General features: G+C 35.1%; 1 protein-coding gene, 1 long non-coding RNA gene and 1 other non-coding gene across 5 annotated transcripts; 2 read left to right on the forward strand and 1 right to left on the reverse strand.

Moving 5' to 3' along the window:
* The first annotated feature begins 54,417 nt into the window (after positions 1-54,417).
* Positions 54,418-56,116, forward strand: LOC128286391 (uncharacterized). The gene is made up of 2 exons (XR_008276932.1): positions 54,418-54,985; positions 55,762-56,116. It is a non-coding gene; the product is annotated as an uncharacterized LOC128286391 (long non-coding RNA).
* Positions 56,117-68,987: 12,871 nt separating this feature from the next.
* Positions 68,988-86,171, reverse strand: LOC108463858 (pentatricopeptide repeat-containing protein MRL1, chloroplastic). 3 transcript variants are annotated; one of them, XM_017763826.2, is made up of 20 exons: positions 85,683-86,163; positions 85,032-85,278; positions 84,546-84,932; positions 84,150-84,381; positions 83,797-83,860; positions 83,549-83,693; positions 83,322-83,437; positions 82,839-82,967; positions 82,565-82,738; positions 82,317-82,481; positions 81,213-81,353; positions 80,829-80,928; positions 79,460-79,568; positions 79,244-79,335; positions 71,684-71,774; positions 71,099-71,330; positions 70,915-71,007; positions 70,370-70,418; positions 69,986-70,079; positions 68,988-69,638 (listed from the first exon to the last, which is right to left on the reverse strand). In XM_017763826.2, exons 1-20 carry the CDS (start codon positions 86,007-86,009, stop codon positions 69,398-69,400), a joined length of 3,228 nt encoding a protein of 1,075 aa, XP_017619315.1. In that variant the 5' UTR covers positions 86,010-86,163; the 3' UTR covers positions 68,988-69,397. The 3 variants fall into 3 exon arrangements, with proteins under 3 accessions (XP_017619315.1, XP_017619314.1, XP_052879861.1); XM_017763825.2 differs by having other exon boundaries at positions 84,546-85,278; XM_053023901.1 differs by lacking the exon at positions 70,370-70,418 and having other exon boundaries at positions 69,502-69,638; positions 84,546-85,278; positions 85,683-86,171.
* Positions 86,172-103,424: 17,253 nt separating this feature from the next.
* On the forward strand, positions 103,425-103,531 carry LOC128287612 (small nucleolar RNA R71). Its single transcript, XR_008278311.1, has one exon. It is a non-coding gene; the product is annotated as a small nucleolar RNA R71 (small nucleolar RNA).
* Positions 103,532-144,179: the final 40,648 nt, after the last annotated feature.

Genomic DNA, 144,179 nt, shown 5'->3' on the forward strand with positions numbered 1-144,179 from the left:
AACGAGGGCTCCTTCGTTCCTTCGCTTTGCTACTTTGTTGATGGCTCTCCAAGGTGACCAACCAAGGGCTCTTTAAGAGGCTAATTTGCTAAAAATCCTTATGCAAAGAGGATGATAGGCGTGAGGGGGAAAGAAAGCTAAGAGAGTTGAGAGAGGAGAGAATGATGAATGAGTGAAGGATGATGGATAAGTGAGAAATGGGGTCTTACTTATAGGTGAGGCAAGGGAGCTAGTTTGCTAAAAATAGGAGTGACCATCATTTGAAATTTCATCCAAGAGTGACCAGCCATGATTTGTGGGAGTGTGGCTGATTTATGCTTGATTTAAGTGCCACAACATCATCAGGATCAAGACTCGGTCAATTGCAAATCTCTGGGAAAATCTCTGATTTCTTCATCTCTTCAAGGACCTTGTGTAATTAAACCAAAATTTGATTTATGAACATCCACATGCAGCCGAATTTTGGTTTGACTTGGTCCTCTATTTGGGTGGTTTTGTAATCAACACAAATGTAATGCCCCGATTTTTGGGCCTGGAAGTATTGGGCCTTGAGTCTGGGTTCGAGTGGAAAATGGCCCGAATAATTTAGATGTTATTATTATTTCGTATGTTTAGTTTAGTAATTAAATAAATTACGAAGGGTTTATGGTGTGGAAAAAAAAGGCCCAAGAGTAAATTTAATTCGAGGCAATTCCTGACTTTTAATTTTGGGAGAGAGGGTTCTGGCGTTATGGGCTTTTAAAGTTGAGGTAGTAAAATAGGACACAAATAAGGCCTTGGTAAAGTGGCAAGGTGGGGCTACTAAGTTCCTAAAAAAAAGGCATCTGGGAAGGAATTAAAGGTCCAGGTTTCAAGTTGCAAGGTAGGCATATTGTTATTTTTTTTAGGCATGTGCCGGGCATGTGATCACTTAAGTGAATTTCGGCAAGGGCCTTAGGGAGGTTGGGCCAATTGTTTTAGTTGATATTAGGGTTAGGTTCTTTTCTTTTTCTGTCTTGGAGAATTAGGGTTAGCCACCTGAAAGCTTTCACTGTCATTCATCCTTTCTGAGTGCTCACAAAAGCCGAAAACGTAAATTCCTTCTCCTTGGTGCTAATTTCTTCTTCCTCTCTTTTTCCTCTATTTTCTTTCTTCCTTTTTTCTTTTTCTTCTAGTCGAAACCTTCTGATCACCTGACTCACCTCCTCTGTCTATCCCATCCTCCACAAAACCTCCATAGCTGATTGCTATAAAAGCCGAAATCCTGAAAACTTACTTCTTGTGCCGATTTCTCCAAGCCAAAATCCTTCAGTTATATTTATTCTTTTTGATCAACTTTCATCTTCTCTAAACCCTTAGTATCTGTCGGCAACATTACTTCAAAGTTATAGCCTCAAATCGTCATCTTCTTCGTCACTTAAAAAGCTGAAACACCATAGATTTAGGGACTTATAGCCGAAACTTCAGATCTCTTGGATTCGAGTTCTACTATCATTTAGAGGATAGATCTGCATCAGATCTACGTAGAAATCAAAGAGGAGTAAGTGGTAAGTGCTCGTCACCTCAGATCTAGTCTTATTTTACAATTTAGAAAAGTCGAAGTCCCTAAAATCTAGGGAGGCTGTCGATTTGGGCACAGGGCTTTAAGGGTGTCTAACCGACAATTTCTTTTGGTGATTAGTGTCTTCTAGAGGTTTGATTGAAGGCTTGGATCTTTGGAGCAACTAGACTTGGACCTAGTCATCGATTTTCGGCAAAAAGGTAAGATTTTGAAGGCTTTAGGGGCATGGTTCGAATATGGGTAGGTGAATATTGGGATTGGTTGTTATGGGTTGTAATCTAAGAATTTTGGTAATGAATTGTAAGACATCGTAAGGGATCTCAATAGCAGTTGTCGCGAAACAGGTGTGTATCGAACACCCTCTCATAGTTCAATTCGGCTATAGTCGAAATGCCGAAATGCCAAAATTCTGGTATTTTGTGGGCTTGTAAGTGTGCGAGTGCTCACAAGACGTTTAGAAATCATTAGATCTGAAATCGAAAAGTGGTAAGTTAGTCGTGTGTGAAATTTCATGCACTTCGGTAATTGGGCCCCAATAGGCTAAAACTGGGCCCAATGGGCTTACGGGCCCATACGGGTAAATAAATAAAAAAGAAAATAGGCAATAAGTATGTTCTGTTAGACTGTAGAATCGAAACTGCTTAAACCAGTAAACTGGTCATAAAACTTGAATTAAATGGGCTTAAATTGCTAGTGGATACTGTAGGGCCCATTAGGGGTTTTAAGGCCCAATGGCTAAAATTGTGAAATTGAGATAAATAAATTATTGTGATGACAAATGGGCTAGTAAGGACTGTAACATTCATGAGTTCCCTTAAAACTGAAAAAATTACTGAAATACCGTTATAGGTGGAAAATTTACCGATTTACCCGTAGGAGTAAAATTACTAATATACCTCTAGGGTTAAGATTGACCTGAATGCATGTTTGACTGTTGTTATAAACTGCATGCCATGTTATTATCATCTGATGCATGGGACTGGGTTATTGATGGAGGAAGTACTGAAAGTGGCTTGTCCACGTCTTGGAGGCTTTGCCTCAACTTATTGATATCTGACGATAGTCTTGCAACTATGGAGTGTAGGGCTGGGTGGGTTGAGCTATTCCCCACATGGAGTGTAGGGCTGGTACGGATGGAATGTAGCGGTTGGTTATAGGCTGGGTTGGGCTTGCATACATGAATATGTACATTACGTTCGGAATGAGCCTATAGACCATCTTGTTATCGAAAAGGGCTAAGGCCCGTTCTTGTGATACGAAAAGGGCTTGACCCGATACCATTGATATCTGAATAGGGCTTAGGCCCAATGGGCTTGAGTGACTTGGGCTTTGGATGGGTTTTCCATACACACTGAGTTTTCCAAACTCACCCCTTTCTCTTCCATCCTTGCAGGTGAGCCCTAGTTGGTGGACTTGGAGTTGGGTAGGATTCAGAGTGGCCACGAAGATTAAATTTCTGGTTTTTAAATAAGCTTCAATTAGCTTCCTTTTAAATTTCACATTTATTTTTGATTATTTCTATTTTGGTTAAAGTTGTAATAAGGCCGCTCTATTATTTTTATTTTAGTTTTTTAAATTACTTAAATCATTTTCACCTTGAGATTCACATCACTTAAATTGATTCCTTAAAATTGGATAGCCCTAGGGCGCGTTTTATAAAAGTTACTTATTTTCAAAATATCACGATAAACGAGAAAAGCTTCCGCAACGTAAATGTTTTCAAAGAAAATAAAAATTTTAAATAGACTTAAACTTAATTTGTTGTTCGTGGACAAGTAATAAGCTTAAAGTGTGGTAATGAATGTGTGCATGTCTAGGATTGGATCATGGAAGAGCTAGGTACTTAAGCAATCTAATTGACTCACCTCCTCTTTTCTTGAATCCTACCTGGTGCGTAGTATCCATTCACTTTAAGCCATAACAAAGAAGGTTTGATTTTTCGATACTTAACTGTTTTTAAATAAACATGTTTCTACCACTACAAAGGTTTACAAGTTTAAACGGTAAAAGTTTCTAAACATCAAGAAGGGTTTTCAATGAAAACATGGTTTTCAAAAAACACTACAATGTGACACACCAGACTTGGCCATAATGTCTGCGCCGGGTTTGGGGTGTTACATTTAGTGGTATCAGAGCCCGGTTACAACAACTCGACTGTGGATCAGGGTCCGAAAAGTTTTTCGAAAAACTTTACTAAACTTAGGCCCAAGAAGGGTATTTTGGAAACGGTTTTGTAAAATTCTTTTCAAAGATATTTTACAAGGAATACATGTTTTAAGGTTCAATATTAAAATGGTTTAATTTTTTTGGGTTTCTGAAATTTCATAATCGAAGAAGTGGGACACTGAATTCCCGGCACCAAGTCTGTAAGTATTTTTATTATGTACTGTACTGAAATATTATTATACTACTATAGATAGTACTGAGACCCTACTATGATTCTGTAGTTAGGGTATCTGAAAGCTAGAAAGCCGAGGCAGAGGGAAAAGCGAAAACTTTAGAAGACTAAGACTGTAGCTAGGATACGATCTGCAAAAACAAGAACTTTGAAATACTCTTTATGCATAGGACATCTGTATAAATAATGAAATTTTTGAATCGAGATCTTGGTAGTTATTGTTATGCATGCTGATAATGTAGAGTGTTGATATGGATTCTGAGGGTAAGCGAAGTCTACCAACTTTGGGTAGCGGTAACTCGGAGCTTGGGACTGAGGCACTGGCTGAGTAAGTAAGGAAAGTGGTAGAAGAAGTATTGGAGACCAAGGTTAAGGAAATTAGGGAAAACACTTCAAGCAGGGTGCTTGGAGTGTAAGAAGAGGAAGGATTCTAGTTCTCAGAAGACTGAGCCTCGTTCTGTGAAACATGTTAAGACACGACCAAACTTTCTGACCTGCAAGAACTGCAACAGGTGTCATCCGGGTGAATTCCATAGGAAGACAGGAGCATGCTTTAGATGTGGGTCCAAGGAGCATCGAGCTCAGGATTGCCAAGCTTATTTTATTTAAGTGTGTTTTACGAGTTGTATGCGTGCTTGATAGATGTTTCTTTACTTTGGTAATTAGGCGTTACGGTCGTACTAAGAATTATTTTTAATTACGGTCTTGTGCGAAGCATAGTGGTTTGACTTGAGTAATATGGTTAGTTGATAGTTTGAAAATTTCGAGGATGAAATTTCTTTAAGGGGAGTAGAGTTGTAACGCCCCAATTTTTGGGCCTTGAGTTTGGGTTCGGGTGGAAAATGGCCCAAATAATTTGAATGTTATTATTATTTCGTATGTTTAGTTTAGTAATTAAATAAATTACGAAGGATTTATGGTGTGGGAAAAAAAGGCCCAAGAGTAAATTTAATTCGAGGCAATTCCTAAATTTTAATTTTGGGAGAGAGGGTTCTGACAATATGGGTTTTTAAAGTTGAGGTGGTAAAATAGGACACAAATAAGGCCTTGGTAAAGTGGCAAGGTAGCTCCACTAAGTTCCTAAAAAAAAGGTGTCTGGGAAATAATTAAAGGTCCAGGGTTCAAGTTGCAAGGTAGGCATATTGTTATTTTTTTAGGCATGTGCCGGGCATGTGATCACTTAAGTGAATTTTGGCAAGGGCCTTAGGGAGGTTGGGCCGATTGTTTTAGTTGATATTAGGGTTAGGTTCTTTTCTTTTTCTGTCTTGGAGAATTAGGGTTAGCCACCTGAAAGCTTTCAGTGTCATTCATCCTTTCTGAGTTCTCACAAAAGCCGAAACGCAAATTCCTTCTCCTTGGTGCTGATTTCTTCTTCCTCTCTTTTTCCTCCATTCTCTTTCTTTCTTTTTGCTTTTTCTTCTAGCCGAAACCTTCTGATCACCTTACTCACCTCCTCTGTCTATCCCATCCTCCACAAAACCTCCATAGCCGATTGCCATAAAAGCTGAAATCCCGAAAACTCACTTCTTGTGCCGATTTCTCCAAGCCAAAATCCTTCAATTATTTTTATTCTTTTTGATCAACTTTCATCTTCTCTAAACCCTTAGTATCTGTCGGAAACATTACTTCAAAGTTATAGCCTCAAATCGTCATCTTCTTCGTCACTTAAAAAGTCGAAATACCATAGATTTAGGGAATTATAGCCGAAACTTCAGATCTCCTGGATTTGAGTTCTACTATCATTTAAAGGATAGATCTGCATCAGATCTGCATAGAAATCAAAGAGGAGTAAGTGGTAAGTGCTCATCACCTCAGATCTAGTCTTATTTTACAATTTAGAAAAGCCGAAGTCCCTAAAATCTAGGGAGGTTGTCGATTTGGGCATAGGGGTTTAAATGTCTCTAACCAATGATTTCTTTTGGTGATTAGTGTCTTCTAGAGGTTTGATCAAAGGCTTGGATCCTTGGAGCAACTAGACTTGGACCTAGTCATTGGTTTTCAGCAAAAAGGTAAGATTCTAAAGGCTTTAGAGGCATGGTTCGAATATGGGTAGGTGAATTTTAGGATTGGTTGTTGTGAGTTGCAATCTAAGAATTGTGGTAATCAATTGTAGGACATCGTAAGGGATCTCAGTAGCAGTCGTCGCAAAATAGGTGTGTATCGAACACCCTTTCATAGTTCAATTCGGCAAAAGCCGAAATGCCGAATTTCTGGCATTTCATGGGCTTGTGAGTGTGCAAGTGCTCACAAGACGTTTAGAAATCATTAGATCTAAAATAGAAAAGTGGTAAGTTAGTCGTGTGTGAAATTTCGTGCACTTCAGTTTTGGGCCCCGATAGGCTAAAATTAGGCCCAATGGGCTTACGGACCCATACGGGTGAAGAAATAAAAAAAGAAAATAAGCAATAAGTATGTTCTGTTAGACTGTAGAATCAAAACTGCTTAAACCGGTAAACTGGTCATAAAACTTGAATTAAATGGGCTTAAATTGCTAGTGGACACTATAGGGCCCATTAGGGGTTTTAGGGCCCAATGGCTAAAATTGTGAAATTGAGATAAATAAATTATTGAGATGACAAATGGGCTAGTAAGGACCGTAACATTCATGAGAATCCTTAAAACTGATAAAATTACTGAAATACCTTTATAGGTGGAAAATTTACAGATTTACCCCTAGGAGTAAAATTACTGATATACCTCTAGGGTTAATGTGACAGCCCTAAATTGACCCTAGTCGGAAAGTGGTTTCGGGACCACTAAACCGAGTCATAAAAATAATTAATTGTTATATTCTATGCTTACTATGTGTGTGCATGCATATGTGGAAGTTTCATTCTCTAATTTTACCAATTTTATGAGAAATTATTAAATAGGGATCAATGTGAACCATGGTGAAATATGATAGGCTAATTTTAAATGGCTTATTAGTGCATGTTAACACAAGGGTGGAGTTGCATGTCAAATAACCCATTTCCTAAGGTTAGTGGCTGGCCATGACATGATGATGGGCAAAGAAAACATGTCCTAGACATGTTGGCCTAGTGCATTATGGAAGGAAAATAAAGAAATGAAAAAAAGGAAAATGATGAAAAAAAGAGTGTGGATGCCCCCTTGTTGCCGTGAGTTGAGGAAAAGAAAGGAGAAAAATTTTGTTGTTCATCCTTTCTCATTTTGTTACAATTGCCATGACTTGAGAAGAAGAAAAAAAGTGTCCATTCTCTCATTTTTCTTTGCATGGCCGAATGTACTAAGAAGAAAGGGGGAAGCTTGAGAAAATCAGCCATGGGAGCTCACTAGACTAAGGTGTTTTGATACAAGAAGGTATGTTTTATGCCACTCTTGAAAATGCATGCATAGTTTGGAAGATTGGTTCAAATTTTTCCTTGAATCTTGGATCGAAACTAAGTTGTTAGGTGAGTTAAATTTGACCAAGAATGTTGTATTTCCTAATTAGTGTTTTGATGTTGTTGTGATGAAAGCATGGAGATGAGTGAGTTGAATGTTTAACAAAAGGAGATTTTTGTGCCATTGAGTTCTTGTTGTTATGTGTGTATGTGCATGAGTATTCGGCCATGCTATAAAATTTATGTTGCAAAATGATTTAATGCTTAATGTGATATATAATAGTACTTGTGAATGAGCTTGAGAGCACCTAAATTATTAGTTGGAAGTGCGAATGTAGTCTTGGATGAATTTTAAAGAACAAAGAAATTTTGGGTGACTAGAGGCCAAGGACATTCGACCAAAGGCTTGTGTGCTAGCAAAATTTGGCCTAGATGGGGTAAATGTTAAGTGTTAAATGCAATGGAAATGCTAGATTAATGTTGCACATTCGGCTATAGTTAGGCATGTTTATGATCTCATTTAGACGATTAGACATAAAAAGGGTGGTAATGAGGCTGAAAATTGTTGAATGGCTAGTTGGGTAATGAATGTAGCATTCGGCCATATGGGGTAAAAATGGGTCAAATGTTCGTGAAATAAAACTTTGTGAATTGATGAATTAATGATGATAGTATTGTTGATGTCATGTATATATGTATAAATATTTGGCAAGACGGTTAAACTAGTTAATTTATTGATTAGCTCAAGAAGCTAGAGGGGGAGAATCAAGCAAAAGCAAAGCAAAGAACATCGAATAGCCGAGTTGGAACCATTTTACCCAACACAAGGTAAGTCATTAAGCATATATTTGGCATTGTTTTAAATGATCATAATATCTATGCAATTGTGTTTAATGAGATGATATGTAAATGAAAATGTATGTGTATGGAATGATGACATTGTTGAATGTAAAAGAAATAGTGAAATGTGTAGAAAGTTTGCTTTCGGCACTAAGTGTCTTGGCAATACGTGTGTACGGTGACGAGATTGGCACTAAGTGTGCATGCTGGAAATATATGGCACTAAGTGTGCATGCTGGAAATATCTGACCTTGGGTGTGCGAGCTCGAAGGGTATGGCACTATGTGTGCGGGCTTAAATCACATGGCACTAAGTGTGCGAAATCGAGTATTAAGCACTGTGTGTGCGTACTCTATATATATATATCTCCGATCGAACAATTATATGGAGGTGTGTCTTCATCGAGTTGAGTATGGACAGCGGAAAGAGTAAGTACCTTGAGTTCGTGGCTAATAGATACTATGTTCATGCTCGGAGTTGAGTCGGTAAGTTTTAAATCTATGTGATGATTTCAATTGCATGATTGTTGCGGAAATGAAATGATGTATGGAAATTGCTTCAAATATCCTATTGAATAGTATATGAAATGTAAATGTATGACTTGGTATGAGATTGATCCGAAAGGTCTAAGGAACTATGGTATAGTTCAAGTATGGTTGGAACAATGGGCCTTGTTTCATTATTTCATTTTATGATAATTTTAGTAACGGATGGTTGTGAAATGCTTATGACTTACTGAGTTATAAACTCACTCGGTGTTTTCTTGTCACCCATTTTAGGTCTCTTGGACTCGTATCGTTTGCGTGCTCGGAACCGTCGTTGAAGTCATCACACCGGCTGGAAATCTTTTGGTATTGTCTTCGTAGTTGAACTAGGAGAACATTTGGCATGTATAGGCTACTTTGTTTTGTTGAATCTCGGGTTGTAAACTTTAAGCCATGCGAAGATGGCCTATGTGGTCGGTTGAGTGTGAATCTATAACCTATAGGCACGAGCCTTAGAAACCTTAATTTTGATAAGGTGGCCATAGTTTGTATTATGTATGATGAAATAGTTGGCCATGGAAGAATTATGAAATAGTCATTGTTTGCTTTAGTACCAGATGCTGCCAGCAGCAGTGAGGTGAGATGGAAAAATCACTAAAAATAGTAGAAGTAGAATTAAATAGTGAATAAATTATGAAATTGAACCTTGATGAATCTATTTTCATATGGACGAAACGAAACGACCGTATGAGCTGTATTTTAAGAGATATTCAGGTTTTTGCGAAACAGGGCCAGAACGGTTTCTGGATCCCCTGCTCTGACTTGGAAAATTTACCATAAATTATCCAGAAACAATTAGAAGTCATGCCTTATATACGTAGATTCCCCTTTGAGTCTAGTTTCATTAGAAACAAACGGCATGAGCATTAGAGCTCTGTACGAGATGATATCCAGGTTGTAATGCGTAAAGGTCAGTGTAGTCGAACCCTGAAACAGGGGTGACTTTAACTAATAAACTGTACCAATTGGCCCGACCAAAAATTCTAGAAATAAATCCATGGATGGATATATGAGTCTAGTTTCAGGGAAAATTGACAAAACTCATTTTCGAGTTCTGGAACTCGAGATATGATTTTTAAGGTGACAGTGATGCAGTTAACTAGCCTGCCTGGAACAGAAAAAGGAAAACAAAAAAAAAATTTCCAAGAGAGGAATAAGTAAAGTAAGCCCGGTAACACCTCGTGGTCAAATCCGGTGACGGTCACGGGTTTGGGGTGTTACAGTTAAGGTTGACCTGAATGCATGTTTGACTGTTACTATAAACTGCATGCCATGTTATTATCATCTGATGCAAGGGGCTGGGTTATTGATGGAGGAAGTACTGAAAGTGGCTTGTCCACGTACTGGAGGCTTTGCCTCAACTTACTGATATCTGAGCAGCAATGCTGCAACTGTGGAGTGTAGGGCTGGGTGGGTTGAGCTATTCCCCACATGGAGTGTAGGGCTGGTACGGGTGGAGTGTAGCAGTTGGTTATAGGCTGGGTTGGGCTTGCATACACGAATATGTCTGTTCTGTTCTGGAATGGGCCTATGGGCCATACTATTATCTAAAAAGGGCTAAGGCCCAGTTTACTGTATTCTGAAAAGGGCTTCGGCCCAGTACCTGCTATTATCTGAATAGGGCTTAGGCCCAATGGGCTTGTGCTGACTTGGGCTTTGGATGGGTTTTCCATGCACACTAAGTTTTCCAAACTCACCCCCTTTCTCTTCCATCCTTGCAGGTGAGCCCTAGTTGGTGGACTTGGAGCTGGGCGGGATTCAAAGTGGCCACGAAGATTAAATTTTTGGTTTTTAAATAAGATTCAATTAGCTTCCTTTTAAGTTTCACATTTATTTTTTGATTATTTCTATTTTGGTTAAAGTTGTAATAAGGCCGCTCTATTATTTATATTTTGGGTTTTTAAATTACTTAAATCATTTTCAACTTGAGATTCACATCACTTAAATTGATTCCTTAAAATTGGATAGCCCTAGGGCGCGTTTTATAAAAGTTACTTATTTTCAAAATATCACGATAACTGAGCAAAGCTTCCGCAACGTAAATGTTTTCAAAGAAAATAAATATTTTAAATAGACTTAAACTTAATTTGTTGTTCGTGGACAAGTAATAAGCTTAAAGTGTGGCAATAGATGTGTGCATGTCTAGGATTGGATCATGGAAGAGCTAGGTACTTAAGCAGTCTAATTGACTCACCTCCTCTTTTCTTGAATCCTACCGGTGCGTAGTATCTATTCACTTTAAGCCATAACAAAGAAGGTTTGATTTTTCGATACTTAACTGTTTTTAAAATAACATGTTTCTGCCACTACAAAGGTTTACAAGTTTAAACGGTAAAAGTTTCTAAACTTCAAGAAGAGTTTTCAATGAAAACATGGTTTTGAAAAATACTTCAATGTGACACACCAGACTTGGCCATAATGTCTGGGCCGGGTTTGGGGTGTTACAATAAACCTCTTAGACTTGTCCAACAATAGTAGATAATTTAGAGGACCAAAGAATATAATTTAACCACTTTAATTAATCAATTTACTTAATTACTTAAAACCCAATTTATTAATGAAATATATTCAAATAAGTTATTTAATATAACTTTATATTTATCATTTAATTTAATCATGCATGGCCCACTTTATAGCTTGAAAATATAATATGCTTAAATTAATATAAAAGAAGCCATTTTCTACATGAAAACTATATAATAAAGTATAAAATCACGTTTTAATAATTTCTATGTCCCAATTTCATATTTTCATATATTTCATCAACTTATTAAACAATTACTTGGTTTTAACAACAAATTTATGTAAAAAGGTGATGAATTATATAGGAAAAATCCTATATATTTTTCAGTTTACGCACCCCCAAACTTAAACCATTGCTCATCCCGAGTAATGTTCATGCATAGCACAAGGTCTCGCTAAAGCAAAATTGTTAAAAGTGTAAGCAGCATCAATCCTTGCCACATAATCATGCATTAATAAATTCATGCTCATAGATCTTCTTTATTAACAAGTAAATCATACGCAAACATTTTGAAAATTTTATACTAAGTTTCAAGATATGCCAACATGAATCATAGTAAGTATATATGTCACAGCCATAGATAACATTCTTCATTCAACATAGCTTCTCCTCAATCAAGCAAAACAATCATAAGGCTTATTTATGATCTTCATATGTTGAATTTAGGACTTCCTCTCCACTAATGTAGGTGACATAATCATCCCATCAATAGGTCTTTTATAAGGTTGTAATAGGGCTCGGTTAAAGGTAGGGATTTTAAGATATGAGACATTTTGATTTTAAAAATATTAACCTTTAACTTTGTCTTCGTTTTCTCGTAATACAACCTTTTTCTTTAAGTGAACCATTGGAACACCCTCAAACTTATTTTGAACTCATGCTCATACATTTTTCTTTGTTGAAACTAAGCAAACTTTTCTTCACTCTTTTTTTTTTAAGCATGAACACATACATCTTAATGAAAAATTCCTCAAATGTTGATTACCAAGACAACTTTAGTTAAGATAGGTGTACAAAATTAGGATAACTTTAAAATATGGTAATGCGGCTTATAATATAGGTTCATTGCAATAAACAAGCTTTTAAGCTCAAAATTTCAGTTTCAAGGGTCAAATATCATATGGTTGGCTTGAAAAGGCTCAAACGATCCAAAGAAATAGTGCCTATATTTTAGATTTTTATGTCCCTTAAGATTTTGCCTCAAGAAAGTTACTAAGTCAGTTCTAAAGATATAAGCCTTCATGCATGTCTAATCTCAAAAGAAACTAAGTTTTCATGGCAAACATTACTAAGGTTAAGATCATACAAGCATTCCATTCTTCATGATAACATACTTTCACTCAAATAAAATCACCATTCATACCTGCATACAAACTATCTCATTAACAAAGAATTTCTCTAAACATTCACTTATTAAAACATACTCATGAAAGAAATGAGTTGAAACATACTATAAAAAATTTAAAAGTTTGAGCAATTTATTTGCCTTACCCCCTTTAAAAAGAAGCAATGTCCTCATTGCAAGAACAAAGTAATGAATGAAAACCGAACACCAAGTAGGGTTAAAAAGAAAGAGAGGTGAGTCATTAAGACTGCTTAAATACCAAGTCTTTCCTCATAGTCCAATCCTAGACATGTTCATTCCCATTACCACATCACTTAGTCTTTTTCTTTTTAAAGAAACATTTATTCATGCTTGCTATGTTTTATTTTACAGAAATTAAATTCTAGTTACTAAAGAAACAAATTCCTAAAGACATAAAATAAATAAATAAAAAGACAAGAGTCCCCCTTTTATTTTTTTGACTCATTCCCCTTGTCTTTCTCACCTCCATCTCCACTTGCGTCGTCAATATCTTCCATCCATGTCTCAAAGATAGCACCTGGAAACTCAGGAACAAAAGTATTAGTGATATTCTTAAACGAATTTCTAATTGAGTCATCTCTAATTTTTGAATATTTCTAGTAAGTTTGTTGTTGATTGTGCATGAACTTGTACATATCCATCAAAACTTGTACATTTCCTTGAAGTACTTGCAGAAGTTGGCATGGGAGTTGTATATTCAGGTTCAACACTTAGCTTGACTTGTTCTTCTTCTGGCTCAACCCTTGGTTCAAGGTTTTTAGATCTTTCAACTGGTTTAGAACTGTTTGGTTCCTTATCAGATTCTTCTTCTTCAGTGTCTATAACTGATTCAGCTTCAGTTTCATTTGTTAACTCCTTAGTATCTGGCTCAGTTGGTTCTTCTCGCTCACCTTGATTCAGCTCATGATCCTTCTCTACTAACCTTTCAAGATCATGACTTGTAATGCACCCTTGGACATATTGCCCCTTCAAGTTCGCTTGTGTTTTAACAAAGGCCCTTAAGAAAAGTGAAGTGATTAATGATGGGAAATAAGCACTTCCTATCTTCTTTTTACCACAGTCATAAATCTCCTTGAGAATAATTTTCCCAACATTAATGGACTTTTCTCTCAAGATTGCATATAAAAAGAGAATTCGTTCCATCAAGAAGGTGGAACTATGTAAGGTAGGCATAAAACTATAGCGAACAAAATAAAACCATACCTTTGCTACTGGTTTTAGGTATTACCTTCGGCAAGAATGACTCCCGTACTTTCTTATGATCCATTAGGATCTCAAATTTGTCACAACATCAAGCACTTGTTGAAGAAAATCCCAATTAATATTGTTCATCATAGGGTAGTACTCATCTTCTTCAACATCAGGTAAGTTAAACAAATCATTGATAGACTTAGAAGTAAGAGGTACCTTTTTCTTCCGAATGATGACCTCAGTAGCACCTTGTGTCGTCAAACTTGCATAGAATTCTCGAACTAATTCATCATCGGGAAGTGAACGAGCATCACAAAATCGTTCCCACTTGAGAGCATTCATTTTCTTTCTGATTGGCACAGGGACAACCATCAAATCATTACTCTTCAAATTAAAACCTTTTTTTGGCATCATAGGTTGATGCTTGGAAATTGAATCAAATCTCTCTTTTACTTCTTCATCAATCACAATCGGGTTTTCAGGAGTAGTCTTTGACGATCTAGTTCTTTTGCGAGACATGGTATTTTCTCAAAAATTCGACAAAGTTCTACTTATAGGGGAAGAAGGGAAATCAGCAAGTGGGTAGGATTTGCTTCGACGAACCTTGCGACAGCGAAGAGGGTTGCAGCGGTGAAGGCAACATGCGGTAGCAATAGTGGTATGCGGCGATGATAGCGGCTAAGTGTGGCAGCGACGTTGATGCTCCAACAATTCTTTTGCGGTGGCACTAGGTGGTTTCAACAAAAAAAAAAGAAATGGACTAGAGGTTTCTTTCGGGATTTGAGGCTAGCGGCGGTAGCCAGAAGTTTAGGGATTTTTAGGGTTAAGCAAATTACTTTAAGGGATATAAAAATTAGTAGAATGAAGAAGGGTTTATATAGGGAAACTAAGGCAACATGTAGCAAAAATTAAGCTACATTAAGGTCACTTGGGCAACAAGCAATAGAAGTGGCAGCAATAGGTGTGGATTTTTCCCTTTTATCTGTTATCTTGGGCCTCAAATTCAGGCTATATTTACAAAATTATTCAACATTGAGAAACTGATTAGTACTTGGGCCAAATTTGACCCCTTTTGTTAATATAAACATTTTAAATTAAACAAAATAAATTAAAGTAGAAAGAAAAAGAAATTTTAAATCTTAATTAGAAATTTTCCTCTTAACAAATTACATTAAATTAATTCCCAAGAAAGGTTGGAGGGGTTACAGCAGTCCAGCTTAAGTTCCAATCTCCTTAGACAGAATTAATCAAATGTACAAAATTAAGAAAATAAATTCTATTTATTTATTTATTTACAAAATGAGTTCATAAAAAATCAAGGTTTTGTTAATTTGAATGAGGATTCAACTCGCTCAACGTCACTATCCTAATAATGCTTGAGAAGTTGACTATTAACTTTAAACGTACCTACGTAATTGTCGTATAATTCAATAGCTCTATAAGGATAAACTCGATAGATGGTATAAGATCCTTTGCATTGGGATTTTAGCTTCCCAGGAAATAACTTTAGCCTTGAATTAAACAACAAAACCTTCTGGCCTTCTTTAAACTTGCGAGGTCATATATGACTATCATGCCATCTTTTTTCTCTTTCTTTACACATTTTGGCATTCTTATAGGAAAACAACCTCAACTCTTGCAACTCATCCAGTTGTAACATCCTTCTCTCACCGACTTACTTAGGATTAAATTCAACTTCTTCAAAGCCCACTGAGCTCTATTCTCCAACTCTAATGGAAAATGACAAGTCTTCCTAAAAACCAACCGATAAGGAGTCATTCCTAACAGTATCTTAAATGCTGCTCGATAGGCCCATAATGCATCATCAAGCCTTCGAGACCAATCTTTTCTGCTAGGGTGTACTACTTTTTCAAGGATACATTTGATTTCATGGTTCACTCTTTCAACTTGCCCATTAGATTGAGGGTGATAGGCAGTAGCAATCTTATGCTTCACATCATATTTGTCAAGCAACCATTTAAGCCATTTGTTCACAAAGTGAGAACCTTCATCACTAATAATAGCTCTTGGTGTCCCAAATCGTGTAAACACATGCTTATGTAGGAATCGCATGACTACCTTAGCATCATTTGTAGGGTATGCTTCAGCTTCAACCCACTTGGATACATAGTCCACAGCAACTAAGATGTATTTGTTCCCATACAAAGAAGGAAACGGTCCTAAGAAGTCAATGCCCCACACGTCAAATAATTCAATCTCCAAAATATTTTTTAAGGACATTCCATTCCTCTGTGATATATTTCTGGTTCTTTGACAATTATCGCAGTTCTTCACATAAACATAAGAATCTTTAAATAGTGTAGGCCAAAAGAAACCTGCTTGCAAAATCTTTGTTGTAGTATGTGAACCACCAAAGTGTCCCCCACTTGGAGATGAATGGCAATGATATAAGATCTCAGCAATCTCACTTTCAGCTACACACTTTCAGATTATATTATCTGCACACTATTTAAATAAGAATAGGTCCTCCCAGAAATAATACTGACTATCATGAAGGAATTTCTTCCTTTGTTGGTATGTCATTTCTTAAGGAATTATTCCACATGCAAGATAATTGGAAAAATCAGCAAACCAAGGTGTTTCATGAATTTGACTCACCTCAAATAAGTGCTCATCTGGGAAATTCTCATTGATAAGCACATGTGATCGAGTTACCTCATCTTGCTCCAACCTCGACAGATAATCAGCTACTTAATTTTCAACACCTTTTCTGTCTTGGATCTTAAGGTCAAATTCTTGGGGTAAAAGTATCCAATGAATTATCCTCGATTTTGCATCTTTCTTCGTGGGTAAGTATTTAATGGCAGCATGGTCAGTAAATACTGTAACTTTGGTACCTATAAGATATGAGCGGAATTTGTCAAAAGCAAAAACTATAGCAAATAGTCCCTTTTTAGTTATCGTATAATTGAGTTGGGCCCTGTCAAGGTTCTACTTGCATAGTAAATGGGGTGGAACAATTTAATTTTTCTTTGACCCATCACAGCTCCAACAGCATAATCACTTGCATCGCACATCAACTCAAAAGGGGTGTAATGATTATTGGGGCTGAGATTAACCATTTTTTCAGCCCTTCAAAAGCTTCTAAACATTCTTTGTTAAAATCAAACACTGCATCTTTCTCTAACAACAAACACGACGGTTTAGAAATTTTCAAAAAATCTTTGATGAACCTTCGGTAAAAACCGGCATGGCCTAAGAAACTTCTAACTCCTTTCACATTTATTGGGGCCAGTAATCTTTCAATTACATCCACCTTTGCTTTGTTGACTTCAATTCCTTTCTTTGAAATTCTATGCCCTAATACAATCCCTTCATTAACAATAAAATGGCATTTTTCCCAGTTAAGGACAAGATTCGTCTCTTCGTATCTCTTCAGTACCTTAGCCAAATTACTAAAATAAATGTCATAAGTGTTACCAAAAATAGAAAAATCATCCATGAAAAAATTTTCAACCATATCAGTGAATATTGCCATCATGCATCGTTGAAAGGTTGCAGATGCATTGCATAAACCAAAAGGAATTCACCTAAAAGCAAACGTACCATGCGGACAAGTAATGGTTGTTTTATGTTGGTCTTCTGGAGCTACAACTATTTGGTTATGTCTCGAATAACAATCTAAAAAACAATAGAATTTATTACCTGCCAGTCGATCTAACATCTAATCCATAAAAGGCAACGAAAAATGGTCCTTCTGAGTGGCTTTATTTAACTTTCTGTCTCCAACCAGTAATAGTTCTTGTTGGGATCAATTCGTTATGCTCATTCTCAACAATCGTAATTCCACCTTTCTTCAACACACACTGCACTGGACTTACCCACGAAATATCTGAAATAGGATAGATGATTCCTGCATCTAGCCATTTGATCACTTCCTTTATCACAACTTCCTCCATAATAGGATTGAGCCTCATTTTCCCATTAATTTGAGCTTTTTTACCTTCCTCTAGAATAATTTTGTGCATGCAAAATAAAGGGCTTATACCTTGAATATCAGCTATGGTCCAACCAGTTACTTTCTTAAATTTCTTTAGAATAGAAATTAGTTGCTCCTCTTGATCTTTTGTCAGTTCTACTGAAATAATCATAGGAAAAGTGGAACAGTAACCTAAATAAACGTATTTCAAATGGGAAGGAAATACCTTTTGTTCGAGTGTAGGTGGTTCTTCGATTGACAATTTAGGTTGCACAAATTCTTTGACTTCCAACTCCAATGGTTCAACCCATGTAGATTGAATAAAATTTCTCGGATTGGCTTCTACCAGAACTATGTTTTTTTCACTTTCTTCATCCTCCAAAGGGTCAAACCCTAAGGCTTTCTCCAATGGATCTTCTTCAAAATTGCTTTCTATAGAAATCAAGGTTTCTATCTCTTCCATAACTGAACACTCTTTTTTCGTGTGTCCCTTGCACCTTAATTTTGAGAAACAAAATGCTCAAAATTGAGCACACGAGTAGAGACACGGGCATGTGTCTCAGCTGTGTATGCTACATGGCCTAGAACACGTGTGTGTGTCTTGGCCGTGTAAAACCTACACCTAATTTCGAATTGAATTAATTAACCACACAGCCTAGCACACGGGCATGTGGCATGGCCGTTTGCACAAGTCGAAGAGTTACACGAGTTTGAACACGGCCTACAACACGGGCGTATGAGCCCTGTACCTTGGAAAATTTTTGAAATGTCGCAAAAAATTCTTGAAGTTCTCCATTCAGTCCCGACTCAATTCTAGTACTTGTATTGGGTCTAGAGGGTCCAATTAAGGGAGATATTGAATGATCTCGATTAATGAATAGTAATTTACATAAATTATTTTTAAAATGTTCTGAAAGTTATAGTAATACTCTGAAACCCTATTCCGACGACGGATATGGGTTAGGGGTGTTACACATTCAAGGGTCAATTTGAAACAAAATTGAAAGTTTTGAAAATAACTTGAAATTTTTGTTAACAAGGATCATGCGGCCATGTGGCCAAGCCGTGTGACATAGCCCAAACTGTAAGGACATTTGAAGTTTGGACGCATGTCGTGTCCCAGCCTGTGTGTTTGCCCGTGTGGGTATTCGAAATAGGGTCACACGGCCATCTCGCTGGTCGTGTCTCAGACCGTGTGAAACCTGCACATTAAATATAATGATAGACGATGTGTGGGGTGGTCGTGTGTGGCTCACGGTGGTGCAATAGCCCATGTCCTAGGCCATGTGCATAATAAGTTGCCCCTAAAACAAGTTAAATTAAGCCTAAATTCTTGCACACCAAGACACACCATACATAACCTATTTCACATGGTTAATAGCACATTCCAAACACCAAAAAAACATGTCAAACATTCAACCATCCTAAGTCTAACCAATGTGCCATCAAAAGGCACTACAACCATACACCAAAATCTATCCCATTCAACATTTCCATTTCATTCATTAAGTATATACCAAACATACCAAATCATTTAATAAGCATATCTTTCATCCATAATTTACCTATAATCACATGGACACGCATAAATGTCAAAAACACACATATTAATACCATAATTCACAAACCATCACTTAGAAACATTAAGGCACACACAAATTTGGCATAAACTCAAAACATACCAAGTTACCAAATAACATTTAAACCTTATTACATGTCATTTATAACCATTTTCCAAAGTAACCAAAAACTACCAAAATAATAGATGGATAAGGTGATCGTACTCCGACAAGATTCCAACTGATCGAGCTTTTCGATAATCTACAAGGCAAGAAAACAAAAACATAAGCAACTGATGCTTAGTAAACATGTATAATGGAAACTTAAACTTACCAAACATATTATATTCAACACAACAAAGCACAATTTTATTAAATCATGAGCATAGTTTCCCTTCTTATACATACCACTTCACAAGGTTAGTAGGTGCATCATTGAACATATATATCCAACCAAATCTTGAAACATATCACTTTAAGCATTCTGTATATATACATTGCATCCACCATATATTCAAATAACATTCTTTCATTTTCAAGTACATATATCAACATTTTCCATTTCTTTTTCATATCATAAATCGTTTCATAAACATATCTATTCCATTTAAGCTTTAAACACCCATTGAACCAAATGAAATAACATTAGATACTCAGAAAATGCTCATATAACCATTTAATTCCCTAAACAAACCACAACATAACTAGTTAACATATTTATAGATACATGAAACATATAATCATAACAAGTCATTAATATATATTATCAAACTTTACTAGTGAAAATATTCATCTCATATTCATACTTATGATACATATCTCACTCGAAGTGTAACACCCCTTACTCGTGATCAACATCGAAACAGGGTACGAGGTATTACCGGACTTAAACACAAGCATACATACATTTTTGAACCATAAATTTTCGTCCAATTTTATAACTTTTTGCATTCAATCGTAAAGTCCCTATTATAAGCCTACGAGGTCCAAAACATGCTTTGAAAGTGGTTTGAGACTAAATCAAGAACTTTAGAAAATTTTACAACACTTGGAAAATTTTTGCCTAAACAGGGGTCACACGCCCGTATGGCTTTGGGACACGCCAGTGTTGACAGGCCATGTGATCATACACGCCCGTGTCCCTAACCCGTGTAACTCTCTATTTGTCACCCAAGAACAAATTGAAGTCACACGGCTAAGACACATGCCAGTGTCCCAAGGCCATGTCCTTCACACGGCTGAGACACATGCCTGTGTCTCTGCTCATGTGCTCAACCTAAGCATTCTGTTTTGCAACAACTTAGGTGCAGGGGACACACTGTGACACCCCTAATGTGACCCTAGTCGGAGAGTGGTTTCGGGACCACAAAACCGAGTCACAAGAATAATTAGGTGTTATATTCTGTGCTTATTGTATGTGGAATTTGTATGCGTAAATATTTCGTGTCTTGATTTTTATTAATTAGGTGCTAATTTATAAGAAAGGACCCATGTGTTAGGACTTGAAAATGTGATAGGTGAATTTTTAAGTGGCCTAATAATGCATGAAGTGAAATAAATGGAGTTGCATGTCAATTATCCCATTTCCTAAGGTTAGTGGCCAGCCATGACAAATTATGGGCAAAGGGAACATGTTTCCAACATGTTTTGCTAATGGTTGATGTTAGAATGGTTATTATATTGGTGTTAGTAGGAAGAAAAGAAAAAAAATTGGGTATGTGTGGTTGCCCCCTCCCCATTGCCGTGTATTGAGCAAAGAAAAAAAAAAGTTTGGTTCATCTTCCTCCTAGCTTAGCCGATCCTTCAAGAAGAAAAGGGAAGAGTTAGCATTCGGTCACTTGAGCTTGAACTAAGGTATGGAATCCATGTTAGTCTTTGAAATCTTTGCATATATGAAGCTAGTTACTAAGTCCTTTACTTGCCCATGTCAAAATTTTGAAGGTGGTAGTAATAGAAGTGTTCGCCATGGAAGATGTTTAGGGAAATGGTTGTTGCCTTTATGATTTAAGGAATAATTAGAAATGGGTGAAAGAAACAAGTCTTTGTTCTTGATTCTTCTTGGCCGATTCTAAGGGAAAAAGAGAGCAACCATTTGGTTTCTAAGCCATAAATAAGGTGAGAAATTCATATGAATCCTTGAAATTTTAGATGAAATTGAGCTAGTTACCAAGTATTTTTTAGGTGACCCATGTTAGAAATTGTGATTTTGGGGTGACTAGAACTTTCGGCCATAATGGTTATTGAGGATTAAGGTTATGTTTCATGCTAAACTTGATGAATCTTGGTGTATGGGTGCTTGAACTAAACGAATGATCAAGTAGATGCATAAATACAAAGTAAGAAGAATCAGCTATTATGTGTAATACTATTGCGAATATGAAAATGTTATACTTGAATAATGTATATGGTTGGAGTTGATAATATGAAAGGAAGGCTTAGATGTGTTTGTTTAAAGAAGGAAATGTTGAAGAATGTATGTGAACTTGGCCAACGATTTGACTTAGTACATATATGATGTGAAAGTCTTGGAATTTATTTTTGATTTTTGTGTATTATGACCATGTATAATCGGCCACATGAGTAATTTGAGCACTTGATGTTATATTAAAATTCTTGAGCTTAAATATATGGATGTATGTATATGTGGTCATATAATGGCGTTTTGGTTTAAAGGTTGAATGATAAATTATAATAAAGCGAGATGATATGAGATGCCGAATGTGATTGACAAGTAAACATTATTGATAAAAATATTGAATACTTTTACTTGTATTCGTTAAGCTCAAGAGCAAAGGGGAGCTAAATCCGATAAAGGGAAGGAAAAAGTGGTCGAATAGCCGTTGAAGCCGTCCGACGACATCCGAGGTAAGTCCTCAAGAAATGACCCTACTCGAATTATGTGAAATGAAACATGGATGTGTAATGATTATTGATTTATGTGTGTATGAGTATTTGAATGATACCCGGGCTAAGTCCCGAAGGCGATTATGCTAGTGATATGTTTGTGTTTGAGCCTTAGTAACGAAAATGAAATATGGATGTGTAATGATTATTGATGTATATGTGTGCATGAGCAATTGAATGATATCCGGGCTAAGTCCCGAAGACATTTATGCTAGTAATTATATCCGGGTTAAGACCCGAAGGCAATTGTGCTAGCGACTACATCCGGGCTAAGACCCGAAGGCATTCGTGCAAGTTGTTAAATCCGGGCTAATACCCGAAGGCATTTGTGCAAGTCGTTCTATCCGGGCTAAGACCCGAAGGCATTCGTGCATGTGGTTATATCCGGTTGTATTCCGAAGAAGCTTGGGCTGGAGGTGAGCGTTGGTTGCTGTAATAAATTTAATTAGTACGCTCGAAAAGCCCAAAGAATAAGGTATGTTTATATGTGCATTGGAAAAGTCGATATGTTTGAGTAACATTCGCTCAATCGACTAACGAGTTTTCAGCTATTGAATTGGTTGATATCTTGTGAAAGTGTATAATGATGAAGTGTGAAGTAAGTATGATTATGTGAATGTGTATTAATGAAATGATTCATTTGGCTATGTGAATGTAATGCTTTAGTTAAAGCTGATTTTATTGCTTGAGACTTACTAAGCATAAAAAAATGCTTACCCCGTTGCTTTGGCTCTCTTTTTATAGATTTTGCTCGTTAGTGATCGGATTCGGGATCATTAAAGTCGAAGTCATCTACACTATCAAAGCCTCCATTTTGGTATAATTTTGGTTGAACTTTGAAATGGCATGTATAGGACTACCCTATTGTTGAAGGTCATGTACCTTTCGGTTTTGTGTAAGCTTAGATAGCCATGCGAAAATGGCTTATATCGTTTTAGTATGATTCTATAATCGTTTGTATGATGATCATTATGGGGTATGGAATTGTTTGAAAAGATTAGCCATTGGAATGGTTAATCGTGATCACACTTTGTGCTATGTATGCAAAAAGGGCCAATTGAATCGTGGAAATCATGAAATAGGTAATGGTTACCTTGAAAATAGATGCTGGCAGCAGCAGTGGTGTGGTTTTGAAAAATCACCAAAATTTGTAGGAATGGTATTAAATAGTGAATAAGTTATGTAAATGAACCTTGATGAGTCTACTTTCATATGGAAGAAACGAAACAGTCATAGGAGTTACATGTTAAGAGATATTAAAGCTATTGTGAGACAGGGCCAGAACGGTTTCTGGGTCCCCTGTCGCGAATTTAAAAATTTACTATAAATTATCCAGAAAGAATTAGAAGTCATTCCTTATATGTGCAGATTCCATTTTGAGTCTAGTTTCATTAGAAACAAATGGAACCAGTATTAAAGCCCTGTACAGGGAGATATTCAAGTTGTAACCCGCGAAGGTCAGAGCAGTCGATCCCTGTAACATGGGTGACTTTTACTAATAAACTGTACCAATTGGCCCGACCAAAAATTCTAAAAATAAATCCATGGATGAATATATGAGTCTAAATTTAGGGAAAATTTACGGAATCAGTTTCCGAGTTTTGAAACTCGAGATATGATTTTTAAGGCGACAGTGACGCAGATTTCCAGCCTGTCTGGAAATGTCAAATTGGTGGGTGCAATATGTGGATTTGGCTTGTTAACCCCTTGTGTCCGACACCGGCGATGGTCTCGGGTTCGGGGTATTACACACACGACAGGATCACATGCCCATAGGGCTGATCGTGTGTCACACACGACTTAGGCACACACCTGTATGTCTACCTGTATGGACAAAAACAATGCTATTTTCCAAGCCATTTTGCCACCCTCACTTGCACATATTTACTCAACATCACATGGCACAAACTCAAGCATGAACAGCAACCAAATAATCACAACCAAGACAATAACATGTCATTCTCATACCATGCAAAATCCATATCCATGAAAGACATCATCATATGTTTATATATTTAACCAAATTTTAGCCAATATCAAATGGCCATTTACAAAATGAATAATAAATCATTGAAGCCAACACATTTGGCCAAATCAATTATGACACATAACAAAATGACCAAGTCCCTAAACAATCCATTACACAAGATATTAAAGTCATTGGTACCCAAAATGTTAAGTTGATAGTGTAAATGGATCTCCGACAGTCTTCGATCCCCGAGCTGGCTTGGTGACACTATAAGACAAGGGAAAGAGAAAGGGGAGTAAGCTTTAAAGCTTAGTAAGTTACTATACAAATAATGTTGGAATGCCGGTGCCTCCAAGGCGTAGCAAAAAAATAAAATAATTAAAAACATTCCGGCGATCCAAACCATGGATCCATGTGTAAGGAACGTATCGGGATGATAAAAGGTTTCGAAATTATCGAAACTTCAATCTAAGTAGACAGCGACGCCTAGGCAACGGGAATCCTGAACCACTATTGAACCAAGCCGCAACCTTTCCGATGTCGGCCTCTACGTAGTCCACCCAGTTGACAATGAACGGTAGAAAAATCTCAGAAACTATTTCAATGATTTTTATGCTTGACGGCTGCTAGACCCTTTAGCATAGTTTCAAGCTTATTTATATATTATCTCTTTAGGGTTTTTTTTACCCTTGCCATATATAACACCCTTTTAATTGGTATATCTTTTTAATGAATATTAATTCATTAAAATTAATCTGAACATAATAGTCATCATTAAAATAAATATAATAATGTTTAATCGAAAATTATAATTACATTAATTATAATAAAGATTTGATAAACTATATTTATTTAAACTTATATCTGAACCAAATTCATATACTAATGAAATTATGTTCGATTATGTGTACAACATCCTTGTACGTATAGTATGTTCAACAATTTGATTGCCTAATTAAATTAATTCTATAATTAATTTAATTCATCTAACAATCGAATACAATACCAACTATGTTTTAATCATTCATTTCAACCATAGGGTGTGACCCTATAGGTTCTTATAACGTTAGTAGTAATATTAGAACAATTCTAATGTTACAAACAATGAGTGGCATCTAGCAATGCATCATTGCTACCTAAGTTACGAGAAGTCATGATTCGACATAACCTTTTGTGATTAACCTTTCATGCATTAATCCTTAAGTCCTATATCTTTGAAATGGACACAAGTCATGGAATAGTCACACTTGCATAGTCCATCCCATGTTTCTTGATACCTTAAGTGAACTATGATACACAAATAAGTATGACATCTCATATCAACTTATTTGAGCATGGCCATGCATTTCTAGTCTCACTCAATCAAGTGGCCTAAGATATTACTCCCATTATGTAGGAGGGACTTATCCTATATTGATCAACCATATCCCTCGACATAGATTGTGGTATATCCAACATTAGTGTTTATAGAACAACTAGTTAAGATGTTCGTTTGACTATATCAAAATATACAGCTCACGATGTTGGGATAATGATGGTCTCAAGTATGAGGATCATATACATATTAATCACTATGAGTAATGTTGTGACAATTACATAATAATCCAAGAAACATAATCATAGCAGGTCAGTCCAATATGTTGTTCTCTAACACACATATTCATGCATTGATTTTGACATTCCATATCAATGACAACTCTTTATCATCAATCAACTACATGTTAGTCTTAATGCATTATTGTTGTCCTAGCCAACAATAATAATTGACTAAGGATCTTTTAAGAATAATCATATTATTCTCAGGACATTATTATAAAACAGTTTATTTATGTACACAGAAAAGAAACTGAAATAATAATGGCACCGCCTTATATCAATAAATATGATAAATCAAGTATGTTATTACAACCATCTCGTGACAAAACCAATTTTTAACCAGCAAATATCACTTGTTTATCCTTCGCGTTTAACCAAGATAAATACTAGTACTTCGCTTTGGCAAAACCTACATAGTATTGATCGAGGCCTTAACGAGGGCATAAATTGGAAGGCCATGTTGACTTAATATTTTAATAGAGGGATTTTATTAGAGTGTTACTTCTCACCAACTATGGTCTACTTTAGTCCATTTAACCTTTTAATTGATCTCATCAATTAATGGGGTTTATTATTACCAAATTTGCATGCTTTAAACATCCATAGCATCTCATACATGAGTAAGTAAAGCAATAAATGTAATAGTTATAGCCCATAAACTATGGTGGTTCAACCCAAGCCAATGGGAGAACCAAAAGGGAACCTAAAGGTGTAAGCCGTTTCACAAGCTGTCGATCCATACTAGTCAGCCCATCTTCCTTCTTGTTTAGTCCACAGCAACTTTTACAAATTACAAAATCAGAAACTCGTTTTACATATAAGGGAGTAAGATGAGAAGAGAAATACAAAAGAATAGTAGTAAGGCACGGGCCGTATTTATAAAATTACAACCTTTTATCAAATGGGTGATCAAGCTATAACTATGCATTTCAAACACCGTGCATTTCAAAAATGACATATATCATTCAACGCTTTTTGTCAAGTGAAATATTAAAATATCCTTTCAACCTTTTTATGGCCCATTAAGTTTTATTTATTACAAAACATACTGGAAGATGATAGGAATTTGAGGCGGTCGAAGGGAGTGGGCCGAAGGCCCGCGACTGTAGTCACTTGATCCCCATCCCCGGGGGTGCAAGGGCGGAGCCCCCATGGTATGGAACAGGGGTGTGGGGGCAGAGCCCCCGCGGTACAAACCGCATACCCTAGTCGAATGAAACCTCACGATTTGATAACTTTTATCAATAGAATCGTGTTTTTAGGATTTTAATCCTTGAGGTTTCATATTAGAACAACCTTTTGTTCCACTGGCCAGTAAACTCTTACTGGAAATTGTAAAATCACCGCTACATCATAACAGATTTATTAAGGTTTACAGCAATAACATAAAATCGAATAGGCCATAACACCATGATTAACATTTAATCACTTATCGAAAGGAATAGTTATCAGATTCTGCTTAAACGATTTAAGCAGAAAAACATAATAAAATTAAAACATGCATCTCATACAATTGCATCACCCAAGTATTTAAACCCGAGTCTCAGATCACACAAGTGGCTCGATACCATTGTTGGAGCGCCGGTGCCTCCAAGGCGCAAAAAAAATAAAATAATTAAAACATTCCGTGATCCAAACCATGGATCCATGTGTAAGGAACGTGTCGGGTGATAAAAGGTTTCAAATTACGAAACTTCAATCGAGTAGACAATGACGCCTTGGCAACGGAATCTGAACCACTATCGAACCAAGCCGCAACCTTTCGATGTCGGCCTCTCGTAGTCTACCTAGTTGACAATGAGCGGTAGAAAAATCTCGAAACTATTTCAATGATTTTTATGCTTGACGGTACTAGACCCTTTAGCATAGTTTCAAGCTTATTTATATATTATCTCTTTAGGGTTTTTTACCCTTGCCATATATAACACCCTTTTAATTGGTATATCTTTTAATGAATATTAATTCATTAAAATTAATCAACATAATAGTCATCATTAAAATAAATATAATAATGTTTAACCGAAAATTATAATTACATTAATTATAATAAAGATTTGATAAACTATATTTATTTAACCTTATATCTGAACCAAATTCATATACTAATGAAATTATGTTCTGATTATGTGTACAACATCCTTGTACGTATAGTATGTTCAACAATTTGATTGCCTAATTAAATTAATTCTATAATTAATTTAATTCATCTAACAATCAGAATACAATACCAACTATGTTTTAATCTGTTCATTTCAACCATAGGGTGTGACCCTATAGGTTCTTATAACGTTAGTAGTAATATTAGAACAATTCTAATGTTACAAACAATGAGTGGCATCTAGCAATGCATCATTGCTACCTAAGTTACGAGAAGTCATGATTCGACATAACCTTTTGTGATTAACCTTTCATGCATTAATCCTTAAGTCCTATATCTTTGAAATGGACACAAGTCATGGAATAGTCACACTTGCATAGTCCATCCCATGTTTCTTGATACCTTAAGTGAACTATGATACACAAATAAGTATGACATCTCATATCAACTTATTTGAGCATGGCCATGCATTTCTAGTCTCACTCAATCAAGTGGCCTAAGATATTACTCCCATTATGTAGGAGGGACTTATCCTATATTGATCAACCATATCCCTCGACATAGATTGTGGTATATCCAACATTAGTGTTTATAGAACAACTAGTTAAGATGTTCGTTTGACTATATCAAAATATACAGCTCACGATGTTGGGATAATGATGGTCTCAAGTATGAGGATCATATACATATTAATCACTATGAGTAATGTTGTGACAATTACATAATAATCCAAGAAACATACTCATAGCAGGTCAGTCCAATATGTTGTTCTCTAACACACATATTCATGCATTGATTTTGACATTCCATATCAATGACAACTCTTTATCATCAATCAACTACATGTTAGTCTTAATGTATTATTGTTGTCCTAGCCGACAATAATACTTGACTAAGGATCTTTTAAGATTAATCATATTATTCTCAGGACATTATTATAAAACAGTTTATTTATGTACACAGAAAAGAAACTGAAATAATAATGGCAACACCTTATATCAATAAACATGATAAATCAAGTATGTTATTACAACCATCTCGTGATTGATCTTTGGGCATACTCTTACAAATAATAGGCATCATACACACTTTAGCATAAATTTAGCATGAAGTAAATTAACATAAATATCATTGTAAAATTTCATAATCAAACTTAACATAGGTGTTATTAAAACCTTAACATCATAACTTACTCAATCATACCACACCGAGGGTTCATCACATATCGAGCTCACTAAGCATGGGTTTTATGTACATACCTGTACCAACTTGGGACTTACAATAATCTTTCACAATATACCATAGTCTTTCACAACTTAAACATTGCCGTTAAGTTTCCCGTTGAACCACTTGGAATACTAAAGGATACTCGGGATATCTCACACACATAGTGCCATACCAATGCCATATCCTAGACATGGTCTTACATGGGATCTCATATCTATGCCAATATCCCAGCTTTTGTCTTACACGAAGTCTCATATCGATGTCATATCCCAGATATAGTCTTACATGTAATCTCAACTAACCCTAATGTAATGACATTTGTATCCTAACTATTCTTAAGGTTCAACTGGGATTTTATCGCTTGTCGTGTAACACCTCTTACCCATATTCGTCACTGGAATAGGGTACGAGGCATTACCAGGCCTATACACAAGTAATCATGCATAATTGAGACATAAATTTCCATCCAAATTAAAAATTTTCATAAACATTCATATTGTCCCTATTGCAAGCCTATGAGGCCCAAACCATACATTGGGAGTGGTTCAGGACTAAACCGAGAACTTTCAAAATTTGTTACAACACTTAGAAATTTTCATGCTTTGAAGGGCCAAACGCCCGTGCGGCTTGGGACACACCCATGTCCTCAGCCCGTGCAACTCTCTATTTATAACGTCATCAACAAATTAGGGTCACATGGCCAAGGCACACCCGCGTGTGCTAGGTCGTGTGGGCGATTTCATTTTCATAAATTTTCATAAATTAGGTGTAGACTTCCCACGCCCTGGGCACACACCCATGTCCTTGGGCCGTGTACTTCACACGGCTGAGACACACAGTCGTGCCTCTGCTCGTGTGGCCAATTCTAGGCTAAAATTTAAGAATGCAGGGGACACACAGTCGGATCACACACCCAATGAGCAAGTCATGTGTCACACACGGCCTAGAGACACGCCCGTGTGTCTACCCGTGTGGAAAAAAATAAGGTTATTTACCAAGCCTTTTTGCCACCCTTACTTGCACCAACCTACAGAACATCAAACAACACCAATCCAAACATATACATACTACCAATTCAGCCACAACCAAGACATCCACACATCAATTTCATGCTATTTTCTATCACATACAACATCTCATACTTATCATCACAAACTATGCAATAACCACATCCATGAAAGGCATCATCATATGTATATATATACTTAACCAATATTAGCCAATACCATATGGCCATTTACAAAATGAATCAGTTACCATTACAAGCCAACACACTTGGCCAAATCAATAATGACACATAACTCAAAAAGACCAAGTCCCTATACATGCCATAACTCAAAATAATGTAATAATAATACCCAAAACGATAACTTGATAGTGTGAGTGGATCTCCAACCGTCTTCGATCCCCGAGCTGGCTTGATGACACTATAAGAAATGAAAAAGAATGGGGGTAAGCTTTAAGCTTAGTAAGTTAGCATGTAAATAATAATCAACTTTAAACATACAATAACCAACACATAACATAATGTAAATTAGCACAAAATCATCAAGTGATCATAAACATATCTTACTCATTTGCATCCTTACCAATAATGCATCTTAAACCGAGATCATTTCTCATGAGTTTTGCGTACGTAACTATACCACTTCATAACATAGTCATAACATTTCACATCTTTGATATAATCTTTAAATCAACCGTTGAACCACTTGGTATACTAAAGGATACTCAGGAATCACATACACATAGAATCATACCAATGCCATATCCTAGATATGGTCTTACATGGGATCTCATATCGATGTCAATAGCCTAGCTATGGTCTTACACGATTCTCATATCGATGCCATGTCACAGATATGGTCTTACACGAAATCTCATAATGATGTCATATCCTAGATATGGTCTTACACATAAACTCATAACTCTAATGTCATGACATTTGTATACTAACTATTCCTAAGGTTCAACCGGGAATTTCGCCGTATCAAATCTTTGTCGAACGAATCCATAATGATAATTGTACAAGTCATGCAATAACAAAATATTAAATACATAATATAAGTTGCATTATTTACACACGAACTTACCTCAGTACAAAAATAGTAGAAATGGATCTAATCGTCAATAACCTTATTTAATTATCACATTCCTCAATTCAATCCAAAAGTCATATATATATATATAAAGACATCAATCAATCTTTTAAATTCAAATGTAATATTTTAAAATGAAATACAAACTTACCTAATCCCAACAACTACGAACACTTCAACGACGATAACTCGACGACTTTTCTTTTCCCGAACTTATCAACCAAATGATCCATTTCTTGATCTAAATATAATAATTTTATTCAATAATCCAATTCAGATATCGTAAAATACTAGAATTCATATATTTGACCCTTCATTATTATTTTATAATTTTACCTTAAACTTTTGCTTTTTATTGAATTTAGTCCCTACACTCGAAACTTTTAAATTGAACACATTTAATCACAAACCATACTAGCCGAATATTCCATGGTCCCTATACAACCCATATTTATCACATTTTCACAATAATTTCATGAAATTTTATTTTTTTAACAATTTAGTCCTTAAACGTTAAAATTAATAAAAATCGGTTTACAAAAACATTAAAATAAATATTTTCGAACAAATTGAAAATAAATTTTAAAAATATGTCTACTTAAATAATACTAAGATAAATGCAACTTAACAAGAAAATGTCTCTAAAATAATAATAAAATTAACAATAAAACAAGTGTTATACAATATCCAAACAATAACAACAAAATAGTAGCAATATAATAGTGAAATGGCAGTAAAATAGGGAGAAAGAAACAAGAATATATCGTTAAAATAACAAAAAAATAGCTTTTTTTGGCATTTAGTGAATTCAGGCTAGTCCGAGCTCGGTCCAAAAATGTCTTACACGACGCCGGCCCATTTTTAAAACAAGCATTATTTTTTTGCCCAAGCCCATTTTTTGGGCTTATATTTTTTCCCAAACCCTCATACTTTTTGGGCGGGCCTTCGGGTAGAGTTGGGTGGCCTAGCCCATGAACAAGTCTACCATGATCCATAGAAATCCCTAAATTATGCTAATATCTCTTTCAAGTATAAGAGCAACTGACTCTAGGTTAATTAATTGAAATTTCTTTCTAATCAAAATTCCTATTATCACATTAACTTGTGCCATAGATTCCTCTATTAGATTTGACTCTAATCCAGTAGATTTATGTCATCCTATTTCTAGGATTGCATACAACTCCACTCAATTATGCAAGATATACTTTTAAACAGGGTCTATTCAACCACCGATTTAAGTACATCAAACATGGATTAATAATCTCAAAATATCAAACCAATGCTTAAGCAAAAATAATTGAGAACAATAAACTAAGTATTTATTGCATAAAATAAAAATCAAATGGCATAATCCATCATAGGGTTCATCTCCCCTAGGTATTTAGAAATTTAGTTTATGCTTGAAAATGAAAACATCAAAGACACATTATAACCAAAAGAAATAAAGAAACTTATCATAATTTCCTAAGAAATCAGATGAGAATCTTCAATCTTGACATAAATTTGTTTCAGCATCGGCTTCAATGGGGTTTTTCGAGTTGTTTTCTTGAATATTCTCTAGACTCACTCACATCTTCTTATTTTTGTCATATATACGTCTAAAAATGCTCAAACAACCTAAAAATTCTTATTTTCTACAGTTAAATGCAAAATCCCATAAAAATGACATGGCCTACCACTCGTCCATGTGGGTAACACGACCTTGTGGTCTGGCTGTATGGAATGGTTCAACCCGTATGGCTCTTGCAACTTGCTCTGACACTTCAGTTTTCACTCATTTTCGCTCCTTTTGCTTCCAAGTGCTCTACTAAGGATTAAAACATGAATTTAAAGGATTATGAGCATAAAATTCATAATTAACATCAGATAATCACCAAAAATGCATTAAGAATGAGGTTAAAACATGTTACTTTTAGCACTTATCAATGGTATTATGGTTCACAATAGTTGATGCTCTCAAATGGTCATATTTTATTGTGAAAAAGGTTGGATTAGTGTGTTATAGTTGGTATAGAATTGTATCAATTGACTTGAATGATTAGTAATGCTTATATAACTTTGTTGTGAAATGGTGTCATTGAGGCATATTGGTTAGATGATTAAGGATTGTTATATGATATGTTCTTGATGATTTGGTATGTTTTGAACAGGTTTTTAAGTTATTAAAATGTACTTCGAGGTTACATTTTTAAGGTTAGATTTGAAGTAGGCATCAAATGCATAATTTGTACTACACAGCCTATCCACACAATCGAGTGTCTACTGGGAAATATGAAGAATTGTATCACACGATTCTCGACTGTCACACGGGCTAGCCGCACACTTATTTGAGTACTGTATATTTGGTCATTTATTTATTGACATAGTCGTAGTCTGTTACACGACTCAACCACACGACTATGTAACTTTTGATGAAATTTTTCAATTTGGTCCACATGACTTCAGAGATTTACATGGCCTGGACACATGGCCGTGTGACCCCTATTTTGTATAATTACCTTTATCTATTGAAAATGTTACAATTTGATCCCTTTTTTATTCCATGTTAATTCTAAAGATTTCGTAAGCTCAATTTAAACCCAATTTTGTTTTCAAAGCATATTTGTGTGAATGTATGTAGCTATTTGATGATTAATTGAACTTTTGGTTTCAGATTTGTTTATTATTGTTTCTCTAATAGTTTTAGAATCATATAGCTAGGGTTCGACGATTGAACCGGATGAGGGGTGTTACATTAAGCAACTATTCAAAATACAGTAGACCTAACTTTAGTTCATATGTACATGCCATACTAAAAACCATAATTTAAACAGACACAAACACAAAAAAAAGGTAATCATACTCTTCAAGCCCCAAGGTGATGTGATGTGAACTGAAACGAACAAAATCTGAATCCAATATTCTTGAACTTAACCTTCAACCCACACATAGAAAACAACAAAGTGTTAAGCAATTGAGTTGCTTAGTATTCATTCATATGAACTAATTCCTTACCTTTTCATTTAGTATATAATTATAAACTAACTAAATCAAATTAACATTGAAAGTATATTTAATCATAACACACATATATATTATAGTTCATAAACAACTTACTAATTTCTATTTTAATTTAGCCCTTTGTAAATTTTAGTGAACTATGCGAAATAATAATTCAGTCACACAAGAGATTAAATAAATAATGAATGTATAAATAGAATTGCACCAAAGGTACAATATCTCATATATACTAGAAACACAAGTGTGATATGCACATTAAGTGCAAGATACATATTCTTTAATTCAGATGCACGCAAATAGAATTTCTAAAGAAATGCCATCTATGTCTAACTAGTTCAAACCTTGTTTACTAGGGCCATTCAATATCATAATTAGCTATAGACAAATTTTTAGAATTTCAGATCATATTACCATTTCAAAATCTCATATTCACAATAATCTAATCAATTTAAACAATTCAACTTTCAAAATAGGGTTGTCTACTTGAGTACTAGTTACTAAAATATTTATATCTCAATCCACAAAATTAAAAATCAAGATCCACTAAATGCTTTAGAAACTAGACTTAATAATCCTTTAGGTAAAAATTTCAAAATTTAATTCCTTATAATTTAAACCAAACAAAAATTTAAATTTACTACTTTTCTTCACTTAAAATATTTTTCTCCTAATGTAAAGTTTGTATGTATTTATCATTAATTCATTCAGAAACTATGTTTAAAAATATTTTAGAAATATAATTTAATGACATGTTTTTCATATCGAAAATAGTGATTTCGAGACCACAATTCCGACGAGTGTGTAACAGCCTAATTTTCAGAGGTGTCGGAAACAGTAATTCGAGATCACTAAATTCGATGAGTGAGTTTGAAAATTTAATAAATTACTACTTATTAGTCAAGTGAGCTTTTAAAAATATTTTTGAAATAGCAAATTTTGTGAATCAAAAGAATTTATTAGCTAAATTGGGTTGAAAACAATGTATCGAGACCCCGATTTTATAAATCGAGTTGTAAATATTTTTATAAATATTTACAACTCGATTAGTGAATTATTATTAAAGTTTCTTTAGAAAATTTTAATGTTTTGATAGTTAATTAATTAAAAAGGATTAGATTGAAAAAGGTGCAAAACTTGTTAATTAAAGGTTAAATAGTATAAGTGATAATTAAGGAGGACCAAATAGGTAATTAGACATATGGCCAATGGTTGGACGGCATGTGGGAAGAAGAAATGGACAAAATTGGTGTGAACTAAAGGCAAAATGGTAATTTGGTTAAAAATAAAAAATAAAACAAGTGACCAAATTGAAAAATCTAGACATTTCTTACTAATTCTCAGCTAAAAACACCATAGGAGGTCTCCAAGAAGCTGGTTTTTCATAGTTTTACTTCATAACAAGAGTCCAAAGAAAATCAAGGAAAAGAGAAATTATCTGAATAGTTCCTGAGCTACAACAAATTTTACAAACTAGACAAGGTAAGTTCGTATGGTTAAATTTTTAATGTTACTTGTTAAATTGATGAATGGTAATATGTATTTATTTATACTATTTGTTGAAAATAAAATTATTATTATTAAACGTACGAAATTGAATCAAGTGTTCGAAGTGAACAGAATGCAGGATTGAGTACAATCGTTCAGTGCAAAAGGGAAATTGACAGCAAAATTACCCAAGTAAACAGAGGTTCAACATTTGTTACGAACTCTCATGTTTGCTTTCCATTTAGCTCTCATGAGTTTTAGTCAACTCATATGAGTTTCAATTTAACCCTTCTGGGTTTTAGTTCAACTCCTATGAGTTTCTGTTCAACTCCTATGGGTTTCTGTTAGCACTTATGTGCTTCTGATTAGCCCTCGGGCTTCCGATTACAATGTACTCATATCTGTAAGACGTTCATCAGTCTGACAAAGGTTGACAATTTGGCAATTGATATTTGATACTGATGGTTGAATATTCAATGATAATGTTGATTTTGAGATAAAATAAGTGAATTATCAACTGAAATTGTGGCTGGCAGGAAATGTGTAATGAATGATTTATTTAAATGAATTGTTTTAGTATGTTTGATAAGATTTATGTTTAAAGCCAATTAACTTACTAAGCTTAATTAAGCTTATTTTAGTTGTTCAATGTTCCTTGTAAATTATCAAGAAATTCAGAGGATCAGATCAACACATCGGGTCACACTATCCATATAACTCCAGTAGATTTTGTTATGCATCTTAAGGTTTATATGGCATGTATAGCGTTAAACTTAAAAGAATTAAACTTGTAATATGGTTCAGAGTGGCACATATATACATATACGTATGCTTGTATGCTTATACTTAGTAATAGTTTATAGTAATCAATGAATGGATTTAATGTGGTAAGTTTAAGCAAATGAGTTGTGTAATGACATATTAGATCTAAAACTTGATTTTTGGCTTGTATTGGTTTCTTGATTGGGATATTTTAGTATATAAGAGTGTTGTATGTAGGTTGATTGTGAAAAAGGTGAGAAAAATAGCCTTTAAATGGCCTATTTTCGTCTACACGGGTAAAGAAACGGGCGTGTGTCTCAGCCGCATGTGACACACAGCCATGCACATGGGCTTGTAGTTTGGCTATGTGTCCCCTGCATCTTAAAATTTAGAAACAGAATGCTCAGAATTGAGCACACGGTCTGAGACAAGAGTGTGTGTCTCAGTCGTGTGAGACACACTATATGGCTTTGCCGTGTGAAAACTGCACCTAATTTTGGGAAAATAAATTGGCCACACGGCCTATCACACGAGTGTATGGATTGGCCGTCTGACCCAAGTCAAGGAGTTACACAAGGTAAGACACGGCTTCAAGCACAGGCATGACATGGGACCACACAAGCGTGTCCCTTGGCCACATGGGCGTATGACCCCTGTCCTTAAGAAAAATTTTGAATTTTTGCAAAAAATTTTCTAATTTCCCGATTTAGGCCCGATTCTATTTTAATACTCGTATTGAGCTTCGAGGGTCCAATTAAGGGACATTATGAATAATCTAGGAATATGTATGTTATTTGACATGAATTATCTGTAAATGATCTGAAAACTCCAGTAATGCTCTGTAACCCTATTCTAGTGACAGATACGAGCTAGGGGTATTACAGAGTGAATCTATAAATATTATTCTTTAGTATTTATTAGTCAAGTATGATGTTATAGTAAATCCAAACTTAGTAAAGTTTACTAATAGAACAGTTAATTATAGTACAAGTGGTTAGTGTCGATAGTCAATGGTTTTTTAAAATTAGGTATTGGGACCTCGTTTTTGTAAGCCAAGCCCATAAATGTCCACTCATAATTCAAATGGTCTAATTACAACATAAGGACCTTAACTTTAATGTTCTATAGCTATTTGACATTTTACATTGTACGTGATTTAGTCCTTTTTACCGAATTAAGCATTCAAACAGTAAAATTTCTTTACTAAACTTTCACATAATAATTCTACCATACTTTAAAATTTAATAAAATAATAAAATAAATATTTTGATCTTGGATTTATGGTCCAAAAACCACTGTTCTGATTTGACTCAAAAATTGGCTGTTACAACTCTCCCCCTTAGGGATTTTCGTCCCCGAAAATGTTACTAGTGAATAGGTTAGGGTACTGTTTCTGCCTAGCTTCCTCGGGTTCCCACGTAGCTTCCTCAATTATGTGTTTATGCCAAAGAACCTGTACTAAGGCTATTCATTTATTTTTTAATTCTTTAATTTCACGAGCTAAAATCTTGATCGGTTCTTCGCTATATGTCAAATCAGCCTGTATCTCAACATCTATCGGAGAAATCACATGTGAAAGATCGGATCTGTATCAATGTAGCATAAAAAAGTGGAAGACATTATGAATCTTTTCAAGTTCTGACAGTAAAGCTAGTCGATATGCCACTGGTCCTATTCGGTCAATAATCTCATACGGCCCGATGAATCGCGGACTTAACTTTGCTTTACGGCCAAATCGAAGAACCTTTTTCCATGGTGACACCTTTAGAAACACTCGGTCCTCGACTTGAAACTCAATTTCTTTATGTTTCAAATCCGCGTATGATTTTTTTTGATCTGAACCTACTTTTAAACTATCACGAATCATTTTCACTTTTTCTTTAGTTTCTCTGATCAATTCAACCCCGTGAATCTTTTTCTCACTTAGTTTAATCCAGTATAGTAAAGTTTGACATTTGTGAAAATATAAAGCTTTGTACGGTGCCATCTTTATACTCGTTTGAAAACTGTTGTTATACGCAAATTCAATCAACGGTAAGTGTTTTTCCCAACTCTCTCAAACTCTAAAATACAACATCTCAACATGTCTTTGAAAATCTGAATAACTCTCTTAGTATGACTGTCAGTCTAAGGATGGAAAGCAGTACTAAAATTCAACTTTGTTCCCAAAGCTTCTTGCAGTTTCTTCTAGAATCGTGACGTAAATATCAAATTTCTATCAGAAATAATAGATAGTGACACTCTGTGTAATCGAACAATCTCAGAAATGTACAATTCAGCTAATCTGTCAAGTGAGTAATCTATTCGTACTGGTATAAAATAAGTAGAACTCGTTAGTCGATCAACAACAACCTAGATAGCGTCTTTCTTGTTCGAAGTTAGGGGTAATCCCGACACAAAATCCATTGTAATTCTATCCCATTTCCACTCAGGAATCATCACAGGCTGTAGTAATCCTGATGCTACTTGATGTTCAGCTTTGACTTGTTGAAAAATCAAACATTTAGAAACAAACTCTGAGATATCCCGTTTCATACCTTGCCACCAGTAAAACTATTTCAAGTCATTGTACAATTTGGTACTTTCTGGATAAATAGATAAACAGCTATGGTGTGCTTCGTCCAAAATCTTCTGAATGAGTTCTGAATTTCTCGGTATGAAAATTCTATTTCAGAACCTTAAACAATCATCGGTTCCAATCTGAAACTATTACGGATGTTCTCACATTGAATTCGTTTAACTTGCAATTCGCAATTATTTTTTTGAGCTTTACTAATTTGTTGAAGAAAAACTGGTTTAGCTTTTAATTCGGCTAAAATAGACCCATCATCACAAATCATCAACTGGGTATTCATTGCTCGTAATGCAAACAAAGATTTTCAGCTCAGGGCATCAGCAATAACATTAGCTTTTCCCGGGTGATAATCAATCATAAAGTCATAATATTTTAATAACTCAAGCCATCTTCGATGTTGCAGGTTCAAATCTTTCTGTGACATCAGATATTTTAAGCTTTTTTGATTCGTATAAATGTGGCATTTCTCACCATATAAGTAGTGTCGCCAAATTTTCAACGCAAACACAATTGCAACCAACTCTAAGTCATGTGTCAGATAGTTCTTTTCATGTAGTTTCAATTGTCAATAAGCATAAGCTATAACCTTTACTTCTTGCATCAAAACACATCTTATACCATTTAATGATGCATCGCTATAAATCACAAATTCCTTCCCCGGTTTTGGTTGAACCAATAGTAGTACTTCAGTTAACAGTACTTTCAACTGTTCGAAACTCTGTTGACAATTTTCTGACATTCAAACTTCACATCTTTTTGAAATAATCAAGTCATCGTTGTCGTAATCATCGAGAATCCTTTCACAAATCTTCGATAATAGCCTGCTAAACCCAGAAAACTACGGACTTCAGACACATATCTCAGAGGTTTCTAATCAACAATGGCAGAAATCTTACTCGGGTCAACTTTAATACCATCAGCTGAAACAATATGCCCCAAAAATCTAACCTCACAGAGCCAAAACTTGCATTTGCTGAACTTTGCAAATAATTGCTTATCACGTAGAGTTTGTAACACAACTCTCAAAAGCTCAGTATGTTCTGATTCACCTCGCTTATAGATCATAATGTCGTCAATAAATACAACAAAAAATCTGTCTAAATATGGTCTGGATATTCGGTTCATTAAGTCCATAAAAACTGCAGGAGCATTAGTTAATCCAAAAGGCATAACCAGGAATTCATAATGTCCGTACCTTGTTCTGAACTCAGTTTTTGGCACATCCGACTTGATATTCGCGATAGGATTTAAGTATTTATAATTAATTGTTTTTGAAACTAACTATTATCACAATGAAGGCAAGCGTACCTATCGAACAGTAGTATAGCTTTAGCAAGACCGGATTGTCGAACCCAAATAAACCAAGAGTACTAGTAATTACTTTCTTTTTATTATCTAACCTAAAAATTAAGAGATTTGTTTACCTAAATTAATTAACTAAACTAAGAGTGCACAGAGAAAAATTAGGGAAAAGCTTTTGAGAAAATTCGATTGATTAAGACGATACCCAAGGAAAAATCCACCTAGACTTCACTTGTTATTTGACTCTGAATCAGACGATTTATTCATTTGACTTGATCCGTAGAAATCCCTAAGTTATATTATTATCTCTCTCGAGATTAATAACGTCTAACCCTAGGTTGATTAATTGAAATCTCTTTCCAATTAACACCTAGTGTTGCATTAACTCGATCTATGGATCCCCTTATTAGGTTTCACCTTAATTCGACAAAATCTTATCACCCTATCTCCAGGCGTGCAATCAACTCTGCTTAATTATGACAAGTTTACTCTTAGATAGGGTCTATTCCTACTCTGAATAAGAGCATTAACTCAAATCAATATCCTGGAATATTAAAACAAGAATTAAGATAATTAAGAACAAGTCAAATATTTCTCATGCAATTTAGATAATAATAACAAGATCCGTCTTAGGTTTCATTCCCCTTAGGTATTTAGGGGGTTTAGTTCGTAATTATAGAAGAAAACATCTTAGAAGAATAATGAATACAAAACATAAATAAAGCCCAAAACCCCTGAATGAAAATTGAAGGGAGATCTTCAGTCTTGATGATGGATCCGGCTTCTGAAATGGACCAATCGGCTTCCCTTGAGTAATTCCTTGCCTCCTACTCCACGTCTCCCTCCTAAGTGCCTCCTTAAGTGTTTAAATAGGCTTTAGAATGCCTAAAAGCCCTCAAAATTGGCCTTTTTCGAATAGGGTCATACTTGGGCTCGGTAGGGACACGCCCGTGTGCGATTACTCCAGCCCGTGGCCAAGGCTGTTGAATAGGCATGGGCGTGTAGTCTACCTGTGTAAGTCGTGCTTCGATCCTGACAAGGGACACGGTCGTAGGACACACCCGTGTCACGAATTCCAAGCAGTGTTGATTTCCCATGTGGGTCCATTTTCTTTGTTTTCGACCCGTTTCTCGCTCTTTTTACTCTCCTATGCTTACCTAAGTATAAAACATGAAATTAAAGATTTAGGAGCATCGAATTCACCAAATCTAAGGAGAAACCATCCATAAATATGCTAAGCATGGGATAAAAACATGTATAAATTATGGTTTATCACGACTCTTTAACTCGCAACTGATAATAACCCGATCTCAAACTAACCTTTGAAAATACTGTATCCCTTTTCAACTGATCAAATAAATCATTAATCCGCGGTAGAAGGTATTTGTTCTTTATAGTTACTTTATTCAGCTGTCTATAGTCGATACACATTCTCATCGTGCCATCTTTCTTTTTCACAAACAATATCGGTGCACCCCAGGGCGAATAACTCGGTCGTACAAAACCTCTATCTATCAATTCTTGCAACTAAGCTTTCAACTCTTTTAATTCAGTTGGAGCCATACTGTACGGAGCTATCAATATCGGTGTTGTTCCCAGTACTAATTCAATACCAAATTCAACTTCTCTGGTCGAAGGCAAACTCGGTAATTCTTCTAGGAATACATCCAAAAACTTACAAAAAATAGGTACAGATTCAATCTTTGATTTAGACACCTCTGTATCCAGTAAGAATGCAAGATATGCATCATATCGCTTTTTCATATATTTTTGAGCTAACATATACGATATCACAGTAGGTAATTCACTCGAATCATCAGGTTCAATCCGAAGAATTTCACCGTTTTGACATTTCAATTCGATAATCTTTCGTCTACAATTCATAACTTCGTCATGCATAGTCAACCAATCCATACCCAGAATCACATCAAACTCATCGAACTGTAGAAGCATCAAGTCAGCCTGAAAATAGTAACCCCGAGTTATCAAAGGACAATTCTTACAAATTTTATCAACTAAAACAAACTTGCCTAAAGGGTTCGATACTTTAATTACAAACTCTATAGACTCAACTTGTAAACTCTTTTTAAATACTAAATTCATATAGATATATGAATGAGTTGATCCAAGATCTATCAATGCAACTATATCAATATCAAAAAGAGAAAAAGTACTGGTAATAACATCTGGCGATGATGCCTTCTCCCGTGCACGGATAGCATAAGCTCGAACAGGTGCTCGTGCCTCAGATCTCACAGTAGAATCTCTCGTAGCACCTCGGTTACCACTCATATTTCCAGTGTTTCAGGGCAATCTCCCTCTAGTAGTCGTATTACTTACTTTGTAGGTTGTTCTCTTTCAGCAGTTAACTTTTTTGGACAGTCCCGTAGATAATGATCAAGAGATCCACATTTAAAATAAGCTCCGTTCGCTAATCTACATTCACTGTAATGTCGCTTATTGCAATGTTTACATTCAAGTCCAGCATTTCTAACACTTCCTACACTGGCAACTGATGTCGTCTGAGGTTTAAAACTAAAATGTCTCGCATCTCTATCTCTAATTGAAATTCCAGTAGAAGCCATAGAATGAGGATGATATTCTCTAGGTTTCTTTGATGCTGACTGATGTGATTTCCCCACAAATCTATTTCTAAAGTCTCTGGCCTCAGAATCAGCTATTCTTTTATCTTTAATAAGCTCTTCAGCTTTACAAGCTCTGTCAAACAAAACGACAAACTCTTTCAACTCAAGAATTCCAACAAATAGTCTGATTGTAATGCCCCAAATTTGGGCCTAGAACTATTAGGTCTTGAGCGTGGGAGCAGTTGGGAAGCTATTCATAATAATTAATTGTGCAAGGAAGTGACACAATTGAGTGTTTGGCTTAGTGGTTTTGTACTCTGAAAGTGTCTGGGAAGTCATGGGTTCAAGCCCTGGCTTCCACAAAATTTTGATTTTTGAGGATAAAACCCCTATCTTTGGCCAGTAGGGTTATAAGTTTATTTGGTAAAGTATGACATAAAAAGCCTACTGGTCTAGTGCATAGTGGCATGTGGAGTGTGCTAGTGGTCTGACGTTCGAATCCTTGCTTGTGCAAATGGAGAATATTTTTACTGTTGGCTATGGGACGTAGTAGAGTTTGACTGAAACATTGCAGAGTGGAGTGGAGTTTGAATTGGTCATGGAGGGATTGTAAGAGGGAGTTGAGGAGAGATATGAGGAGATAATTAAGGGGAGGAAAAAGGGGGATTTGAAGAGAAGTAGTGTTGTGCTGAAATTGGTTAGGAGGTATACAAAATTTTGGCTAAATTAGCTTTTCCCTAAAAAATTATCGACTTTGGGAAATTCTGTTTCCTTTTTGCATTTTGGGACTTTATTCTGGGGATGCCGATTTTGTCTAGAAACTTTGTTGTTTCTCTTTTTCTCTTTTGTTATTGAGACTGAACATTGTTGACCACTCAGGTATTTTGCATTTCGGGTATGTTTCGTGTTACTCTTCTTTACAGAGCCTAGTTTTGATCGACTTCTCTTCTTCCCTACTCTAGTAGCAAATCATTTCCTCTCGTGTTCTTAACTAAATGCCATTCTTTTTTCCCTTATTCGGTTTTCTTCAATCACTATTTCTTGTGTTGATGCTTTTGGCCGAATACTCCCATCTCTGTCTCTTAGACCCCTCGACTGTTGCTAACCGACTCTTTTCTTCCCTTTTGTTCACTTGCTGAATACCTCATTCTTCTCCTCTCCTTTAGTCATTCTACCATCTTAATACTTTAACCCTTATTGCATATAACCTCTCCCCACTCTGTTTTTGGCTGTTGCAAGTGTTCTCTGATATTGGGGGCGCCTCTATCATTCTGTCTGTACTCTCGACTTGTGTGGGTAAGAGTCGATTGTTCTTTTCTCCTAAATCTGGACTCTACGTTTTCGGTAAGCGACTATTCATCTTGTTCAACTATTATTTGATTGATGATTGATAATCGTTAGTTGGATTGCAGAGAACCCTAAGGCCTATTTATCAACCTATTGCAAACGGGTTCAGTAAGCAAGTCATAAACGATTGATTTAATCAGGGTGAAGCATTCGTGGTCTTTTTCGCGCATTCTGTAATCAAGTGTGTAATCACACTACCTCTAATCGTAACATGACAAAAGCCAAAATAACAGATTGTTGACTCTACACAAGCGTGCGCTCGCTCGTGTGGAATCCCGAACACATAAATTGTGGGCGTTAGAATGAGAGGTCACCATGGGCGATACCATGGGCTTAGGCCATTTTAGGCCAAGTTAGGCTGAAATGGGCTGTCTGGGCCCCACGAGCTCGTGGGCCCGCACTAGTAGACCACACGGACGTGTGGCGATTATTGGGCCAAGAGGAGTAGTTCACATGACCAAGGCCATAATTGGGCTTCGTAGGCCACACGGGCATGTGCGCCCATATGGGCCTACATTATAGACGTTGGGCCCATTTTCACTGTTTGATTGTTAAGGCTGCACGGGTCGTCCGAGACGACTGTGACCTTCTGTTAGGTCGGTAAGCATACCTGAACCCTCATGTGATAAAATGACGATTTTGTACTTATGTGATAAAATGACGATTTTTCCCTTATGTGATAAAATGACGATTTTTCCTTTATATGATAAAATAATGATTTTGCCCTTATATGATAAAATGACCGAAATACCCTCATAGGGTAAAATGACCGAAATACCCCTATAGGGTAGAATGATTGAAATACCCCTGTAGGGTAAAATGACTGTAATACCCCGGTAAGGTAAAATGACATGTGTATGACTGTATTTGAGCATGCTAAGTTATATATATGTTGCATCCTTGTATGATATTATGTTGCATTGCATGGGGTGGGATATATGATTTTGGAGGAAGTGTATTGTACTGATATGGTCGCACAGGTAGTCCAAGATGACTGTGGACCTACTGATGGCTTTAAGCTTATTACTGGTAGCTCTGCTGCAATTACTGATTGGTGCTGCAACCGGTACTATATTTGGTGTGTAGGGATGGGTGGGTCGATTTTATCCCTACATGGAGTGTAGTGCTGGACGGAGTGGAGTGTAGAGGATGGATGGGTAGGATTTTCTATTTACGTTCTGCACTGATTAGTGTTACTGCATTGATCATGGTTACTGCACTAATTACTGCCACTGCTATTGTTAGTGTAATGGGCCAAGGCCCTAACTGATATTGAACTGTTACTGATATGGGCTTAGGCCCAAACTATGTTGTTCACTGTTTGTTTATTATTGGGATTACATATTGAGTTTTTTGTAAACTCACCCAACTATTTTAACTGTACAGGTAATCCCCAGTCATAGGCAGATCGGTGTTGGGAGGGACTCGAGGGTGGCCATGCAACCGTACATGCTTTCGTTTCCGACTTTTGTTTTAATAAGTAGTTTATTTTGGGGTATTTTTTTGTAATAAGGCCTCTCTACACCTTTAATCTTTAAATTGGGGTTTTGATTGCTTGGATTATAATTGCTAGCTTTAGGATGCGGTTTCTAAAAATGATATACATTTTCAAAACCACCACAAATACGTAACTCGTTTCAAAGCTTCCGCGAATAATAAACTGTTTACAAAATTAATAACGTTTTAATAAAAGCATCCTTTAAAGGTACAAGTCCCACATTATCAATGTGCAATAAGACTTTATTTCAGTTTTTCACACTATACGAAGAGGCTAGCTAAAGAAGGGGTTTTTAAAATGACAAGTTTTAGATTTCGAAAAACACTTCAATGTGACATCACCAGATTCGGCCATAATGTCTAGGTCGGGTTTTGGGGTGTTACACTGATTTCTTTATTCAACCTTTCCAGTATCCATTGCCGGAATAGGTAAGGGGCATTACCAGACAAACAGTACATTTCAGACCAAATTAGAGTCACATATATCATATAACATCATTTCATAAGCAATTATCTCTTAAAATGGTCTACGAGACCTAAAATATACTTTTAGGAACAATCAGAACTAAACCAAGCCCATTCATAAATTTCAGAACTCAGAAAATCTTTCAATTCTGTTGAGCTCACACGCCCGTGTGACTAGGCCATGTGCCTTACACGGGCATCAGACACACCCATGTGAACCAGCCACGCCAAAACAAGGCACGCATATTGACTTTCATCCATGGCCAATAGGCACGCCCGTGTGCTATGCCCGTGTGATACTTAGCTCGCTACTGACTTGAGCCCACGGCCATATGACACGCCCATGTGCTATAGCCGTGTGGATCTTAAGAGGTTACTGATTTTCTTACACGGCCACAAGGCACGCCCGTGTCCCCTGACCGTATGGCACAATGTAAGCTTGGTTTAAGCCAACTTGCCACCCCTATATGGTCTTTCCTACTAGCAAGGTTAAACAACATTCATACAACAATTATCAACCAATACCACTTCATTACAACTAAATTATTATCATTCAACAACCCAATCAAAACCATACCAAAACTTATACCATTTTCTAGCCAACTCTCATGGCATAACATATATTTACAAATCAAAACTTAATACATAGACCTTCTAGCCTACATATGCCATATTTTAAAATATTTACACTTTCAAATGTACCCAAATGAGTTTGATAGTGTAGTGACTATCCTCGACTATCCCCGAGCCTTCAGTAGCTACGATAACTGTAAAACAGGTAGAAATCATACAGAGTAAGCTACAAAGAGCTTAGTAAGCCAAATACAATTGGTCTAACTACTAAAGCTTATAAGTACAATTCAACTATAAAGATTCATAGTCATTTCATAGAATAATTCATAAGCTTAACCATGCTCATTTATTTGCTTGCATGAAATGCTTCATTTCCAAATTCCATACATATTTCACGGAGACAGAGTCTTTCATATTCAGAAATTTAGTACTATACAAACGTACCTGTATAGGTTATACTTTTCATATACTCATTCTCATATTTCATACTCTATCAGCAGATAGTTTAGAAACGATACCAATACTCACAAACAAGTACAATGACGACGTCTCGGACGTGGTCTTACATGTAATTCAATACCGATGCCTCTGTCCCAGACAATATCTTACACGAAATCAGATACAATGTCGATGTCCCAGACATGGTCTTATACGTAAATCTCAATCAAGGCCTGTGTCCCAAACACAGTCTTACACGATATCTTAGATAAATGTCAATGTACCTTTAGAAGTATACAAAGTTTTTTGGATACTAACATATTATTAGACTTTACTCAAAAGATATTCATCAGGCTCTCAAGTCCATCCAATACAATTACAATTTATATGTGGAAATTAGTCAATTTAACACATAATTGTAATTTGACTTACCTTGGACGAATTTCGGATGAAACGAGTCACTATTCAACTATTTTAGACTTCCCTCGATCTAAGTCTGATTTTCTTTATTCTTGATCTAATACAATTCAAATTCAACCATTCAATCATTCATTTCATTCAAAATAATCCATGAACACATGTTTAAGCCACTTTGCATTTTAGCCCTTACATTTTCACACTTTGATAATTTAGTCCATTTTTCACAAAATCACAAATATGAAAAATTCACCAAGACTATAACTTGGCCAAATATAAATGGCTTCCATACCAACCCAAATAACATATTAGCCCAAATAACATAATTTAGTCCTTCAAAACCTCATTTTCACAAATTAGCCCAAATAGCTCTATTTCATCAAAATTCAAAGACAAAACTTATAAATCATCTACCAAGCCGTTATAATTCATCCAAAAATATCACAAAACTCATGATATCAACAATGGCATTTCAGGAAATCTTTAACAGAAACAAAAATTCTGACATGGGTTTTGAAGAACATAAAGCAACGATCACAGAAACGTAAAAATCATCAAAAACTGAACAAATCTCATACCTCAATTTAGCTACCAAAGTGTCGAATGTACAAAAGCTTTAAACCGTTCTTTCTTTTGCTGATTTTTGGCTAACATGCATGATAATATGCCTACCTTTTGTTTTGTTTTTATTTTAGTTAACATTATTTAACCTTTTACCAATTTGCCCATGGCATATACCATTAAATTTCTACCAACTAATGTCCATCATTGTCTACCATTAATATGAATGGTAAATTTGACATGCAAGGACCTTTATTTTAAAAGCCAAGCCAAATAGGTGCTTTAACATTTAGCACTCAACTTTTAAACTTTACCCGATTTAATCCTTTTTCATAATTAAGCACAAAAACAGACAAATTAAATCACAGATATTTCACAGATATAAATTCACATATCATAGACACAAAAAATAATATTAAAATATTTTTTAGAATCGATTACATGGTCTCGAAACCACTGTTCTGACTAGGGTCAGAACCAGACTGTTACACAATCCATCCTCGAACCTTTTACACATTATAGCTTCAGAAGAAACACATTCACGAGCATATTTGTTGAGTCGTACATTCATATTCTGTTACCAACATACGGCCCTGCTTTAGTTCAAGAAATTCCTTTCTCCTTTGATCAATAATCCTTTGGCTGATGTAATTATTTTTGAATTCAACTTAAAAGAACTCTCAAGTAACTCTTTCTCGCGGAACTACGGATATCAAGGTATTCCACCAATGATACGCAGTATCTCTTAACAGTGATACAACACATTTCAAACATTCTTGAGGTGTGTATGACAGTTCATCAAATACCCGAATCATGTTCCTAAGCCAAAACTCAGTTCTCTCGGGGTCATTATTAACGGTGGCTCTGAATTCCTCAGCCCCTTGTTTCTGTTTCTTATCAATAGGTGGTTTATTCAATCGCAGGGGATCCAGAACTTGAGGAACTACAGGGATTGGTTGGGGAATAGGTGGGGGTGCAGGTTGCTGAACAGCCGGGTTCGTACGAATATACCTTGTGAACCACTCATTCAATATCTGAAAGAAAGCTTCTCAAGCCTCACCCCCTTGACTACTCGTCACGAGTCTAGATTTAGAAGGCGCTATCCCTTGAGTGAGAGCTGGTGCATTCCTTTCTACGCCATCCGCTACAGCTCATTCGGGATCCATTACTATATAAAAACACATTTGAAAACGTCACGAGTCATCACACTATCATAGTTTTATATATGGCATGTATAGCTAGACTTACATAGGTTATGTTAGTCCTAGAATTGACTAAACAGTACCTCTGATACCAATAAATGTAACACCCCTAACCCGTATCCATCGCCGGAGTAGGGTTACAAGTTATTACCAATCAATACACATCATTTAATATCCAAATCTCATACATTTACACATTCATATACAAATATCATTCAATACAACCATATTGTCCCTAATCAGGGCCTACAGGCGTTAAACATGCTTTAGAAGTGGTTCAGGATTAAACCGATAACATATGGAAATTTTGGAAACTTAGAAAAAGCTTAACATTTCAAGTGTTACACGCCCATGTGAACAGGTCGTATGCCTCACAGGGCTAGTAGACATGCCCGTGTCATAGACAGTGTACAAATAGGGCATACATACTGACATGCATCACACGTCCAAGGACAAGCTCGTGTGCCAAGCCGTGCAAAAACTGGAGGCTATATTGACTTATCAACACAACCAAGTCACACGCCCGTGTGCTAGGCCATGTGCCATTTAGGGGATATACTAACTTGTACCACACGTCCAGTCACACGCCCATGTGTGAGGCCGTGTAGAGCATACTGACTTCAATTCCATTTCAATACCAGGGGACACATGGCCGTATACTTAACCGTGTGTCACACACAGCTAAGACACATGCCCGTGTCTCTGCCTGTGTGGACAAAAATAGGCTATTTGCATTGCCATTTTTCCACCCTAATTTCATATACATACACAAGCATAAATAACAACATTTTATAACCCAATAGGCAGCCATTCTATAACATTTCATACACATATATTACCAATTCAACATAGTATTCATTACCTAATAAATAACATACATTTTATATTCATATGCCCACCAAATAACAAGACATCATTTGCATAATTTACATTCCATTAACCATGAGTCATAACATTCCAAAACATACTATCAAATTTAGCCAAATCACATGGCTTGACTTATACACAACATATACCAAAACCATAATCTCAAATGACCATAGATATCATCTTAATAACTAGCCTATACATGCCATATTTACATATCCATAAGTTCGAAAGTACCAATCGGCAAATGGATAGTGTGATGTGTAACTCCGAGTTGTCTGAAACGAGTGAGCTAACAAACCTATATAAAACATAGAAAAAGGAAACACAGTAAGCTTTATAGCTTAGTAAGCCATTATAATTTTAGAATTGAACATACCATTTGTTCATATTAAGGCACTAAATAAGATATACTCAATTCAATTTCCAAATGCCTAAACACAAACATTCATCAACAAGTTAGCCATAATGTACATGTAACCATCCATTATATCAATTCAATACTCAATACATTACATTATACCAACATTGGTAGCATTTCTTTCTCCATCATTTAAACAATAGTTCATTTGCAAAAAATAGCTCATCTATATACACAATATTTATGCCTGTTGAACCCATTAGGACTTTAAAAGATACTCGGGTGATATACATCAGTAGTCTATCAATTCATTATCATTTCCACTCTTTGAAGCCATGATCGATAAGCTCCTCTTAAGCTGGTGGGCAGTAAGCTCTACTGAGCTAAAATAGTAAGCTCTGACGATTTGAAACAATAAGCTCATACGATTTGTGGTGAGTTTAAAACAAATGCAGGAGCTCAACCAAATCAATAACCCTAATGACATGTCACTCGTATCCTACAAATTCATAAGGTTCAAACGGGGCTCGGTAACCATCAGTCTATATCAATTAGGCACTCATAATACAATTATATCAATTTCTCAATTATATACATACATCTCAAATAAATACAAGTATTTAAAAGTTCGATTCTAATTATACGAAGTTACCTCGTATCGCTCGGATAAAAACTATCAGCTATTCGTCAATATTCTTTTTTCCCCGATCTAAACTCAGTCTCGGCTTATCTTGATCTATATATTATCAAATTCAATACATTCAGCATTCAATCTATTCAATTTAGTCCATAATTCATATTTTGGAAAATTTACACATTTGACCCTATACTTTCACATTTTTACAATTTGGTCCTTATAACATAAAATTGCAAATTCATGCAATTTAGTACCAACCCATGCCTAGCCAAATTTCATAGGAACTCCTAGTGGCCCATATCTTTCATTATTCCACACTTTTAACCACCTAATTTTACATTTCATAATTTAATCCATTTTTAACATTTTTGTCAAAAATTACTTTACAAAACTAGTTTAACTATCAATAAACCTTCATAATCTATCATTAAACATAAAATTACTCAAACATTCAACAATTGCAACATGATAAATCTTTAACCATTTTGAAATCTAAGGTACGAGCTAGCTAGAATACGAAGCAACAATCTCAAAAACGTAAAAATCATTAAAAACTGAGCAAAAATGGGCTTACAAGCAAGTATGACAATGGCCAAACCTTCAAAATGCAACAATGGAGTCTTTCTTCTTCTTATTTTCGGTCAAAACCATGAGGAAGAAATATGATACTTTTCTTTTATTAATTTATTAACATATATTTATCCATTTACTATAATAACCTTAAGGAAATAACCATTTAATTCATCCATCTATGTCCATAAATGTCCACTCATAATTCAAATGGTCTAATTACAACATAAGGACCTTAACTTTAATGTTCTATAGCTATTTAACACTTTTAACTAATAGAACATGCATTTTACATTTTACGCGATTTAGTCCTTTTTACCGAATTAAGCATTCAAATAGTAAAATTTCTTTACGAAACTTTCACATAATAATTCCACCATGCTTTAAAATTTAATAAAATAATAAAATAAATATTTTGATCTCAGATTTGTGGTCCCAAAATCACTATTTCGATTTGACTCAAAAACGGGCTGTTACATTTTTTTGTTAATTTTGCATTTAAGGACTAATTTATAAATATGTTAAAATTGAAATGAAATTTATGTAAATTTAGAGTTAAGAGAGCTTTAGAAGGATATCATTGGAATTGGAACAAAAAATGAAGCTCAATTGTGAAAGATATGATAATCTCGATTTTAGGGACTAAATTGAATGAAATTAAAAGTTTAAAAAAAGTGTAAAATGAAATTGAAAGTTCATGCTTATATTGGAGTGGTATAATGTGTTTTGAATTAATAAATTGAATTTAAATATTATATAGATCATGATCGGATCAAGTTGTTGAAAATCAAGGAAAAGGAAAATTACGGAATAGTCCCTACATTTCAATTCGTTAGTTTATTATCTTAGGTAAGTTCATACAGCTTATAATCATTATAAATGTTGATTAATTTTGTTGTAAATACTTATATAAACTTAATGAGTCTTGAATGAAATGGCATTGATATAAAAGCTGAGTTTAGACTCAACTGACAGGTAATTAGATGTGTATGTGAGAATTAAACTCTGTGTAGAGTATTGCACGATATTGAGATGAATTTGATACATGCTTTAGTTATTGGAAGTGTTGTGATAACATGAATGTATTGAGTTCTAACTAACTGCTCCTAATAGCACTACGGTGCTCCTTATAGTACTTTCGTACTCCAGATAGCACTACGATGCCCTTGACAACACATTTGTGCTCTTGTTAGCACTATGGTGCTCCTGATAACATATTCATGTTCTTGTTGGCATTACGATGCCCTGAATGCACATTTGTGCATTGTTTAACACCTATGTGTTTCTCACTTTTGTGCCTTGTTTAACACCTATGTGTTTCTCGATATTGTAACCTATGTAGCTGAACTCTTTTACTATTGTTTATCGGGTTGTCTTGATTAAATAAAATAAGTGAATGACTTAATAACTTGAATGTGTATTGAATATTGGAATTGAAATGATTGAAATATACATTGATGATCTTATTACATGCTTATATGAAAGTCTCACATGTTTCTTGTGTTATGAAATATCATGGTTGAAAATGCCATGATTATCTAGTTATATAACTGTATTTTTGGTTGATAAGGTAAGTTAATGTATATGTTATCACATGAACTTACTAAACTTTCTTAAAGCTTAATCAATTTTGTTTCCTATTTCTTGTAGTTGACATTTTGCGAAACATAACTATCGGATCTCCCTTGTAATGACCCAAAATTCACAGGCATCGAAAAAATGTGTTATCTGGCCTCCATTTTAGTGAAACAAGTTGTAAATATTTATTAAAAATATTTACGAAGTTTGTTGTGTGATCAATTAGGTTTTGGTTAGGTGAATTTGACTTAATTAAGAGTAATTGTGAAAAAAAGGACTAAATTGAAATAGGGGTGAAAGTTGAATTATAGATTAAAGAAAAATTAAAGGGCTAAAAGCAATTATGCCATTGCTCATAAATGAGGCGGCATAAGGAAGATTTTTTGAATTTAATATATATTATATTAAAATATCTTTTACTTAACATATAAGTATAAATATATATTATATTATATTATATTATATTATATTATATTATATTATATTATATTATATTATGCTATATTATATATAATAAAACAAATAAAGAAAGAATAAATAAATAGAAAAGAAAGCTAAAGCAGAAACGAAACAGAGAAGGAAAGAAAGAAAAGAAAAAGAAAGAAAGGAGAAAAGCTAGGATTTTCAAGGGTTCCAAGCTCAATTGGTAAGTCAATTTAGTCCCTTTTCTTATAATTTTTATGTTTTTGAATTATGCCATTGCTCATAAATGAGGCGGCATAAGGAAGATTTTTTGAATTTAATATATATTATATTAAAATATCTTTTACTTAACATATAAGTATAAATATATATTATATTATATTATGCTATATTATATATAATAAAACAAATAAAGAAAGAATAAATAAATAGAAAAGAAAGCTAAAGCAGAAACGAAACAGAGAAGGAAAGAAAGAAAAGAAAAAAGAAAGAAAGGAGAAAAAGCTAGGATTTTCAAGGGTTCCAAGCTCAATTGGTAAGTCAATTTAGTCCCTTTTCTTATAATTTTTATGTTTTGAATTATGCCATTGCTCATAAATGAGGCGCATAAGGAAGATTTTTTGAATTTAATATATATTATATTAAAATATCTTTTACTTAACATATAAGTATAAATATATATTATATTATATTATATTATATTATATTATGCTATATTATATATAATAAAACAAATAAAGAAAGAATAAATAAATAGAAAAAGAAAGCTAAAGCAGAAACGAAACAGAGAAGGAAAGAAAGAAAAGAAAAAAGAAAGAAAGGAGAAAAAGCTAGGATTTTCAAGGGTTCCAAGCTCAATTGGTAAGTCAATTTAGTCCCCTTTTCTTATAATTTTTATGTTTTTGGAATTATGCCATTGCTCATAAATGAGGCGGCATAAGGAAGATTTTTTTTGAATTTAATATATATTATATTAAAATATCTTTTACTTAACATATAAGTATAAATATATATTATATATTATATTATATTATATTATATTATATTATATTATATTATATATAATAAAACAAATAAAGAAAGAATAAATAAATAGAAAAAGAAAGCTAAAGCAGAAACGAAATAGAGAAGGAAAGAAAGAAAAGAAAAAAGAAAGAAAGGAGAAAAAGCTAGGATTTTCAAGGGTTCCAAGCTCAATTGGTAAGTCAATTTAGTCCCCTTTTCTTATAATTTTTATGTTTTTGGAATCCCGGTATTAAATGTTACCCAACCCATGTCAAAATTTAGAAATTATTGAGCTTTTAAATGTTGTCTATGTTGAATAATTAGAGTATTAGGGACTAAATTGATAGATTTTCAAGTTATAAATGAAAAAGGATTGAATTGTAGAATAAATTGTAAATTTTGTGTAATAGGGACTAAATTGAAAAAAATTCAAAATTTAGGAATTTATGTGAAAATAGGGAGTTGAATTTAGTCTAAAGTGGAATTTGCATGAAAATAAAGAATTATATGTGAAGAATAAAAGTTAGTCTCGGTTTAGGGACTAAATCAAAATTTAGGCAAATATTGAGTAAAAATTAAAATTTTCAATATGAAATTAAATTGTATTGTATTGATTAATTTTAATTGTTTTAATTTCGTAGCTAACGTTGTACCGGAATCTTCGACAAAAAAAAAAAGGGAAAGATGAAGTCGAAGTGGAATAGCTTAGAATTTCTAGTTTGTATTTCTATAATCCGAATCTAATAATTATTTGTTATATTTATTATTTAATATGCATAATAAGTGAAACTAAGCTGAGTATTGGTATTGTTGATATTGAATTGAATGAAAGTAAATTTGTGATTAATGTGAATATGGATATTGGATGTTGATTCTATTGAAATATGAAAATTTAATCTTAGTTGAATTATGAGTTTATGTGTATTGATTGGAAATTGAAAAATCAATTGAAAACCTATTAACTATATCAGGCTGAGTCGGATATAGTTGGCATGCCATAGGATTGGAAGAGTTCAGGGATACTTCGACCACGAGTCAATGAGACACTGGGTGTCATATTATTACTTCGGATAAATTCGATGAGGTACTGGGTACTAACTTACTTCGGCATGGCCGATGAGACACTGGTGTCACTTTATTACTTAAAATTACCTGATGAGGCACTGTGTGCCATACTAGTGTGTTTTGGTTGGATCTGTGTATCCGTCCGAGTCCGAGTCACGTTAATAAGGGTAAATAAATAAATTGAATTGATACATGAAAATGAAATGTATGAACCATGTGTTCATGGACTGGTTAGTGAATGAGACAGTGCTATGATTAAAATCCAAGAATGAATTGAAATGTGATTTGAGACACATGTGTAACACCCCTTACCCGTATCCGAAGCCAGGACAGGGTTCGAGGCGTTACCGGACTTAAACATTAACAAACATGCAAAACCGGGCCATAAAATTTTATCTAAATTAAAACTTTTCAAACACATGTAAATCGTCCCTTATACAGGCCTTCGAGGCCTAAAACATACATCGGGGTTGTTCAGGATTAAACCGAGGACTTTAGAAAGCTCTGGGAAAACTTAGAGAAATTTTCATGAAACAGGGTCACATGCCCGTGTGGACACAGGGACACGCTTGTGTGCCTTCAACATGCCCGTCTCCTCAGGCCGTGTAACTCTCTGTTTATGACGTCAGCAAAACAAATTGATCCACACGGCCAAGCCACACGCCCGTGTGCTAGGCTGTGTCCTCCACACGGCTGAGACACATGGTCGTGTCTCTGCCCGTGTAGCCAACACTTAGGCTATTTTCCAAGCCTTATGTTGTCCTTAATTCTCTCTCATACTTATACACATTATAGACACACATTATAACATCAATTTAATGGTTAATCATCCTTTAGTAAAATTCCGTTAAAGTATTTACATGTTGTCATACATGTGTTTATTACCTATACTCATGTTACACCAAGTTAGACATTCCAATTCACATTCTACAATTGTCCATATTCAATCATTATCAACTTACTACCATGCCACACATTTATTCCATGGCCACAACCACCTTGAATGGTCTTAGAGCATTCATCATGTACATGTGTTATACTAATCATTCATAACAACCAATTATAAACACATTACAAACATTAACACATAGCAAGAATAATTAGGCTTACAAGCCATAACCATTTAAGCCACATCTCATGGCCATATACAATAAATCAATATAAGCTGATACATTTGGGTAATCATAACAACATCTAACATAAAAACTAGTCCTTATACATGCGACTCACTTGAAAGTATTTAATACACATATGACAATACTCCGGAGTTGTTGGCTTGATAGTGTGCTGCTGCCTCCGACGGTCTCCAACCCCGAACTGACCTGAGAACACTCAGGAAATGGAGAGGAGGGAGTAAGCTTAAAGCTTAGTAAGTCCATATGAAAATAATAAGCAAATTATCAACATGATTCCATGAAAATGTAATCATAATTACACTTTTGCTGGTTTTCTGGTCATGCTGTTTTCTCAAGTCATAGTTACTAATTTATTTATATCCAGAGCTACAAAACTCTAAATTAAGATCCGTTAATTTTCTATGAAACTAGACTCATATATCTTCTTACTATAAAATTTTTTGAATTTTTGGTCTAGTGAATAAGTACAGTTTATTCATTAAATATACCCTTATTTCACTATCTGACAGCTCTGATCTCTCTTCACTAAAAATTATTTATATCATGGTACTGGACTCCAAATTGAGAAACGCTAATTTTACTAAAAACTAAACTAACATATATTCTTACCATAAAATTTTAAGAACTTTTTGTTTATCCAATTAGTACATTTTATTCGTTAAAGATACCCATGTTTCACTATCTAACAATTCCGACCTCTCTTCACTAACAATTATTTATCTCATGGTACAACTCTCGGATGTTGTCCCCATCAATTTCTATTGAAAATAGACTCATTAAGGATTTTAAGAATGCAAATTATGACCCATAATTATTTTTTTTACAATTTTAATGATTTTACCAAATTAGAACAGGGGATTCCAAAATCATTCTGACCCTGTCTCATAAAAATCCAATTATCATAGAATATGAAACTCTTTTGCCTTCATAGTTTCTTTTATGAGAAAATAGACTCATTAAGATTTAATTTTATATCTTATTCAACCTCTAATTCAAATTCTACCATTTTTGGTGATTTTTCAAAGTCACGCAACTACTGCTATCCAAAATTGTTTTATTACAAAATTTCACTTACTCTATTCTATCTTACCAAAAGATTCGCTCAACTATCGAGCACATTGCTCACAACTTTTTACATAGATATACTTGCACTTATTCATCACATAGTCATGTACATATGTATTTTCACTTAGTAAATTTCCCATTGAACTCATCGGAATAATAATAGATACCCGGTGGCTTGTGCATATACCACCCTTGTAACCAAAGCTCTTTGGTACGCATAGTAGCCTGCACTTAATACTACATATTCGACCTATCAATCTGGTACACGTAGTAGCCTGCACTTAGTGCTACACACGTGAATTAACCATCTGATACACGTAGTAGCCTGCACTTAGTACTACACACGTGATCGAAGCTAACGGGTACGTATAGTAGCCTGCACTTAGTACTACACATGCGACCTATCAATCTGGTACACGTAGTAGCCTGCACTTAGTACTACAAACGTGACTTACAATGGATCATTTGTATCTCTTCTATTCCAAAGGTTTAATAGGGAAATTCTTCACTTTTCAACATTTTACTAACTCGTTCTTAGTCAATTCTGATTCGTAGTTTACATCAATTGATCATTCTATAGGCAGCCACATCTCATATAATAACAAAAGATAATAACATAAAAAGAATCGAAACATCATTTACATACAAACTTACTCGTTTCAAAGAAACATCATATTCCATCAAACTTCCAAACCTTTGCCAGACGTACTCGAATTGTGGCTTCATTCACATATCAATATCTCATAATCACATGGCATTGCAACATTTTCATCATAATAGCAAAACATCAAGAACATGTTATATCATCAAAAAAATCACATAATATCAAATTATTCACATATATATACTTACAACTCGTGTAATATCAAAGCATTAGCATTCAAATACAATATTGCATTATTAAAATCACATGAACTTACCTCGGGTTTGAGTACGACTATATATTCTGATTTAGTCCATAATCTCATTCATTTCCAATCTATGCCCGAATCTCATTTTCCTTGATCTATAATACCACATTTAGCTTACTAATTAGTCACATTATTCATATGGGTCCAAAAATTATACTTTTACAAATTTTCATTTTGACCCTTAAACTTTCACATATTTGCACTTTGGCCCCTGGGCTCGTAAAATGATTTTATTCAATTTCCTTGAATTTTAAGCCTAGACGAATCATTTTCATAACTTTAGCAGCTCCTAATTTCCACTAAATCACACTTTTATGACAAATTTTATAACTTTTACAAAACGGTCCTTTTTTGAAAATTTCACCAAAAATCACTTAGTAAAAGTCGTTTATTACACACCGAGCATTCATATTCTACCATTAGACATCAAAACACATGCATTTCATCCATGGGTAAATTTTTAAGCACAAACCCTAGCTCAAAATATGGGTAGAAATGAGTAGATCTTGTTATGAGGATTTCAAAAACGTAAAAATCATTAAAAACGAGGCTAGAACGGTCTTAAAATCGAGCTTGGAAGCTTGAAAACCCCTAGATATGTATTCTCCATTCAATTTTCGGCCATGGAATAGAAGATGGACAAAAATTGGCTTTTAATTTTGTTTTTAATTCATTTTATTACTAGATTACCAAAATACCCTAACTTAAAAATATTCTATTTCACCCATTTCATGTCCATTTTTGTAACACCCCTAACCCGAGACTGTCGCCGGGGTCGAACACGAGGTGTTAACAAACTTCAAACCACTTATTGATAATTTCCCAGACAAGCTGCCAATCTGTGTACTAGTCGCTTCAAAAATCATAACTTGAGTTCTACAACTCAAAAATCAGTTTCGTAATTTTTCCCTGAAACTAGACTCATATGTCCATCTACATATTTTTTTCTAGAATTTTTGGTCGAGCCAATTAGTACAGTTTATTAATTAAATTCTCCCATGTTACAGGGGTCGACTACACTGACCTTCGTGCGTTGCAACTCGAATAGCTCCCTGTGCAGGGCTTCAATACTGATGTCGTTTGTTTCTATAGAAACTAGACTCAAAAATGAATCTATACACATATGGCATGATTTCTAAATGTCTCGGGTTAATTTATAATGAATTTTCAAAGTCGGAACAGGAAATCCAGAAACCGTTCTGGTCCTGTATCACGAAAACCCAAATATCTCATAACATACAACTCATATGACCGTTTCGTTTCTTCCATATGAATATAGATTCATCAAGGTTCATTTACATAATTTATTCACTATTTAATTCCATTCCTACTATTTTTAGTGATTTTTCACATCCACATCACTGTTGCTGCCAGCATCTATTTCTAGGGTAGACTTTCTCTAACACATAGTTTCTATGATTCAACCACCCCTTTTTCATATATAGTCCAAAATATAATCATGATGACCCATTCTAATGGCTGGTCATTGCCAAACATTTCCGTGCCTCTTAATGAGCATATACATACCAAATGATTATAACATTATGCTCAAAACATTTATAAGCCATTTTCGCATGGCTATTCAAAATTTTACATACCAAGTTCAAACAAAACATAATAGCCTATACATGCGAAATATTCTCTTAGACCATCTAAGAAGAAGATACCAAAAAGTCGCTAGTCGGTGTGATGACTTTGATGACGGTCCCGAATACGCAAAAAGTCGAGTCCAAGAAACCTAAAATAGGTGACAAGCAAACACCGAATGAGTATATAACTCAGTAAGTCATAAGCAATGCACTACCAACCATTAATAACATTATCGCAAAAGGAAACAAAATGGAACGAGGCTAATTACTCCATTCAAACCGAACTATACCATAGTTCCTTAGACCATTCGATTCAACCAGATACCAAGTTACACATTCACATTCCATATACTAATCAATAGGATATTTGAAGCATTTCTATACACCATTTTGTTTTCGTCACAATCATACATCTACATGACCTTTCACTCATTCCACGATAATTCTTATGTAGTGACTTCAATTTACATTGTCACATAGGTTCAAACTTACCAAGCTCAACCCCAAATATAAACATAGCGCCTATTAGCCATGAACTCAAGGTACTTACCCGATCCGCTGTCCGTGATCAACTCAATAGTGTCGCACACTCAGTGTCAATAGTGATTCAAAAGCATATAGTGAGTCCGCACACTTAGTGCTATATAATCAACTCGCACACTTAGTGCTATATGATCAAACTCGCACACTTAGTGCTGTACAAGTTTTAAACCCGCACACTTAGTGCCATTCTCATGATCACAAATGTTTATACCCGCACACTTAGTGCCGAAATCAACAACTCAATACATCTCACCTCTTTTCCTTTTATTCAATACTTCCATCACCACATGCATACATGTATATAAATTCATCATTCCTTTCGGCATAATTATATAGGCATTATGTCTATTCAAATCAATACAAAATATATGCTTAGTGACTTACCTTGTGTTGGGTAAAATAGTCCAAGTCGGCTACTCGATGACCTTCGTCTTTCCTTGCTTGATTCTCCTTCTTTAACTCCTTGAGCTTAATCAATAAATCAACTAGTTTAACCATCTTGCTAAACATTCATAATTCAATTACACATGCATATGTATGTTTGTATATTCGGCAACCATCCTCACTTATTACCCATTTAGTCAATAATCTAAGCCAAGATAAGGCTTCAATATGGTTGCCTCTAACCGAATACATGTACACCAATCTACTTCATTTGGCCGAATATGCATGTCTATGTTGAGGCCAATTTTACACTTAATACTACACAAAAAAACAGCATACATTTTACTAACTAACGATTACATATTGTAGCTCAATACACATCTCTCGTTTACTTCATAACCAAAACAACATCACAAGCAAATATACACCTTAAAATAGTATATATGTCATACCAATACATCATGTGCAAACATATATTCATGTAGGTGCAAGGGCCGAATCTCAAGTTGTTTATATCCAAATATAAACACATATCCAAAGCTCAAATCTTACCTACCATGCAACATGCATGAATCATACTTATGGATATACCATGACCGAATACATCACAACACCATAATTTTGGTCATGATTAAGCAAAGAACTTAATGTCTTACTCAAAATACTAAAAAGAAAGTCCAAGAGCCATCAATCCACCATCACATATACCATTAGCAAGCTTCATATTTAACATGCAATGGCATTAACACAAAATCCACCTTGGCCAAATACCATCCCCATGATATAACAAAGATTTGAACCATGGGCTAATAAGAACATCAAGCTAGCAACTAAAAACATGCATGAATCTCATGGCACAACCTCAAACATACCTTAATCTTGATGCAAGTATAGCCAAATCTCTTCCTAATCCCCTTCCAAACCAAACATGAAGCAAAAATTCCTTCCTTCCTCTTTGGTATTTTCGGTCAAGAGAGAATGAAATGGATGAGCAAAATTTTTTTCTTTTCTTTTCTTCAATGCACGGCAATGGGGGGGTTCACTCACACACATTTTTTTTTCTTTCTTTATTACCCATACTTATTTGTTTATTGTTTCTCCCTAATGCACCAACAAAACATGTTTCATGACATGTTTAGCCCATACTCCCTTGTCATGGCCGGCCACCTCCTATAAAAGAGGGATATTTGACATGCAAGGCCATTGTTTTGCATGCATGCTTTAATTAGTCATCACACATTTCCCCATCATACTTTTAAAGTTTTCTACTAGGTCCTTTCTAGTGAAATTCACATTTATAACTCTAAATCAAACATCAAAATGTCACACACGAATTAACACATATCATAAGAATCAAAATGAGCATTAAATTATTTTTATGCCTCGCTTTTATGGTCCCAAACCACATTCCGACTAGGGTCAATTTTGGTCATCACAATTTTTGTCCAAAAAATTATCCAATGGTCTAATTTACCATTTAAGGGCCTCCAATTTAAAATTTCATAACAATTAGACCCCTCTAACATGTAGAACTCAACTTTTGCACTTTCTACAATTTAGTCCTTTTGACCAAATTGAGTGCCCAAACGTCAAAATTTTAGAACAAAATTTTCAAACAATTATGCTATGAAATTATAGACCATAAAAATATAATAAAAACAATTTTTTTGTCGAATTTGTGGTCCCGAAACCACTATGCCGACTAGGCCCTAGTTTAGGAAGTTACAACATGATTGTGTCATATATTGAAAGCTATCTGGGATAGCAAATTGATTGAATAGAATGAGTACAAATGCTTTATCTATGAAATGATTATTTGTAAAACTACGTCTACCATATGATAAAATGTGTATGCTTTATAATATTATTTTCTCTAAAGTATTCGGATTATAGAAATACCACTGAGTTTTATACTCAACGTATGGTTTGTTTTCGTACGCAGGTTAGGTTAAATTTGAATTGTTGAATTAGAATCCAAGGCCAATTCCGAACTCATTGTGGTGAAGTACATATCTTTTTGGTAATGGCATGTACCTAGGACATTTGTATTTATCATTTTGAAAAGTGTTGCAAAATATTGAATACATATATATAATTTTATGTACTATACTAAGATTATAAATAGTATGTTTTGGTATGAACATTAGATTTGATTTGAATGAAGTAATTGAATTGATTGGGATATTATATGAGAAATAATATGTTTGTTAGATAATTATGTAATGTTCACATTTGATCTGAAATATCCGGCAATGCTTCGTAACCCTATTCCGGTGACGAATATGGGTTGGGAGTGTTACATCCCTAAAGTTCACACTATCTAACATTTGACTCGGTACCTATTCTGATATGTTCTTTAATGGTTATATGGCATCTATTTAGGTTAAACGTATAAGTGTTATCTTTGAAAGAAGTGATTTGAGCCATATGATTTCTTGTTTAGTTTTCAAGGTTTTGTATATGTGTTTATGTATGCTTTAGACATGTATAAACATAGGTGGATGAGAACTCTTTTGACCACTTGTGTTAAGTGTGATTTTGGGACTTAGTATGTTTTATTGAGGTTGAAATGAATGATTTGAAATGTATGGATATCGGTAATGTATTAATAGGATGGAATATGTTATATGTATATCATATTGATGTGAAATGATGCCATTGAGGCACAATGTTTAGAAGATTAGGAAATGGATATATGGCATGGTTGGAGTGTAGTTGAGAATGTTAAATTAAAGAATGTGACTAGCTTGTTTAGTTATTTGATATATAAGTTATTAAATTTGTTTAAGAAGAAATTTTAATTGATATTAACGAATGATCTTATGAATGGAAAATTACATGTTTGGTATGTTTGATGGTTGAGTACCAATATATGTCATTATATTAGAATTTGAATTGAGCATGAAATGTGTTTTCAAACTTGAAATTTTAGCTTTATAGTAAAAGTACCGATACTAGGGACTAAGATATCGGTACTTTACCAAATAAACAGTTTTCAGTGGCATAATGCTAAAATGATATTGATACTTAATTTAGTATTGATACCTAACACAAAAATATCGATACTTATTTCCTCGTATCACAACCTTGTCCAAAGTTTTATTTTTTTTTATAGATCGGTCTATATTCATGCTCAAATCAATTAAGCTATGAATATATGTTCAATTTAATCCACTTATTGTTTGTAATTATTATTATGTATATATATATATAGGTTCAAAATGATGCGTTCAAATTGAATTAAACGATGTGACTTGCATGATCATGTTCTGGTAACTGTAGTAGCATCTTGTAGCTCGGGTCCGACAACTGTACCAAGTGAGGGGCATTATATACAAAACTCTTCTTCTAAATAAATTTCTACAATTTTTGGCAATTTTCCAAAGTTGAAAGAGGGGTTGCTGCCAACAATTTTGAGTTGCCTTCAATAAAATATTATTAACTTATAATAAAAAATTAAGATGAAAAAACTAGATTCAACAAGCTTTTCAACTATATTTTTCTATAATTCTAATTCATTCTATACAATTTTTGGTGATTTTGCCCCCCACATTGTAACAACCTGTTTTCAGTGGTGTCGGAAACAGTAGTTTCAGGACCACGATTCTGACAAACGAGTTAGTGTTTTCTTATTTATTTAATAATTATGGGTATTTATTTGAGAAGTATTAAAATTTGGTTAAGAAATATTAATGTTTAGATAGTTAATTAAGTAAAAAGGACTAAATCGTAAAAGATGAAAAAGTTGGTTTCTATTAGTTAAATGGGTTAAATAGCTATGGAAATGTAAGTTAATGCACTTATTGGGTAAAAATGTCATATTCTTATTTAGTGGATGATGTTGATTTGGTTTTTAGTGTAATTTTAATGGTTTTTAAAGGTTAATTTTGTAATTAGGTAAATTAGAAATTAAACAAAAGATGATAAAAGAAATATCATCATCTTCTTCCCTTTTTCTTTTGTTTTGAAACCAAATAGACATTGTCAAGGGAGAATCAAGCTTCTGCCATAGAAAATCCAATTGCATGGTATGAAATTTTGGTCCATTTCTAATTATTTTTATATTTTTTAGCTCATATTAGCTTAATCTAACTAGCCCAGGGGTCAATTTATAAAAATTTGAAATGTTTAGGGACTTTCCATGAAAGAATTGGAGGTTTTTGTGAATTTAATTGATAGATTATTAAGTTTGGTAGTTAAAAATAAGTATTTTGTTAAGTGCTTTTTGATGATTTTGATGTTTAAGGACCTATTTGAAAATTAGTAAAATTCAATGAAAATTAGGGTGAATTGTTGAAAGATATGGGCTATAGTGAACCCCTAGGAAAATCGGCTAATAGAGTTTTTTCTTTAAAAATGGTGAATTTGCAAGTTTCAGGTTTAAGAACTAAATTGTATAAAAGTTAAAATGTTCAGGTAATTATGTAAAATGATGTTGTAAGGGCTTAATCGTATAAATTTGTTTATTTAAGTGCTGAAATGGTATTACTTAAATGAAATTATTATTTAGATCAAGAAACACCACAATCAGATTTAAACCGAGGAAAAGCCAAAGTTTCGGTCTAGTTGTTGACTCGGTTTTAGTAACTGTTTCAATCGTACTTCCATTAAAATAATTCATTTCATTTCAAGATATAAATTGATACCTCTTAATACTTATCTATGAATTGGTGATTGAATTTTCTTGAATTGAGAAAAGGAAAAGACCATGATTGAAATATATCATGACATTATATTTCAGTAGGAAAAGATCATGGTTAAAAGACACCATGACAACGTTTTAGGATTGTGTAAGACCTTGGTTGAAAGATATCATGACATCCTCGAAACAAAGGAAATGTTGAAAAAGATAGCAATTGAAGGACCATTATGTAAAGGTTTTAAGGTTTGTTATGTGAATAAGAATTTTTTAATACATAAGTGTGTTTTGGGATTATATATGTTTTATGTAAAGTAAATTTATTAATTAACTTGTGTTTATATGTATTTGAACTTGCTAAGCATATCGTGCTTACATGTTGTGTTTTTATTGTAAATTTCGTAAAGCCTAGTAGATCAGAAGTTCAAGTCAGAGCATACACATTATCCATCTCTTTCGGTAGATGTTTTGAGTTGTTTTGGAAGTTGGTTATGAATGGCATGTATTAGGACTTTTGGTTAACATTTTCCATATTGTTTGTGTTGGGTACTTAATTTGATAGCATTTTGTGGTCATGTTGATATGTATGTTACCTTGTTTTAGTGAACAAGTTGTGAATACTTTAAGTCTCTTACTTAATGTTTGCGATGATGTATGTATAAGTTGTTTAAATGTGTATGGAATGAAATGAAAGTTTGTGTAGTTCTAAGTATATATATTTAAGGTGTTAGTTTGATTTGGAATTATGAATTCTTGAAAGTAAACATAATTGGTGTGATTGATTGGCAAATTGGCTATGTGATTAGTTTGCTTATGATGAATCTAGGTAGAAATGAGTTTGGTTATTTATAAGTGATTGAATTGGTTCATTTTGGTTTATACATTGTGGTGTCAATGAGGGCACGTTGGTTAGGCACCTAGGTTGATTGATTTTTAGTAGGTTAGGATGTCTTTAAATGTGTTTAAACCATATAAGAGTATCTTGAATTGGGTTGGTTTGGTGCCCAAGCAATTGGGTTTGAATTGGCTTGCATTAGGGGTAATTTGTGAAGCACATGGCCTGGGACACAGGCTGTCACACGACCGTGTGTCACACACGGTCATACCACACAGCTGTGTGTCTTTTGAATTTTAGGTGCAGGATGAACCACATGGTCTCAGAGAGTTACAAGGCCTAATGCCACGGCCGTGTGACTAATATTCAAATGCGCACACGACCTATGACACAACCATGTGACCTTATTTTGAATACCCACACAGGCAGACATACGGGCTGGGACACAGTCATGTGTCCTATACATCGAATACTCACACAGCCTGGGCTATGTCACACAACCTGGCCGCACGGCCGTATGACCCCTGTTTTCAAAATTTTACACTTTTTTCAAAATTTTTTGTTTTGTTTCAAAATGGTCATTGAATGTTCCCAAACTATTTGTAGGGCCTCGTAGACTCGATTTAAGGCCCATAAATGTATTTTTTTTACTTTAACTAAAATGAATTATTGAATGTTTTATTTAATTTGTTTAATTTTTTTTATTTGTAATTAAATTTTTCAATTTGTATGGTAATACTTCATAACTCTACTCTAGCGACGGAGACGAGTTAGGGATATTACACACATTCTGGCAAGTCTAATGAAAGAGTTTTCGCTTGGGCTGCTTGTGTTTCATATTGTCCCAACTAAAGTTACTGATCAGATCCGATTAGATAATATTTCTATACTATCTAATTCTAATGTTGACATAAGAACAAAAAATCAAAATACATATCTAATAACAAATACATATGTTTCTACGTAAAATAAACATAAATTCATGATGAAAACATGAATTTCTCATATTGTCTCTCTCACTAGCTCAACTTTCTCTCACTTCCAACCATGGGTTTTTGAATCCTAACATGTAACTAAGCTTATAGTTGTGTTGGAAGCTAAATTTCACTTACAATTTCATGAAAAAAGAAATGGCTTTTTGGTAGATTTTTGGTTGATTGGGTGAAAGAGATGAAATAAGATGAAAAAGAGTAATTTCTTTTTTCTTTCTTTGTTGCCGTGGGTTAAAGAAGAAGAGTAAAAAATTCTACATCTTTCTTTTTTTCTTTTTTTTTTTTAAATTAATCTAACCCAAATGAAAATATCTACTTAGATCTAATGATCCACATTAAAATTCTCTTTTTCACTTAATTCAATGGTTCAAAATCATCCAAAAGTTTAACTTTTCCATTATTAACTAGGTATGTTAGCAGCAATTGACAACAACTTTCATGTTGAATAATCATAGAACACTTGTTGGGCACCTCATGGTGATGTCATTCATTTATGTAAGTTGGCATGCTCTCCAACTTATGAAGAAAATGGCAAAGGTGAAATTGATAAACTAACTAGTGGCAAATATTTAATAGATTTGAGGAGTAATCTTGCTCCTAAAAACATGATTAAACCTTTCTTGTTGAGGATGGTGAATGATTGCAATGATACACATGGATTGGCGTTTACAAGTGTCAATTGGGTTGTCGTTGAGGTGCAAGACCCTTACGGCTTTAGACTTTTGCTTATGGGAAGCAATATTGTTCCAGATGTTTGGAGTTTAGACTACTAATCTTAGGCTGCCAAATCTAACAAAGGGTGGCTCTGTGAAGTTGTGGGTGAAGGGATTAAGGCTAGAGCTACCAATCAGATAGCACTAAGCTTATGGGCTTGGGAGGTGATTGAGTAGGTTACAAAGTTTTAAGGTGGATGTCAAAAGAAATTCAACGATATATTCACCCTTTTGATTAGGGCACACTTACTCAAAAATTTATCAAGTTCAAGAACTAAATGTTTATTTTATCTCTATTATTATTGGGGCACACTTACTCAAAATATATTCACCCTTTTGCTTTTCTGTTTTTCCCCATTATATGTTGTAGAGTAGTAAGTAGTATACGATGCCATACATAACCTAATGTAATAACCCTCGTACAGATTCTTATGAACCAAAAATCAGTATAGACAGAGAAGGCTGGCTCAGAATCAACTAGCATTTATCACCCAATCATTTGTTATGCTTCAAGAAAAGGAAATTAAAATACAACCCCACCTACCATCCTCTTTACACAAAATGACAGATCAAATTCTCTATATTTCTTCCCATCCACTACTCAGCTATTCTAGTTAGTGGAAGAAGAGAGCTTTCTGACTTTCTTGAATTCCAAAGTAGCAAGCAGAAGAAATTCAGGGGCATGAAGTAGAAGTCCTTGATTAAATTGCTAAAAGGGCATCAGTTCTGAAGATTCTACTCTTGATGCAAAGACAGATTGCCAGTTCGAATGTTGCGTTGCTGGTGGGAGATTCCTTTTCCCAGTCGCATTTGGGAAGCGTTCCACTCACCTGGTTTTCCAGTGAACGGAGAAGCGAGTTTTGGTTGAAACCATTTTCTTAGTGCAAGGCCATTGATTCTGATTTTTCCATAGGATTCATTCCCTTGGTATGGTAGTTTAATCCTTCTCAATAGCGCTGCAATTGCCTGGCCCATCCTGTCCAACAAAATTAATTGACATAAGAAATCACCATTCATTCATGAACCAAAATTGACTAAAATAAGAGAGATTTTTCCAAATATATTCTCATCGCATGAAATATACTGATAACCTTAATTTCTGCTGCAAAAAAAACTATTAAATGGTCTATATCTTTTGTTCTGTTGGGAAATTCTTTTGTGTTCTTTAATTTTAACCAAAATCTATTTCTAAACCGCTAAATTATTAACAAATGATAAAGTACTAAACATGTCTACCGCTGATTATAGTAATGCCTCCTATTAAATGCTTGGGGGATGTGGTACGAGTGTGTGAGGGTTTATTCAAGTAAAAGATCCTCTAACCTTCCGGCAACATTAATTGATTTCTCTCCTCCTGATGTCAAGATTTGTGCCTTCTCCAAGGGCAATAAGATGGATATGCTAGGTAATTTTGCACCTACACAAAGATCAGTGTACCAAGAATACCAACAAAAGTTAGTAATGCAACTATGCAATTAATCCTATTACATACAAACATTATCCAATTAAATAGGTTGTTCTGTCATTTGATTATCAGTATCACAAGTAACAATCCATCCTAATCTTAAAACAGACATGTATATTAACACTTAACAGTCTTCTACTAAAAGACTCAGAGTTCCGGCAACCTCATGAACTAGGGATTTATTTCAGGCAAGGCAAATCCCAGAGTATACGATAAAAGAAAAGGAAAGGAGATCATATTACCAGCAGCAAGCCGATGCTTGAGTCCTTTCAGTATAGTTAAGAGATAAACCTGACCAAATTGTCCTCAAGAATTAGTAATATTAGATTCTTAACTAGAGCATAATGTACTTTGCTCAAATTAACCAAAAATGATATAAAAATTGTTGAGCTTTACAAAATTTTCACATTTTATTCATGTTTTTGTACATTGCAACTAATAAATACATCTTTATGATTATATGGTAACATACCATGTGGGAATTTGGAACAAAAATGATTAAATTCAAGAGAGAGAAAATAAGCAAGGAAGGGGAGGAAAACAGAAACTGTCTTAGGTTAATCAAATTCAAGTTGTTATGAAGTCAAAATTCTATATAGACCACCAAAGGAAATTATAAAGACCAAGCAGTTCAAGCATTCATATTCTCAATGAACTACAGGAAAATGCTTCCAATTGCCAGTGCACTCTCAAAAGGAAGCAGTTAGCCTCAATGTAGTTAAAGATAAACTTCTTAATGACGCGGAATTTTTTATAACATTGCAACATAGGAGAGAGATTCACATACCTCCGCTGTATTAATTTGCAACTCTCTTGCATCTACGACAATAGGACTTTCTTTGAAGGATACACATGGAACAATCCCAAAAGAAGCAGCCTCCTACAAAAAGGGTAATACAAAGCATTGGATAACACCATTTCCAAATATTGAGCATAAAGAACAGGGGAATTACAGTTTGAGCATTATTTACCTCAAGTAACGAAAAAGAACGAGGATCATATTCACCAAATCCATCTATCAATGAACCAAGGCTAGAGCTCCTTGATGGATCAGCAATAACTTCAAGGTTCTCAACAAGTCTACTTCTCAAAGAATCATCACGAGGGAGCTGCAAACATCCTAAAATTTTTGAAACAACTTCCATGGTTGGTACTGTACCAGCATCAATAGTTTCACGGTAGACTGTCAGGGCTACTGACGTCCTAAAAAACAAGTGAGAAACCAACTTTAGTTATCACCAAAATTTTTAGTAGCTTTCCAGTAAATATAGAAAGTGGAAATCAGTCTCTTTCAATCAAAACAATTTTTTTACTTATTGAGCATGAAGTTGGAAAATTAGCCCAACTCCACCATTCAGGTATCACTTACAAAATAACTCAAAGCTAACACAACCAAAGTAGGAAGTATAGTATCCCCTTAAATGTATGATAAAGGGAAGGATTACAACCCTTCCCAAACAAAGAAAAAAAATTGGCAATTCTTCAGAATCTCTATTAAGATCAATCACGACGGGTTCAATTAACAAATCCTTTCACTTGTCAAAGGAATCATGTACCATTTGTTTTCAATATGTGGTCGTCCTGAATTAAAAGACAGAACAGGCTCACCAACCGCACAAGCTTTCACAAACCTTCGCAAGCACATGCCTACAAAGAGAAATATTTTAAGGGTTATTATAAGGTCATTGAAGACTGTGTGCACATGTGCTTGTGCCTGTGTATTCATTATAAAATTATCTTCAAATACAAAAAGCATAAATATCTATAAAATCAATTCTTTTTCAAATAATATGGCACGGACATGAAGCTAAAATCCAGTATTTGAATGGTAATGATATTTTTTTTCATAACTTAAAACCACCAGATTGTATTAGTCCCAAAAGATGAACTTACTATAGGAGACAGTCAAATTAATCTTAGAGGGGATGGAGAGGAAAAAGAGCATAAGACCTACTTGTATTGGAAAGCATAATAGTCAGGTAAGAGTCATATGGAAGGTAATTGATAACTCTAGGACATAAAGTTATTTTATTACTTTTAAGCTTATATTTCAATCAAGATAAGAGTGGTTTAGAGTGTTTTTGTAGTTATTTTGATTATATTTATGTTAAATAGTTTATTTTTAAAGCTTTCATTTTAATAATGTATTTCTGCCGGGTGAGATACCGAAAATGTGAATGTTTGTCTTTTAAGGTGGCTAGTAGAACATCGAAAATGTGGAGAAAAGAAAATGTTAAATTTTAACATCTAAAACTCCAATGTTGTAGCAAAGCTGTGGCATCAAGTCTGACAGGAACAGATTGGAGATCCCACATTTAAAGAACACCACATCAACTCTTGGACTTAACCCATTTCTTAGTCAATAGCTAATGATGACTGAGAGTTAGAAAAAATTAGGCATTGTAAAATTTGAATGGCCCAAGTACTCTCAAGAGAACAAAACAAAAGAATAGAAAAGGTAAAGGAGGAAGCGATCCAAGGGGAGGTGACCTAGCTCCTACCATATTTTGGGGATATAAATAACTCATTTCAGAACAAAAAGAAAAAGAGCAGCTTGGTACAAGCCAAGAACACCCATTTTTAGAAGAATAGAAGCTAGAAAAGAAGAAGATAAGAAGAGGAAGAAAGAGACGAACCAATCAAGGGGAGTCACATTATTTGACTTGAAATCTCTTTACTATTCACTTTATATTTTTTTTTTTTTCTTATTTGTATCTTGAGCCTTTTAATTGTTTTTAATTTGATATTTATGGGCTAAACATTATTTAGCTAGGATAATAATGGAACCTTAATATGAGATTACTAGTACTTTGCTAGGGATGTTTTAATGCAATATGAGGTTTATCCATTCAAATGTTCATGTTTATTGCTCGCTATTTTCTGATCAACATTAGTGGATAATTGAATTTATTATTAATTCTGAAAAGATTGTAATTAATGGACTTACGATTTGAATGGTGCAAGTTTAATTTGTAATGATATAGACATATATTTTTACATTGCATAATCTTGTACGAATGGTGGTTGAAAATATTTTATTGACGTTAAATTAACATAGAAATATGTTGGTTTAATTAAAGGATTGAAGCATAATGATTTCGAGAGAAACTTATAAGCTGTTGGATTCTGGATTAATAAATTGTCATATTGCCATAGCATCACTGCAGCAGCATTATCATTAGTTGCATATTATGGGGAATTAATTATTCTAGCTTATCATTTCATCATTGTCAATTTGTGTTACTCTTCCTAAATTGCCTTGAATATTTTTATATTTTTAACCAAATTTGATTTTCCTTTCCAAGTGTCATTAGATAATTTTGCAATTTATGTTTTAAAATCAGTTTCCATGGAGATGATACCTCTAGTATTCACTACAAAATTACCTCTAGTATTCACTAAGATATTACTTGTTAGCAATTGTGTACACTTGGACCTCCGTCTTCTAGTAATTTGTTTATTTTGGTGGTTGTCAATTATGTTTCTAGATGGGTGAAGGTCGCTGCTTATCCGACAAATGATTCTAAAGTGGTCATGCCTTTCTTGCACAAGCATGTGTTCACACATTTTGGAACTCTGAGGGTTATCGTAAGTGATTAGGGGACTTGTTTTGTAAATATGTTGCTGACCGAGTTATTGGAAAAATATATTGTGAAACACAAGGTAGCTACTCCTTGTCATCCTCAAACCAATGGGCAAGCAGAGTTGTCTAATAGAGAAATAAAGGGTATTCAAGAGAAGGTGGTGCATCCAAACTGCAAGATTTGTCCAAAAGGTTAGGTGATGTTTTTTGGGCCTATCGAACAACATTTAAAACCCCCTTGGGCATGTCCCCCTATCGTTTAGTGTTCAGGAAAACATGTCACCTCCGGTGGAGCTTGAGGATAGAGCTTATTGGGCTCTCCAGCAACTTAATCTCGATTTGAAACTTGTTGGAGAGAAGCAAATGCTGTAACTTGATGAACTAGAGGAGATGAGAATGTTCTCCTATGAGAATGCTAAGATATATAAAGAAGAGACAAAAAAAATGACATGACAAGCACATCCAATCTCGGGTATTTGAGGAAGCACAACAAGTTCTATTGTTCAATTCTAGACTGAAGGCTATTCCCCGGGAAACTCAAGTCTTGATGGTCAGGGACATTCACTATTATCAAGGTGTTTTCGGACAGAGTGGTTGAGTTGCGTGATAATAAAGAAGGTGCATTCAAGGTTAACAGACAAAGATTGAAGCATTATTAGGGTGGTGAGGTTGAGAGAAATAAGACCTTTCTCACTTTACTCGATTCTTGACATTTCCATGTTGAGAGATTGTTGTGTTTAGAACTAATTTTTTTGAGCAGCCGAAAAGTATATATATACATATATAAATATCATAATGTGTGTTTTATGTGGTGTGCTTCTTTTCATTCTACTCTTCACTACTAGTGTCTATGGATTTGATCATGTTTATCTTTATTGTAGTGGTGCAACAGGGGCTGAGGAATGAAATGATAGAACAAGGTAGAGGGCTGAATGGTAATGCTGGCAAAATGCTGCAGCAATAGAGATAACTCAAGGTTGGGGCACTTACTTTGAAACAACAATGAATGGCGTGTTTTACACAAGGTTACATAAAGGGGTTTCAAATCCCTAAATTCAATTTTTCAGGCCACTTAACCATTCTCAACCCCGTTTATCACAGTCGCATCTCTGCAATCCATAATCATGCACTCTACTTAGGAACCGCACCTAATTTTGCCCAGGACCTAGTGTCAACAATGTCGCGCTACACAACCACATCTCTCCAATTTCACATCGGTAATACTTGTGATTCTCCTTCGTGGCTTCTTCAAATTCAGTACATGGTTAAAGAAATATCGATATGGGTATTTTACTTGCATTGATTTGGGTATAATTGTTGAATTGTTCACTAGTGCATTCGGGTATCTCCAGTAGCATTTGAGATTTTTGTCGAATTTTAGGGTTGACTTTCAAGTTAGATTGTTGGTATCCATTGGCTACTGTCCAGAAAATATTTTTGCAAATTTTAGTAGTTACGAGAAATGCCTCGCACAAGGAAGGGTGTTGTCGACCATGTTGATAGCTTTTGAACATTTCACACTAATGCAGCTAGGGAACTCTTTCACAAAATCTTCAAGTATCAACCCATGTTACAGATAAGGGGTTCATTTTTTCTAGCACCAATGCCAATGTAGTGCCTCCATACGTGCGAAAATCGATTGATGAATTTCAGTGGCAGCGCCTCTGTGATATTCGACAATCCCCTGATGTCGAGGTAGTCAACAAATTCTATGCTAATCTTACACCGACCACCTCCACCGAAGTCATTGTGTCGGATTCTTCAGTAACTTTAATGTCTGAAACCATTAATGCACTCTTTGAGTTACCTAACATTGAAGATGATGGCTATTCAGCTATGCTTCAGGATGTTGAGTGGGAATTACTCCAAGAAGTGTTGCATGCGTTCACTATTCCTAAGACTCAATGGATGATTTCTCTGCATGGCAGTCATTCATGTCAACGGGAATTTCTGATTCCAGTTGCAAAAGTGTGGTGCTACTTCTTGCGGTTCAGTCTTATGCCAAGCTCACATGGTTCCACCATCTTGATGGAGTGCATGTTCCTCCTCTATGCTATTTTGATGGAGTGCTATATTAATATCAGCAAACTTATTGTCAAGGAGATTCGGGATTGTTCTGTTAAGCGTGTGCGGTGTGCCTTCTTTCCCTCTCTTATCACTAAGCTTTGTAAAAAAGTTAGTATACCTATGTGAATGTCCACCAAGGAGCATTATACAAAAGGCCGCATCACTTCAGTTGATATTGAGAAAGTTCTAGGAGAAGAATCTCAACCTCCACGATTAGGGCCATCTATCAAACCAGCAGCGAACAATCCAATGACACATAACCTTGCATCTAGCAGTGCCACTCCAACAATTCATGCCTCACTAATGAACATGATGTAGCGACAAGAAGAAGCTTATTGGGCATATGCTAAAGTCCGTGATGATTCTATATGTCGTGACTTTGACAAAGCTTTCCACAGGCCTTTTGATTTCTTACCTCACTTTCCGGAGCATATAATTGAACCATGGAACCCTACTACTAGCGAAGAGTAGGAAGGGCCCGACACCAACACCGACGGTGACAGTCATCAGTAAAAGTTGAGGGATTTTTCTTTTTTCTCTTTCGTTATTTGTAATTCTTTCGTTGTTTTTACTGAGTATTGGTTGGCTGTTTTTGTTAATATTTCTTTTTCTATTTTTTTTTTTGTGTAGCAATGAGAACATAGCTTTCCTTTAAGTTAGGGGGCAGTATGTTTAAGTTGTTGTTTATGTTTTAATTTATCTTATTTTCTTATGTTATAGTATGTTATTTTAAGATTATAGTGTTTACATGGAGTCTAGGTTGTAATGGAATCAACTTTTTACTTTGGTTTTTGTTCAGTAAGAGAGCTCAATGAAGAAATTTTTTTTTTGCATAATAATGATAACTCTTGTGTATGAGTGAGCCTTTAGTACTTAAAGTTTTTGATCTTAACTGAATTGTGGTGTGAGTTTAACCATGAAATTTTAATTGCTTAGAAAGATCTAAGTATGCATGAAGGTTTAAGTTTTTAGAATTAGCTTGATAATTCCCTTGAGGCAAAATCCTATAAGGCTTAGCGATTTAGAGAGGATTTAAGCAATTTTGTTGGACCGTTTGAGCCTTTTCAAATATACCTTGTTGATTATTATCCCTAGAAACCCAATTTGAGCTTAATGGTCTATTTTTATTGACTTAACCATACATTAAGTAACTATTTTCTTTTTTAGTATTTCTCTTTATTTTCTACCAAATCTTAGACTTAGTTTGTCTTGGACATTATCTTGCTAAAGTTTGGGGGAATTTAGAGGGGTATCTTTTTCTCATTAAATGTTCCTAATGTTAAATCATATGCAATTGTATGCTCAAATTTATCTCAGCCATGACTAATTTTTAAATATCTTCAATTATTAAAAAAATTTGTGTATAGTTTGTATTGTAATGTTACTGATGAGCATATAGTTGTAATTGAGAAAATTGAAAAACTAAATTTGGATAACTTTGAGGGATATCTCCATTTGTAAAGGGTTAATGCATTATTATTCATTAGGTCCATGGCAAGCTAAGTTTTAAGGTTTTTAGCCTATAAATTTTTAGTTTAATCCATACATTGAACCTAGCCACATTGCAACCATGTGAAGACCTATTGATCTAGATCACTATGCCAACTACATCAATGGAGAGGGGTTATTGAGTTCAACTTATGAAAACATAAACTTAACCTCAGGATTGTTGCTTAGGTTAATTCAGAAAATAGAGATTGATTGAGAACAATTCACACACTCACAAGGAAAGCATTCAAATCATGACTTTGTTAACATTTTAATACTTAAGGAATTCGGCTTATAAGTGCACATGAGTTAGACATTTGAAAAAATCACTATTGCATGACCATTTGGAGAGTTAATTCTAATTAGCTAGTCTTGTTTGTTTTGTTTTTGAGTCTTTGTGTGTTTCTTATGTCATTTGTTGTTTGGCTCATGTCTCCTAGGTTAGATAGTGTCATCACTCAGGACGAGTAATTAATTAAATTTGGTGTGTGATAACTTTAGGATATAAAGTTGTTTTATTACTTTTAAGCTTATACTTCAACCAAGATAATAGTGGTTTAAAGTGTTTTTGTAGTTATTTTAATTATGTTTATGTTAAATAGTTAATTTTTGAAGTTTTTATTTTAATAATGTATTTCTGCCAAATGAGATACTGAAAATGTGAATTTTTGTCCTTTAAGGTGGCTAGTAGAACATTCAAAATGTGGAGAAAAGAAATGTTAAATTTTAACATCTAAAACACCAATGCTGTAGCAAAGCCGTGGCATCAAGTCTGACGAGAACAGATTGGAGATCCCACATTTAAAGAACAGCACATCAACTCTTGGACTTAACCCATTTCTTACTTAATAGCTAATGATGACTGAGAGTTAGAAAAAATTAGGCATTGTAAAATTTGAGTGGCCCAAGTACTCTCAAGAGAACAAAACAAAAGAATAGAAAAGGTAAAGGAGGAAAAGATCCAAGGGGAGGTGACCTACCTCCTACCAGCTTTTGGGGATATAAATACCTCATTTCAGAACAAAAAAAAAAAAAGAGCAGCTTGGTACAAGCTGAGAACACCCATTTTTAGAAGAATAGAAGCTAGAAAAGAAGAAAATAAGAAGAGGAAGAAAGAGACGAACCAATTGAGGGGAATCACATTATTTGACTTGAAATCTCTTTATTATTCACTTTATATTTTGTTTTTTTCTTATTTGTATCTTGAGCCATGGCTGGATTTATTTTAATTGTTTTTAATTTGATATTTATGGGCTAAAAGTTATTTAACTAGGATAATTATGGAACCTTAATATGAGATTATTGGTACTTTGATAGGGATGTTTAATGCAATATGAGGTTTATCCATTCAAATGTTCTTCATGTTTAATGCTAGCTATTGCCTGATCAACATTAGTGGGTAGTTGAGTTTATTACTAATTCAGAAAAGACAGTAATTAATGGACTTAAAATTTGAATGGTGCATGTTTAATTTCTTTGATTTTAAAAATTTGTAATGATATAGACATATATTGTTACATTGCATAATCTTGTAAGAATGGTGGTTGAAAATATATTATTGACATTAAATTAGCATAGATATATGGATCGAGACATAGTGATTTCGAGAGAAACCTATCAACTGTTGGATTCTGGATTAACAAATTGTCATATTGCCATAGCATCACTGCAGCATCGTTACCAATAGTTGCATATTAGGGGGAATTAATTATTCTATCCTATCATTTCATCATTTTCAATTTGTGTTACTGTTCTTAAATTGCCTTGAAATTTTTTATGTTTTTAATCAAATTTGATTTTCCTTTCCAAGTGTCATTTGTTAATTTTGCAATTTATGTTTTAAAATCAGTACCTGTGGAGACAATACCTCTAGTATTCACTACTATATTACTTGCTAGCAATTGTGTACATTTGCACATCATACAAAAATTTGCACAGTAATATCATAGAACTATTGCAGCACAGAGTTTAAGCTTACCAATTATGCATCTGGACGTAACAAGGTTAGGTGCAATCCCATCATCTCTTGCCTTAGAGAGGAGCATGAGGCCTACTTCAAGATCGTCATTTCTGTTAAGGACAAGTGACAAAAGAAAACAGGAGTTAATGCACTAAACTTAAGAGGTTGTAGGATGAAAGCATACATATATAGTTGATGTGTCATCAATATTACCAGACTCCAATGTGCACTTACCTTTCACTTGCCACCAAAAGTATGGAGTATGTGATAGTATTTGGGCTCAATCCTGACTCCTCCATCTCTGACAAAACTTCCATGGCCTTAGGCAGTTGATTTGCTTCACCTGTATGTAAGACTAACAGTATCATTCTGTACTCCAATATCATTAATAGTTATTATGTTTAGATAAAGCATGTTTATATCATAATTTAAGATTATCAGTGCCCCGAGCCTTTAACCTAACCCTTTAAAGGGTTAAATGAGATTCATCTTTTAAGAAAAAGAGCATAAAATAATATATACACTATTTATTAATTTAAAAAACTCACTTACCCTATACTTGGTTAGATAGTTTCATTGACCTCTAATACAATTTAACAACTTATTTGTTTCAAAGAGAGAAAAGCCCCACAACCAATAAATAAATCAATCATGAACCAAAATAATCTAGTTATGAAAACTATCAAGTCATTGGCATATCGTACACAGTTACAGAAATAAAGGATTACCTCAAAACCAGAGTGCCCATATTATATATGTTGCACCACAAGGATATAAATTTTTCCATACAGACCAAAAAGTAGATACCCATCTTTCACCACTCCTCACATATTCTACTTTTTTTAAATTAAAACTATAAGGTTCATTAAAATTCAGCATTACAGACTTCCATTCCAGGATATAATGTTCAAAACCTTTAAAGCCAAAAGTCCACAATAATCTAAGCAATTGATACAGAAATTGGAACCTTCACAGCTAGATGGCCATGGAAATTGCCTTCTCTCATCTAGTAATTTATTCTAACATTATGTTTAATCCTAGAAATTCTTCTACATCATTTTTGCTCTGTTTCAGCCTTAAGGATACCTTAAAACAGAAAAGCACTTGGAATAAGATTTTAAGATATCTGCAAGTGTGTTTCAAAAATATTTCAGTCTCAAACATATATAACATGACCACATAAAGCCATGTCCAACCTCACAAATATCCTATAAAAATGATGCATTTCATCAAGTTATCAAGATGGTGAGTCAGTTCGATACATACGCCTACAGATAACATGTCATCACACATAATAATCAATCCAAAGTTCCAACCATCTTTTTAAGCCTGTAATATATGAACCTAAAAGGCTGGACAGCTCATGTACTCTTCACATCTGGAAGCATCTCTTCATTATCATAAAACTAGTTAAGGGAAAACTAGGACGAGGAAATGCAATTATATTTTCCAAACAGCACATTGGAATCCAAAAAGCAATCAGACTATTGAATAGTAAAGTACGCTAGCAAATAATAATAATAATAATAATAATAATAATAATAATAATAATAAGAAGAAGAAGAAGAAGAAGAAGAAGAAGAAGAAATAGATAGAGTCTTACACAAGGAAGTAATTAAAGCATTAACCGTAGAAACTGTTAACTTCAGTTTAAGAGCCTTTATATTCTCATACAACTCCAGCGCCTTTTGCCAGTTTCTAGCCTGAAATAAATCAGAAAAAACTAATATTGTCATGACAGTATAGATGGCATTAAAAATTCTGCATGCAAGTCAATTTCAATGACAAACCCCATGCAGCATGCGCATGCCTGGGCTAAGAAATACAAAATTCGAATGATTCAGCAAGTGCCTATTTTGGAACAGGAAAAAAATCTTAAACATCATGCAAGTCCAAAAATGCATCCATTAATAATGTACTATTAGTACATTGCATACAGTAATATGATAAATCAACTTTCAAAACAAGACTGCCTAACTCGACTTACATTGCTGCAGGCCCCCATTAATGAACTATATGACACAATTCCACTATTTATCCCATGATTCTTTGCTTCCTGTAGCAATTCGAAAGCAGCATCCAGCTTTCCCGCATGCCCAGCGACATCTATTAATGCACTGATAAATACCTGCATTAAAGTAAACTTATTATCACCAAAAGAAACAAGAAAGAGTGCAATCAAGATAAAGTTCACAACAAAAATTAATGTCCAAAGAAAACAATAATCACAAATGATCTGAAATCAAGGACATGGCAACCTACATGCAAAATTTTAGTGAACGTCAGACCATTTAAAAGTCTTACAACATTAGTCATAGGAGCTGCTAGTTTATCTTGGAACAAGAATGTGCCAAATACAGTCAAGGGCATTGCAATCATTTTCTTTATGCATAAAGGTAAGTGATGACCAATTACATTCTGTAGCTCAGTTTTGCAGACCAAAATCTGGTTTAAATTATAACTGAAATACTAAATCTGGACATAAAGAGGCTTTGAGAGAAAGTTGATTCCTATGGAGTGCGACATATTTGCATTTATGTGTCACAAGCATTTTGAAAAGCTCAAGACTTGAAAGACTATACATGATTTAACTCTCAAACAAGAGACTTGCAAACTCAAAACTAGGACCAGAATGAGTATTTCAACAGTAAACACTCCCCTCCCAACCTTAAACACTATTTCCCATTTTCACAAGGAGGGGGGACCCAAAAGATAAAAAAAGGGCAAAAGGGAAGAAGGAGAAAACAAAAGGAAGAGAAGCAAGAAGATTCAGGAGCTTAATTTTATGATAAATTTTATTTTATAATATTTAGTTTTAAGTATTAGACACAGCTAGTATTATTATTTCTCGGGGGTTAAGTCTAGGATTAATAATAAAACTTTATTTGCAAGAAAGTTTAATAACTTTGCTTGCAAGAAAGCCTATTTATATATATATATAACTGTAGCAGACTTACAAAAAACAACTTTCCTGATTATTATCTTTGAAGTTAATAAAGAAACCTAGAGGTTTTTTTGTAACCCTAAGTTTTATAGACTTCCATCTTCTTTCTTACTATGCTGTTGTTTTCTCCCTTAAACCACATCATACCTCATCAGGAGCTATGCCTTTCTTTTTCATGTCATTATAGACACCGCAAGCAAACTCCCAATCTCCAGTCTGGCTGCAACAATTAACGGCAATTGTATAAACTTCGGGAGTGCCCCTAATGTTGAATTTATGCATCATCTTATATACTTCCCGTGCCCGCTCAACCTGTAAGCAATACATTATGCTGAGACAATCATTACAGAAATAAAGGAAAGAATAGAAAATATGACGAGAATCAGTATGCACACCTGACCAGCATTTGAACATGCCTTTATCAATGCACCAACAGTTATGTGATCAGGATCTATAGGCTGTGTTTCAGCCATCATTTCTGCCAACACATCAAAAGCACGATCCACTGCTCCAGATTGACCACATGCAGTAATAAGTGCATTGAATACAACCCGGTCTGGCTTTACATTCTACTGCATATATTGCTTTAATCAGTGCAAAAAAAAATATACATGTGATAAAATAACTTATAAATAAATAAGAGCAAAGAATCTTTTTTCATAACAATACCTTAGATCTCATTATTCCATAAGCACCAAATGCCTTGGGCACTTGCCCAGCTCTGGCACAACCATCAATCAGAGCTCCATATGTATTAACATTAGGTTCCACTCCAGAATTAACCATCTCATGAAACACCTAAGTGTCAGATTAAAAATCAGGTTACTAGTAAATGTAATTTAAAAACCAATAAGCATCAAATGTTTATCAGTTATATTTGGTCATCATGTGATATGCAATGGAAATTTGAAGATACCATTTCTAGAAGTTTGCACTCCAAGAAACATGTAGAAATATAGAAAAGGAAGCTATTTGTACAGAAATTTCAATTTTAAATTTCCAAAACAGAAAAAGATCATACAATGAATTTCTTTTTGTTACATGTAAATCAATTTGAGAGGGAAAGCAAAATGAGAATGCAAACTGTTGCAACAAGACCTAAACAGTAAAAGTCCTGTCAGTACCAAGAAAAGTTACAAGAAGTTGCCATACCTCAAACATTGTATCAACCTTTCCACTTTTGGCACATGTAGATATTAATGTAGTGTATAGTATACAATCAGCTTGGAACCCAGCTTCCTGGACAAGCCGTAAAACTTGGAAGGCTCCTAAATTTTGCAAAGACAAATTAGATATTCAAAGCATATTGGAACAAAAGTATCCTGTGCAAACTGAATGTTTATAAGCATCAAACACTTCGACAAACATAATGGACTCACCCTCTGAATCTTTAGAACATCCACATACAGACATCAGCATATTAAATGTACTCAATGTTGGATTTGCAATCAGCTTTGTGAAGCGGAAAGCTTCTTTTACAGCCTTTTGCTTACTGCAGATTTTGAAAAACTTTGCATGATAAACCTGAAACCAAAGAATTTGATACTCTCATATAAGAGAATAACATTAATACCAGTCCTTCTTACTCTGGAAAAATCAAAGAAATATATCTAATCACTGGCCCTACCTTATCCATATCCAGTAAACCTTTTTGTTCCATATCTTCAAGCAAATCAACACACTCACTTAACCTAATATGAATCAAAGATGATGTCAAGAGGTGCAAATAAACATAAAAGAAGGTTTCAAGAGCTGCCATCATCAAATTAAAATCTATGTCAAGAGGTGCAAATAAACATAAAAGAAGGTTTCAAGAGCTGCCATCATCAAATTAAAATCTCTCAATCTCTAATAGTAAAAATGATGAATTTCGCTTAAGTTCTACTTCATTTTAAAGACAAGCTTTTGATATGATATTAAATTAGTCTTTAACAAAGGGAGCAAATAAGGTTTCTGAACATGAAGACAATGGCAAGTTACCTTCCACATCTTAGTAAACAATTGTAATAACTCAAATACTCTTCGGGATGGAGATTGTCATTAGCAAGCTCCCCATTTGGGAAGGGAAACTGGGCCAACTTTGTATCCTTCTCCTGAATCAAGTGTTTTTTTCCCTTGTCTCTTGGAGATTCCATACCCCTTCCCACGTCTTTTCTTTTGTGAGAAAAGCCCCCTTGGAAATTTGCCTGAGTTACTTTTCCTTCAACCATATCTGGATAAGAAGTGCCCTTTAAACAATGTTAGTAACCAGGGAAGCCAAAAAGCAGGACTAACTGCTGAAATATGGATCAAATTAAAGAAAAGAGAGATGTTAATGCTAACTACAACATACATTAAAATGGGATCATAATGACAGATGTCTTTTTTTGGCATAACCTGCTGTTTGGAGAGAATTCTTTGCTGATAATGCATCTTTGTTTAGTTCACTGTTCGGCTTCAGCTTCAGTGAAGAAAACTTATTGCTATTTGAAGAGAGAACATGAGAAGACACTGGTCTTAGAGTCAAGTTTGATGAAGATTTTGCCACCAAGTGATCAGCCTCGTAGAAGGTGTGAAGCTCTTCTCTGCCGGATTCTCTGACTATGTCATAATTTCTAACTTTATCTTCTCCGACAAGGACAACAGCATCTTCTACTAGAACAGAAGAAGCACTAGACTTGGGTTCCACAGCTAGTCTAGGGTAATCAGCTTCAAATTCATTTACTCGTTCTTCCAAATGAAGTCCTGACCTTTGTGTTGCAAAGGTAAGTGGCTGTCCTGCTCCTGATTCAAGCAGCACAGTAGGTTGAAGAGGTAGAACAGTAGTTCCAGATTCTTCAAGAACATCAGAATCATTAGTATTAAATGGAAGAAAATCAGCACCATTTGACTCTGATGCCTTAGTCAACGTGGAATCACCATTCACCACAGCAGTTTCTTGCAAAAACACCTCTTTACTTTCAGAAGCATCATTCACTTCCTTCATGTGCTCTGTCAAACCGCCATTTTCTTTTGCAAAAGTATCCCTTTGAAGATCCCCCGCCTCCAAAATCTGATGGTCAGCAGTCTGGATCACCACATCTTTTCCTTGTCGTTGTTGACGTAAGGCAGAACGTGACGAACCAGATACCTGTGCGTGGGCATCATAATCGAAAAAGTTAGTCACGTCTAAAAAAACTCAACTAAATCCAAAGGCAACCCAAATTTCAGAATTTAGTGAATCCTAATATAGAAAGGAAAATCATCAGAATTACCATGACATAAACTGTGCACCCAAGTTAGTTCTGCAACAATTATAATATAAGCATCAAGGCATATTAATTTATGATCAAAAACGTCTTCTGAATGTTTAAACCAACTTTCTCATTTTTAGCTGTGCATTCACAACTCAAAATTTTCAAACCTTCTCGGATAGTTCTTTCCAAAACAACCATAATCCCACGTCCCAACACTTGAATAATGAAAACCAGCTACCCCAATTCAGCAGAACTTTAGCTAAACCAGACTTCAATTCAATCAGTTAAGTAAACTCACCTTTTTTAAAGTCTGACTCTTTCTAAAAAATTGATTATAGAAAGCAAGAGATAAAGCAGATAAAGCGGTTACACCGATGAGAACGAAAACCAAATTGGAGTCGATAGAAACTCTGGAAACAAAGCGGGGAGGTTGGAGGCGCAGAAAGGTCAAGTTTTTGCGTTTCCTTCGGAGAGAAGAAGCACCTCCGGAAGGCCAGAGGGAGTGAGTGAAACCAAGGAATTGTCGGCTGATTAGAGGACGGGTAGTGGAAGAGGAGAATGGGTAAGAAGGTAGGAAATTTGGGGTTTGGAATTTTGGAGACAAGAAGATTAAGTTGGAATCCATAGAAAGAAGCTCAAAGAAAAAAAAGAGAGAGGATAGAGTGGCAAAAAAGAGAGGAGAGGAGCTTATCGAGTTCAACGAAATGAACGATGTTCAGTTTCAGTAGTTATTAGTGATCCACTACCGGATATTGTTGCTGACGTAGCAAAAAATGTCTCTCCTCTTTTTCTTCAATTAAAATGTTATTTTTCAAAGGAAAAGAGAAACTAAAAAAGGTTAATTTCCTAGGTCAAATTCTGCGTTTTTATTCTTCAATTAGATAAATTTTAGTTATTTTATTTTGATTAATTTTAGTTTATGTGGTTTTTGAATTAATTATTTTTAGTTTATGTATTTCTAAACTTCAAAATTTTAATACCGACTTAAATGGTAGTAATCAAATTTATTTGATTAAATTTTGTTATCGTGATATACTATGTTTAAAGTTGGTTCATTTTCTTCAATTAAATCATTTTTAGCCTCTATATTTTTTGAATTTAAAATTTTTAATTTTGATGCAAAAGATAATCGTATTAACTTTTTTCGTAAGTAATATGTGAAAATAATAAATTGATAAATTAATATAACAAAATTTAATAAATTTAATAATTATTGTTTGCTTAAGATTAAATTTCTAAATTTTAAACTACATAAAAATCTCGTCTATACCGAAGTTATGTTTATATCAAATCTAAGGCCAAAGTTTATAGTTGATGTTAATAATGCATTTGTTGAAGTTTTGAAGCAATAAGAATAAAGGGCATAATATGCCATTATTTGTGATGCATATGTTGAGTTACTTCTATTCTTGTGAGGGAAGAATGTTGGAGACATTTATTATATTTTTGGCTTTGCCAATATGCCTAATTTTTTTACATAGAGTTATTGAGGTTATTACTTGCAAGATTGTTAATATAAATCTACTTTTGCTAAATTATTATTATTATTAAATTTTAAAGTTTAAAAGAATTGTCAACGTTTTAATTGTCAACGTATTATAATGTTTTATTAATATTGAGATTAAAGTCTTTGTTGTGTTGACTTCACTATCTACTACGAGTGTTTTTTATTTTTTTTCTCTGAATTATATGGTTCTATTCATTGAATTGAGAATAATTGACTTGAAAGGTATATAAAAGTATGGAGTAAATTAAGCTTTCCTGCCCCATATAATGAAATTATTTTAAACTTAATTCAAGTATTTATTGGGTTATATTTGACAAATTTAAGGGGCTAAATTATCAATAAATGCCGAATTTTTTTAAAATTTACCAGATTATGTCTTATTTGGAAGAATTACAAGAATAGGTCGATTTTGCGAAATGCTTCCAGCTGGAAGCGTTTTCAGGTGAAATTCAGAAAAACGAGTCCAAGTGGAAATGTTGTCAAGTGATTTGCAAAAAATACTTTCAACTAGAAACGCTTTCTGCTACATCAGTACTAAAAATGAAAGAACCAATTTTTTTATTGAACTTCTTTTTATAACGATAATATTTGTACAAAATTTTATAATGTTTTGTTTTGTTAGAATTTAACGTTATATAAAATTTTCTTTAATTTTTAAAAATTAAGGGTAGTCTTTAATTTTATGTTATTAGTTGAAAGAGTAAGCAATTTCACATTGTCTAGAAATAAGCTGTAAATAGATTATGAATTTATATATACCCATATCTCACATCACTTAAAAAAACAAGGGAAATAAAACTTGGGATCTATATAAAGATTTGTTTTGTAAATTTTATTTTCACATTAATAGGTGGTACCAAAAAATAAAAAAAAATTATTGGTATTGCAACTTTTAGTGTTGATGTGAAGCTCAAAAAGCGTTTCCAATTGGAAGACTAAAAACCTTCCAACTGGAAACTTTTTCATAAAATAGACTTATTCTCGTAATCCTTTCAAAAAATGGCCTAATCTAATAAAATTTTAAATAAGTTGGCATTTATTGATAATTTAGTCAATTTAAGGTAGCATTTATAATTTCATTTTTTTAGTGTGAGACTTCTTCATTAAAAAACAATGTTAAATTTATTTAAATTGCAATATATATTTATACATTTCAATGAAATTCTTAAATAAAAAATTAGAAAAAATTTATTATTAGACATTACGAAAATGCTCTTGTTTCCAACTCAAGCCATGCATTCATCACTAATTAAATTTATAGATTTAATTTTTTTTTAAAAAAGTATTTAGAATTGATGTTGTTTATTGATTTAATTAACAATTAAATTTAATATTCTAGAGTAGCTATGAAAAGAATTATTTTTTAAATATAAAAATATTTATGTTATGCTTTGTTTCAATTAAAATAATTTTCAAAAAATGAGTTAAGGAAATTTATCAAATACTAAAAATGTTTTACATAAAAACATTCAAATATAAAAATTATTATAGTTTTCAAAAATCATACTATTTTTTAAAAATATTTTTCAAAAATTATTTTCAATGAATCAAATAGATCCTAAATCCATAACTTACTGTAAAACTAATAATAAATTTAACCAATTTCTAACATATTTTATTTCATTTAGGATCCAATTGTTAAATAAATATTTTTATTGGGTGATAAAACAACTTATAAAGCTTAACTAGTAATCATCCAATTAAGTCCTAGATACTGTAACACCCCTCACCAGTTCCGGTCACAGGAACCAAACAATTAAATGTTACGAATAAGTACAATCCAATACGAACAATATATAATTTAAAAAAAATCAGTTTATTATAATTAATTCATACATAATGTGTTTACACATAATTCTCGTAATTATACACTATGCAACATAGCAAATTGAATTCAATAAAGACCTATTTGAAATAGTCTAAGCATAATATGGATTTGAAAAATGAAATTTCAAAATCTTAAAATTGGTATCGATAATTCATAGTAGGTATCAATACTGCTTTGGTACCTTATGAAAATTTGATACCAAGTTATGATTCTGTTTATTACCTCAAAACATAAGTATCGATATTTATTATGTGGTATCGATATTTTATGAAAAAGTATCGATACTCAAATAAAAATCGATACCATTTTAGCATTTTGTTTGTTTTAAAACTATTCATATGGTCAAGTATCGATGCCAAATGTCAAAGTATCAATACCTAACATCAAAATGGTAAAATCTCATCCCTTTATAAGTTCATTTCATATCAAATTCGCAAACCAAACCAAACAAAACACAACAATAGCATCTACATATCTAACCAATATGCCTCAAATGACACCTCAATTAACCATTCAAACAAATTAATGCAACAAACCATTCAACCATTCATTCATACTAAATTTCCATATTGAACTAATAACCTAACTACCTAAGTCACCAAATATAAAACTAAGCACATGTAAATCTTCTAGTTAAGCTAACAATACCAAAATATAATTTAAACATCAACCACATGAATAAATACACTTAATATTCAAAATGTCGTCACGTTACCAACACAAACTATCAACCAAAAGACCTCCTAGGTACATACCATAACAAAGTAGAAGCATCACCACACTTGAGACCAAGATCATAGTTGGACAAGTCGACAACAAACTGAAATATTCCTAACCTACGCACGGAACACAAAACCACACACTAAGCATATCTTAATTCTATTTCTATAATCCAAACATTAAGTATAATATAAAACATTAAGAAATATAATTATGGAATAAAAATGACATGTAAGATTATCAAATCTATTAACAAATGTATATAAAATCATTTCCATATCAAAGTCTAATTTCAAAACTCATGGAACATAACATATTAATGTTCCCATTTCAATCCATATATTATACTTTCACTTCATTTCTTATTTCTTTTTCTTTTCATATTTCTCGAATAATATCAATTTATATACGTTATTTCATTCTTTATATCCATATTAACAAGACTCAGACTTGGACGGATTCATGGAGCCAACCAACACACTAATTTGGCACCCAGTGCCTCATCGGATAATTCTAAAGCAAATAATTGTGCTCAACGCTATAATAAGTTGACACACAGTGTTTCATTGGTTAAACATAAGCAAACTGGCACCCAGTGCCTCATCAACTCATAGTCGAAGTAACCCTGAACACTTCCTATCATATAGCATACCATCTATATTTGACCTAGCCTAAACAGTTAATAGGGTTTTCATTTTATATTTTAATACGAACAATGTCTCAATGTCATATATTTTATTAACATGAGTGCATTTATTCAACTTTATAAAACCAAAATTTCCACAAAACATATATTCAATTCATACATTCATAAGATGCATATATTTCTCAAATATACATAATTGAATCATTTTCATTATCAAATTATTCAAATAAACCCAATTGAACAAGAATTCACCTCAAATACTTACTATGCGCAAACAAATCAAAATGCAGTAATTTATAAATTAGTTCGGATTATAGAAACACAAATTGTAAACTCTGAGCTATTCATCAACGACCTTGTCTTTTCCCTTCTTTTTCGAGAAATCCAGGTCAATGTTAGCTACGGAATAAAACAAATAACACATTTCATCACACAACTAATTTCACATTCAATTGTTAATTTATGTAACTTTTGCACTTTATGTAACGCCCCAGTTTTTGGGGTTAGAAGTTTTGGGATTTGTTGGTAGGATCAGTGGCTAGATGAGCATTTGAGTGTGTTTTCGCATTTTTGTAACACCCCTTACCCGTATTCTGAACTGGAATAGAGTTCGAGGCATTACCGATGTAAGCATGCCCGGGGCATCCTCGAATGCAAATCAAGAACTAATCGAGCTTTCAAAAGGCCCCGTGACTCGAGCTCGAACCAAACAATTTCAAGGCGTTTTATCAGCCTTGGTGATGCGTATTTGGGATGATATCAAGGTCCATGACGTTGAAGGAGCTAAGGACAATGCCTTGAAGACTCCATGCACCCTTTTGCAATCCGATTTCAGCTCCTCTCCAGCTCCCCATGCGCCATTCAGCTTCAATCAGCTCACTTGAGCTCGATTTAGCTCACTTGAGCTCGAATTTAGCTCATTTCAGCTCATTTCTTCTTCATTTTAATAAACTAAGTTTCGATTTTATTTTTAACTAAGTTTGCTACAGCTCATGCCGAATTCCCTAGCTCAACTTAGCTCACTAAGTGCTTTTAACTATTTGAGCTAGCCGAATTTAATAGTTGACTTATAATTAATATGTCTGAATTTAGTTATTGTCATTAAGTTGTTTAGTTAATATTCTTAATTATGATTATATGAATAATTATTTTATTTAATTATGTTATTTAATTATGTAGGTTAGCCGAATGTGGAGGTTCATTCGTGACAAGGTGCATGTATGGGAATGTTCATTGAACGAGAAGATACATGCATATTTCGGTTCAATGTTTGGAAGCCTTACATTCATGTACATGGAGGGTTAATGAATATTGAAAGATACATCTTCCTTGGACGGCACACATGCATGAATGGAGGACAATTAATGCAAGTGTATGTACGGCTAGGTTCAAGCCTCCTTCCAAGTTCCATGTACACCGATGCACGGGAGGACCCTTGGAGTTTCTAAGCACCTATTCGCCAAGAGACACCTCTTGGAAGTTTCATGCACCCTTGGCGAACCTAGACAACCCGTTGAGCTCCCAAAGGTGCACATTCATTCAAGTGATTAAAGCTCATACATGAAGTCTGTCAAACACCATCCCCATCACCGAATCAAGACTAGTTACTTAATGTTTTCATTCTAGAACATTCTAGTTAATTCATGACCGAATTTGCTTAGTCTTTAAGCTAGCTAGTTTGTCCATTCGGTTACTACATGATTGCCTATAAATAGTTTGTTGATTTCATTGTAAAAGGACTTTTGTCAATTTGTTTTAATGAACATTGTTCTTGTGAGGTTGCTTCCTCTCATATCTCGTACAAGTTTCGAAGACTTATCTAGCTTGTACTAGTGGCGTCAATCATCCTTGTTTGAACTTATCACCAATCTTGGTGTGGCGTTCACCTATCCTTCTATTCATCATTTTCACCTTAACAATATAGGAACCGGGGTGACACTATCTAGTGTTGAATCATTCCTAACGTTAAGCTCGTTTTCCATCCCCATCCTTTGGGTTTCTTTTTTGTTATCACCAAACTGAGCTAACCATCCAACATCCACCTTTGCTAATCATAGCCGAACCTAATACTAAACTTACCCTTCTTTGAAACCTTCCGCTTATCCAAACCTATCTTTTCACTTCTATTTCTAAGATTCGAGGCACGAACGACTCTCTCGTCTACGATCGGGCAACTAAGTGAATTTGACTCAACCACCTGAGCCGGATCACATCATTACCAGACTTACATCATAACATTTAAACACATTCGAATCATACATTTTATATACAATTTAAAACCTTTATCATTCACAATCATATTGTCCCTTACTAGGCTCATCATAGCCTTAAAACATACTCAAAAGAGGTTCGGGATTAAACCGATGACAGTTGAAACTTTTTGGAAACTTAGAAAATTTTCATCTCTGTAGGGGTCGTGTCACTCACACGGCCAAGTGACATGCCCGTGTCCCAGGCCGTGTGGAAATAGGGCATGAATACTGACTTGGGTCACACGACCGGCCACATGCCCATGTGCCAGTTCGTGTGCCTTATATAGCCACAAGACATACCCTGTGTCTAGGTCGTGTCAAGTCTGTAGGGTATACTGACTTAATTCGAGAAGCTACCTAGGGGATACACTGCCGTGTGCCAAGGCTATGTGACACACACGGTCAAGCCACACGCCCGTGTGCTCAGCCGTGTTGAATGAAAATAGGCTTGGTTAAAGCCACACTTCTCACCCTTCACAAACATTCCTAAATACCACACTTCATGCCATTTCAAAACACACTTAGGCAATTACAACATGGAAAACTCATATACAAATCAAAACATTGTATCACAAACCAAATCACTACTCAAAATTCAATCTTAAACATATCCAAAACAACATATCATTATAAAAAATTTTACATATCTTCCTTGTGTATTATTCTCAATCTTTCATCACCTAAATCATGCTTCTCAAACATATCAATTCATTATTTATATACACAAAAGCATTATAAACATCACATATGTCATTTATCAAACATATACTTTAGGCCAACTTAAATGGCCAATACACGCCAACCTTTATAAGCCAAATCACATGGCTAAAATCACAACAAAATATAGCATCTTAACACTAGCCTTACATGCCATAAACCAAGCCTCAAAGTGTAAAAATATCGTAATTCAATAACCGGATAGTGTGATATGATCTCTGTTGACTTCCAACCTGAGAAAACATTTGAAACACTACAAAACATAAAAAAAATAACACAAAGTAAGCTTCACAGCTTAGTAAGTTCGTATATGAGTCTAAAATGATCATAACATTCATATAACAGTTTCGAATTAGATAAATCTTTAACAATTAAAGCATCAATTCATGAACTAATTTCAAATTATTCATGTCCTCATTCATAAGTTTTCAACTTCATATAATCGACAATCATATACACAAGTTCAAAAATCGTATTATAACATCACAAACACGAAATATCCATATGGCTGAATATAGATGGTCTTGTACACATATATTCACAAACCAAATTCTAAAATATTCATATCATTTTATCATCAAACCGAATACACATTCCATAATCACATATATACTTCATTTGCATCACACATTATTTGTAATAAATCATCATGTTACTTACTTAACTTATATTAAATATATAATAAGTTTATTCATACCTGGCCATTTAGCTCGTTTACTGAATTCAAATACCACATCAGCATGAATTCTTTTAAGCATAAACTTTTAATAATTCACTAGCATAAAGCCTATTAGGCATAAGCTTGAATTACACACCGGCTAAGGCCTGCTAGACTTAAAGTCTGGTTTTATATTCACCAGCAATAAGCCTGCTAGGCATAAAGCCCGATTACATTCACCAGCACAATGTTTGCTAGGCTTAAAGCCTGAATATCACTATTATAAAACTGTTTTGTACACAATTCATATAACAAAAACTTCAGATATTTCATATCGACCATTCGAACTTTTAATGATATAACTTAGTCAATTAAACTCAAATACAGTATTTCTATTTTTAAACACATTCGACTAGCTCTTTTATGAATATATAGATTCCAAAACAGTATATTAAACCAAGTCACATTCAATATAAATGATGTTTAATTGCTTAAAGACTTACACTTTCTTTCTCGACTTGACTTTACCCGTTGAACCATTCTGAATCGTTAAGGATACACGATAATCACATATAGCTCGTACAATGTCATATCCTAGATATGGTCTTACATGTTATCATATATCGATACCACTGTCCCACACAAGGCCTTACACGAAGTCACATCTCGGTAACCTAATGTCATGACATTTGTATCCTATACTATTCTTAAAGTTCGTACGGGCTTTCGGATGTCATGACTTTGTTGATTCTTGCTCATATTAAATCATTTGATATTCATGACAATTAAATGATAATAAAAAAGTATTTATAACACAATTTAAATACGTTTATTAGCATACGAACTTACCTGGCTAAGTTGTAGAGATACCAAAGTTCAGGGGCATTTTGGTAATTTTCTCGTTTTCCTTGATTTTCCACCTGATCTTGATCTAAATTAATAATTTCATTCAATACATTAATTTAGACAGTAAAAAACTTCATTTCATGCAATTTGGTCATTTTTGACATTTTTACAAAATTGCCCCTAAAGTTTTACTTTTATTCAATTTAGTCCCTAAGCTCAAAACATGCATATTAACCATTTTTAACCATAGTTAAGCTTAGACGAATTTTCATGATATCAAAACAGTCCATAAATCACTTTATGGAAAAATTATATTTTTGCCCCTAATATTTCAACTTCTTTACAATTTAGTCCCTATATCATAAAAATGCAAATTCATGAAATTGAGTACAATCCTACTATAGCCGAATATCACCAATGTCCCTAGCAGCCCACGCATTTTAGTTATTCACACTTTTACCACACAATTTATCATATTTCACAATTTAGTCCAAAATTGACATTTTTACTAAAATTCACTTAACAAAACTCATTAATATAACATCAAAGATTTATTTTCTATCATTAAACATCAAGATACTCAAACATTCAATAATGGCATCATCCAAATACTTTAATAATTTTGAAATCGGAGATACGGGCTAGCTAGATTACGAAGCAGCGATCTCAAAAACGTAAAAATTATAAAAACCGAGACGAAACGGGCTTACATGCATGAAGATGAATGGCCGAAACTTAAAAGAACAACCATGGCTTTCTTTTCTTTCATATTCGGCTGAAAGAGATGAACTTTTCATGCATTTTCATGTTTTATTTATTTAATTAACCTTTAATAACCTATTTACAATTTTACCCTTAATGTAAAACCACTAAAATATTTCATGCATGACCAAACATCTCCACTCACAATTCAAATGGTTTAATTACCATTTGAGGACCTTCACTTTAAAAGCCAAAGCCAAACAACACCTTTTTCTACTAGCAAGCAACTTTTGCGTTTTACGCGATTTAGTCCTTTTTGCTTAATTAACTATCGAAACGATAAAATTTTTCAATGAAACTTTAATACCATCTTATTGCCACTCCGTAAATATTTATAAAAATATTTATGACTCAATTGATAGAAAGGAGGTCCCAATGCCTCATTTTCTAAACGCACTTGACCTTAGGGTCATACCACTTGAACTTAATAAATCGCTTATAAAATAAAAATCACAATATCAAAAACATTTTTAAAATCACAATTAACTCGTAAATATTAAATATAATATTTACAAACCTAGTCATCAAATTTGGTGGCACCGAAACCACTATTCTGATTAACCCTAAAAATGAGCTATTACAACTCTCCCCCTCTTAGGGATTTTTGTCTCCGAAAATCTTATCGCGAATAGATTAATGATTTGCTTTCACTAGCCTCATCAATTTCTCACACAGCCTCAGATTTCTCGACTTTTTAATCTCACGAGCTAAGATTCTGATCTGTTGAGCGCGTTATTTCGTGATAGGTTTTAAATATTTATAATTAATCGTTCTTGAAACTAACTATTATCGCGATGTAGGCAAGTGTACCTATTGAACAGTAGTATAGTTTTAGCAAGACCGGATTGTCGAACCCAAGGGAACTAAAAGTACTAGTAATGATTGTCTTTTTATTATCTAGCCTAATAATAAAGAGGTTTTTGTTTTAACTAACTAATTATCTAAACTAAGAATTCACAGAGAATAGAATTGGGGAATTGCTTTTGGAAAAATCGATTGAATTAAGACAATACTTGAAGAAAAATCCACCTAGACTGTACTTGTTATTCTGGCTCCGAATCGGACGATTTATTCATTTAACTTGTTTCGTAGAGATCCCTAAGTTATGTTATTATCCCTATTCAAGACTAATAACATCTAATCCCTAGATTAAATAATTGAGACCTTTCTCTAATTAACACCCTAGGGTTGTATTAACTCAATCTATAGATCCCCTTATTAGGTTTCACCCTAATCCGGCAAAATCTTATCACCCTATGTCTAGGCGCACAATCAACTCCGCTTAATTATGACAAATGTACTCTTAGAATGGGTCTATTCCTCCTCTAAATAAGAGCTTATCTTGAATCAGTATCCTGGGATATCAAAACAAGAATTAAGAATACATAATTAAGAACAAGTTAAATATTTATCATACAATTGAGAAAATAATAACAAGATTCGTCTTAGGTTTCATTCCCCTTAGGTATTTAGGGGATTTAGTTCATAACTAAAAAGGAAAACATCTCAGAATAATAAAAAATACAAAACATAAAGAAAACCCAAAACTCCTAAAGGGGAAATTTAGGAGAGATCTTCAGTCTTGATGGTGAATCCGGCTTCTGAGATGGATCAATCGGCTTCCTTGGAGTAATTCCTTACTCCCTATTCTGTGCCACCTTTTTCTTCCTCCTCTAGGGTGTATTTATAGGCTTTGGAATGCCTAAGAGCCCTCAAAATTAGCCTTTTCTGAATTGGACTCAACTTGGGCTCAGTAGGGACACGCCCGTGTAACACGCCCTTGTACGATTACTTCAGGCCGTGCTCGAGCCTGCCAAATTGACACGGCCGTGTGGTCTGCCGTGTGAAGAGGTCCAGGCCATGTTGATTTCGTACTCTGGCCCATTTTCTCCGATTTTGGCTCGTTTCTCATTCCTTTCGCTCTCATATACTCTCCTAAGTATAAAACATGAAATTAAAGCATTAGGAGCATCGAATTCACCCATTCTAATAGGAAATCATTCATAAAATGCATTAAACATGGGGTGAAAATATGTATAAATTATGGTTTATCAAATACCCCCACACTTAAGCATTTGCTTGTCCTCAAGCAAAATTCTCAACTCATAATCAAAATAAATTCTTCTCAACTTATAATTTCTATCGATAATATCTCAAAATAATTCATAAGTAATCATACATTGAGAATTCAACTAAAAGAACATAAAAATTTCAAACATTCCAAGTTGATCATTTTCTCTTGAAAACATAGGTGTCTCTCCTCATTTAAGTAATTACCTTTGATTCGAAATATCATAGAGTTTCACATCCTTACTAAAGATTCACTCAAATCAGTCGAGGTGTTTTAAGGACAATAAATGAAGCACTTAATAATCAATAATGAAAAGTCATTACCATAGGCTTGCATGAAAATCAAATCTCCACCACTGATAAATTGAGATGAAACATCAATCAAAAGGTCTTTAGAGGGTTGTAATGAAGCTTGGTTAGGGGGTGTGGTCACAACCTGAAAGAAAGGGTTAGAATCAAGATTGAATTAAAAAATTGCCTAACTAGAAAAAGAGTTAATCATCACTTGCGTACAACAGAGCTTCTTCTCAGAATATGGAATTACTAATGTGTATACATAGTTGTTGTTTTTTTTTAAGAACAAGTTAAGTAACATAGACTAACTTATTACATACAAGACATAGCTAAGCAATTTACTCAACTTAAATCTCGACAAAAATAAGGATCAAATTAATTTAGGGGATTTCAACAATAATGGGTTGAGGGTTAATATTAAGGGTAATACAAGAAATGGCTTGTTAAGCTCAAGGTGGTTTACTAGGGGTTAATCGTGGAGGTAGGCTTTTCATGGCATGAGTGGGTTAATCTTAAGTGCCTTAATCATTTTGACATATCAAATCAAATGGTGTGGTCTTGACATGCATAATCAAGCAAGTTCTAGAATAATAGTTCAATACTGACGCACTCAAAGCAATAATAAAAGTGAGCATGAAAGAATTAATAGATGCTCAAAAGGCTCAAAAATATCACAAAAATTATGGCTTTTTGATGTTTAAAACTTGTGAATTCCAACTCAAAGTAATACCTAAACTTTGGAGAAACAACCTAAGATTTTAAATTCTTAAAAATCAACTTATCATGCTTGATTCTCTAATGTCTTTAAGTTTAAACAATCAATGCATAAATGCCTATGTTTTAATTCAAGATATATCAACAAAAATAAAAAATCAATCAAAATTTATCCTAAATATGATATGAGAGCTTTTCAAGAGAACAAGGTAGTCATTCAAGGATTTTTCTGATAATGAAATAAACACCCCCCACACTTAAGATGTACATTACCCTCAATGTACAAAGATAGATATTAGAGTATAAATAAGATAAGGAGAGAAGTGAAACTTCCTGTATGATAAATTCCTCGAACTGGAGTTTTGGAGAGTAATCGGTTTGAGAGTGGAGGAGGATACTCCGGCGGTCGTAGAGGTTCATTAGTCCATAAGTCCTGTGCCAAAAGAATATTATATCTAGTGGTAGCTATGGTCGTGGTCGATCAGGACATGGCAGTCATGAAGAACCTTTCCCGGTGGAGTTGTTAGTTCCTATGCGATGATGAGCTTAAGAGCTCTATATAACTATGATAAAATTAGGAAATTTTTAGGGACTATTAGGAAGAATAGTTACTCATAAAGAAATAACCTAATTAAAAATAAAATTATAAAATCTAATAATAAAAATAAAAAGTAGTTTTAATAAAAATTAAAAACATAAAATAATAAATAAATGTTTTTAAACATCTTCATCGCTGGATGGTTCGCGAGGTGGGTCTGGCGATGAGATGTGGAGGTGCTGACAAATCTACTGTAGAGTAGCATCAATGTTGTCAAATTGTTGAAAGCACTGCTACTCGAATCTAGTGAGGCGCTCAAAGATGTCAGCATATGAAGTCGCCGCATGAACTGGACGAGAGGGTGGTAGTGGCTGAGTCGGTAGGTCCTTGTGCTGTGGACGGACATCATCAAGAATGTCCTTGTAGGCTTCCTCATCAGTAGATTGGGTGAGACGATATTGATAAGGGTAGGTTATTTGGCGCCTCTCGATCATTCTCATGCTAAGCATGCTCGAGATACCTTGTGGAGACATCTGGCCGATGAGGGTAAGGGATGATTCTTGAGCCGTAGTGCTGAGGAGCCCGAAGTGTCGAGCCAACCGAGTAACATAGGGGCCAATGGAGATGACCCCATCTTATGCCACTCCGTCTGGTGCTAAATCACAAGGGCGATGAAATAGTCAAGATCAATGACGTGCCCATGCGACATACACCATAAGAAGTAGGCGTCGTGAGTGTTGACGACGCCAGTGCTCTCTCGCCTCCCTATAATCGTGTGAGCCAAAATGGTGTGTAGGTACCTCAGAGATGGTGGGAGAACTGATGCCTTGGAGCGGTAAGGATTGTAGGAGGCTGCGCTAGGGGCCAAAATGTGCCAGCACTTCGAGGGAGAGAAATGTATGTGGCGAGTGAGAGCATTTAGTTCATTCTCCTCCTTGAACTCCTCCCTATATAAGCCCAGTGCAGCACTGAACTCTGGGACGCTTAGCTGGCGGACTAACCTGCCTAGGCAAAATTGGACCGTGCTGGGATCATCGTAATTCGTTATTACTATCTAAAGATGGAACATTGAACATAGTTCCATCGTGAGCTCGAGGTATGTTGGTTCGATGATCCCAAAGAACAGCTCCCAAGGGTCGGTGGTTAGGAGGGCCTGAATCACATCAGCCAACTGAACTTGTTCTACGGCAGCACAATCAATGCAGCAGCCCACAATTAAAGGTCGGGCCCAAAGTATTTGGAAAAGCTCTTCTTGGGGCCCTCGGGAGAACTGTAGGAGAGGGTGACGAATTTTCATGGTTGGACCCGCGGAAGATGATGCTTCCTTCCTCTTCTTCAAAGTAGGTACGTCAGTTTTCTTTCCTCGTGAAGATGACATGGTACCTGCAATCAAGAACCATTAATTCATTTTGAGGAATGATCAAAGTAAAATGAAGATAATTTGTAAATAACAATCATAATTTCAGTAACTACTAAGACTAACAAGTTAATCAAAGCAATCAATTGTATGGCATAAAAATGGCAACGAATTTCATGGAATGCAATATGTGTGACGGATGAAAAATGTTAACACTAAAGGCATGAGTATATATATTGTTCTAATCATGAATATTTACTTCTAGTTAATCAAATAAAGTAGAGAAATCATATAATGAGTAAAAATTTTAACATGAAAAAGATAATAACTATTCTAGATATAACATTTGTATGATAAAAATAAGAAAGGAACATGAAAAATTGCATGTTATTATGATAAATAGCCCTAGAAATTAGTAAGAATAAACGAGAAAAGAGTGAACAAACGCTAGAAAAAGGAGAATGGGCGTCAAAAATGGAGTTAGAGGCGGCACACAGGCGTGGCAAGGAGGCCGTGTGGAATTGCAGCGGCTAGGGTTAGGGTTTTTGAGTGGGGGAAGACAATGAATAGTGCAGGGTATTTATAGATTTTGGGGCACATGGCCAGGTAACAGGCCCTTGTTCCCCAATTTCAGCCCGTGTGATTCGCGAATTTTGAATTTGGGCTCGTCTGACATTTAGTACACGCCCGTGTTTCTTGGGCGTGTAGGTGCACATGGCCGTGTCGCACGGTCGTGTCTAACATTGTTCACTTCTCCCACGCCTGTCTATTCAAACCCACGCCTTTATCAATCTAACAGGTTCGACCACGAGCGTGTCGCACGCCCATGCTGTTTTAACAAGTTCACCCACGGTTCTTCGACACGGGCGTGTCTCACCCCCGTGTTGTTTTGGAAGGTTCAACCACGGCCATGTCGCACGGCCGTGGCGTTTTATCGCAGCTCGTGTTTGGGAAAAATTATTGTCCTATTGTCACACGGCCCTAAGCACGCCCGTGCTCTTGGCCGTGTCCCTGTGGAAAACCTGTATTCAAGCGTTCAGTTAGTAAGTTAGATGTTGAAGACTAAATTCTAAAAAAGTTAATACAGTTAGTGCTCGGGTTGCCTTTCGAGAAGCGCTTATTTATAGTCTAAGCTCGACTTACTTCTCCTTTGAATGATCATGGTGGTTTGAGGAGTTTATGCTCCTCATTCCTGCCATTAATCTCATCAAAATAAGGTTTTAAATGGGTGTTGTTTACCTTAAAAGTGCCGAACTTGGGATGACTCACCTCGACCGTACCGAATGGGAAAATGCAGAGTACCGTAAGAGGGATTTCTTCATTCAATGTGGTAGCGACAATGTGGGGATATGTGGCATCTAATAAGACTCTATCTCTAACCTTAAGTTGATTTGGAAAGGGACTGAGCTTGTTCTGTCATAGATTCGGTTTGTCAAGTGTTCTCAGTTTATGCATCCGCCATTCATCTAGCTCCTCGATTTGTAGCCTTCAATCTTCATGAATGGGTCCTCTACTATTTCTTGAGAATAGTTCATGTACTTCCTTCAAACTCATTTCCTGTAAAGTAGGTTGCACCATATTGTTAGTTTTAGTAGAATGGTTTAGACGATCACCTTCAATTTCCATTGTGTTGCCAGAATTGCGAGCTTGAAGGGTGATTGTTTCGTCTCCCACACGGAGTGTGAGTTCACCTGTGCCAACATCAATAATTGTTTTAGCAGTTGCTAAAAAGGGCCTTCCTAGAATTAAAGGAGTGTTGCTATCCTCCTCTATATCTAGAACAATGAAGTCAACGGGAAATATAAATTTATCAATTTTAACTAGCACATCTTTAATAATACCCCTAGCAAATCTTATAGTTTTATCTGCTAATTGAATGCTCATCCTAGTCTGTTTAGGTTTCTCGAGACCTAATTGTTTGAACATTTTGTAAGACATGACGTTAATACGAGCCCTCAAATCAGCTAATGCATTATTAACATCTAAACTACCAATTAAGCAAGGAATTGTAAAACTCCCTGGATCTTTAAGTTTGTTGGGTAGTTTATTTTGGAGAATAGCTGAGCAAACTGCGTTGAGCTCCACATGCGATGCCTCTTCCATCTTCCGCTTATTTGCTAAAAGCTCCTTTAAAAATTTCATTGCGTTTGGCATCTGTGATAGAGCTTCAATAAACGGTAAGTTAATATGTAAATTTTTTAAGAGTTTAAGGAATTTACCAAATTGTTCATCTGAGCAGTCTTTCCTTGTCGTGTTGGGGTATGGCACACGAGATTTATATTCGACATTTATCGATTTAATTTTATTGTGATCTACCTCACCTTGACCTTTGCTTACCACAGTTTCTTGCCTTGGTTTTGGCTCAGGCTCAACAAATCCTTCTTCATCTTGAACGTTAATCGCGTTGAGCTGTTCCCTTGGGTTCAGTTCAGTATTACTTGGCAAGCTCCCTTGTTGTCATTCGAAGATTAGTTTAGAAAGCTGGCCTATCTGAGTTTCAAGCCCTTGGATCGACGCTTGTTGATTTTTAAGTGCTGTCTCGTTGTTTTGGAAACAAGTTTTCGACATTGAGATAAACTTTGTGAGCATCTCTTCAAGGTTCGGCTTCTTTTCCTGTTGATAGGGTGGCTGTTGGTAGCCCGAAGGTGGTTCTCTGATTTCCTTGGCCTCCCCATTAGAAATTTGGGTGGTTCCTCCAACCTGCATTATAAGTGTTACTATATGGATTGTTTTGAGGTCGAGGATTATTACCCATGTAATTTAATTGCTCGTTATCCATGTTGTGGCCATAAGGTTGGTATTCTGAATGGCTTGTTCCACCTCCACTTGCTTCGTACTGCATTACTGGGTGAACCTGTGAAGAACTAAGAAAACCATCAATTTTCTTATTCAAGAGTTCTACCTGATTAGAGAGCATGGTGATCGAATCGACGTTATAAACACCGGCTGTTTTTGTTGGTTTTGTCCTCATGACTTGCCACTGATAGTTATTCAATGACATCTCCTCTATGAACTCATAAGCATCTTTAGGTGTTTTATTATTGATGGTTTCGCTAGCAGCTGCGTCAACTATTTGCCAAATCGAAGGATTCGGGCCATTATGGAATGTTTGAACCTAAAGCCAAAATGGTAACCTATGGTGAGGGCACCTTCTCAAAAGGTCCTTGTATCTCTCCCATGCATCGTAGAGTGTTTCTAAATCCATTTGCACAAAAGAAGAGATATCATTACATAATTTAGCCGTTTTAGTCGGCGAAAAATATTTTAGTAAAAATTTTTCGGTTATTTGTTCCCAAGTAGTAATTGACCCTCATGGTAACGAGTTCAACCACTGTTTAGCTTTGTTTCTCAATGAGAAAGGGAATAACCAAAGACGAATGACATCTTCAGAAATGCCATTAATTTTAAATGTATCACATAGTTCCAAAAAGTTTGCTAAGTGAGCGTTGGGATCTTCATCCTGCAAACCATCAAACTGAACAAATTGTTGTATCATTTGAATAGGTTAGGTTTTAGTTCAAAAGTAATTGCAGCTACAGCAGGTCTAACTATGCTCAATTCAGTTCCTGTTAAAGAAGGTTTAGCATAATCATACATAGTGCGTGGAGCAGGATTTTGATTCACCGCAATTGCAGGAGGTAGCTGATTGTCTTGGTTTTCAACCATCTCTACGGTTGGGGTTTGAGTATCGTTCTCTGGCTCGTTCTCTGTGTATCTTAAGCTTCACCTTATTTCTCTTTGGTTTCTGCGAACTGTATGATCGATTTCTTTGTCAAAAAGTAGTGGTCCTGACGGGTTTTTTCTAGTTATAAACTATAAAAACCTGTCAGAAGAAAGAAAAATAAAATTAGTAAATTAGAATAAAATTAAAAATAAAATTAGATTGTAAGAAAAATAAATGGCTAAAGTAATAAAAATTAAGTGTTCCTAATATTTTAGATTCCCCGGCAACGGCGCCAAAAACTTGGTCGCATTAATTCGTGATAGGTTTTAAATATTTATAATTAATCGTTCTTGAAACTAACTATTATCGCGATGTGGGCAAGTGTACCTATCGAACAGTAGTATAGTTTTAGCAAGACCGGATTGTCGAACCCAAGGGAACTAAAAGTACTAGTAATGATTGTCTTTTTATTATCTAGCCTAAGAATAAAGAGGTTTTTGTTTTAACTAACTAATTATCTAAACTAAGAATTCACAGAGAATAGAATTGGGGAATTTCTTTTGGGAAAATCGATTAAATTAAGACAATACCTAAGAAAAAATCCACCTAGACTGTACTTGTTATTCTGGCTCCGAATCGGACGATTTATTCATTTAACTTATTCCGTAAAGATCCCTAAGTTATGTTATTATCCCTATTCAAGACTAATAACATCTAATCCCTAGATTGAATAATTGAGACCTTTCTCTAATTAACACCCGAGGGTTGCATTAACTCGATCTATGGATCCTCTTATTAGGTTTCACCCTAATCCGGCAAAATCTTGTCACCCTATGTCTAGGGGCGCAATCAACTCCGGTTAATTATGACAAATGTACTCTTAGACAGGGTCTATTCCTCCTCTGAATAAGAGCTTATCTTGAATCAGTATCCTGGGATATCAAAACATGAATTAAGAATACATAATTAAGAACAAGTTAAATATTTATCATACAATTGAGAAAATAATAACAAGATTCATCTTAGGTATTTAGGGGATTTAGTTCATAACTAAAAAGGAAAACATCTCAGAATAATAAAGAATACAAAACATAAAGAAAACTTAAAACTCTTGAAGGGGAAATTTAGGAGAGATATTCAATCTTGATGGTGAATTCGGCTTCTGAGATGGATCAATCGGCTTCCTTGGAGTAATTCCTTACTCCCTATTCCGTGCCCCCTTTTTCTTCCTCTTCTAGAGTGTATGTATAGGCTTTGGAATGCCTAAGATCCCTCAAAATTAGCCTTTCTCGAATTGGACTCAACTTGGGCTCAGTAGGGACACGCCCGTGTAACACGCCCATGTGCGATTACTTCAGGCCGTGCTCGAGCCTGCCAAATTGACACGGCCGTGTGGTTTACCCGTGTGAAGAGGTCCAGGCCGTGTTGATTTCATACTCTGGCCCATTTTCTCCAGTTTTGGCTCGTTCCTCGTTCCTTTCGCTCTCCTATGCTCTCCTAAGTATAAAAGATGAATTTGAAGCATTAGGAGCATCGAATTCACCAATTCTAATAGGAAATCATTCATAAAATGCGTTAAACATGGGGTAAAAATATGTATAAATTACGGTTTATCATTTGTTCTTTGTTATACATCCTAACAAGCTGAGTTTCTACTTCTATAAGAGATATTATAGAAAAAAGGATCTTATCTGTATCATCACATCATATAATTAAGAACACATTTACAGGTCTTCTCTAGTTCTGACAATAATCTCATCCGTCAGATGAATCGTGAACTCAACTTTTCTTTATAGCTAAGTCACGAAATTCTATTCCCACTATTATACTTTCACAAATACTCAGTTTTCTAACTGAAATTCAATACTTTTACGTATCAAGCCCGCATATGTTTTCTGCTAATCTGAAACTGCTTTTAGATTGTCAGGAATTACTTTCATTTCTCTTCATTCTTTCTAATCACATCTACCCTGGAATTCTTTTTATCAAAATTCAATTCAATACAACAAAGTTCAGTAATTGTAACCATACCATACTCATACAATGCTATTTTAATATTCTTCTCATAACTATTAGTATACGCAACCTAACCAACAATAAATGTCTTTCTCAGTTGCTTTCAAGTTCTATAACACAGTAGCAAAATATAGTTTCATAAATTTGAATCACTTCTTATATTAACTATCACATTAAGGATAGTAAATGGTGTTGCAAAGCAATTCCATACCCAAAGCTCACAATTGTTGTAAAATTTCTAGATTCCTCGGTACACAAACTTTATCTCGACACAACAAATGATTGCCGGTTCTAATCTGAAATTCTGAATTGGAAATAAATTTACGTTGTACCCCTTTTTAACTTATAATTCACTGACACACCTCTTAGCCTCACAAATTTGCTGATTAAATATCAATTTAGTTTCTAGGTGTGACAGCCCTAAATTGACCCTGGTCGGAAAGTGGTTTCGGGACCACGAAACCGAGTCCTATAAGAAATTAAAAGTTATATTCCGTGTTTATAATGTGAGTAAATGCATGTGTGAAAGTTTCATGCATTAATTTGATCATTTTTATGTGAATTTATTAAAATGGACTTATATGAAACATTGTTGGAAAGTGATAGGTTAATCTTACAATGGTCTATTAGTACATGCATTCAAAAGGGTGGACTTGCATGTCAATTTCCCCACTTTGATAGTAGTGGCCGGCCATGACAATGAGGATAGACAAAATGTGATGGGTAAAACATATTATAAACATTTTGTGATAACATGTTGTGTTAAGAACAATAAAATATGAGGGGAGTGGGAGGAGAAACCAAAGTTGTTTCATCCTTGCTCCCCCATTTTGCCGTAACTAGATGAAAAAAAAAAGGTTGTATTCTTTGGTTCTTCTTGGCCGAAATGAAAAGAGGAAGAAGGGAGGAAAGCATTCGGTCATCTTAGGTTAATATTAAGGTATGTTAATGCTCTCTCATTGAAAATATTTGTATATTTGGAGTGGTCATCAAGTATAGAAGCTAGCTCATGGCAAATGTTTTTGTAAAGTTATGAAGATGACATTCGGTCATGGATGTTTGTATTCCTTTGATGTTGTTTTTGATGCTTTAGTGTATTGAGGGTTGATTATAGATGAGTTGAGCTTGGTAAAATTAAATGTTTGTGGCTTAATTGCTTAATGACAATCGGCTATGTTGAAATTGTAACACCCCGAACCCGAGACCATCGCCGGTGCCGGACACGAGGGGTTAACAAGCCAAGTTCACATGTTTTGCCCACCAATTTGACATTTCCAGTCAGGCAGGAAAACTGCGTCACCGTCGCCTTAAAAATCATATCTCGAGTTTCAAAACTCGGAAACTGGTTTCGTAAATTTTCCCTGAATTTAGACTCATATATCCATCCATGGATTTATTTATAGAATTTTTGGTTGGGCCAATTGGTACAGTTTATTAGTTAAAGTCACCCATGTTACAGGGATCGACTGCTCTGACCTTCGCGCGTTATAACTTGAATATCTCTCTGTACAGGGCTTTAATACTGGTGCCGTTTGTTTCTAATGAAACTAGACTCAAAATGGAATCTTTAAATATAAGGCATGACTCTTAATTCTTTCTGGATAATTTATAGTAAATTTTTAAAGTTGCGACAGGGGACCCAGAAACCGTTCTGGCCCTGTCTCACAATAGCTTTAATATCTCTTAACATGTAACTCCTATGACCATTTCGTTTCTTCCATATGAAAATAGACTCATCAAGGTTCATTTACATAGCTTATTCACTAATTAATACCATTCCTACAAATTTTGGTGATTTTTCACATTCACGTCACTGCAGCTGGCAGCATCTGTTTTTAAGGTAGGTCTTACCTATTTTGTAGTCTCCATGAACCAACTAGTCTTGCCATACATAGGTTCATATATGATCATTTTAACCATACCAATGGCTGATCATGTGAGCAACACTCCCATTTCCAATCCATAATCACATCATGACACCATATATATACATATAAACCACAAATAGTCTAAGTTCATGCTTCCTTTTACGAGCCATTTTCGCATGGCCGTATACATATACATCACCACATTTTAAACCAACAAGGGTAGTCCTATACATGCCATTTCAAAGTTCAACCAAAATTTATACCAAAATAGAGGCGTTGATAGTGTGGATGACTTGACTTTATTGATCCCGAATCCGATTGCTATCGAGCGAAATCTATAAAACAGAGAGCCAAAGTAACGGGTAAGCATTTTTATGCTTAGTAAGTCTCAAGGAATATAATCAACTCTAATTACAGCAATACATTCACATAGCCAAATGCATCATTTCATTAATACACATTCTTACTTCACACTTCATCATTATATACTTTCACAAAGTATCAATCAATTCAATAACTGAAATTCATTAGTCGATTGAGAGAATGTTGCTCAAACATGTCGACTTTCCGATGCACATATAAACGTACCTTATTCTTTGGGCTTTTCGAGTGTACTAATTGAATTTATTACAGCAACCAAAACTCACCTCCAGCCCAAGATTCTTGAATATAACGGATATAACCATGTGCACAAATGCCTTGGTCTTAGCCGGATAGAATGACTTCATACGAATGCCTTGGTCTTAGCCGGATGTAGCCACTAGCACAATTGCCTTGGTCTTAACCGGATGTAATTTCCAGCATAATTGTCTTGGGGCTTAGCCGGATATCATTCAATTTCTCATGCACACATACATCAATAATCATTGGACATACATATTTCATTTTCGTTACTAAGGCTCAAACACAATTATAATCATTAGCATAATTGCCTTCGGGACTTAGCCCGGGTATCATTCGAATACTCATACACACATAAATCAATAATCAATACATCCATATTTCATTCCACATAATTCAATTAAGGTCACTTCTTGAGGACTTACCTCGGATGTTGTCGAACGACTTTTATGGCTATTCGATCACTTTTTCCTTCCCCTTGTCCAATTGTGGCCCTCTTAGCTCTTGAGCTAATTCAAACAAATTCAATTTATTAAAACCTCATTGTGCTAGCTTATGGCCGAATATGACAAGGAGTTTAAATGGTCATATGGCCACTCTTTAGCTTGAATACACAATGGTCATGCACATTTTATACTACATCAAGCAAATCAATACAATTTATTCGAGCATCAAGGAAAAGCTAAGGCCTTCAATAGGCTACCCAAGGCCGAATATTCATGTACATGTTGAGGCCAATTATGCACTTAATACCTCACAAAACAGCATGCATTTTACTAGTTAATGCTTTGCATATTGTAGCTCAAAACTTATAATATAGCATCAAGCACTCATATGTCTGCTAGGCCAATGTGCTTGCAATTTCACAATCATTCTTCAACATCTTCTTCTTTAAACAAACATATTCATCACTTAGTTCATAACCAAAACATCATGTGCAAACATATATATACATATATGAGCATGGCGAATTTCAAGGTGTCCATAGCCATCCAAAACACAAATTTTAACTAACATGCAAGAAGCATGAACCATGCTCATGAATGCATCATGGCGAATATGGCAATCATGCTCCTTTCAACTTCAATCATGGTTAAACACAAAAAGAAAACTCAAAATCTTACTCAAGAGTAGACAATCCATCATTGCATGCATCATCATCAAGCTTCACACTTAGCATGCAATGGCTTTATCACCATAACAACTTTGGCCAAATACCATTTCCATGGCATAACAAAGATTTGAGCCATGGCTAACATGCACATCAAGTTAGCAACCAAAACATGCATGAAACTCCTAGCACAACCTCATACATACCTTAATCTTGATGCCAATTAGCCAAATCTCCTTCTAGATCTCTTCTAAACCAAGCATGAAGCAAAAATCCTCCCCTTTTCCCTTAGTATTTTCGCCAAGAAGTGAAAATGGATGAACACAACAAAATTTTTCTTCCTTCTTTCTCAACTCACGGCAAGGGGGCATCCAAGCTCATCATTCTCTTTTTTTTTTCATTTTTTTATGCTTATTTTTATTATAATACTTCCTACATGACTCACTAGCCAAACATGTTGGAAACATGTTTTCCCTTGCCCATCATACCCACCTTGGCCGGCCATTATAGTCAAATTTGGGGGAATTTGACATGCAAGGACAATATTTCCTAGTGTGCATCAATAGGCCACTTCAACATTTGCCTATCTCATTTCTAAGTTTTCTCACACAAGTCCTTTCTAGTGAAATTCACCTTTATAACACTAAATCAATCATCATAAAATGTCATACATGAGCACACACATATTATAGGTATCAAAATAAATTTTTAATTATTCTTATGCCTCGGTTTTGTGGTCCCAAACCACATTCCGCTAGGGTCTATTTTGGGCTGTCACAACTCTCCCCACTTAAGAAATTTTCGTCCCGAAAATCTTACCGTAAATAGGTTTGGATATCGCTCTTTCATAGAGTTCTCGGTCTCCCAAGTAGCTTCTTCTATCCCGTGCTTGAGCCATAACACTTTCACTAGCGGAACCCGCTTGTTTCGCAACTCTTTCACTTCTCGTGATAGGATACGAATCGGTTCTTCCTCATAACTCATATTAGCTTGAATTTCAATTTCTGATGGACTAATCACGTGCGATGGATCGGATCTATAGCGTCGAAGCATAGAAACATGAAAGACATCGTGAACCCTTTCGAGTTCAGGGGGCAAAATCAAACGATATGCCACTGGACCGACTCGCTCGGATATCTCATATGGCCCAATGAACCTCGGGCTCAACTTGCCCTTACGGTACCAACACGAGTATCTTTTTCCAAGGCGATACCTTGAGAAACACTTTATCACCCACGATACTCGATATCCTTACGCTTCAGATCCGCGTCGACTTCGACGATCGGAGGCTATCTTCGACTTTCACGGATTACTTTCACTTTCATTCAGCATCCCTAATCAAATCCACCCGAAAATCTTGCTTTCACCGAGCTCGGTCCAAAACAATGGTGTACGGCATTTACGACCGTACAAGGCCTCGTAGGGTGCCATCTTAATACTTGATTGAAAGTTTGTTGTTGTAGCGAATTCAATCAACGGCAAATACCGTTCCCATGAACCACTAAACTCGAGGACGCAACATCTTAACATATCCTCAAGTATCTAAATTATCCGCTCGGATTGACCATCGGTTTGGGGGTGAAAGGCGGTCTGAAATGCAACTTGGTACCCAAAGCTTCTTGCAACTTTTTCCAAAATCGCGAGGTAAATCTCGGATCTCTATCCGACCACGATGGAAATAGGCACCCGTGTAATCTCACAATCGAGAAAGCGTACAATTCGGCTAATTTGTCCATTGAAAAATCCGTGCGTCGGGGACAAAGTGGGCCGACTTAGTCAATCGATCTACCACGACCCAAACCGCATCCTTCTTACTTGCGACAATTGCGGTCCGGATACAAAGTCCATTGTGACTCGATCCCATTTCCACTCGGGTATCGTGATTGGTGAAGTAATCCTCGAAGGCACCGATGTTCCGCTTTCACTTGTTGACATATTAAACATCTCAAACAAAGTCGGAGATGTCTCGCTTCATACCATGCCACCAAAACCGACGTTTCAAATCATTGTACATCTTCGTACTCCCGGGTGGATTGCCATTCGGCTACAATGGGCTTCATTCGAATTATCGGAATGAGTTCAATTCTTTGGAACACACAGACGACTTTTGAACCTCAAACAATCGTCATCATCGATTTGAAATTCGAGTCCTTGTTCGGCACACACTCAGCCGTTTTGCGCCAACTCGTCGTTGACTTTCGAGCTTCTCGAATTTGATGTATCAACAGTGGTTTGGCTTTCAATTCAGCTACTAATACACTATCGGATCGAGCAGACAAGTGCACGTTCATCGCTCGTAAGCGAATAATGATTTACGACTCAAGGCATCCGCAACCACATTCGCCTTTCCCGGTGATAGTCAATGATCACTCATAATCCTTTAACAGCTCGAGCAAACATCTTTGTCGCAGATTTAAGTCTCTTTGGGTCATCAAATATTTGAGACTTTTGTGATCCGAGTACACATGGCACCTTTCACCAAATAAGTAATGTCGCCATATCTTTAAAGGCGAACACGATGGCGCCAATTCGAGATCATGAGTCGGATAATTTTTCTCATGTGGCTTTAATTGCCTCGACGCGCATAGGCCACAACTCGACCTTCTTGCATCAATACACAACCTAACCCAAGTAGGGAGGCGTCGCTATAGATGACAAACTCTTTCTTGGGACTCGGGTTGCACTAGAATTGGGGCTTCATCAAATAAGTTTTCAGTTGATCGAAACTTTTTGGCATTTCTCCGTCCATTCGAACTTAACATCCTTTTGGAGTAACCGTCATCGGCGTGGCTATCGTTGAGAAGCCTTTACAAATCGTCGGTAATAACCTAAGCAAGCCCCAAAAGCTTGAACCTCGGTAATATTTCTGGAGGCTTCCAATTAAGTATGGCTGAAATTTTATTCGGTCGACTCGAATACCGATCAGATACCACGTGACCCAAGAAGCTAACCTCTCTTACCGAACTCACACTTGCTCAACTTAGCATATAATTGCTTATCCGTAAAATTTGCAGCACTAACCGCGGTGTTCAGCATGTTCGGTCTCATTTCTTGAATAGACCAAGATGTCATCAATGAACACGACTACGAATCGATCCAAATATGGTCCGAAGATCCGATTCATTAAATCCATAAATACCGCAGGGCATTAGTGAGCCCAAACAAGATCACTAGGAACTCATAGTGACCATATCTCGCTTCGAAGGCGGTCTTGAGTGCGTCCGAATCTCGGATTCGCAATTGATAATAGCCCGATCTCAAATCTATTTTCGAGAACACCGAGGCTCCCTTCAGTTGATCGAACAATTCATCAATACGTGGTAACGGATATTTGTTCTTTATCGTCGCTTTATTAAGCTGACGATAGTCGATGCACAGCCGCATGGTTCCATCCTTCTTCTTCACGAACAACACTGGCGCACCCCAAGGCGAAAAACTCGGACGAGCAAAACCTCTATCCACCATTTCTTGCAACTGAGCTTTCAACTCCTTTAATTTCGTTGGTGCCATACGATACAGAGCTATCGAAATTGGAGTGGTACCAGGTACCAATTCGATGCCAAATTCTATTTCTCGAACAGGTGGTAAACCCGGCAATTCTTCAGGGAAAACATCCGGGTATTCACAAACCACTGACACAGATTCGGGTTTCTTTTCCGATTCCTTGTCATCGAGCACGTACGCAAGGTACGCTTCGCACCCTTTTCTTACATATTTTCGGGCCAACATTGCTGATATTACAGCTGGCAACCCCTTTAAGTCCGTAGACTCAACCCGAATTATTTCATTATTCGCGCACCTCAAATCGATAGTCTTGCTCTTGCAATTTACAACCGCATCGTGCATGGTCAACCAATCCAAACCAAGAATAACGTCGAACTCATCGAACGGCAAAAGCATCAAGTCCGCCGGAAAACAAGAACCTCGGAACACTAAGGGACTTTTCTTGCACACTTTGTTGACAAGCACGTAATGACCCAAGGGTTTGACACCGAATTACAAACTCGATGAGACTCAATAGGCAAAGTCTTCTTGGATGCTAAGGTTTCACATATATATGAATGAGTAGAACCGGGGTCAATCAAAGCAATCACATTTGTATTGAAAAGAGTGAAAGTACCGGTAATGACATCCGGAGAGGCATCCTCACGTGCGCAGTATGGCATAAGTCCTTGCAGAGCACGAGCCTCGGATCGATGGTAGCATCTCTAGATCCTCTCGACCGCCACTAACATTGCCCATATTTCTAGGTGGCCTACCTCGAGCAAATGGTAGCACCGGGTTTCCACTCGACTTACATTCTGCTCATGTATCCTCGGGCAATCCTTCATAAAGTGGTCACCGACCCACACTTATAGCGAGGAGCGATCACGAAACCAACAGCTCCCGAATGCCATTTGCCACAATGTGGACACTCGCCTCTCTCGTGATCATTTCCACCATCGATGATCGAAGTGACTCGTGTGGTCACAGGGGTCGATCGCGTCCTCGTCTAGAAAAGCCCAAACGCCTCTAGACCGGCTCGCATCATCTCGAAATCTCTTCGATGCTTGTTGAAGAGACTTTCCGAGGACCTCTTCGAATTCTCCGGTTCCCACATCGCTTTTTGTTTCTCCTTTCTAAGCTCTTGACTTTACAAGCTTGCTCAACAAGTACTACGAACTCTCGTATCTCGAGAATGCCAACGAACATCCTTATATCATCATTCAGCCCATCCTCGAAGCGTTTACACATAATGGCTTGGACAAAATGCATTCTCGCAGCGTCTGGCTAAGCCTCACAAATTTTCGTTCGTGAGTCGATGGCGACATAGAACCTTGCTTAAGATCAAGGAATTCCCTTCGCTTTTGGTCGATGAATCTCGACTAATATACTTTTTGAACTCGGTTTGAAAGAATTCCCAAGTCACTTGCTCTCTAGGCACCACAAGTCGAGTACTCCACCAATAGTAGGCGACTCACGTAGCAAGGAGATGGTACACTTTAAGCACTCATCGGTGTGCAGGATAGCTCATCGAGCACCGGATAGTGTTATCCAACCAAAATTCAGCTCGCTTCGGCATCATCATCATCCGTAGCCTTAAATTCAGTGGCCCCATGTTTTGAATCCTATCGATCGGGGCTTACTTGACCTTATTTGGTCAGTCACCGAGGTATTGTAGGTGCGGGGTTGCATTTGTCGGGAATGGAGGTTGTGGAACAGTAGTGTTAGTTCGAATGTATTGATTAAACCATTCGTTCATCACACTATAAAAGGCTTGCCTAGCCTCGTCATTCGGATTGCTGGCCACAGGTTGAGAGTCCTTGGCCGCTGTCCCTTCTTGCGGAGCAGCGCCACACTCTCCACATCATCAGCTATCGCTTTCGGTGGGATCGGGATCCATTGCTATAAACAAACACAAAGTCAAATTGTCGAAATCACCACACTATCGATTCATCATTTAATGGCATGTATAGCTAGACCCCAAACATATCACGGTAGTCCTAGAATCGACTAAACCGTGGCTCGATACCAATAAAATTGTAACACCCGAACCCGAGACCATCGCCGTTAGTCGGACACGAGGGTTAACAAGCCAAGTTCACATGTTTTGCCCACCAATTTGACATTTCCAGTCAGGCTGGAAAACTGCGTCACCGTCGCCTTAAAAATCATATCTCGAGTTTCAAAACTCGGAAACTGGTTTCGTAAATTTTCCCTGAATTTAGACTCATATATCCATCCATGGATTTATTTCTAGAATTTTTGGTAGGGCCAATTGGTACAGTTTATTAGTTAAAGTCACCCATGTTACAGGGATCGACTGCTCTGACCTTCGCGCGTTATAACTTGAATATATCTCTGTACAGGGCTTTAATACTGGTACCGTTTGTTTCTAATGAAACTAGACTCAAAATGGAATCTGTACATATAAGGCATGACTCCTAATTCTTTCTGGATAATTTATAGTAAATTTTTAAAGTTGCGACAGGGGACCCAGAAACCGTTCTGGCCCTGTCTCACAATAGCTTTAATATCTCTTAACATGTAACTCCTATGACCATTTCGTTTCTTCCATATGAAAATAGACTCATCAAGGTTCATTTACATAGCTTATTCACTAATTAATACCATTCCTACAAATTTTGGTGATTTTTCACATTCACGTCACTGCAGCTGGCAGCATCTGTTTTTAAGGTAGGTCTTACCTATTTTGTAGTCTCCATGAACCAACTAGTCTTGCCATACATAGGTTCATATATGATCATTTTAACCATACCAATGGCTGATCATGTGAGCAACACTCCCATTTCCAATCCATAATCACATCATGACACCATATATATACATATAAACCACAAATAGTCTAAGTTCATGCTTCCTTTTACGAGCCATTTTCGCATGGCCGTATACATATACATCACCACATTTTTAAACCAACAAGGGGTAGTCCTATACATGCCATTTCAAAGTTCAACCAAAAATTTATACCAAAATAGAGGCGTTGATAGTGTGGATGACTTCGACTTTATTGATCCCGAATCCGATTGCTATCGGCGAAATCTATAAAAGAGAGCCAAAGTAACGGGGTAAGCATTTTTATGCTTAGTAAGTCTCAAGGAATATAATCAACTCTAATTACAGCAATACATTCACATAGCCAAATGCATCATTTCATTAATACACATTCTTACTTCACACTTCATCATTATATACTTTCACAAAGTATCAATCAATTCAATAACTGAAATTCATTAGTCGATTGAGCGAATGTTGCTCAAACATGTCGACTTTCCGATGCACATATAAACGTACCTTATTCTTTGGGCTTTTCGAGTGTACTAATTGAATTTATTACAGCAACCAACACTCACCTCCAGCCCAAGATTCTTGAATATAACCGGATATAACCATGTGCACAAATGCCTTGGTCTTAGCCGGATAGAATGACTCATACGAATGCCTTGGTCTTAGCCGGATGTAGCCACTAGCACAATTGCCTTGGTCTTAACCGGATGTAATTTCCAGCATAATTGTCTTGAGGGCTTAGCCGGATATCATTCAATTTCTCATGCACACATACATCAATAATCATTGGACATACATATTTCATTTTCGTTACTAAGGCTCAAACACAATTATAATCATTAGCATAATCGCCTTGGGACTTAGCCCGGTATCATTCGAATACTCATACACACATAAATCAATAATCAATACATCCATATTTCATTCCACATAATTCAATTAAGGTCACTTCTTGAGGACTTACCTCGGATGTTGTCGAACGGCTTTTACGGCTATTCGATCACTTTTTCCTTCCCTTGTCCAATTGTGGCCCTCTTAGCTCTTGAGCTAATTCAAACAAATTCAATTTATTAAAACCTCATTGTGCTAGCTTATGGCGAATATGACAAGGAGTTTAAATGGTCATATGGCCACTCTTTAGCTTGAATACACAATGGTCATGCACATTTTATACTACATCAAGCAAATCAATACAATTTATTCGAGCATCAAGGAAAAGCTAAGGCCTTCAATAGGCTACCCAAGGCCGAATATTCATGTACATGTTGAGGCCAATTATGCACTTAATACCTCACAAAAACAGCATGCACTTTACTAGTTAATGCTTTGCATATTGTAGCTCAAAACTTATAATATAGCATCAAGCACTCATATGTGTGCTAGGCCGAATGTGCTTGCAATTTCACAATCATTCTTCAACATCTTCTTCTTTAAACAAACATATTCATCACTTAGTTCATAACCAAAACATCATGTGCAAACATATATATACATATATGAGCATGGCCGAATTTCAAGGTGTCCATAGCCATCCCAAACACAAATTTTAACTAACATGCAAGAAGCATGAACCATGCTCATGAATGCATCATGGCCGAATATGGCAATCATGCTCCTTTCAACTTCAATCATGGTTAAACACAAAAAGAAAACTCAAAATCTTACTTAAGAGTAGACAATCCATCATTGCATGCATCATCATCAAGCTTCACACTTAGCATGCAATGGCTTTATCACCATAACAACTTTGGCCAAATACCATTTCCATGGCATAACAAAGATTTGAGCCATGGCTAACATGCACATCAAGTTAGCAACCAAAACATGCATGAAACTCCTAGCACAACCTCATACATACCTTAATCTTGATGCCAATTAGCCAAATCTCCTTCTAGATCTCTTCTAAACCAAGCATGAAGCAAAAATCCTCCCCTTTTTCCTTAGTATTTTCGGCCAAGAAGTGAAAATGGATGAACACAACAAAATTTTTTCTTCCTTCTTTCTCAACTCACGGCAAGGGGGCATCCAAGCTCATCATTCTCTTTTTTTTTTTTCATTTTTTATGCTTATTTTTATTATAATACTTCCTACATGACTCACTAGCCAAACATGTTGGAAACATGTTTTCCCTTGCCCATCATACCCACCTTGGCCGGCCATTATAGTCAAATTTGGGGGAATTTGACATGCAAGGGCAATATTTCCTAGTGTGCATCAATAGGCCACTTCAACATTTGCCTATCTCATTTCTAAGTTTTCTCACACAAGTCCTTTCTAGTGAAATTCACCTTTATAACACTAAATCAATCATCATAAAATGTCATACATGAGCACACACATATTATAGGTATCAAAATAAATTTTTAATTATTCTTATGCCTCGGTTTTGTGGTCCCGAAACCACATTCCGGCTAGGGTCTATTTTGGGCTGTCACAGAAATGCTAAATTAGTGCTAAATTGTAAGTATTTAATTGAGTGTTAGCCGAAATTGAGCTTATGATAGTAATTAGAATGTGTGAAATTTAAGGTATAAGAACCTATAGGTAATTACATAGGTAATGTTAAAAAAAAAATTAATGTGGTATATTCAGCCATGTAGGGTATATCCTAAAGATATTATGTTTAATTCCCTATAATCGGCTAAATGGGTGATAATGGTTTATAATGTTGAATTGAATTATGATTATGTACGTTAGAATTAGATATAACAAAAGCTATGTGAATTTTGGATGAACTTGAATAAATAATATTCAGCTAGCATGATAAGTTATGAAATATTAAGTAGATGATATAATTGATTGGTGAAGTGGCTAATAGGGATTTTTAATGAAATTATGCCAAGGCCGAATGTATCATGAAGTAAATAAAAATGCTAAATGTGCATTATGTGCTTATATGTGTATTCGGCCAGGGAAGTTTGACATGAAGCTTTGATAGGTTTGAGAGATGAATGACTGAATGAGCTATAGGTTATGTATGGATGAATTCTATGCATATGTGTGTGTGTGGCATTAGTAGTGAATGGCATTCGGCATTGTTTAATTAAAATTAGAAATGAATGCTTGAAAGTTAAATAGGTCGCTCTAATGACCAAATATGCTAAAAGCTAATATATGGACAAATGATACAAATGAATTGGTTTTGAAATGTATATGGTTGCCGTATGTATGTGTTTGATTGAGAAGTAACTTTGTTTGATTTAGCTCAAGAGCCTAGAGGATCAAAGTTGGATAAGGGAAAGGAAAAAGTGATCGAAGAGCCGTCGTAATCGTTCGGCAACTTCTGAGGTAAGTTTTAAGTGATTAAACATTGAGTAAATTCAATCATAATAGGACATAATGAGTTGATTTAATAAGGTATGATGTGGCCATGATATGTCTTAAACTCAAATGGTAAGTTCATAAGTGTTTGGACTTGGAAATTTAAGAGCAAATTGTAATAATTTGCTTAGGACAGCAGTAGTAACGTGATTTTAGAAAATCACTATAAATTGTTGGTGTAGAATTATAGGCTGAATAAAATATGTAATCAAAGCTTAATTAGTCTAGTTTCTTATAAAAGAGACCGTGTAAGCAAAGAAATTTCCTATAAAGAGATATTTAAAGTTGTGTGAGACAGTGTCAGAATGACTCCGAAATCCCCTGTTCTGTTTTTAGAAAATCATTATAATTTGTACAAAAATGGTTATAAGATAAAATTTATATACTTAGACTCCTTAATGAGTCTAGTTTCAAATGAAATCAAATAGAACATATTTTGAATTCTGTACAATGAGAAATTTGATTTGTAGTGAAGAGTGGTCAGATTAGTCAAACAGTGAAACAGGGGAAACTTTAAGAAAAATCTGGTATTGATTGGCCAAACCTAAAATTCTGAAAATTTCATGGATGGAAGATATATGAGTCTATATTCAGGGAAAATTAACGGAAATTGATTTTGAGTTTTTTAGCTCCAATTATAAATAATTTAGTGACTATTGCTCAGGAAAACAGCTTGTAGTGAATATGTGAATTTGTTGAAAACATTGATGAAACTATTTGAGTTGCTTATAAGCTATTGCTGAAATTGATGCACAAGATAAATATATGTATATGTGGTAAAGCCGAATGGCTAATGTGAAATATGTATGAGATATGTATATGTGGTAAAGCCGAATGGTTAATGTGAAATATGTATGGGATATGTATATGTGGTAAAGCCGAATGGTTAATGTGAAATATGTATGGGATATGTATATGTGGTAAAGCCGAATGGCTAATGTGAAATATGTATGGGATATGTATATGTGGTAAAGCCGAATGGCTAATGTGAAATATGTATGAGATATGTATATGTGGTAAAGCCGAATGGCTAATGTGAAATATGTATGAGATATGTATATGTGGTAAAGCCGAATGGTTAATGTGAAAAATATATGGGATATGTATATGTGGTAAAGCCGAATGGCTAATGTGAAATATGTATGGGATATGTATAGGTGGTAAAGCCGAATGGCGAATGTGAAATATGTATGAGATATGTATATGTGGTGAAGCCGAATGGCTAATGTGAAATATGTATGGGATATGTATATGTGGTAAAGCCGAATGGCTAATGTGAAATATGTATGAGATATGTATATGTGGTAAAGCCGAATGGCTAATGTGAAATATATATATGAGATATGTATATGTGGTAAAGCCGAATGGCTAGTGTGAAATATGTATGAGATACGTATATGTGGTAAAGCCGAAGGGCTAGTGTGAAATATGTAGGAGATGTGTGTATATTGTGGCCGAATGACCAAATGTGAAAGGTGTGTATTATTAGATATTTGATGAGACAAATGAATTACAAATATGACAGTCGATGTGAATGTTGTAACATGTGATTAAATGTACATGAAACTTGAAATATATTCCGGTAATACCCGATGACTACGTGTGGAGATTATGTCCGGTAAGACCCGATGACTACGTGTGGAGATTATGTCCGGTAAGACCCGATGACTACGTGTGGAGATTTTGTCCGGGTAAGACCCGATAACCCGTGTGGAGATTTCATCCGAGCTAAAGGTCTCACCGATAATCCGAGTAGAGGTTAAAGCTATAAGACTTCGTAATAAGAATTGCTTATAAATATATTCAATGCGAAAGGTTAAGCGGTATGTACTCCAAGTTTATATGTGAGCTTGATTTGAACTAAATCATAAGGTAGTTATGTGATGCATACGTGAGCAATCTATGAGACTATTCCTATGATTATGTGACATCGGATCAGTGTGAGAGGTTATGTGAAATTATGCAATATATCTATGTCACATGAGCTCACTTTTATGTGAAAGTTTATCTGCCTATTGCATATGCTGAGATGTGCATATTCGGTAAAGGGATGGTATGCCCGAAGGAAGAGTGAAATAAAAATACGAACAACTATGTTATAATTTGATTGTTATCTGTTGACACTGCTTAAAACTTACTAAGCATTGTAATGCTTACTCCGTTTACTTTGTTTTTTCTGTTTTATAGATCTCATTTCGAAGCTACAGGCTCGGGGATCGTCAGCAACTAGTCACACTATCACTATCCACTGCTTGTTATTGTTATGTTTTGAATTATTTTATGGCATGTATAGAATAGACCAGTGGCCGAAGAATATTTTGGTTAATGTATATAAGTCATGCGAAAATGGCATCTTTTGAATGTGTACTTATAGAAGTTTAAATTGTATCCTCGATCGTCTTTAGTACTTATCTAAAGGAATGTTAAAAAAAATTTTCTTGTCTCGATATGAGTTTCAAGTCCGGTAATGCCCCTTTACCTATTCCGGCGACGGATACGGGATTGGGGTGTTACACTAGGTCAGCCAATAACTACTCATCATCTAATAAGATTAATTGCATGACTATCGATCGTAAAACACACAAAGATTTCTCGCTCAGAACATCCAAGAATATAATCGTTTGCCTAGAGTGATAATCAATCATTGACTTATAATCTTTCAACAATTTAAACCATCTTTAATTCTTATGTTGAATAACTCTTTACCCGATGCAGGCTAAACCAGAATTGACCCTTCAGTTAACAATGTCTTTAACTGTTTACCACTTTATTAATAAATATCATATCATTCGGACTTCCCAATATTGATAACTTTCTCAATTAGAACCGTTCCAATAGATATAATTCTGTATTACATCTTCTAGAATATGAATTCGTCATTTAGACTATCCATCTATTTACCCGTGAACTTACAAAACTTATTTTCCAGACTCAGGGATAAATTAAACACATATTCTCAATTAACCTTTCAAGCAAATAATCCTATCAGGCTAAACAACTGAATCGATTTTGGCTATTGATCAATAAATTTTCAAAGAAAGGTATTGTTGTCAGGATAACTCAAATATACATTTTATTCCAACTTCTTCAAGATACTAATCAAATATCTTTAAAAACAACATAATTCAATGTGACATAACATCTCGTTTTCAACCCATGAACATTTATCAAGATTACTTGGGAATAATAACCGATACACAAATTTGACTTGATCTTTCACCGTTTACACTTTTGCCGATGTCAACCCTCTTTGAAGAAACTAGAAAGGATTATACAATAAAGTTATCACATCCATTAATCATCTAAGCGTTGAACCATACTAAAGCCACTTCTATCATATAGAAATCATAATGCCATAATAAGACCAATGTCTGAACCATAAAAATAGATAAAATCCCCAACTATTAATACTGCATTTGGAACCCAAAAGAAAATAGAAACTGGCTCCCTCAGCAAACAATGCAGAAACACAACCTCTATAAATCTGATAAATATACCACTGTACTCCCAAGATCAAACCAGAAATTTTAGATCATATTAGATATGGTCATCTCTGTTAAAAGAATATCCCTTGCAGACAATCACATAGAATCATAAGAAAATCGAGATAGTGTAATCCCAAATATAATAATACTATACTGAACTTTTTAAGAAAGCACTCATATCAGATGGTAAATATCTCGATGATGTCTCAGAGGAAATCCAAAAGTAAAGCATTATTTATATGCACTAGAATCCAAGATAACAGAAGCAATATAATCTTCATTTACATTCAACAGAACAATAACCAATAGAAACAGAATACCAACATCATACTAATTTTACCGTCGACCTTCTATCGACATAATGTAATAAAATACTAGAGAAAAATAGAATAATGCTGATCATAACCCGCACAGCCCAACAATGCTTTAGTATATCAGTATTTAAATAACGTTCTCATACGATAAAAAAAATTTCATCTCAAAATATACAGTTACACAAACCTCTGAGGATAAATGTACACATAGCATGCCCAGAAGAAACCATAGTAACTGCCTGACTATAACCACTGCACTCAACTATCATTTAAATTTAAACATTATTCAACTGTCTAATTCTGTCATCACTGATTTCACATTATCCCATTACTAACAGAAATCAATTCAGAAGAACTCACAGTTAATACGTTCTTTAGACATCATACCTAAATACTTTCATCTCTTCAAATTCAACTTCTTCTTTAATAGTGAATTGGCATATTACGAATGACCTTAAACACGATTCAATATCTTTTCTGTTACTACCTTCACTTGCGAACTCATTCTCTTATCTAATCACAGTACTAATCCTTCAATCACAAAAATTTGTAATTCCACACTTGTAAGCTTAGTTAATCCATATAATATGGATTTCATTACAATACTTTACCGATGAGGGGTGAGGGTTGTAAAGCCAAAAAAAATTTAACTCTCACGTAGACATGCATATCACACATACTATTTTGAATGACCAGTTCATTACTAATTCCACATTCTCAAAACATCTAGCAATCATTTACTTATGATCACTTTTATAGTTAACACATAGCTCATACGATAAATCAAATCATTAATTCCAAATAAAAATATTCACCAGACAATCATATATCCAACATCACAACTCATATACTCATATAATTACAACATTTATCAATAGCAGAACATCATGCATTCTGATTCATACCTTTATAAGTTTCAACTTATCACCAACACATTTTCCTCAAACATTTGAGTACCACTTTCTGCACTATCGGAATTAGCTCGGTTGGAAAGCACATCTGTCTTGTCAAAATAATTTTTCATCAGAGTCGGGAGATATCACACTATCTCAGGTTCTATATGGCATGTATAGCTAGACTCACATATGCTATGTTAGTCCTAGAATCGACTAAACCGTAGCTCTAATACCACTAAATGTAACACCCCTTACCCGTATCCGGAACTGAAACAGAGTTCAAGGCATTACCGGACTTACATCAAAACATTTAAACACATTCAAATCATACATTTTTCATACAACTTAAAACATTTATCATTCACAATTATATTGTCCCTTACTAGGCTCATCACAGCCTTAAAGCATACTCAAAAGAGGTTCAGGACTAAACCGATGACATTTGAAACCTTTTGGAAACTTAGAAAATTTTCATCTTTGTAGGGGTCGTGTCACTCACACGACCAAGTGACACGCCTGTGTCCCAGGCCCTGTGGAAAAAGGGCATGAATATTGACTTGGGTCACATGACCGGCCACACGCCCATGTGCCAGTTCGTGTGCCTTACATGGCCATAAGACACGCCCGTGTGTCTAGGTCGTGTCAAGTCTGTAGGGTATACTGACTTAATTTGAGAAGCTACCTAGCGGATACACGGTCGTGTACTAAGGCTATGTGACACACACGGTCAAGCCACACGTCCGTGTGCTCAGCCGTGTTGAATGAAAATAGGCTTGTTAAAGCCACATTTCTCAGCCTCCACAAGCATACCTAAATACCACACTTCATGCCATTTCAAAACATACATAGGCAATTACAACATGGCAAATTCATATACAAATCAAAACATTATATCACAAACCAAATCACTACATAAAACTCAATCTTAAACATATCCAAAACAACACATCATTATAAAAAATTTTACATATCTTACTTATGTATTATTCTCAATCTTTCATCACCTAAATCATGCTTCTCAAACATATCAATTCATTATTTATACTTCATACTAAAATATTCCAACACAAAAGCATTATAAACATCACATATGTCATTTATCAAACACATACTTTAGGCCAACTTAAATGGCCAATACACACCAGACTTTATAAGCCAAATCACATGGCTAAAATCACAACAAAATATATCATCTTAACACTAGCCTATACATGCCATAAACCAAGCCTCAAAGTGTAAAAATACTGTAATTCAATAACTGGATAGTGTGATATGATCTCCGTTGACTTCCAACCTGAGCAAACATCCGAAACACTACAAAACATAAAAAAAATAACACAAAGTAAGCTTCACAGCTTAGTAAGTTCGTATGAGTCTAAAATGATCATAACATTCATATAACAGTTTCGAATTAGATAAATCTTTAACAATCAAAGCATCAATTCACGAACTAATTTCAAATTATTCATGTCCCCATTCATAAGTTTTCAACTTCATATAACTCGACAATCATATGCACAAGTTCAAAAATCGTATTATAACATCACATACACGAAATATCCATATGGCTGAGTATACATGGTCTTGTATACACATATTCACAAACCAAATTCTAAAATATTCATATCATTTGATCATAAAACCAAATACACATTCCATAATCACATATATACTTCATTTGCATCACACATTATTTGTAATAAATCATCATGTTACTTACTTACCTTATATTAAATAGATAATAAGTTTATTCATACCTAGCCATTTAGCTTATTTACTTAATTCAAATACCACATCAGTATGAATTCTTCTAAGCATAAACTTTTAATAATTCACCGGCATAAAGTCTGCTAGGAATAAGCCTAAATTACACACCGGCTCAAGGCCTGCTAGACTTAAAGTTTGATTTTATATCCACCGGCAATAAGCCTCTAGGCATAAAGCCCGATTACATTTCCCAGCACAATGCTTGCTAGGTTTAAAGCCCGAATATCACTATTATAAAACTGTTTCGTACACAATTCGTATAACAAAAACTTCAGATATTTCATATCGACCATTCGAACTTTCAATGATATAATTTAGTCAATTAAACTCAAATACAGTATTTCCATTTTTAAACACATTCGACTAGCTTTTTTATGAATCTATAGATTCCAAAACAGCATATTAAACCAAGTCACATTCAAAATAATGATGTTTAATTGCTTAAAGACTTACACTTTCTTTCTCGACTTGACTTTGCCCGTTGAACCATTCGGAATCGTTAAGGATACACGGTAATCACATATAGCTCGTACAATGCCATATCCTAGATATGGTCTTACATGTTATCATATATCGATGCCACTGTCCCACACAGGGTCTTACACGAAGTCACATCTCGGTAACCTAATGTCATGACATTTGTATCCTATACTATTCTTAAAGTTCGTACGGGCTTTCAGATGTCATGACTTTGTTGATTCTTGCTCGTATTAAATCATTCGATATTCATGACAATTCAATGATAATAACCAAGTATTTATAACACAATTTAAATACGTTTATTAGCATACGAACTTACCTGGCTAAGTTGTAGAGATACTAAAGTTCAGGGGCATTTTGGTAATTTTCCCATTTTCCTTTATTTTCCACCCGATCTTGATCTAAATTAATAATTTCATTCAATAGATTAATTTAGACAGTAAAACACTTCATTTCATGCAATTTGGTCATTTTTGACATTTTTACAAAATTTACCCTAAAGTTTTACTTTTATTCAATTTAGTCCCTGAGTTCAAAACATGCAAATTAACCATTTTTAACCATAATTAAGCTTAGACGAATGTTCATGATATCAAAACAGCCCATAAATCACTTTATGGAAAAATTACATTTTTGCCCCTAATATTTCAACTTCTTTACAATTTAGTTCTTATATCGTAAAAATGCAAATTCATGAAATTGAGTACAATCCTACTATAGCTAAATATCACCGATGTCCCTAGCACCCCACACATTTTATTTATTCACACTTTTACCACACAATTTATCATATTTCAAAATTTAGTCCAAAATTGACATTTTTACTAAAATTCACTTAACAAAACTCATTAATCTAACATCAAAGATTTATTTTCTATCATTAAATATCAAGATAGTGAAACACTCAAAATGGCATCATCCAAATACTTTAACAATTTTGAAATCGTAGATACGGGCTAGCTAGATTACGAAGCAACGATCTCAAAAACGTAAAAATTATCAAAAACTAGGACGAAACGGACTTACATGCATGAAGATGAATGGCCAAACCTTAAAAGAACAACCATGGCTTTCTTGTTTTTCATATTTGGCTGAAAGAGATGAACTTTTCATGCATTTTCATGTTTTATTTATTTAATTAACCTTTAATAACCTATTTACAATTTTACCCTTAATGTAAAACCACTAAAATATTTCATGCATGACCAAACATGTCCACTCACAATTCAAATGGTTTAATTAACATTTTAGGACCTTCACTTTAAAATCGAAAGCCAAATAACACCTTTTTCTAATAGCATGCAACTTTTGCGTTTTACGCAATTTAGTCATTTTTGCTTAATTAACTATCGAAACGATAAAATTTTTCAATGAAACTTTAATACCATCTTATTGCCACTCCGTAAATCTTTATAAAAATACTTACGACTCAATTTATAGAAACGAGGTCCTGATAGCTCATTTTCTAAACGCACTTGACCTTACGGTCATACCACTTGAATTTAATAAATCGCTAATAAAAAAAATCGCAATATCAAAAACATTTTTAAAATCACAATTAACTTGTAAATATTAAATATAATATTTACAAACCTACTCGTCGAATTTGGTGGCACCGAAACCACTATTTTGATTAACTCTAAAAACGGGCTATTACAATTTTAGTTTCAGAATGGGCCTATTGGTCTGGTGGTTGGTTATGTGTTAGTTTGTCTCTAGGTCTCTGGTTCGAATCCTCTTGTGTGCGTTCTGGGGAAACAATTTTTATTTAGTATGGTTTTTAAGTATAGTAGATTTTGTTAATTATTTTATTTCTATTTTAGTTTTTATTTTATTTGGGGGAGAGAAAATAAAGGGTGGGGACCCTAAATTGTTTTACATGTTCCCACATTTCCCTATCTCTTCTTCTATTTTTTTATTATTTCTATTTTCTCTTTTTTCCCAATTTTGTTCTGTTATTTATTTTTCGGTGCCTTGATCTTTCGTTTGAAGTCTTCAAGCATTTTCATTAAAGGAATTATTAGCTAAGACGTTAGGTGTGAATCAAACTTGGCGAGTTTGAGGCATCGATCATTTTGGGCATTTTGATCGTGCATTAAGGTGTGGGTTCTGAACTTTCCTTTTTATTATCGAAACAATGAATTGATTCTGGGTAATTAGACAGAATGAGTGTGTTCTGAACGGTATAACTCGGTATCGAATTACTTTGAAATTCTACAACCCTTTTTGTGTGATTTGGTAGTTGAGCAATTAAGGTTTGAATTGGCTTTAAATAGCATGAATTCGGTTTATTGTGGTGATTTCTGAAATACATTGATTAGGGGTCACTTTAGTGATTGGAAAATTAGACTTTCAGTCAATTTCGGTGTGGTTTCATGACTACACGGTTGGACACACGGGCGTGTGCCCTTACATGGGCGGTTCACACTATTGCGTGCAATTGGGATTTAGGGTTTCTGGGCTAAATTGGGTGCCACACTGTCATGTGGCTAATTTGGGGAATTTAGTCGATTTTCACACAGCTGTGTCCCCTAGGCACACAGGCGTGTGTGTTTGGAAATTAGGAATATAGTAATTTGGTGCCACACGGCCATATGGCTAATTTGGTGATTTACGGATCCCACACGGGCGTGTGTTTTATACACACAACTATGTCTAGTGGGCAAACGGGCGTGTGAGACCCTCACACGACCGTGTCTATCCTGTACTCCATTTTAGCACAAACAGATAGAAAGTTACACGGCCGGATCACATGGCCATGCCCCTAGGTCACACGGGAGTGTGCCTCCTTGCACACGGGCGTGTGCCCCTCCACATGGGTGTGTTGACCCCCCATACGGCCTAGGCATTTCCACACGGTCAGAACACACGGTCATGTGGCCCTTTCTCATTAATTTTTTATTTGGTTCAGTTTCTGGCTTGATTGTGTTTCTGTAGGTTCCGACTCTTACATAAAGTTTAATTCGGTATTGAGCTAATGCCAGGGACAGCACCTATCTCTATTGCTCCATATAGGATGGCCCCGACTGAGTTGAAAGAATGGAAGTCACAATTGCAAGAGTTGACTGACAAAGGTTTTGCGAGACCAAGCTTTTCACCATGGGGTGCTTCCGTATTATTTGTGAAAAAGAAAGACGGTTCCATGAGATTATGCATTGACTACCGGTAACTCAATAAGGTGACAATCAAAAATAAATATCCTCTTCCAAGGATCGATGACTTTTTTGACCAGCTGAAAGGAGTGACATGGTTCTCTAAGATAGACTTGAGATCCAGATACTACCAGTTACGCGTTAAGGAGTTAGATGTGCCTAAGGCTGCCTTTAGAACAAGGTATGGCCACTACGAGTTTCTTGTTAATCCATTTGGATTAACGAATACTCCTGCCATGTTTATAGATTTAATGAACCGAATCTTTTAGCCATATTTGGATAAGTTTGTTGTGGTGTTCATCGATGATATTCTAATTTATTCTAGAGATGAGGTAGACCATACTGAGCACTTAAGAACGGTGTTACAAACTTTGAGGGATAAACAGTTATATGCCAAGTTTAGTAAAAGCAATTTTTGGCTTCGAGAGGTCGGGTTCTTAGGCCACATTATTTTAGGAGATGATATACGAGTTGATCCTAGTAAAATTTCTGCTATTGTCGAATGGAAACCGCCAAGGAATATAATTGAAGTTAGGAGCTTTTTAGGTTTGGCTGGATACTACAGGTGATTTGTGAAAGGATTTTCGATGATTGCCACTCCAATGATGAGGTTGTTACAAAAGGATGTTAAGTACAAATGGACAGAAAAGTGCCAATAGATTTTTGAGAAACTGAAAGCGTTGTTAACCAAGGCACCAGTGTTAGTGCAACCGAAATCAGGGAAAGAGTTTGTGATTTACAGTGATGCGACCTTGAATGGACTAGGTTGTGTGCTTATGCAAAAAGGCAAGGTAGTAGCTTATGCTTCGAGGCAACTAAACCCCTATGAGAAAAACTATCCTACGCACAATCTAGAGCTAGCTACCATTGTATTTGCTTTGAAGATTTGGCGACATTACCTATTTAGAGAGAAATGCCATGTCTATACAAACCATAAAAGTCTTAAGTATCTGATGACCCAAAGGGACTATAATTTGAGGCAACAAAGATGGCTCGAATTGTTAAAAGACTATAAACTTGTGATTGATTATCACCCCGGTAAGGCAAATGTGGTCGTCAATGCCCTGAGTAGAAAGACTTTATTTGTTTTGAGAGTTATGAAAGCATGGCTAACCCTATTACATGATGGTGCAATTTTAGCAGAGTTAAGTGCTAGATCGACTTTTCTTCAATAGATTTGTGATGCTCAGGAAGCTGATAAAGAGTTACAAGCTAAGAAAGCTCAGGGTGAGTTAAGCAGTGAATTAGATTTTCAGAAAGATTCTGATGGTTGTTTGAGGTTCCGTGGAAATATTTGTGTCCCGAAGAATGCTGAGTTGATTCAGAATATTTTGCATGAGGCTCATAATGGAGGTATGTCAGTTTACCCGAGTAGCACGAAAATGTACAATGATTTAAAGAAAACATATTGGTGGAATGGCATGAAAAGAGATATATCCGAGTTTGCATCGAGGAGCTTGATTTTTTAGAAAGTGAAGGCCGAACACCAAGTACCTTCAGGTTTACTCCAGCCTATTTTAGTTCCTAAATGGAAATGGGACCGAATTATTATGGACTTTATGACAGGCTTGCAGTTGACACCAAGAAAGAAAGATGCCGTATGGATTCTGGTTGACAGATTGACTAAATCGACTCATTTTATACCGGTACGTGTTGATTATTCACTTGATAAGTTAGCCGAATTGTATATTTCAGAGATTGTGAGACTTCATGGAATACCTTTATTAATTATTTCGGATAGAGATTCGAGGTTCACTTTGCGGTTTTAAAAGAAATTACAAGAAGCTTTGGGTACAAAGTTGAATTTTAGTATCGCTTTTCATCTACAGACTAATGGACAATCCAAGAGAGTAATTCAGATACTTGAAGATATGCTCAGATGTTGTGTTCTTGAATTCCAAGGTAGTTGGGAAAAATACTTACCTTTGGTTGAATTTACTTACAACAATAGTTATCAGTCGAGCTTGAAGATGGCACCCTATGAGGCATTGTATGGGTGTAAATGTTGTACACCTTTGTACTGGACTGAACTTAAAGAAAATAACATACATGAAATTGATTTGGTTAAAGAAATCGAAGAAAAGGTACAGGTAATTTGTGATTGTTTAAAACCGGCATCGGATAGACAAAAGTCAGACGTAGACTTGAAAAGAAAGGAAATTGAGTATCAGGTCGGTGATAAAATATTCTTGAAAGTGTCTCCATGGAAGAAGGTTTTGAGATTCTGTAGAAAAGGCAAGTTAAGTCCTCGTTTTATAGGACCGTATGAGATTACCGAAAGGATAGGGCCTGTTGTTTATTGATTGGCCTTGCCGACTGAGTTAGAAAAGATTCACGTTGTGTTTCATGTATCTATGTTGCATCGATATAGATCCGATCCTTCTCATGTGATTGTACCGATAGAGGTTGAAATCAAACTGGATATGACTTATGGTGAGAAACCGGTTAAGATCTTGGCTCGGGAAGTCAAGCAATTGAGAACCAAAAGTGCTACTCTTGTGAAAGTTTTATGGGAAAGACATGGGGTTGAAGAAGCTACATGGGAGCCCGAGGAGGCTATAAAGAAATAATACCCAAAACTTTTTACCGGTAAGATTTTCAGGGACGAAAATCCCTAAAGGGGAGAGAGTTGTGACATCCCAAATAGGGCCTAGTCGGAATAATGGTTTTGAGACCACAAATTTGTGATAGAAATAATTATTTTATGATTTTTATGAGGTCTATAATATGAATGCATGCTTATGTGAAAGTTTCGTGAAGAAATTTTATGCATGAAATGTCTAATTGAATTTTAGGGACCAAATTAAATAAAATGCAAAACTTGCATTCTAGAAGCTTTAAGCATGAAATTGTTTTAGGTTATGAATTAGAGGGTCCTAATTAGCAATTTAACCAATTTTTATAATTTTGGACAAAAATAGACATGCATAGGAAAAATTTGAAAGAAAAACCCTAAGGGCATTTTGGTCATTTGGTAATTAAAAGAATAAAATGGAAAATAAGTCAAAATTGGTGTCCATCTTCTTCTCTCATTACTGAAAATTGCAAGACACCATAGTTAGGGTTTTGCTCAATATTTCCAAGCTTGATTCTAAGTGCTCCCTAGCCCCATTTTTAATGTTCTTTTGTATTTTTGAAGTATTTGAAGCATGATCTACCCATTTCTAGCTATATTTTGAGCTAGGGTTCATGTATGAAATTTGAACCATGTGTAACATACACGTATTTTGTTGATTAATAGAGGAATGTGAATGTTTGATGCATGATAAACATCTTTTACTAGGTGATTTTTAGTGAAAACACCTAAAAAGGGGACTAGTTTATAAAAGTGTAAAAGTGAGTAGTAACAATGTGAAATAAAGAAAAATATGGGCTGATATGAGCATAGTAAAGGTTCGGGTAGGCTTGAGTAACCAAGAAAATGCATGCATTTCATTTTATGAGCCTAGGGACTAAATCGTAAATAAATGAAAAGATAGGGGTAAAAAGGTAATTTTACCAAAGCATGAATTACGGATTGATTTGCGTAATATGATTAATAAACTAGTTAAATTTGGCATTATAGATCAAGAAAAACGTGAACTGGGTCTTGATCGAGGGAAGAATAAAGTATACGATGATTAGGCTCGATTATCATCATTTTTGTACCGAGTAAGTACATGTGTAAATAATGTGACAATATAGTACGTTATGTTGTGTTAACATTATGTGATAATTATTTTACTGCTTAATATGTATGATATGTCTAATAATATTGGTTGTTATCCACGACATTACGGACAAATGCGATGGAGATGTTATGTACATGTGAGAAAAATCCTGTTTAAACCTTAGGAATAGTCTAGGATACAAGTAACATGTCACTAGGAATTAAGAAGTCTGAACTCGTTGAGTGGTCCGGGTTCGTGATATATGTGGCATCCGAGCTCGTTGAGTGGTCCGAGTTCATTATGGATGCGAGCATCCGAACTCGTTGAGTTGTCCAAGTTCATAATGGATGCGATACATGTGATTAAGTTCCGGAAAATGGTCTTGTCTACCCTACCAGTGGCTAGGTAACCTTTGAATGGTCGGATACCTGACACCTTTTGTGAGCAGCCCGTGTAGTTTCACCTTGATCGATACTTATATGAGCAAAGCCCGTGAGCAGCTCTATGATGAGTGTTGCATGATATGAGGTAGCCTCGGCTACGTATGTTTATGTGGCACTTATGTGAAAGTTTCCGTATATCCAATAGTATTTTGAGTGTTCAATGGGTATTATAATAAATGATGTGATGAAAGTCCCAATATGGCATGGTAATGAAGGTAAAGTAATTTGATATGCTACGGATATGTACACGTACATTCGTTATCCTCATGAGTGATGCCTTGTTAAAGGATGGTATGTGATGAGAAAGTATATTCATAAATATGTATATATGAACACTTGATAAATGAGCTAGAATACTTGAATGATGAATAATCTTGGTGGTTATGCTATTATGTCTTGCATGATTAGGATTTATTAATATTGCATATTATTTGCATGTGGACTTACTAAGCTTAAATGCTTACTCCCCTCTCTTTTCCATTCTTTGTAGTTCCTCCAAGCTAGCTCAGGGATCGGAAGTTGTCAAAGTATTCGATCACACTATCAAAAGAACATTGGGTATAGTGAATTTTTTATTTTGAGTATGGCATGTATAGGGGACTTGGTCATTTTGTGGTATATGTCATGCTATTTGGCCAAATTGTGAAGGCCTATGGTGTTGATGTTGTGATAGCAATGTGATATGGCTCATGATTGATTCTTGGGTTGTAATATCTAATTGTTTATGCATGCATTGTTGATGCATTGATGATGTTCTATGTGATTGTGTGATGGATATATGATGAAATATTGTCTTGATGATGTGGAATACGATTGCTTGATGGATGTATGAAGATGTATGGATTAAATATTAGAAGATAAAGAATGGTTTAATAACCTAAGATGACAATAGTTATAAATGTGCAACTTGAAATTTTGATAATTAAGTTGATTTGCATGAAGTTTGTATAAAATGCTTCCAAATGGTGTGATTAAGGGAAGGTGCAATAGGATGAAATTATAAAGATGTGAAAGTGCTATGGCGTTGAGGGGAAAATATGTAAATATGATAAAGTTTAAGGGAAAAAATGAAATTTTGCCATAATATGATTTTTTTGGTCACAATGAATAATGTGACTAATAAATAAGCTAAATGTGATATTTTAGATCAAGAAAAATGAGGTTTGGACCTAGAACAGGGAAAAACGTGTATTTGACGGTTAGGTCTTTTTCACCATTTTTGGTATCGAGTAAGTTCATTTGCAAATTATGCAACATGTTCCGTACTCTAAATGCTTTAATATTGCATGTATGGTAAGTATATATATAATTAATGTGATGTTGTACCATGTGTTAATGCTTAAATTTTATGATGAATTATTCTTTAATTATTCCATGAGTATGTGATTGGTGCTATGGATATTGAGATCGATATTACAAGCAAGCTCAACAGAAATGTGGTATCGAAAAATCCCTTTGAACCTTAGGAATAGTTTAGGATACAAGTGACATGTCACTAGAAACTATGTGATCTGAGCTTATGAGTTGTGGTCTGAGTTCATGATATATGTACACATGTTATGGCGGTTTGGGTGCTGGTCTTGTATGTTCTACTGGTGCTGGGTAGTTTGACATATGTTGTGGATACCTGATAGATTGTTTGAGCAGCCCGCGTAGCTACATCCTGACCGACAGCTTATGTGAGCAAACCTGTGAGTAGCTCGAAAGCGAGCAACATATGATATGTGATATGAGGTAGCGTTGGCTACATATGAGGCACTTAGGTGCGAGATTCCGATGTATCCGATTGTATTCCAAGTGTTTAATGGGTAAATTATTGAGTACCTTAATAGAAAACCCGAAGGGTAAGTCAATGAGAAGAATAAGTACATGGTTATGTTATGAGATAGTACAGGTACGTACTCAAAACTCATGAGCATTAAGCTTGGTATGTGGTAAGAATGCAAATGAATGGGTTATGTCTATGAGAATGATTTTCTATGATGACCTTGTGATTATAGGTTTATATTTATGACGTAAAAATATATGGTGAATTCGATTGAAAATCATGTGTAAGGCTTTTAGGCCAAATTGAATTGAGACACGATGTGCTTATTCTTTTAATATTGTGATTCAATGAATAATGAAAAGAGAGAAAGACCGGCATAAAAGCCTAATAAAAATGGATATGAAAGTATGGATAGCTAAGAGTTTTGGACCATTGAAGGATGTTAAGCTATATGAATTGTGAAATATGAATATTCATAATTAATATGCACTTTTATTATGAATGCTGAAATGATTTGTCAAGTGTTGAAGTGTTTTATTATGAGAGTTTATGTTTGCTTGACTATTGTCAAGTAGGATAAATTTATGTTTATAGATTAAAAGATGAGCATTACAAATGATTAATGTGTAACCACGAGAACATATTGATGAAATTGGTAAATGCATGTAAATCATTTGCTGATTATTTTCATACGGACTTACTAAGCTATATAGCTTACCCCATTTTCTTTCCCACCACTCATAGGTTTATTCTGCTAGCTCAGGTTGGAGATCGTCGAAGATTCTATCACACTATCAAGCTATCATGTTGGGTAAATGAACACAAACCTTTGAGTGTATGGCATGTATAGGGACTTAGTCATTTTGTGTATGTGTCATTATGATATGACCAAATGTATTGGCTTGTAATGAATAAGGATTTGATTTGGTATGTAGCCATATAAATTGGCTTATATTAGCTAATGGGTTGAAATCATATTAATTACTCATATGCCTATACCAATGTCATTGTGTGATGTGGTTTATAATGGTATGTTAATGAAAGTTAGTATAAGGGAATCATGAAAGAGTAAAATTAGCATTAAAACAGTTTTGGACAGTAGCATTAATTCAAATTTGAAAAATCACCAAAAATTGTGGAAATCAAATTAGAGGTTGAATAAAATATTAAATTAAAGTTTATTGAGTCTAGTTTCCGAAAAATCAAGTAGATCTTAATTTAGAGTTCTGTAGCTCAAGATATAAATAATTTAGTAACTATGACTCAAGTGGACAGTTTTGTTATGAATAGTAAATAATTGTTTTGATATGTTTAAGCCTTGATTATAGTTGTGTTGGTAGCTTAATTGTGCCATGTTAAGTTCCATTGAAAGTGTGTATGTGAGTGTGCAAATGAGGGTGTCAAATGGCTTAGTAAATATCCATTTCTTTGGATACACGGCCCCGAGACACGAGCATGTGACTTGGCCGTGTGACCCTAAATTGTGCATGACATCATAAACAAAAAGTTATATGGGCTGAGGACACGAGCGTGTCCCAAGCCACACGGGCGTGTGTATGACTACACGGCCTACCCATACGGGTGTGTGACTCTCCAAAGTATGAAAATTTTCTAATTGTAGTAAAAGTTCCAAAAGTTTTCGGTTTAGTCCCGAACTACTCCTAACGTATGTTTTGGGCCTCATGGGTCCATATAAGGGACAATAAACATGTGGTTGGATAAATTTGATTTGGTCCAAATTTTATGGCCCAATTTTGTATGAATGTTTATGTTTAAGTCCGGTATCGCCTCAAACCCTCTCCCGTATCTTATACGGGTAAGGGGTGTTACAGTAGTGCTTTGGGATTAGAGTGCACAGCGGGAGCGTAGTGGTGTAGCTTGTGTTGTACCACGGTTTTGTTAATTAGAAATTTCAGGGATGAAATTTATTTAAAGAGGGGTGAGTTGTAACACCCTGGTTTTTGAGGTTAGAAGTTTTGAGATTTGTAGGTAGAGTCAGTGGCTAGATCGGACATTCAAGTGTGTTTTCGCATTTTAGTTTCAGAATGGGCGTACTAGTCTAGTGGTTGACTGTGTGTTAGTTTGTCTTTGGGTCCCGGGTTCGAATCCTCTTGCGTGTATTTTGGGGAAACAATTTTGCTTTAGTATGGTTTTTAAGTATAGTAGATTTTGTTAATTGTTTTATTTCTAGTTTAGTTTTTATTTTAGTTAGGGGGAGATAAAATAAAGGGAGGGGACCCCAAATTGTTCTACACGTTCCCATATTTCTCTGTCTCTTCTTCAGTTATTATTATTATTATTTCTATTTTCTCTTTTTTCCCAATTTTGTTCTATTATTTATTTTTTGGTGCCTTGATCTTTCGTTTGGAGTCTCCAAGCGTTTTCGTTAGAGGAATTATTCGTTAAGTTGTCAGGTGTGAATCGAAATTGGTGGGTTTGAGGTGTCGATTGTTTTGGACATTTTGATCGCGAATTAAGGTGTAGGTTCTGAACTTTCCTTTTTGTTATTGAAACACTAAATTGATTCTGGGTAATTTGACAAGATGAGCATGTTCTGAGCAGTATAAGTTGGTATCGAATTGCTTTGAAATTCAACAACCCTTTTTGGTGATTTGGTAGTTGAGCAATTGAGGTTTGTATTAGCTTTAAATAGCATGGATTCAGTTTATTGTGTTGATTTCTGAAATACTTTGATTAGGGATCGTTTTAGTGATTTGAAAACATGACTTTTAGTCAATTTCGGTGTGGTTTCGTGACATCACGGGTGGCTACACGGGCTTGTTCCCCCACACGGGTAGTTCACATGGCTGTGTGCAATTAGAATTTAGGGTTTCTGAGCTAAATTGTGTGCCACATGGTCGTGTGGCTGATTTGGGAAAAGTAGTCGATTTTTACATGGTTGTGTCCCTTGGGCACACGGGCATGGGTGTTTGGGAATTAGGGATTTAATGATTTGGTACCACACGGCCTTGTGGCTAATTTGGGATTTAGGGATCCCACACGGGCGTGTGAGACCCTTAAACGGCCGTGTCTATCCTATACTCCATTTTAGAACAAACGGACAGAGAGTTACATGGCCAGATCACACAACCATGTCCCTAGGTCACATGGGCATGTACCTCTTTCCATATGGGCGTGTGCCCCTCCACATGGGTGTTTTGACCCCCCACACGGCCGGAGCACAAGGCCGTGTGGCCCTTTTTCTCTGATTTTTTATCTGTGTTGATTTCAGGCTTGATTGTGTTTCTATAGTTCCAACTCTTAGCTAAGTCTCAGTAAGGGTGATCGGGACTTTGTTTCGGCTTTGACTTGTGTGTTTTTGTTGTTATAGCTTTTTGTAAGAAACTCATTGAGGGTCATTCGATGTTATTATGAAATTAATTTTGAATCTGGGATAGTGTGTGTACGCATTTCTGAATCTGTTTGATTGGTGTGTGGGAGTTTGTATGTGATGAGCATTTTGTGGCTGCATGAGAATTTTATGATTGATTGTTTAGATGTGAGTTTCTGCGTCCAAATAACTATCTGGAAATTTTGTATTTTGATTCTGTACGCCTGCATGCATACATAATTTTGCATAAAATTATTTTGGGTTTGGTTGTGAAGAGAAGGAAGACTGATTCTTATCTGATCTGATAGTTTAACTGTAATCTATCAGTATAGCAGTTTACCGCACTGTACTGCATATACTTTAGTTTTGCTGCATACTATTATCTGATCTGGTAGTTTAAACTGCAAAATGTCTGCTCAACGGTTTATCGCAATGCACTGTAATGCAGATACGTCAACTTTGCTGCGTATTATTATTTGAGTGGCTTAGTCCACATACATGGTGTGTAGGGTTGGATGGGCCTTTCGAGGTCTTATGTGGTGTGTTTGGTTGGATGAGCTTAAACAACTCTATTGAGGTGTGACCGGGGGACGAAGAGGTGTTTTGCTTGGATGGGTGGGTTTTCACTACTTGACTTCATTCATATGCATCTATTTGAGTGTTGTGGATGCAAGATTATTTGACTGTATTCTGTCTGACAAAAAACACTTGTGACTTAGTGTTTGTGTGTTATGGTGTGTTTGAATTGTTACGTGCTGTTGGGAAGTTGACCTTGAATTTACCTTATATTTCTGTATATATTTGTAAGTATGTTTCATTATTGAATTGAGTTCTGTAATTCTGCTATTAGTCACATGTCGAACTCACACTGAACTCGTGTAGCTCACCCCCTCAGTTTCCCTTTTTCAGGTATTTTCGTATGATGTTGTTGGACTCGGCACGTCGGAGGTCTTGGAAGCATCACTAGTTAATAAAGTGTTTTCGGAAAATGTAAGTTTTATGTAAACGATTTTAAATTGTAAGCTCTGTTTTTATGTACTATAATATTTTTTGGGTTGTTTTGTAAAATTTTCTTGCGACCACTTCGGTGATTAATGTGACTTCTGAAATTCAGTCTAAACTTCTAGGCCAGGTTTTTGGGTGTTACACTTTATTTAATTTAGACTTGAAAACTAGGATTAGTTTAACTTCCACATATAACACCAATTTTTAATGTCAATTTCACTCTAAACCAAATTTAATCCCCTATTTCTCATTTTTACCATTAAGTTTCAAAATTTTCACAATTTTGTTCCTACTACACAAAATCAACAATTGACTTTACAATTTAGTCTTTTTCCACTTCTAACTTAAAAATATATCAAATAACACCTCAAACATTAATTATTCACTAATGAGAAGACACACAATCTTTAACTATACTAAAAAATATAACATGGATCGAATAGTTCTAAGTACCAAAATTCCAAAAACGTAAAAATTACAAAAAAGATGACTAAATTGACTAAACAATTGAAGCTTAAATGCTTAAAATCCTTAAGGCCGTTTGTTTTTTTCGTTTCTTCTCTCTCCTTACAAGCATGAACAAAAATGAGAAAAGAATGTGTTTTTCATTCTTTTAATCTCACTTACCTTATTATTTAATATTATTATAATTATAACTTAAGTTTTACAATATGTATAATATATAATATAACTTAACTTGTCACCATTATGACTATATATATGTAATGGTTTATTTATTTATTTAGTCTTACATATTCAATTCCAATTATAATTATTTAATGACCCTTTTACAAATTAATCCCTGTACTCTGATCAAACATTACTTCACCGAAATTACTTAATCGAAATTTAATTCACTTCAAAAGTAACCCCGTAAATATTTAATAAAAATATTTACAAGTCTGATTTACGAAAACAGGGTTCCAAAACTATAACACCCCTTACCCATATCCAACGCCGGAATAGGGTACGAAGCATTACTAGACTTATACATAAGCAATCATACAAAACTGAGACATAAATTTTCCGTCCAAATTTAAAACTTTTCACATACATTCACATCATCCCTAAAACGAGCCTACGAGACCCAAAACATGCATTGGAAGTGGCTCAGGACTAAACCGAGAACTTTAGAAAATTTCACAGCATTTAGAAAATTTTTCATGTTTTAAGAGCCACACGCTCGTGTGGCTTGGGACACGCCCGTGTGGGCAGGCCGTGTGGTCACACACGCCCGTGTCCCTATTCCGTGCAACTCTCTATTTATCACCTAAGAACAAATTGAAAACACACAGCCAAGTCACACGCCCGTGTGCTAGGCCGTGTTGTCGATTTAATTTTCATAATTTTTCATAAAATAGGTGCAGACTTCACATACCTAGGGCACATGCCCGTGCCTGAGGCCGTGTCATCCATATAGCTGAGAGACACACCCGTGTCTCTGCCCGTATGCTCAATTCTAAGCATTCTGTTTTGCAACAATTAAGGTGCAGGGGACACACGGCCAGAACACACGCCTATGGGGCAAGCCGTGTGTCACACACGGCCTAGACACACGCCTGTGTGTCTACTCGTGTGGACAAAAACAAGGCTATTTACCAAGCCATTTTGTCACCCTTTTATGCACACACCTACACTACAAAACATAACACCATTCCAAGCAATTACATTTAGCCAATTCAGCCACAATCAAGACATTCAGACATCATTCACAAGATACCATTTACCACATACAAATATCGCACACTTATCAACTTAAACCATGCAAATTTCCACATCTATGAAAACATCATCATATGTATATATACTTAAACCAATATTAGCCAATTTCAATGGCCATTTACAAAAATGAATTATCAACCAACAAAAGCCAGTACATTTGGCCAAATCAATTATGACACGTAACAAAATGACCAAGTCCCTATACATACCATAACTCAAAATTTCAAATTCATTGGTACCCAAAATAATCAGTTGATAGTGTGAGTGGATCTCTGACAGTCTTTGATCCCCGAGCTAGCTTGGTGACACTATAAGACAAGGGAAAAAAAGGGGGAGTAAGCTATATAGCTTAGTAAGTTCCCATGCAAATAATAGACATCATAACCCAACATTTAACATACAATTAACATGATGATAATTGACATAAATATTATTAAGATCTTATAATCATAACTTACTCAATCATAACCTTACCGAGGGTTCATCACATAACGAGCTCATTACGTATGAGTTTACGTATGAGTTTTACTTACATACCTGAGTCATCTCCAATTGGATTTGCATGCAACTCACCTTTGACATACATCATTAAATTACCCATTGAAGCACTTGGAATACTAAAAGATACTCGGGAATCTTGTATACACAGTACCATACCAATGTCATATCCCAAATATGGTCTTACATGGGATCTCGTATCGATGCCAATAGCCCAGCTATGGTCTTACAAAAAGTCTCATATCGATGCCATATCTCAGATATGATCTTACACGATGTCTCATATCGATGCCATATCCCAGATATGGTCTTACACGAAGCCTCATATTGATGCCATGTCCCAGTTATAGTTTTACACGTAATCTTAGTAACCCTAATGTCATGACATTTGTATCCTATCTATTCTTAAGGTTCAATCGGGATTTCACTCTTGTCGAAACTTTGTCAAATATGTCCAAGTGTAGTTCACAATTCATACAATAATAAAACATTTAAAACATAATTAAAGACAATGCATTATTTGCATACGAACTTACCTCGGTACAATAATAGTAGAAATGAGACATAATTGTCAAACTCTTTTGTAACACCCCGTACCCGAGACCATTGCCGGAGTCGAACATGAGGTGCTAACAGACTTAATTCATTTATTTTCACAGTCCATTTTAAAATTTCCGACAAAGTCGCTAATGCGTCACTGTCACCTTAAAAATCATATCTTGAGTTCCAAAACTCGAAAACCAGTTTCGTAAATTTTACCTGAAACTAGACTCATATATCCATCTACAAATTTTTTCTATAATTTTTGGTCGAGCCAATTAGTACAGTTTATTAGTTAAAGTCTCCCCTGTTTCAGGGTTTGACTACTCTAACATTCATGCATTACGACTTATATATCTCCTTGTACAGGATTCAATACTTATGCTGTTTGTTTCTAAAGAAACTAGACTCGAAAAGGAATCTGTACATATAGGGCATGACTTCTAATTATCTCTGGTTAATTTATAGTGAATTTCAAAGTCGAACAGGGATCCAGAAATCGCTCGCCCTGTTTCACGAAAACTTAAGGATCTCATAAAATACGGCTCATATGATCGTTTCGTTACTTTCATATGAAAATAGATTCATCAAGGTTCGATTACATAATTTATTAACTATTTAATTCCATTTCTACTATTTTTAGTGATTTTCAAATCCACACCACTGCTGCTGTCAAAGATCTGCTTTTAAGGTAAACTTTACCTATTTCATGGTTTTCCACGAATCAACTAGAATTTGTCATACAAAGCACCAAAGTGATCATGATTAACCATTCCAATGGCTAATCGTTACCAAACATTTCCATACCTCTCAATGAACAACATACAAAACGATTATAATGCTATGCTCAAAGTATATATAAGCCATTTTAGCATGGCTATCCAAATTTATACAAAACTAAAGGGTACATGACCAACAACAAAAGGGTAGTCCTATACATGCCATTTTCGAGTTCAACCAAAAGTGTACCAAAAGGGCTTTGATAGTGTGGGCGACTTCGACTTGACAATCCCGAGTCCGATAGCCGACGAACCAAAATCTATAAAACAGAGATTCAAAGAACGGAGTAAGCATTTAATGCTTAGTAAGTTTTGAGCAATGAAATTAGGCACAACTGAAGTATAGCATTCATATAACTAAACGGATAATTTCATATACACATATTCTCAAAAATCAGTCCTACTTCACATTTCCAACCCCTATATTCACACATAAGGGATCAACTTAAACAAAGGCCGGAAGCTCATTAATTGTCTGAGCGAATAATATTTAAAAGGAATCAACTATTCCAATGCATATACGAAAACTTACCTCATCGTTGGGATTTTACGAGCGTATTAATTGAAATTATTACAGCAAGATCGCTCATTCCCAAACCAAGTACCTTCGAAATTTAGCCGGATATAGCTACTTGTTCAAATGCCTTCGGGACTTAGCCCGGTTATAGTAACTCGCACAAGTGCCTTCGGGACTTAGCCCGATTATAGTAACTCGCACAAATGCCTTCGGGACTTAGCCCGGTTATAGTAACTCGCACAAATGCCTTCAGGACTTAGCCCGGATATAGTAACTCGCACAAATGCCTTCGGGCTTAGCTCGGAATTAGTCACTAGCACAAATGACTTCGGGACTTAGCCCGGTTATCATCCGAATATCCATGCACATATCAATAAATCATGACACATCTATATTTCATTTTCATAACTAGAATTCAAACACAAGTCACTTATCAAGCATTATCATTTTCGGCTCAATAGTTACATACAAAGAGCATGATTTTGATTTACATAAAACATGATCTAATCGAATCATAATCTAAGATCCATTACTCAAAAACTTACCTTGGATGTTGTCGAACGATTTGGCGGCTATTCGATCACTTTTTCCTTTCCTTATCCAACTTTGGTCCTCTAAGCTCTTGAGCTAATTCAAACAAATTTAACTTA

This window comes from Gossypium arboreum, chromosome 13 (assembly GCF_025698485.1).
Source record: "Gossypium arboreum isolate Shixiya-1 chromosome 13, ASM2569848v2, whole genome shotgun sequence".
In the NCBI taxonomy this organism is placed as follows: domain Eukaryota; kingdom Viridiplantae; phylum Streptophyta; class Magnoliopsida; order Malvales; family Malvaceae; genus Gossypium; species Gossypium arboreum.

Excerpts from the sequence above, each read along its gene's own strand:
- LOC108463858 (XM_017763825.2), bottom strand. The coding sequence starts at position 86,009 with ATGGATTCCAACTTAATCTTCTTGTCTCCAAAATTCCAAACCCCAAAT. Across the intron at positions 79,569-80,828 it reads TGCTTTAATTACTTCCTTGT|GTGAAGCAAATCAACTGCCT; the intron begins GTAAGACTCTAT and ends TCTTACATACAG. Across the intron at positions 71,331-71,683 it reads CCACATATTGAAAACAAATG|GACGTCAGTAGCCCTGACAG; the intron begins GTACATGATTCC and ends CTTGTTTTTTAG.